The 140,411-nt window shown below is 50.3% G+C and overlaps 5 protein-coding genes and 2 long non-coding RNA genes across 7 annotated transcripts in view; 4 read left to right on the top strand and 3 right to left on the bottom strand.

Moving 5' to 3' along the window:
* Nucleotides 1-1,652: 1,652 nt before the first annotated feature.
* Nucleotides 1,653-22,985, bottom strand: SUN5 (Sad1 and UNC84 domain containing 5). Its single transcript, XM_063079652.1, has 13 exons — nt 22,909-22,985; nt 21,143-21,204; nt 20,866-20,940; nt 19,940-20,006; nt 19,182-19,243; nt 15,272-15,321; nt 14,056-14,090; nt 13,349-13,457; nt 6,321-6,399; nt 5,213-5,328; nt 3,428-3,595; nt 2,880-2,966; nt 1,653-1,784 (listed from the first exon to the last, which is right to left on the bottom strand). Exons 1-13 carry the CDS (start codon nt 22,983-22,985, stop codon nt 1,653-1,655), a joined length of 1,119 nt encoding a protein of 372 aa, XP_062935722.1.
* Nucleotides 22,986-29,386: 6,401 nt separating this feature from the next.
* On the top strand, nt 29,387-52,401 carry BPIFB2 (BPI fold containing family B member 2). The gene is made up of 19 exons (XM_063090118.1): nt 29,387-29,495; nt 31,722-31,815; nt 32,991-33,095; nt 33,919-34,065; nt 35,511-35,571; nt 37,113-37,173; nt 44,479-44,570; nt 44,838-45,023; nt 45,271-45,324; nt 45,787-45,957; nt 46,538-46,605; nt 46,770-46,815; nt 47,527-47,590; nt 47,954-48,030; nt 48,266-48,337; nt 50,557-50,628; nt 50,839-50,938; nt 51,092-51,223; nt 52,349-52,401. Exons 1-19 carry the CDS (start codon nt 29,387-29,389, stop codon nt 52,399-52,401), a joined length of 1,764 nt encoding a protein of 587 aa, XP_062946188.1.
* Nucleotides 52,402-55,640: 3,239 nt separating this feature from the next.
* On the top strand, nt 55,641-67,949 carry BPIFB6 (BPI fold containing family B member 6). The gene is made up of 15 exons (XM_063079893.1): nt 55,641-55,740; nt 57,044-57,143; nt 58,239-58,343; nt 58,878-59,027; nt 59,192-59,255; nt 59,720-59,780; nt 60,529-60,620; nt 61,428-61,604; nt 62,776-62,829; nt 63,213-63,386; nt 64,136-64,203; nt 65,791-65,836; nt 66,668-66,731; nt 67,143-67,219; nt 67,917-67,949. The coding sequence occupies exons 1-15, from the start codon at nt 55,641-55,643 to the stop codon at nt 67,947-67,949; spliced, it is 1,365 nt and encodes a 454-aa protein (XP_062935963.1).
* A 7,488-nt stretch (nt 67,950-75,437) lies between these two features.
* Nucleotides 75,438-92,308, top strand: BPIFB3 (BPI fold containing family B member 3). The gene is made up of 15 exons (XM_063077745.1): nt 75,438-75,555; nt 76,515-76,671; nt 78,781-78,885; nt 79,320-79,460; nt 80,930-80,993; nt 82,788-82,848; nt 83,607-83,698; nt 83,839-84,018; nt 85,703-85,756; nt 87,684-87,854; nt 88,769-88,836; nt 89,970-90,012; nt 90,837-90,900; nt 91,420-91,496; nt 92,279-92,308. Exons 1-15 carry the CDS (start codon nt 75,444-75,446, stop codon nt 92,306-92,308), a joined length of 1,419 nt encoding a protein of 472 aa, XP_062933815.1. The 5' UTR covers nt 75,438-75,443.
* A 6,799-nt stretch (nt 92,309-99,107) lies between these two features.
* On the top strand, nt 99,108-124,569 carry BPIFB4 (BPI fold containing family B member 4). The gene is made up of 16 exons (XM_063096042.1): nt 99,108-99,213; nt 100,155-100,217; nt 100,617-101,136; nt 102,113-102,217; nt 102,955-103,098; nt 105,707-105,770; nt 106,223-106,283; nt 107,405-107,496; nt 109,114-109,317; nt 110,711-110,764; nt 112,819-112,989; nt 115,300-115,367; nt 117,043-117,085; nt 118,869-118,932; nt 120,752-120,828; nt 124,546-124,569. The coding sequence occupies exons 1-16, from the start codon at nt 99,108-99,110 to the stop codon at nt 124,567-124,569; spliced, it is 1,860 nt and encodes a 619-aa protein (XP_062952112.1).
* LOC134377459 (uncharacterized) lies at nt 103,432-110,818 on the bottom strand. The gene is made up of 3 exons (XR_010023506.1): nt 110,734-110,818; nt 109,648-109,711; nt 103,432-103,513 (listed from the first exon to the last, which is right to left on the bottom strand). It is a non-coding gene; the product is annotated as an uncharacterized LOC134377459 (long non-coding RNA).
* Nucleotides 112,176-140,411, bottom strand: part of LOC134377470 (uncharacterized) — a 33,704-nt gene continuing 5,468 nt past the window's right edge. The window contains exons 2-3 of the long non-coding RNA XR_010023516.1: nt 117,505-117,633; nt 112,176-112,416 (exon numbers count right to left, since the gene is read on the bottom strand). This is a non-coding gene — a long non-coding RNA (uncharacterized LOC134377470). The remainder of the gene's footprint in view (nt 112,417-117,504; nt 117,634-140,411) is intronic.

Here is a 140,411-nt window from a genome sequence, read left to right on the forward strand (position 1 = left end):
GGATGTTGGAGGACAACCTGAAGAAATGGAGAGAAGATTTCATGTTCCGGGGAGAGAAGAGCTGACGTGGCCAAGAGATTTATCCTCCACCATGAGCCCGTAAAACCCGTGCAAGTCCAGCGCGTTTCAAAAATGCAACTTGACAAGCCAATTCTACAGTTTGCCTAGAAAAGAAAGAAGCCAAAGAGGTGTAATAAAATTAATAGAAGAAAATATAGCAGTATACTTCTATAAACTCAGGCTGGAGGTGTCCTTTCTGACAATGCACACAAGTTAGAAGCTATAAAGGAACAGATTGATTTGATAATGTCCTGTTTTCAAAAAACTCTGTTGAATGAAGACTTGAAACAAAGTTAAACTGACTGGGAGAAAACACCAGCTGGAGGAGTTAGGCTGGGGGGACACTGGGGCAGGAAATGGGTGTCTACGGGTTCGCTTTTTACCAAACCTCAGTATGATTTGGCTTTTTAATAACAAGAATTGTTCACATAAAAACTACGAAAAGGATGCCAGGCTGGACATGTGTGGCTTCCAGGTCCACCGATTGCTGTAAGAGGGCGGGAAGTGGCAGGAGTGCGAGGTGACCCCTTGAAGCCTGTTCCCTTGTGGAGCCCGTGGCAAGGCAGGCCCTGGGGCCAGCAGCTGGAGGTCCCCAGGAGCTGGCATGGAGCCCTGGCCGATGGCCAGAGGGGTGGATTCTGCAGCAGGCAAGGGCCTGTCAGGGGTGCCCTCCCTGCAGATGGGCGTATTTCCAATCTATCTGCCTTCAATGCCCAGCTGGACCTTTACCAGTGTTTACCCCACCCTGCCCCTGCCCGCTAAGAATTCCCTCTTTCAGCCTCCAGTCCCTGTTCCCATTCCAGCGTGGCCAGATTGCCCCATTCTGGGCCCCTGCTTAGAGCCAGAATCACCCTCTCCCAGAGGACTGGGCCTCCTATGAGCTGCCTGGGGCCAGAGGTTGACAGTAGCCTTGGTGATTATTTACCCAGCACCTGTCATGCTCTGTGCTGAGAGCTTCGTGGGCAGAGTTATGGTTGGTACTGGCAGTAGACACAGATTTTTGCACTTCTATAAGCTCTCAAGTACACACTAGAACAGGTGGGACTCAACTATGGCAAAGATTACACAGACAAAATATGAGTGACTGATGTTTGGGGCACAGAAACTTTTACACCTGGAACAACTAAGGTCTGGAGAGGCTGTATGTCCTGCCCAATGTCACACAGTAAGTCATCCACATGATGTTGAAACACTCCACAGTGGACAGGGCAGGGACCTCTCATCTGATACAGCAGCCATAATCCTGTCCCTATTGTACAGATGGAGAGACTGAGGCTCTGAGAGGGTGGGGTCTTGTCCAAGGTCACTTATAGGCTAGGGGTAAGCTGGGTTTGAATCCTGGTGCTGCCGTTTGCTGGCTAGGCCTCCGGCAAGTCACTCTGTTACTTGGAGCCTTCACTGTCCCATCTGTGAAATGGGGCCTCCTGGGGCTATTGTGAAGGTGCCTGGGCACCCAGCATGTGAGTAATGATTGCTAACTGTGGCCTCCGATGTCGAATGCTATCTCACTCTCCCTCTTTGGGGCCAAAAGACACTCAGACTTGGGCTGGGGGTGTCAAGAATAAACTTTAATTTCTCTCAGGGTAGGGGGTCTAGTTAGGCTGCTCTCTGGGTGGGGTCACAGAGCCGTGCACTCGCACGCGGTACAGGCAGGTGAAGTGCGGGTTCCCCCAGTTGCTTGAGATCTTCACCTTGACCAAACTAAAAGCCCGGGCTGGCTGGTTCTGGAAGAGAAAATCAGATATAGGGGCAGCTCACCCACAGCCCCCAATTCTGCCTGTCCAGAGGGGCATTTGGGAGTGGAAGGGAACTCTCCCATTTCACAGGTGGGGAAACAAAGGCCCAGAGAGGGGAATGAACTGTCCCAAGGCCACACAGCAACTTGATATACTCAGGGGGTGGGATGAAAGGTGCTGAGGCCAGAAAGACAGACATACTGTGGTTGGAAAAATGTCCCAGCTTTGGGACCCTGGCAATATATGTTCTGTGGGACACTGGACAAACCACCACCCCTCTCTGGGCCTCAGTTTCCCCCTCTGTAAGATGGGAGTGGTGATGTTTGCTTCCCAGAATTGCTGTCGGCATGAAATGAGATGTTGTGGCTGGACAGCACCTGGCACAGACCAGACATTCTGCAGCACCTGTCCCTTTTTGCCCCTCAGGAGAGAGTGGAGTCTGTGTTTATTACACTCCCTGCCCAGTGTGAAAGGGTGGGGAGGAGTCTTAGCCTTCAAGGTCTCACTGGATAGTTTCAACTTCCAGGAAACTACAGAAGGGGAAACTGAGGCTCCAGAGAGCAAGCAAATGTCCCAAGATCACACAGAATTTGTGGTTGGTCGGAGATTTGGACCAGTATTAGCCTGATTCCCGAGCCTGGACACTTGCCCTGTCAAACCCCATGGCCATTCCAGTAGCACCCCCAATCCCCACTCCTGCTTCTGTCCCCAACTCTCTTCCCTCCAAGCCTCAGTTTCGCCACCTGTGGTTGGATCAGGATGGAGAATGGGCAACCCCTGCCTGATGGGCATCTCTTGCTCAACCTCTGCTGTCCCTGGGACCCGGTGCAGCAAGAGGGCTCCTGAGCAGATCGGGGGAAAAGGAGGACTGCCAGAGGCTGGATGTGTCTCCCCAGAGTCTCGTTCTTGGCTCTGGGCAGTGGCTTCATCTCTCTGAGCCTCAGTATCCTCATCTGTCAAGTGGGTTAGTAATGACTGTGCACCTCTCAGGACTACTGGGGGATGAAGTAGGGTCCCCTGGGTAAAGCCTGCACACAGTGTACATTCAGCAGGTGCTCAATGCAGGCAGCTTTTCTCGAGTACCTGGAGGGGGAACATCTGAATGATGTTTTCTGGCTGAAACTGAAACGACCCCAGGAACACCTCCTCCTTGGGGGAGTTTTCCATGCCCTGTGGAACCAGAACCAAGGAGAAGGTGTCAGATACAAGCAGGGCCCTACCCCTAACCCTATCCCTGCCCTCTCTGGGCGCTGCTCATTGCAGCACGGCATAACGGATGGGGTCTTCTTCTAACTCTGCCATTGACTTGTAGAATTGGAGTGTTTCCCTGACCCCTCTCTGGACCTCATTTTACTGAGAAGGTCCAGATCATTCTCAAAATGGTGGTGAATGGTCTCTGAAGACCATCTAGGCTCTGGAGAGCTTGGGTTGAACTGGAGTAGCTGTTCCATCTGCTTCCCTGAAGGCTGAGATCTGACCCCGGCCCTGGCCCCTGCCAGCCTTCCCCAGACCTCTTCCAGCCCCTCTAGCCTGCATGAGTTGTGCAGACACTGCTGATCCGAGGCCTGGGGTGCCACCATTATGAGGTTGTTCCTTTAGTTAAGCATTGCTCCCTGCCGGGGCATGCTCACGTAGACGACGAAGTCCTTGGGGGCAGTGTCCAGGCTGCCCGACAGTGAGATGGTCTTGGGGATGTGCTGCAGTGTGAGGTTGGACAGGTAGACCTTTTGGGCCAATTGGATGGTCACCTGGCCACGGTCACCCGCGAAGGCCCAGCAGTTGCCAGGTGTCATGTTGGGCTGGAAGAGGCAGGTACAAGGGGGGCTATGCTGGGTGGGTAGGGGGGTTCTTCATCCCATCCCGGCTCCCCTACACTTCCTCAGCCATCCAGGATTGGCCAGTCCTTCCTGTCTACAAAGGTTGGCTAGAGTGTCACCCCCCCCGGAAGCTTCCCTGACTGCCAGCAGCAAGGATGAACTTTCCACTCAGTCCAGAACAGAAAGGGCAGGGCCTCCTTGGGGCCTCCCAGCCCCTAGCCTCTCCCCCTTGGCACCCATTCATTCATTCACTAATTCATCCCTCCCGTCATTCTTGACGTAGTCCCACAATCACCCTACGACTTAGGCCCCATTACTATCCCCATTTTACAGATGAGGAAACTGAGGAACAGAGCAGGGAAATGACTGGTCCATAGCCATGCAGAGCTGGGCAATTTGACCTTGGGGCTTGCCATTAACCACCACAATCTCCTGCTCCATGAAGACAAACAGAGGCCCAGAGAGGGAAAGAAGTTTGGCTGAAACCACACAGCAAAGGTGTTCATTCAGCAGCATCTGAGCTTCTTGGAGACACAGTGTGGATGGTCCTTATTTGGAACAGTAGATGCTAGGACAGGGGGTGCAGGAGGCTGTGAGGGTCAGGGAAGGCCTCCTGGAGGTGCTGGGACCACAGAGAGTAGGAGTTAGCTGGGAAAGTGAGCTGAGGAGACAGGCCCAGTGGAGTCTGACCTGATGACATGGAACTGAAGGGAGCTCGGTCAGGGTAGAGGGGGACGAAGGCCTAGGGCAGAGCTTTGCTGGGCTCGTTTGCACCGCTGCTCCCACCTGCCTGCAGCCAGTGCTGGGCAACCAGGCCTGCACCCTCCCTGGCCTGGGGCTGCCAACCACCCTGCACTCCCTGGCTGTGTGCTTGGCCTGTGCCCCTGTGATCTCCTCTGCCTGGCAGGCCCTCAGCCCTGCTCACTGACTGGTGATGTCCCACTCATCCCTGGCCACCTCCACCAGGAGGCCTCCCCATCCTTGATGAGCAGCCCCAAGTGCTCGATCCTGGAACTCCTTGAGGGTGGGGTCCATGAACGGGTTGCCCATGGCCTTGGCATTGGCCAGTGCTGGCCAGTAGGATGAGAGGCTCAGCTGATGGCTGCTGAATGAAGGCAGTTTCTCTGTGACCTTGCCAAGTCTCTTCCCCTCCTTGGGCCTCAGTTTCTTCCTCTGTGAGGGAGGATTCAGGAAGAGTGAAGAGCTCAGGTTTGAAATCTGGACTTGTCTCATACCAGTGACCAGCTGTGGCTGCAGTCAAGTGAGCTGGCTCTTTGAGCCTGTCTCCTCCTCTGCAAAACGGATATATCAAGGTACATCCCCAGGGTGACCCTGAGGGTTCCCTGACCCTTCAGTCTCGAGGGCTGAGTGGTGGGGCCCCTTCCAGTGCCAAAGCAGGCTGTCCCTGTGCCCTGCACCTACCCTAGTCCCCAGTGGCCCCTGCTATCTGTTTTCGCCTGCAACCTTGCCCCTGTCTGTCTCCTGCTCCTACTTCTAACCCTGCCCCAGGTCCCAGCCCCTCCACTCCCACCCCCAACCTCTGCTTCCAGCTCCTGTCCCTGGACCCTGCCCTGACCACAGCCCTGCCATTCCCCCTGCCTCGAGGATCACGTCAGGGGGCTGTGCATAGTTCCACAGCCGGATCCAGTTCCAGTAGGAGCGCGCCTTTTCGTGGTTGTAGGTCGCTGATGTTTGCTCAAAGTCGATGCTGGCGCCTGTGCAGGAGGTAAGGGGGGTCTCAGCTGAGCAGCCCAGCTTCTGCCTGGCAGAGGGGACCCCACTGCTGGGCACTCACTGTGCGCCAGGCAGGCACTTTAGAGGAGTCACTGGCCGTCTCTGGAACTCAATGTTCTCTGGGGAATGGAAGTCGTACCAGTAACATTGACAGCAGCCACTTTATGGGGCTGCTGTGACACTGAAATGAGCGAGCACACCAGAGTGCTCTTCCAGAAGAGCTTGGCACAGAGTGAGCGCTCGCTGTGACCACCCTTGGGATATGATTATGGCTCTTCTCATACCCATTCTGCAGAGGAGGCAACTCCAGCCTGAGAGGTTGTGAGGCCCAAGGTCACTCGGGGGTTGAGGCTGATGCCCTCGGAGCCCACATTTCATTGAGCCTGAGCTGTCGGTAAGCTGGTCGGTCTGCCTGCGCCTCTGCGGCCACCTCACCTCCTTCCCAGTTGCCTCTCATGTGCTCTTGCTGACTTCCTACAGGGACACTTTCACGTTCGTCCCCTTGGTCTAGAATGCTTTTCCTTCCTCACCAGGTCTCAAGGCAAAAGTCCCCAGCACCCTGAGGCCTCACTCTGCCCAGGTCCCCTCTCCCTCGGTCACCTGCCTTAGTGTTCCCAAAGCACTGGCTCCTGACTGCCAGTCGGCCTGTGTTGGCTGGCTGACGTGGCCAGCCTCCCCCTCCCCCAGGCAGGCTCAGTTCTGTCTTGCTGACCTCTGTGTGTCCAGCACCAGGTCTGGAGAATGGGGATGGGTGAGGGGCAGTGTTGAGAGCCTATGGTCCCTGCACCCCACCCACCTCGCCCCAGCCGCCATCAGAGAAAACAAAATTGTAGCAAGAAAAGCATCAGGGAGCTGAGGTGAGCTCTGAGGATGGACTTCCCAGCAGCAGAGCAGGTACCACACCAGAACTGACCCTCTGAAGAGTTTTGAGGCCACTTGAAGTGGGAAGATGGGGGAGGGGAAGGTCACTTACCAATAGACTTCAGGGCAAAGTCTGGCTTTTCGATATAATCTCCTTGTATCATCTTCATTATTTTCTGGACCATTTTCTGCTGAGAAGGCAGAAAACACAAGCTGTGCACTGGTGTGTTCTTACACACCATGATTCCCATGTGTGTGTCCACACCAGGTGACAGGTGGCTGCAGGACACCTCTTCTCCTTAACAGCTTACACCTGCCTATGGAAGCCCGTGGTTGGCCCCTGCACAGGACTGTCCAGTCACTATACTGTGATGAAGCCTAGGTGACCAAGAGCCACCCCCACCCACTGGGTTTACTGGCTGCTTTCAGGTCCACTGTGACTGGATGTCACATAGGGGACTCAGAGTCTCAATGAGATTAAGGGCAGGGGCTCTGGAGTCAGGCAGACCTTTACTGCTGTGGGGACTCAGGCAAGTTATGCCCCTTTGAGTCTTCCTTTTCTTGTCTCTAAGATGGGGATGATATCATGTTTCCTCCCAGTGTTGTGGAGGGCTGTTGTGAGGACTAGAGAGAAGATCTATAAAGCCCTTACTATGTGCCAGGACTGTTCTCAGCTTCACATATGTCCACTCTTATCCCCTCACAGCACCCTAGGAAGTATGTAGTATTATCACCCCATTTTAAAGATGAGAATACTGAGGCACAAAGGCATAACTTGTTCAAGGTCCCACAGCTACTAAGAGTTTGGTTCCAGAGTTCAGGCTCTTAACCACTACACTCTATTGCCAGGTAAAGACTGCAAAGCGCTGAGCACAGTAGGTGCTCAATAAACACCAGCTATTATTTTTATCAGATTCTTCATACTTGTGGCATGTTCTGTTTTCCAAAAATGGCTGCAACGAGGTCCCCCATTCCATACTTTTCTTTCAATGTGACTTTGACTCTCTTCCCATTGAGAGGAAGGGTCTAAGTTTCCTTCCCACTAATCTGGGCTTGTGATACAGCAGAAGTGATGCTGTGTGACTTCTAGGGCTTAGTTCTACAAGATGATACCACATTACCTGCTTCTCTGGGGATGCTCAGTCTTGGAAGCCAGCCACCAAGTTGTGAGGTAGCCCAGGCTACGTGGAGAGGCCATAGATGGGTGCTTTGGTCAACAGCCCTAACTGAGTTCCTATCTGACAGCCAGACACTTAAGTGAAGACGCCTCCAGATGATTCCAGCCCCAGATATTGAGTCACCCCTAGCCTTCAAGTCTTCCCAGCTGAGTCCCCAGACACCATGGAGCAGAGGCAAATCATCCCTGCTAGGTCCTATCTGAACTGCTGACCCACGGAATCTCTGAACATAGTAAAATGGCTGTTTATACCACTAAGTTCTGGGATGGTTTGTTATGCAGCAGTGGTAATTAGAACAATAGCCAGGCTGTTACAGGGCAATGATTATGATTCTATTTTGTTGAGTTGGAAACTGAGGCTCAGAGAGGTTAATGACCTGCCTGAGGTTACACAGCTCCAAAGGGTAAAATATCCCCAACTCTTGCCTTGTTTGCTGGGCAAATCTCACTCATTCCTCCTCAAAACTGGGTCACCAACTCCAAAAAATTTCCCTGTTGGTTCCCACCCTCTCTCTGCCCCAAGTCTGGATCCATCTCTGGGGTTCATAGATCCTGGGACTGCCTTGAGGGTAGGGATAGGATCTAGTTTATCCCTGATCCTGGATTCTCAGCATAGGGTCAGCACACAGCAGGTGCTTAATGATTGCATACTGACTAGTGTAGCTTTTGGATTCTGCCTTTGTTCAAAGGCAACAAACATTTAGGAAGCACTTACCATATGATAGATATTCTTCTAAGGTTTACATGAATTACCACATTTAATCTTTACAGTAACCTATTTTCTAAATGAGGAAACTGAGACTTCTGGTCAAGATGGTGGAACAGATGCTCCCTAGCGTCACTCTCTCCCACAAATCAACCGATTTAAACTATAAAAACATAACATCAGGTGCATATGGAACAGGGAGATGTCCAGCGGGGGAGGCAGAAGCTCCGTGGAGACCACAAGCCCTGTGGGGCCGCCGTCACACGATCCGGCAGATAGACTTCACCTCCGCCACCCGGCTCCATTCCCAGCCCAGCCCAGTGCGCACAGAGTGGGGAGACGTCCAGCAAGAGTAGAGTGTCTACTCTTGGAGGCTCCGCAGAAACCACACACCCTGTGGGGCCACCACTGCGCGATCCAGCAGGTAGGCTTCACCGCAGGCATCCGGCTCCATTCCCAGCCCAGCCTAGTGCACTCGGAGAAGGGAGACGTCCAGCAGGGGAGGTGGAAACTCCACGGGGACCACACTGCTGCTGCGCAATCCAGCAGCCCGGCCCAATGCGTACGGAGCACAGAGACGTCCAGCAAGGGAGAGAAGCTCCGTAGAGTTCACACACCCTGTGGGGGGGCCGCCGTCTCGCGATCCAGCAGCAGGTAGGCTTCACCGCCGCCACCCAGCTCCATCCCAAGCCTGGCCTAGCGCACAGAGCAGGGAGACATCCTGCAGGGGAAGGGGAAGCTCTGCAGAGACCACACGCTCTGAGGTGCCTCAGTGCATCCCAGCAGCCTGGGCCAGAGTGCACGGAACAGGGAGCAGTCCAGCATGGGAGGTGGAAGCTCAGCAGAGACCACACACCCTGTAGTACCACCCCGTGATCGAGCAGCCTGGCAGAGTCCAAGATGACCAGAGAGGTGGCTCCCCAGAGAGGCCCAAGACCCGAGGCAACCACACACGCAAGGCACTAGTGGCCAACTGAGCAGTCACTGAGGGAGCCATACCAAATTGGCAACCACAGCAGCATCTTAGTCAGTCAATAGTGTCAAACCTGTGGACTGTGAAACCCCCTGCCACAATGAATAAACATCAAAGAAAAGATACCAGAAATACGAAAAATCAAGAAAGTACACCACCAAAGGATAGTAACTCTCAAGCTCTAGATCCTATAGAACAAGAAGCCCTTAAAATGTCTGACAAGGAATTTCGAGTGGTAATTCTAAGGAAACTGAATGAGATACAAGAAAACTCAGCTAGACATCATGATGAAATGAGGAAAAGTATACAGGACCTGAAAGAGGAAAAGTACAAAGAAATCAACGCCCTGAAAAAAAATGTAGCAGAACGTGCCAAACTGAAGAAGTTATTCAGCGAAATAAAAAACACAACGGAGAGTTTAACCAGCAGGCTTGTCGAAGTTGAAGAGAGAATCTCTGAACTTGAAGATGGGCTGTTTGAAATAACACAGGCAGACAAAAAAAAAGAAAAAGAAAAAGAAAAAAGAATAAAAGGCATTGAAGAATATCTGAGAGAGATATCAGACAACCTTAAGGGCTCAAATATCCGAGTCATGGGTATTCCAGAAGGGGAGGAAAAAGGAGAATTCATTGAAAACATATTCAACAAAATAGCGGCAGAAAACTTCCCAGGTATAGGAAAAATCACAGATCTTCAGATCCAGGAAGCTCAACGATCCCCAAACGTATTCAACCCAAAAAGGTCTTTTCCAAGACATGTTATAGTCAAATTGGCAAAACTCAAAGACAAAGAGAGAATCTTAAAACTGCAAGAGAGAAGCATCAAATCGCCTATAAGGGAGCCCCAATCAGGCTAACATCAGACTTTTCATCACAAACCCTAAAAGCCAAAAAGGAATGGGATGATATATTCAAAATACTAAAAGACAGAGATTGTCAGCCAAGAATACTCTACCCTGCAAGGCTATCCTTCCAAAATGAAGGGCAAATAGTATATTTCTCAGACAAACAAAAACTGCGGGAGTTCACACGACCACCCTTACAAGAAATTCTCAAGGGAGTACTGGGTTTGGTTCCTGAAAAATAACTACCACTGCCATAAAAACCCAAGAAAAATCTAAACCCACTAGTATAATAAAAATGGCATTCATGAAGAGAAAACAAGCTAACAAAAACACTATCTACAACCTAAGGAACCAACAAACACAGAAACCAAACAGTAAATCAGAAAGCAAGGAACAAAAGACACCTAAGACAACCAAACAACCAATAAAATGCTAGGAATAAATCAACACCTTTCAGTAACAACTCTTAATGTAAAAGGCTTAAATTCCCCAATCAAAAGACACAGACTGGCTGCCTGGATTAAAAAGGAGGACCCAACTATATGCTGCCTTCAAGAGACCCACCTCACCCATAAAGACTCACATAGACTAAGAGTGAAAGGATGGAAAAAGATTTACCATGCAAACAGAAAAGAAAAACGAGCTGGAGTAGCTATTCTTATATCTGACAAAGTAGACTTTAAACTAAAAACCTTAAAAAGAGGCAATGAGGGACACTACTTAATGATAAAAGGACTGATCCATCAAGAAGACATAACAATCATAAATATGTACGCACCCAATGTTGGAGCAGCCAGATTTATAAAACAAACTCTATTAGACCTAAAGAAGGAAATAGACACTAATACCATAATAGCAGGGGACCTGAACACCCCACTGTCAATATTGGACAGATCATCTAGGCAAAGAATCAGCAGAGAAACACAAGATCTAAACAACACTCTAGACCAACTGGACTTGGCAGATATCTACAGAACATTCCATCCAACAACCTCAGAATATTCATTCTTCTCATCAGCACATGGATCATTCTCCAGGATAGATCACATATTAGGTCACAAATCAAGTCTCAACAAATTCAAAAAGATTGGAATTATCCCATGTATTTTCTCAGACTACAATGGATTAAAACTAGAAATCAATAACAAACAAAATTCTGGAAACTATACAAATGCATGGAAATTAAACAGCATTCTACTTAATGACATATGGGTCCAAGAAGAAATCAAACAGGAAATCAAAAAATTTATTGAAACTAATGAAAATAATGATACATCATACCAAAACCTGTGGGATACTGCAAAAGCAGTATTAAGAGGGAAATTTATTGCATTAAATGCTCACCTCAGAAGAATGGAAAGATGGCAAGTGAACAACCTAACACTTCACCTTAAAGATCTAAATGAGGAAACTGAGACCCAGAGAAGTTAAGTAAATTGACCAGAGTCCTACAGCTAATAAGTGGTGAAGATGGGATTCAAACCCTGACAGAAACCTAGAAGGGAGAGGAAGGGGTACTGGAAACTGGGACTTTGGGACAATGAAAAGTGCAGACAAGTTGTAGAAAGTTTTGCTGAATCTTTCACAGTGAAATCCCTCTTTGTGAACTCTTTTAAAAACTCTCTTTATAAAGGCAGAATAAAGCTTCACATCCTCACAATGCTTAGGAAGAAAGTCCTTCTGAGGAAGGGAGCCCAAAAACAAAACAAGCAAGAGATTAAAGCCTTAGAACAGTGGCTCTCTTTAGTATGTGTCAGGATCACCTGGAGGGCTTGTTGAAACACAAATGGTTTCTTCTCATCCTCAGAGTATCTGACTCAGTAGGTCTGAGTGGGGCCTGTTAATCCGAATTTCTAATGCTTTTCTAGGAGATGCTTATGTTGCAGGCATATGGGCCATACTTTGAATAAATCTATTGCCCTCAAAGGAGTGGTGAATCTACTGAGTATCTAGAACTGCACTTCACCCGGGGGCACTAAACCAATTCTGGGCACAATTAGAAACTGAGAATCCAAGTTTGCCCCTGGCAGAGAAGGCTTCCACTAAGGCCAGAGATTTTGCATTTATGCAGGGCTGAGTGACAAAATTGGAGACTTGAGAGGCCTCAAACATATGGTCAGTCTTTCCCATTAACACGTTTGCCAAATTTTTGAAGCTGCATGGCTAGGAGTCTAAAGAGTTAAGCTGAAAACCTCTGAATAAGTTTTATAAAAATTGCAATCCAGGTCTGTCTAAAGCAGCTCAGTGCATGTCTAGACAGAAGCAGTCAGTCTACGTCATCTTTTTTACAGAGAAAAGGGAACTCTGTCTGGTGGAAGTTATAATTATTTGGAGCATCTGCAGTTCTGTTGCCTACAATGTCTAGAAAACACTAAAAAAATTACTAGCTATGAAGAGGCAAAACCATATGACTGATACCCAAGAGAAAAAACAGAAAATAGGAGACCATAGATGATCTGGATATCAGAGGTAGTAGATAAGGATTTAAAAATAACTGTGATTAATATGTCAAATAAAATAAAGGAAAAGATAGACAACATAGATGAAATATTGGAGAATTTCACCATAGATTAAATTCTATGAAAAAGATCAAATATGTATTCTAGAACTAAATGAAATATCTGAAATTAAGAACCAATTGGGTAGATTAACAGCGGACCGGACAAACAAAACACAGGATGATTAGTGAACCTGAAGAAAGGTCAATAGAAAATATCAAAACTTAAGTACATAGAGAAAAAGTATGAAAAAACAAACAAATGAGGTAATAGCATAATAATCACATGAAACACATTGTAAGGTATAGGATGGAGGTAATTGGAACCCAAGGAGAGGAGAGAGATATGATGGGGAAGAAGCAATATTTTAATAGTTAAAATCTAAGATTTTTCCAAAACTATTGAAAACCATCAACTCACAGATTCAGGAAGCTCAGCAAAATCCCAAGCAGATTATACATAGAACATTAGAGACAAAAAGAGTATTCTACAAGCTCCCAGGGATAAAAAAGCAAACCAAAACGAACAAAACACACACGAAAAAACCAACCCCCCCCCCCCAGAAAAACCCACAAGAAAACAGATCACACTCAAAGTATCAGTAATAAGAGTGCCATTCTTCTTCTCAGTAGCAACAGTGTGAACTAGTACAGTGATGGACTTCCTTCAAAATTCTCAGGAGAAACTATTTCCTCTCTAGAAGTCTATACCAGCCAAACTGTGAATCAAGTGGAAGGGTAGAATAAAAATGTTTTTAAACATACAAGTTTGAAAATATATATATATATATACCTCTTCTTTCACTCTTTTGCAAGAAGTCATTGGGGGATATACTCTCTCAAAACGAGGAATAAAACCAAGAAAGAAGGACTTGGGATAGAGGAAACAGGGAATCGAAGGGAGAAGTTAGGTGTTTGGGGGGCAGAACGGCCAGCATGTCACCTCATCTGACAGGGCTTCCATCTCCTGGAGCTTAGCGATGAGCTGGTTCATGCTACGTCGGAGGTCCTGGATTTCCCCAGTGTGATGTCGCACCTTCTCCTGGTACAACCTTATCAGGAAGGAGTGAGAGAACAAGAACGAACTGATTTATGATGCTGCTATTGTTACCCTCAGATTCTCCCTTCTCTAGTCAGCCCTCAAAGAACTAGATTCAGATTCTTCTATTCTCCTGGGCCCATGCTGGACCCACCCGGCACGTTTTTATCTTTAAAACGTTACTCATTCTTTCCCTTCTGCTTGGACTCTCCTAAAGCCCAGCTCATCCCTTCCAGATATTCCTAAGTATTTTGTCTGCAATTAAGGATGCTGCCACCAGGTGGAGTCTTGTTGGTTAAAATGTCTTCTCAGCTATTATTTACTGAGCGCTGACTATAGGCCAGGAACTATTCAAGACGTTACATTTTCTTTAATGCCCATAAATATCCAAAGCAAAGTGGATGTTATTACTCATCTCATAAATGAGGAGTCAAAGGCTCAAAGAGATAAAGTTACTTGCATAAAGTCAGCAGGTAGGATGTATGGGAGCTAGGATTTAAACCCAGTTTGGTCTGACTACAGAGCCTATATTTTTAGGCAATAAACCACAAATTCTGACTACCGCTCTGGTTTTTAGGTGATAATAGGACTACTCATAAGATTTCTCTTACCTCAAGCTCTGCAGCGGACTATTTATGCTGTTATCCTGTGTTGAGAAAAACAAGGAATCTCTTTCAGAGGGCCGGCCTAACCTGGGCCCAATAGAGCTTTATCCATTCGTTCTCCCACAACCATAAATCCATCCATTTATTCACCTTCCTGTTTACTCTTCCATCCATCCACCCACCTACCATCTATCCAAACTCCAATTTGCTTTCCTTTTTATCCATCCATCCACCCTCCCATCCATCTACTCTCCTTTCTACCACCCTCCCCCATCCATCTATTCTTCCATCTCCCCAATTTCCCCGCCCACATGCCCTCCCATTCATTCACTCTATCTCCTGCACCCACCCTCACATCCATCCATCCATCCATCCATCCATCCATGCATCCATGCATCCATGCATCCATTCGCCCACCCACTCATCTCTCCCAACCTCCCTCCCACCCATGCATTGTTTCATCCATCCATTCTCCCACTTATCCATCATGATCCCATCTGGCTATCCAGTTATTCAACATTGATAGTGGCAACCGTGTGCCTGGCACTGAGCTGGACACTGCTGGGATAAATTAGACCTGGCTCCTTCCTGCAAGGAGCTGTTGGTACATGATTACAGAAAATTGTGGGAGGAAAGAGAGGAATGTAACCGCTTCTGCCTGGGTGTTTCTGAAGCAAGTGACATTTTAGCTGTACCTTGAAGGATAGGAAGGAGTTCATAATGGGGAGAAAAGGGGAGGAAGAGACCAGCCCCTCAAATCCTTTCTCCCTACAGGTCTTCCAAGACTTTTTGCTGTCCTCAAACAGAGAGCTCTGGCCACTGATTTTCTCCTCCTTCCTCCACAGAAACCACAAGGGAAATGGCTGTCATAACATGTAAGCAGAGGAACAAACTGGCTTGAGTAGAGAGGAAAATGTGTTCCCTGTTCTCACCACCTCACTTTAGGTGGGGGCCTTGAGAAAGAACAGAGGGGTCACCTCGGGGGGTGACAGGAGAGCCATCCTGGAGGAGGAACTATTGTTTCTGGTCTTTGAAAGTCACATTTGGCAGGAGAGATGGGATCCAGGTGGGTGGTAGGACAAAGGCAGAGATTTGGATCTAGGATGAATCAGAAACTGATTAGCACCCAGATTTGGTGAGAGTGAGGGGAGTTATGGAGGTGACATTAACTGGATGGGGTGAGAGCAGTCAGCCGTGGGGCCTGCAGAGGGCACACACTCACCTGCCAGACTTCCATTTTCGATGGTATATGCATAGATAACACCCAGAATCCTGTTGGGCCATGAGAATAAGAATGAGCCATTTAACATGGAAGATTAAGAGCCTACACTCTGGAGTTAAGGCATTTGGGTTCAAATCCCAGTTTTGCCACTTACTAGCATGGTGCAAGTTTGGGAGAAGTTACTTAGTCTCTCAATACCTCATTTTCCTCCTCTGTAAAATGGGAATAACAGTAATGTCTACTTCATAATAGCATAAAATCATATATGTAATGTGTGTCAGATAAACCAAATAATCTGTGTCTCCTACTCCTTTCCCAACCCATCCCTACTGGGGATAATTGGTAAAGGGAAGAAACAGGATGGACTCTTTTGCATCTTATAATATCCATGCTGACTGAAATTCTAACACTCAAGCTGTTATTTAAAAGCCTTTAAAACCTCTTTTTTGTTCTTGATAAAACACTTAAACTAGGAATAGAAGGGAACTTTCTCAACCTGATAAAGAGCGTCAATGAAAAATCCACAGCTAACATCATACTTAATGATGAAAGACTACTTTTCCCCTAAGATCAAGAACAAGACAAGAATATCTGCTCATGCCATTTCTACTTAACATTGTACTGGAGGTCCTAGCTGGGTCAATTAGTCAAGAAAAAGAAGTAAAAGGCATCTAGATTATCACACAGAAAACAGTTAAACTGCGTCTATTTGCAAATGACATGATCTTGCATATAGAATTCTAAGGTGTCTAAGATTAGATATCTCTCCCAGTATCATAACTAATAATTGAGTTTAGCAAGGCTTCAGGGTACAAGATCAATATACAAAAATTAATTGTATTTTTGCATACTAGCAATAAACAATCTGAAAATAAAATTAGGAAACAATTCAATTTCCAAAGAATAAAATACGTAGAAATAAATATAACAAAAGGAATGTAAAACTTGTACTCTGAAAATAACAAAACATCTTTATGAGAAATTAAAGAAGATATAGAGATATCCATCAGTAATGGAAAGACAGCAATGTCCATGGATTGGAAGACTTAATCTTGCGAAGGTGACACTACTCCCCAAATTCATCTACAAATCAATGCAATTCCTATCAAAATCCCATTGGTAGTTTTTGCAGAAATGGAAAAATTGATCTTAAAATTTATATGGAAGTGTAAGGGATCCCTAATAATGAAGACAATCTTGAAAAAGAACAAATTCAGAGGATTCACACTTCCAGATTTCAAAACTTACTGCAAAACTACAACAATCAATGCAGGGTAATATCGGCATACAGATAGACATACAGATTAATCAAAAGAATTGAGAGTCCAGAAATAAATCCTCACATTTATGGTGAATTGATTTTCAGTAAGGGTGCTAAGACAATTTAATTGGGCAAAGAATTGTCTTTTCAATAAATAGTCCTGGAATAACTGGATATCCACATTTGAAAGAATAAAGTTTGACCCCCTGTCTCACACCATATACAACATTAACTCAGAAAAGGATCATGGACCTAAATGTAAGAGCTAAAACTATAAAACTCTTAGAAGAAAACATGGGAGTAAGTCTTCGTGACCTTGAGTTAGGTAGTAGTTTCTTAAATATGACACCAAAAGCACAAGCAATGAAAGAAAACATAGATAATGCGGACTGTATCAAAATCTAAAAATTTTGTGTTGCCAAGGACACCACCATGAAAGCAAAAAGACAACCCACAGGATGGGAGAAAATATTTGTATATCATCTATCTGATGAGGGACGTTTATCCAGACTACATAAAAAACTCTTACAGCTCAATAATAAAGAGATAAATAATCCAATCAAAAATGAGCAAAGGATCTGAATATACATTTCTCCAAAGAATATATATGAATGGATAATTAGCCCAGGAGAAGGTGCTCAATGTCATTAATCATTAAGGAAATGCAAATCAAAAGCACAATGCGGTACCACTTCATACCTCCTAGGATGGCTATAGTAAAAAGGACAGATAATAACAAGTATCGGGAAGGATGTGGAGAAAGTGGAAACTTCATACGTTGCTGGTAGAATGGAAATGGTGAAGTCACTTTGGAAAACAGTTTGGCAATTCCTCAAATAGTTAAACATAGAGTCACCACATGACCCAGCAATTCTACTCCTAGGTATATATCCAAGAGAAGTGAAAACATGCATCCACATCCACACGAAAATTGTACAGAATTGTTCATAGCAGCATTATTAGTAATAGCCCCAAAGCAGAAACAATCCTAATACCCATCAACCGATGAGTGAACAGCATCCGGGAAATGCAAATCAAAACCACACTAGATACCATCTCACCCCAGTTAGGATGGCTAAAATCCAAAAGACCCTGAACGATAAATGCTGGCGAGGTTGCGGAGAAAAAGGAACTGTCATACATTGTTGGTGGGACTGCAAAATGGTGCAACCTCTATGGAAAATGGTATGGAGGTTCCTCAAACAACTGCAGATAGATCTGCCATACGACCCAGCTATCCCACTGCTGGGAATATACCCAGAGGAATGGAAATCATCAAGTCGAAGGTATACCTGTTCTCTAGTGTTCATTGCAGCACTCTTTACAATAGCCAAGAGTTGGAGCCAGCCCAAAATGTCCATCATCAGATGAGTGGATATGGAAAATGTGGTACATCTACACAATGGAATACTACTCTGCCATAAAAAAGAATGAAATACTGCCATTTGCAACAACATGGATGGACCTTGAGAGAATTATATTAAGTGAAACAAGTCAGGCACAGAAAGAGAAATATCACATGTTCTCACTTATTGGTGGGAGCTAAACATTAATATATAAATTCACACACACACACACACACACACACACACACAAAAAATAAAACCGGGGGTGGGGAGAAGATATAACAACCACAATTCCTTGAAGTTGATACGACAAGCAAACAGAAAGGACATTGTTGGGGGGGAGGGGGGAGAGGGAGGAGGAAGGGAGGTTTTGGTGATGGGGAGCAATAATCAGCCACAATGGATATCGACATAATAAAATTTAAAAAAAAACAAAACTGATGAGTGAAGAAACAAAATGTGGTATATCCATTCAATGGAATATTTTCAGCTATAGAAAGGGATGAAGTGCTGACACACGCCACAACACGGATGAACTCTGAAAACAATATGCTAAGCGAAAGAAGCCACAAAGACCACGTATTGTTTTATTCATTTATGTGATATGTTCAGACTAGGCACATCCATAGAGACAGAAAATAGATTAGTGGTTGCCTAGGTCTTAGGGGAAGAGAAATGAGAGGTCTGGGGGGGTTTCTTTTTCGGTTGGTGAAAATATTCTGGAATTTGGTAGTGATGATAGATGCACAACCTTGTGAATATACTAAAAACCACTGAATTTTACACTTAAAAGAATAAACTTTATGGTATGTGAAATATATCTCCATAAAGCTTTTATTTTAAACAATCCTATTTGTTGGGTTAAAGCAGGAAAGTTCTCTCGGACTCACTGTTCATTTTCCTGTGAGGAACTAATTCTCCCTCCTTCCCCCATCCCCACCGCCGACTCCAAGGCCAGTATACTTGAGCGCAGAAGGAAGATTCCTTTGCTTGGGAAAGCAAAGCTGTGACATGGGAGGTGGGAACCAGAAAGAGGCAGTAACAATGATTATAACATGGTTTGGGGAGAGCTGTACAGTTTAAAAGCACTTCTTGGTTTTCAAAAAAATTTCTTGATCACCATTTCATTTAATCCTCACAGTAATACCCATTAGAAAGATGGGGAAACTGAGTTGCATAGAGAGGTAGTGTCTTGCCAAGTGTCACATTATCAGTGCCAGAGCTCTTGCTCTTTTTCTCCCCAGGAGGGTTCAGAACCCAGGGATACCTTGACCCGGGACTGGGCAGGGCCCTGGAGACGCACCGAAAGCACAGAGCACCAGGACACCCATCTTCTCCATGAGCTTCTGGCACAGCAGGCTGCATCTGGAAGACAGCAAATCGCGGCAAGGCTGGCAAGCCCCGGCAAGTGCTCAGCCTCCTGCTCCTCACCCCTTTCACTATGTGCACGCTTTGTCCCCTTCCCGCCTCTTTCTGGTGGGCGCATCTCTCAGTGGTCAGCACGGATGTCCTCTCCTCCTGAGACCTCCAGAGTGAACAGTCCACACTCCTAGCTTGGCACTATTGTTGGTGTATGCTTTTCCCACCTGACTGGGAACTCATGAGTGGTGGGGCCAAGTCTGGGCCCAGAGCAGGCATTAAGAAAACGTTTGGCATGCAAACTTTAAATGGATGAATGAGGTGGACGGCTTTGCGGGAATTCAGAGGCGTTTACATGGACATGAAGGGTCAACAGAAAGGAAGGGACAGGCATTCCAGAAAGAAAGGCAGGAAGAGGGGCATGTGCAAAGGGGGGATGTGGCACTAGGAGTGGTGAGTCCAGGGAGTGAGAGCCCTCGCCTGGCTGGCCCAGTGGTTTCATGGCAGGAGGCAGAATGAGGGCAGCTGGAGTAATGGGGAGCCGTGGTGGGTTCTGGGGTGGGGGAGCTGATGAAAGTCAGGTTTGGAAGAGCTTATCTGGTCTGGCTACTAAGGGGAGGTTCAAACCAATGCAGGGGCTGCCACGGTCACCAGCTACCTGTTGCCAGCTCTCATCCCCTCCCCCCACCTGCCCCTGCTCACCTGCAGGTGTTGAACAGAATCTGCTGGGCCTGAGTTCTCAGGAAGGAGGACAGGCGGGTGAACCAGGCTGCAGAGGAGACAGGAGAGCAGTGAGTAGCTGCACTACTTGGTCCCACTACAAGGACTCGCTGACTGTCCTGCGGCCTGGGGAAGACGCTGGAGCTGGGAGACCCTCTTGACTTCCTGGTCAAGTCCAGGACAGTCCTGGGCTCTGCTTATGGCTAAGTGCCAGCTTAAGGTGAGTATAGGTCCTGCGGGTGAGCACTGCTTGCAACTGGCAGTTAAAAGATGCTTCATAGTGACGTAGGAGCACAGAAAGGCTGGAATGTGTGAATGCCCATTCCCAGACACTGGGAGCTTGGCAAGGGCAGGGTCCTTGTCCGGTTCATCTCTGGATGCCCAGTATGGAGCTAGGCAAAAAGCAGGAACTCAGGATGGATGGGAAGGTGAGAGCATACGTGGGTGGATGGAGAACGGAGAAGAGAATGGCCATCTAGCTTGGAAGATGGATGAGTAGGAAGGTGGATAAAAGGATGGGAGAGCTAGAGGATGGATGGATGGACAGAGAGATGGATGGACTGATGACTGGATGGCTGTACCTGTTAACAAATAAAGGTATGGGTGGATTGATGTGTGACTCATGGATGGACGGATGGATGGAAATAGTGGCCAGACTGGTGGCAGAGTAGAGGAAGGCTGGCAGTTGACTCCTTCTCCAAACAGCAAGTCTCCCTCCTACTTCCCATCTCCAACCACCAAAGAGATCCTGGCTGAAATGACACCTCTGACAGGTAGACCTCCAGAGTTCAACCCTTGCAGTCCAGCGCAGGCCTTACCCGTCCCCAGGTCAGCATGGCCTGAGGCTGGACCCTCTCCCCAGGCCCATGTTCACGGCTAAGGGGGTTGGTTCCTCGGTATATACGTACACATACATCCCAGCATGCACTGAGTCAGGCCTAGGGCTGAGGCATTGAAGCGGCTGGGCAACAGGAGGGCATCACCTGCAGAGGACACAGGACTGTCATGTCACTGTCAAGCCAGCCTCTGGAACATGGTGCTTGCAGACACCTGGGGAGTACCCAGAGCTTGGTCCTGCCCCTCACCCCTGTCCCTTGCTGGGTGACTCTGGGTTGCCCACTTGACATCTCGAGCCTCAGCCCCTCAGCTGCCCATGAAGACCCTGGGGTTCCCCTTCCTGCTCACTCAAATTTGGGGATGAATCTTCTGTCAACCTGCAGGTGGTGTTCTGGACACGTTGGTTGATTCTGAGGATGACAAGATCCACAATCGCATTTTATAATTTGCGAGGAACATGATGTTGCCACATTCCTGACTGAGAAACTGAGTTGCTGAGAAGTTTGCCTGAGACCACCAGCTGTGAAGCAAAGATAGACCCAAGTCTGGCTGACCCAAGTCCAGGTCACTATTGAGGAAAGGACTCAGGTGGATGTCACAGGTAGTTGTCACCATGTGCTGGAGGCTGGTAGAAGCCTGAGTGTGTGTGTGTGTATTCCTACCTCCTGTGATTTTAGGCGATCCTCACTGGCTAAAGCCTGCTGTAGTATTCCTGTTCCCCTTGCTGTGGTTGGTTCGAGGACGGGAAGTCTGCAGGGGCGAGGTGGGTGGGGTAGGGGGTGGCTACGAGGTTATGGGACTTGGGGAAAGGTTTTCTCACGGCTAAAATGAGACCCACAGGAAGCAATGCCCACTCTCCTTCCAGCCGAGACAGCCAAATTTCTGCATGGCACTGGGGACTGTGGCAGCCATAATGTGACTGCGAGAGGAGGCTCAAAGGAAAAGCGAGTTGATGGCAGGAATCTGGGTCCTGGTGGCATTGCAGAACCACAGGATTAATGTGTTCTGTAGCCGCGCTCAACTTAGGACCTCTTGGTACATGAGATAAAAAAAATTTCTTTGTTTCTTAAGCAAAGTTCTCCAAACATTTTAAATTATAGCCCCAGTGTTTTTATGTTTCTTTATTAAGAAATTATATATACACAATGGAATACTATTCAGCCATAAAAAAGATTGAAATTCTGCCATTCGCAACAGCATGGATGAATTTGGGCAAAATTATGTTAAGTGAAATAAGCCAGCCACAGAGAGAGAAATATAGCATGTCCTATAGGAAGGAAGGAACGAAGGCCGGCCATAATAACACATTGAACTCTCAGGAGAGGACAAAGCTATGGTTACTAGAGGTGGGAAAGGGAGAGAGAGAGGGGGCTTAGGGAGAGATTGGGTCAGGGGCACAAAGAATGATTATGATTTGTAATAATGAATATGCTAATAACAATGATCTGATTATCACATAGTGTGCACAAATAATGATAGTCAATACTGTACCCTCAAAATATGTATAATCAATTATGCTTCAATAAAAAAAGAAATTATATATATGCCCAATTGTGCTAATATATTATTTACCCTTCTCAAATGTACGGATCTATTTATACATTCCTGAGCAATTTAAATTAAAAGAGAATGAAGTTCTGATCATTTCTTCCCTCACTCTAATGGATTGTTTTGTATGCCCTCTTGGGATATACACCTAGTTTTGGGGGCCCAGAGGCATCATTTTGAGTTGGAATTTCTGTCATCTGAAAGCAGGGGCCTCAGATAAAGATGGCAGAAACACTTGTTTCCTTGCTTGGGATCTGTCTCCTTCCCTAGACTGTGAGCTCCATCAGGGCAGGGAGCATGTCAGGCTGGTGCAACGCTGGCTCCCAGTCCTCCCCCTCCCAGAGCCGGCCATGGGAGGTGCTCAATAGACACATGCTGAAAGGATGGCTGATTTGCCACTTCCTGGCCAGGGACTTTGGGAAAGCTGCTGCCAAACCTCTCCAGCCTCAGTTGCTGCATCTGTAAAGTGCACTTGAAAATGTCTGCTCACCTCCAAGGAGAGGGTAGAGGGGCAGCATTTTATAAACTGGAAACGGCTAGATGAAGGGAGGGGCTGTCATCCTCACCTCCTGACCCTGATGCTGTGGGCCACATCTTCAGATGGGGCACAAGGATCCCTGAGGCTCCTTGAGGTCCGTGGCATTGATTTCCTTCTCTAGGATGAGGGCTGGTGGTGCAGATTTCTGGGAGTAGGTAAAGAGAAAGTGGCTGCTGCTGCTGCCTCTGAGTGTTCCCTGGAAGGTGCCATGTGGAATCTGCCAACGACAAGTGGAGCTGTTGGCACTGTGACCTCACAGAGCAGGTGGGCAGGGGGGCTGCCCAGTCTCCAGCTTGGCCCCAGAACCTCTCCTCAGAGGAAGTCATGTGAGCAACTTTCAATATTTAGGTTGGGGAAATTAGGATGAGGAAACTCCTCAAGACAGGAAGGGCCAAGCCAGGATCTCAGGGGCTGGTCAGGGGCAAGAGCTGGACCCAATAGCCAGACCATGTTCTTCCTTGTTCCCTAGATCCTTTCTGCTCCAAACTTCTGAAATACACCACCTTCTTAGGTTGCATGTCAGTGCGTTTTGTAATGCTGAGATTTTTACTGGTGGATGTTTTGCATAACACAAAATAACGTCCCATGTTGTAGTGGAATGAAATATGTCCGCCCAAAACTCCTTGAAACTTGAGTTGTGTCCTCCAAGTTTTATGTATTAGAAACTGTGACTGTTAAGAGGGTGGGAAATCCTATTATGGTAATTGAAAAGTGGAGCCTTGAAGAGGTGATTGGATTGTAGGACCGTGCAGTAGTGAATGGATTAGAAATGGTGGTCAGGGGCGTGGTTCTGAGTGCTTTAAAAGAAGAGGAGAGTCTGTCTTTCTCTCTCTCTGCTCTCTCTGCTTCCACCACCTCACAATTTGAGACCGTTGGGTCACTGTCGCCACCACCAGATGGACTTTGGACTTCCCAGCCTCAGAAACAGTAAGCAATACATTTCATTTTCTTTAAAAATCACCCAGTTCAATGTACTTTGTTCTAAGCAACAAAAACGGAATAATTGGTACCAGGAGTGGGGTGTTACTTATAACAAATAATTGAAAATGTGGAAGCAGCTTTGGAACTGGGTGTTAGGCAAAGGTTGGAGGAGTCTGGAGGACTCAAAAGAAGACAAAAAGAAGACAAAAGACAAAAAAGGAAAGTTTGGAATGTCTTAGAGACTGGTTACCTGATAGCAAGCAGAAATGCTGATAGAAATATGGACTGTAAAGACCATTCTATGGAAATCTCAGATAGAAATCAGAAGGAGTTTATTGGAAACTGGGGCAAAGATCATCCTTGCTGCCAACTGGCAGGGAACTTGGCTGAGTTGTGTCCATGCCCTAGGACTTTGTGGAAGTTGGAACTTGGGAGTTGTGAACCAGAACATTTGGCAGAAAAAATTTCTAAGCAGCAAAGCATTAAGGAAGCTGCATGGCTACTTGCAATAGCCTATGCTGAGTTATAGTGGCAAAGGAATGATATAAAGCCAAAATTTAAAAGGGACACAGAGTGTAAAAATTTTGAAAATTTGCAGCCTGGCCATGTGGTAGAGAAGCAGAGAGCATGCAATGGTGCAGCCCAGCAAGGTGATCAAGAGAAGGGGAAAAGAGCCCTGAAGGCATTGTAGAAGCCTCTGGGGCCAGTCCTTCCATTTCAGGCCTGAAGACCTAGGGAGACAAAATGGTCTTGGGGAACAGGCCTGAGGCACCCTCCATGGGCTCACAGCTCAGGACCACCTTGGGAAGTTGCTTCCAGCACCAGCACCCCAGCTGCTTTGGCTGCTCCAGCCATGGCTAAATGGGTCCCAGGTGTGGCTGGACCTGCAACTTTGGAAGGTAGAAGCCGGAAGCCTTGGCGACACCCATGTGGTGTTAATTCTTTAGGCTCACAGAATGCCAGATTCAAAGGATGTGTGGAAAAGTCTGGGGGCCCAGGAAGAGATATGTCTCAGGGGCGGAGTCACCACAGACAACCTTCCCTAGAACAAGCCAAGCAGAAATGTGAGGCTGGAGTTGCAGCAGAGAAACCCAACAGTGCCATGTCTAGTGGAGCCATGAGAGCAGGAATGCCATGGAGACACCAGACCTATGGGGTGCAATGCCAGCCTGCGAGAGCCAAAGCATCACCTGAGATCAGGAAAGCCATAGAGGTGGAGCTGCCTGAGGACTTGGGGACCCAACCTCCACACCAGTGGGCAGAGGACGCTGAACGTGGAGTCAAGTCACAAGACTCACCAGCTTTAAGATTCAGTGCATGACCTGCTGGGTTTCAGACTTGTTTGGGACCTGTTACCCCTTTCTTTTGGCCTATTTTTCCCTTTTGGAATGGGAATATGTACCCTATGTTTGTCCCACCATTGTATCTTGGAAGTAGATAACTTGTTTTTAATTTACAGATGGAACTTTGAACTTTGGACCTTCAAGTTGAGACAAGTTAAGACTCGGGGGATGAAATGAATGCATTTGCATGTGAAAAGGACATGAGTTTTGGGGGGCCAGGGGTGGAATGTAGAGGATTGAATTATATCCCCCCAAAACTCCCTGAATTGTGTCCCCCAAGTTTTATGTGTCAGAAACTTTTACGTATTAGACTGTTAAGAGGGTGAGAAATCCTACTATGGTAATTGAAAGGTGGAGCCTTGAAGAGGTGATTGGATTGTAGGACCCTGCAGTAGTGAATGGATTAAAAATGGTGGTCAGGGGCCGAGCCCGTGGTGCACTTGGGAGAGTGCGGCGCTGGGAGCACAGCGACGCTCCCGCCGCAGGTTCGGATCCTATATAGGAATGGCCGGTGCACTCACTGGCTGAGTGCTGGTCACGAAAAAGACAAAAAAAAAAAAAAAAAAAAATGGTGGTCAGGGTCAGGGGCTTTAAAAGAAGAGGAGAGTCTGCCTTTTGCTCTCTCTGCTCTCTCTGCTTCCACCACCTTGCAATGTGAGACCGCTGGGTCACTGTCGCCACCGCCAGACGGACTTTGGACTTCCCAGCCTCAGAAACAGTAAGCAATAGATGTCATTTTCTTTATAAATCTCCCAGTTTCAGTTATTTTGTTATAAGCAACATAAACAGATTAATACACATGTGCTGTTTTTTTGATAAAGTTCTACTTTTACTGGGGGAAAATGCAAGCATAACAGAGTGGAAAAGTATAGCTAAGTTTTTTCTGTTCGCCCTGTCTATAGAGGGCCTGACCATTTGGATAGAGAAGCTAAAATGACTTCACTCTTGTCCCCTGTTTGTATTTGCTCAAAATTGCAGACTAAGTATCTGTGGGAAGGGGAATAATGTTCCCCAGAAGAGACCTTCGTACTAAAACCTGCACATGTGAGTATGTTGATACATGGCAAAAGAGAATTAAAGCTAGCAAATGGAAATTAGGTTTCTAATTAGCTGATTTTGACATAAGGAAAGTAACCTAGATTATCCAGGTGGCCCAGTATAATCACCAGGGTCCTTATATATGGAAGTGGGGGACAGAGAGACGGTAGAATGAGAAACACCCAGCCCAACTTGATGGCTTTGAAGATGGAGGAAGGGGCCAGGAGCCAAGGATTGAGGGCAGCCTCCAGAAGCCAGAAAAGACAAGAAAACAGTTCCTTTCCTAAAGCCTCCGGAAAGGAATATAGCCCTGCCAGTAGCTCCTTGATTTTAGCCCGTGAGACCCATCTTGGACCAGAATGATAAGATGATAAATTCATGTTTTAAGACACTAAGTTTGTGGTTATTTCTTGTAGCAGCAATAGGAAACTCATACAATACTCCTGAGAATATTCAGTGAAAGGGAAACTCTGAAATGCTGCCACGATAATTGTTACAAGGGCCTTTCCATTGTATATTCATTCATTTACTCATTCAACAAATACTTGTTAAGCATCTGGTATGTTCCAGGCTCTGGATACAGGACTGAGCAGAACCAGCTCTCATCCCTGGGGTAGGTAAAGTGGCTGCAGAACATCTTGCAGGGAGCAGGCGCTCACCAAGCAGGGCTTACCGTGCTGTAGGGAGGCTGCTGGGCTATGGAGATAGCTGGTGAGGATCTCCCTCCTCTGTGTCTTCTGGCTGCCACCCAAACGTCTCCTGTGCTGGAAATATTGAGGAAGAGGAAGCATTCATGCCGAGAGCAAACACCGAGTGTGGCTTTGGTCAATATTTGTGCCTCTATCCACTAAGTCTGCTGTTCACTTTGGCTTTGGTGTGGGGATAGGAGGGCCTGGTCTTGTGCATTAGTGGGCAAACTGAGGCCAGGAACAGGATGTTAGGGAGCTCACAGCAGGTTCATCTCAGTCCTCATTGCCTCTAGATTAGGCACGGGGGAAAACTGGCTGAGAAGCAGGGCTGGTCCTGATGAGCTCTGGCCACGCAGGGGAGGGCTTGATGGCATCAGCAGTCCCTGTCAGCTCTGTGGGAACCACTGGAGACCTAACACAGGGTGCACCTGGGTTCTGGGACTGGTACTTGGGCTTGTGTGGAGTCTCTGGGAGCCACAGAGGGCTCTGGAATGGGAGAAGACCTTGAGGCCCTTGTGCCCGTGCCCAGGTGAGTCATGCACAGGAACAGAGGGGCTTTCCCTGCAGCTACGCCATGCACATGTGTGTGTGCACACACACACAGACACATACACACACATCCTGACACCAGGAAACAGTCCGCTATACACACATACACGCATGAACCTAACCCCGTACACTCCCAGATCCACACTCAGTAGACCAAACCCACATGTACATATGTGTACACAAAACTCCCCACATCTGCATTTGTGTAGGTTTGTGTAAACAGGCATGTAACACCATACACCAAGATATCGACATGCCCATTTCATGTACACACCCATACATAAACACGCATTTTCCTTTGATGCCAGTAAATATGACCTAATGCATATGTGACCATGCACATGCAACTACACACACATAAACACACACAATCCTCTCTCACAAAAATACAAATATATACAAATTCCTTTATGTGCACACAGTTCTTTGAGTCCCATATAGCCAAGGTGGAGCCTGGAGTTTGTAATGTGGAAAGAGACGATGGGCTAAATCCATTGTGAGTGGGCTGTGCATTTGGAGAGAGGCTGGGATAGCAGTGGGGACTAGGTCATCCACATTTTCTCATCTGTTTCCTTTTGAGTTAGGGCTCAATTTGTGACCAGAATCAGTGCTCAGTCAGTGGCAAGGGTAAGGGCTTAGCTAGTGACTGGGATCAGGGCTCAGTGTGTGACAAGGGTCAGAGATCAGTGTGTGACCAGGATCAGGGCTTAGTCAGTGACTGGGGTTGGGGCTTAGGTAGCCTCCTGCCCCTTCTAAAAGGGTCGTGTTTCTGGGAGACGTTGGAGGAACCCAGCTTGAGAGGCCATGGCAGCCATCACCCTGCCTTTGGGTACCCCCTGACTCCAGGGCCTTGGCTGGGTCTGGCTGGGATGATGAGGGTGCCCTTCTGGGAGTGGTCCTCCTTCCGAAGATCTCCTGGCCCTTGAGGCCAAAGCTGCCCAACCCTAGGGTCTTGCCGTGGTTGGCAGCCAGGCCTGGCTACGTGGCAGCCCCACCACACATGTGGATGAGACACTTTGGCAAGGGCTGTGTTTGCAGGGAAAACACTTGCAACCACAAGCAAACCTGCCACTTGCCCAGGTCCCTTCCCAGCGGGCCCTGCATTCGGCAGAGACTCATAAATCAGCCTGCATACCTGCCCGCCATGGGCAGAGGAGGGCTGGCCTGGGCTGCCTCAGGAACCGTCTGAGGTAGGACTGGGAATGGGGCTGGCACACCTTCCAGGAGGGGTCTCAGCTTCTCTATCTGTTCAATGGGGACGCTACATCCAGACACCTGCTGCGGTGGGTCCCACCCCTGATCTTGCTGTGGGACTTTGGGCAAATGCTGCCTTGTGGGCCTTGGCAGCCCTCTGAACAGTGGCCCCTTGTTCCCACCTGGCTCCCTCTCCCTGAGTCGGACACAGATGTGGCCACTCGGCTGTACTGGGGTTGGCAGGGGCTGGGGACAATATGAGAGACCTACTTTTAGGCCATTTCTCACCTGGCCAGGATGAGATAAGGACAGGAGCCACCCTGGGCCCTCCCCTCACTGAGTTTGGACAGCTGGACACTGGGCTGGGCTGGCATGCTGGGCTGGACTCCTGGCATCAGGTGACACAGCCCTGGGCCTCGGGATGGTGGGCCTGGGCTCTCTTCTTGGGACAGGAAGCTGCCCTCAGTCTCCCTATCTGGGAGTCTCACCAGCCTCCTCTGACATGGCTTGGGTCCTGTACCTGACACCCACTCAGCTGTGTGACCTTAGGCAAGGCTGGTTCTTCTCTGGGCTTTGGGGGCCATTTCTACCAGATTCCCCCACGGTTCCTGATAAAGCAGGCAGGGGAAGGTGATTGTTCTCAATGCAGAGATGCAAAAACTGATGTCTGGGGGGCTGGGCAGTGCAACTCGGGGTGGGCTATTCTGGCCAAGCTCCCTGATGTTTGTCCCACCCCAGCCCACAGATCCTGGGGGCAATGGCCAGAGTGGCCATGGCTTGGGCATGTGGGCTGGGCCTACTGCTGCCCCTGCTGCTGTCCATGGTCAGTGCTTCCACACCGGGCGCCGTGGTCAGACTCAACGATGAGGTGCTGAGCTACGGTAAGAGATGTGCCCCTGAGACCATGTCTGTACGTGTGTGTACAGTCCTGAGTGTGCACATGTATCTGTAAACTCAAAAGCCCCCTGAGGACCTGGATTTTTATCTGCTGCTGTGTCCCTGGCACCCAGACAGTACATGACACAGTGCTGCTCAACAAATATGTATTAAATAAATGCATGAGTGGGAGAATATGTCATATGGCCAACATGCAAGTGTGTACACACAACTGTGCTCATGTGCTTTCATGGGTGGGCAAAGGTTGGTTCGAGTGGCTATTTTTATGTGTGTGTGTCTACTTATGAGTTTGAATCTCATGGAGACGTGCCTATGTGCGTTCTTGAGTGTTGGGAAGGCGTGTGCCTGTGGCATGTGGCTGGCTGTCGGTGCACCTGTGTGCATGTGTGGTGTCTGCATGCATGTGTGTGCTTGGAAAAGGCATGTCTAGTGCAGCACTGCCTGGAGCATCCCAAAGTTAGATCCCTGCTGGGCTCAGACGGAGGGAACCAGCCCCTCTCTAGGCCCCTTTTGGGCGAGGCCTCTGTCCTATGGCTTTGCTGCTAGATGCTTCCGAATCCTGCCCTATCCCCTGGGGAAGGCACATGGAAGAACCGAGGCCCAGGGAAGAACAAAAGCTGCCAAGGTCCAGGACCTCAGCCCAGAAATCTTTATTCACCCCAGCTGCTTCTTTGGGAGCTTTGGGGTCCTGCCAAAGCTGGGTCAGGGATGAGAAATCAGAAGCTGTATCCCCCAAGGCCAGACCAAACTCAGGACACAGTGTGAGGGGCTCAGGTCAGACAGTACAAGGGACTTTCAATGGCCCAGGCCATGAAGCAGTGAGGCAATGGCTCAGGAAAGCCGCAAGTTCCTCCCCCCCCACCCCCGCCAAGGCACACACAGCCTTCTGGAACCTTGTATCTGGGCAGATGAGCAGGCAATGAAAGGGGTCAGTGATCCGTGCAGAGTGTGACCGGAGTCATGCATGGATGCCACGGGCAGGGACATGAGGCTTGCCGCCCTCTGCCTGTCTTGTTTGAGCCTCCTTTGTCCCCAGGGAGCCCTCCCCATCTCATCTGCCTGTGTTTGTTCTTTACGGGAGTCCGGTGAGCTGCCCACACCACACACACTACTTCCAAGGCTGGGCTGGGTGGCTTCTTACTGCGTCCGTCCCTCCCCGAAGTTCAGACTGTGTCAGGAGAGCGCTGTATATGGAGTTCCAGGCCTGGGTGTGAGTCTCAGCTCAGCCACAGATAGTCAGGCCAGACAGGATCATCAGGAGCCTGGAGACAACCACCTTTATGTTCTGTGTCTGGGGAAACTGAGGCCCAAAGAGGCTGAGGGACTTCCTAAGTTCCCACAGTGAGTCTGAGCAGAGCTCGGGGCTCTTGACTCCTAATCTGAAGCTCTCTCTCATTTTAGCTCGACTCATTAGCACCTCTCTGGCCCAGCAGCACAGGTGAGAGAGGAAGCCCGGAGGCTCTGGAGCCTTGGTCTAGAGCCAGCTCTCTCTGGCCGGGTATTCTCACCTCTCTGTAAATTGGGCATGACAATAGGAAAAGTAAAGCACTCACAAGAGTGCCTGGCACACTGGGAGCACTATATAAGTGACAGCCACTACGACTACAAAAATAACAATAATAGGGAGCATTTACTGTGCACTGTTTTTATAGTGACGCTACGTGACAGGTACTGTTATAATCATAGTGAATTTACAGATGGGAAAACTGAGGCACAGAGCAGCCACATGGACAGTGAGCAGCAGAGCAGGGATTTGCACCCAGAATCTGAGGGACACTAGAGTCCCCAGCCTCCAGGGAAGACTGCCCTTCCCCTTCCAGGGGACGCCTCCACAGGGGACCAGGCATGACTGGGAAATGCTCCTTCTGGTTGGGGACTTGGGGAAGGCTCCTGGAGAAGGTGGGATCTGGTTGGAGCCTTGCAAAAGGGCAAAGGATTTTGTTTTTGAAGAACAGGGTGAACAAGCAGGATTTTGAGAGGCAGGAGTGAGGGAGGAAGGGTATGCCCTGCGGAGAGCCTGATGTGAGTGGTGCACCCCAGGTGGGCCCGTGGCGGGCCAGCTGCCCTCCCTGTGTGCTCGTGTGCAAGCCTGCCCCTTCCAGTCTCTGGATCTCCTCTGCCCAAGGTGCAGAGCAGATGGAAGGCAGTGTGTTCTTGCCGCTTGGCGGCTCCTGAGGGCAGCCTGACCTCATCCTGCCCTGGCCCCACAGTGTCTGAAATTGGGAAAGCCCACCTCCAGCGAGCCCTGCAGGTCACTGTCCCGCATTTCCTGGACCAGAGTGGAGATGTTCTCCAGCCCACCAGGTGAGAGCTCCTACCCTGTGCAGAAGGTGCTCCTGCCACTAGATTGAGTGTTCCTGCCTGCCAGGTAAGTGCTCCAATCCCCTGGGCAAAATGCTCCAGGCCACCAGATGATCACTCTTGTCTATGGATGAGTGCTCCCAAACCAGCTAGATGAGTGCTTCTGCCACCAGGTGAGTGGTCACAAGATTTGGGAGAAGGGACCAAGGTGGAGACATAGGGGCTAGTGCCTCTGAATTAGTGGATTTCCGCCCTCAAGGACCCCAGGGCTGGCAGGACCCTTGGCTGCTTCCTCCAAAAGCTGGATATTGAACTTAGACACAAGTTTGAGCCTATTTTACCCTCCTCTTCTCTCCCCCTTAATGCATAGAGACTCAAAGGCATAGGTAGGTGGGGACATTTAAAACTCAGACACCTCCAGGGGCTGGGCCAATTGTCACCGTACATGTGGAAACACAGACTCACTATTGCCAGATCTTTGAGTTTCCAAAGAGAAGATATTGGCGGGGGGAGGGGAGGATATATATATAACGTTCTATCAAATTTTGAATAATGGCGACTAATTAAAAACTTTAAGGCACTGGAACAATGGGTGGGTAAAAACCTGGGTTGGGGGCCACAAGTTTGAGACCCCTTTGGTAGGGCTGAATTGTTGTCCGTGGTGTGGTGAATTATGGTGGGTAACTGGGAAGGACGTAAATACACAACAGCCAAGGATTCCTAAAGCTTTATAGTCTGGCCACACAGCAGCCATCTGAGCAGTCAACTTTGGATGGGGAGAGTTTCCCGTGGCAGGAGGGCTACAACCAAAGATGCTGACTGGGCTGCTATGCAGGGGATTTCTGCCTTCTATTCATCCCAAAGTCTTTCCCCACCTTCCCAGCTTTCTAGACCTCGGTCAGAAACTGTCAGAAGCCTGAGCAATCATCTCACCCAAGCCCTGCCCCAGGCTGGGGCCCCCTCTGCATGTTTTCCCTACCAGCTGGTTGTCCAGCCTTGGCTTGCATGTCCCCCCGGGATGGGGAACTCACCACCTCACCCTTACCTCTTGGTTCCAGTGGTCAGAAAGTCCTTCTTTGTATCATCAACAGAGTGGGTATGGCTCAGAGCACCCCCTCCCTGAGTTGATCACATGGTTTAATGGGGGCCACCCTGTCACCATGATTCTTACTCTGCAGGATTCAGATTCTGAATGTGCACGTGACCCGTCTCCACCTGAAATTCATTGCTGGTTTTGGGATACGCTTGTTGGCAGCAGCCAATTTTACTTTCAAAGTCTTTCGGTGAGTGAATCTCCTTGTTGGGGGAGAGGGGGACAGAGGAGTTTCAGGACCCTCCGAGGAGCAGAGTGAGGGAAGAGGGGTTAGCAACTCCCCAGGCCTCCTGACTTCCTGTCCAGTGCCCTCTCTCCACAGCTGTGCAAGTGAGTGGAGTCACTTCACTTCTCCAACCCTCAGCTTCCTCATCTGTAAAATGGGGTGGAACTTCGCAGGGTGGCTGTGAGGGTTGCAGTGAATGGATTCATTGCTGTAGTTATAATTACTGTCCTCCCTTTTGCAGTGCAAGGTACACAGTAGATGCTCAATAAACAGAGCTATCAGAATTATTTCTGTGCATCAGGCACATTATAGGTTGCTGCATTTAATTTTCAGGCTATGAGCTGGGCATTCAGAGGGATCTCCTTTAACTCTTTTGCCCTGGCGCCATTTTATGAGTGCTTACTGTGGGCCAGGCTCTGAGCTGGGTGTTTTTTACATGACTATTTCATAGAAAACTCAGCACTGCCCTGTGAAATAGGTACCTCCAATCTTACATCCATTTTACAGAAGAGGAAACTGAGGCTCATCATAGCAAATGACTGGCCCAGCATCTCTGGGAGGGTTCAGGGAGCCAGAGTTTACACCCATCTGTTGCAATGTCTATGACCCCCAGTGGAGTCTGGGGGGCTCTGGGCCTGCCCCAGGGGGGCCGTCTCATGCTGAGTGGGAGACCTGCCTATGTCAAGTGGAGGATAGGCATGGGCTGGGGGATTTGTGGGGTCTCCCGTCAGCTGTGGTGGGCTCTGCTGGGTGGTGCCTCTGGGACTCAGGACTGTCCTCCCTGCAGCATCCCAGAGCCCCTGGAGCTGATGTTGCCTGAGGTACTGCTGGCTGATGCCCGTGTGGCCCTGGGCTCCATTGAGACCCCCGTGGTGAGCACCTCTGCCTGCTTCTCACTTGTTGGCCGCGCCAGCGTGACCGATGGCAGTAATAGGTGGGTGCCTGGTGAGGGCTGGGCTGCAGGAATCCCAGGTGCTATGGCTGTGCTGATCTCCCACTCATGACTTCATCTAACAGCCACAATGGGCCTAAGAGATGCCCATTATCATGCCTGTTTTATGGCTGTACATACTGAGGATCAGAGAGGGGGAGGGACTTGCCCAAGGTCACACAGCAAGAGAGCCTGTGTCCTCTCCACTAATATGCACCAGCAACTAATATACTCTTAGGGGAGGGACTCTGGGCAGATCCTTCTGCTGTTAGGGACCTCAGAGAGCAGCCCTCTCAGCAGAGATGGGGAGTCTGAAGTCCAGGGAGGGACAGGGGCCAGCCAAGCTCTCACAGTGAGTCAGGCGACTGCTTATGTCTATATCTAAGGCTAAGAGCAGCTCCCACCACCAGAGCGCCTACTGTGTGCTGGGCACTGTTCTAAACCTCCAGTACTCCTGCCGGGTAGGTATAAGCATTTCCCCCATTTTATAGGAGAACAAATGGAGGCACAGAGCAGTTAAGTGACTTGTCTAAGGTCACACAGCAAATGGTGTAGCTGGATTCAAACCCAGGCTGCCTGACTAATCCCACTGCTTGTGAATCCCCTTACATTATGTCTTCACCTTCTCAAATGTGGGCAGAGGCTCACTCTGAGATGGTTGAGCATTTTGGAGGCTCAAAAGAATACAATGTTTGCACAAAGACTGAGACACATCCCAGAGAGGGGTGTGTGCACATCAATGTAGTCACACTTGTGCCTGTGATCATCATGTGTAACTCATGACCCTCCATGTTCCTCATGGCAGGGGCTGCTCACAGTTTATTGAAGGGGAAACAGCAGCCCAGAGGTTGATGGCTTTAACAAAACAGATGCCATCCTCCCACCTCCCCTGAGAGGTAACTCAGTGAGGGTGGGCTGTAACTTGGATCCACATTTTGGCAAACCAAGGAGCCATAAGTTCCTATGGACTACTATTGAGAAACATCAACTTAAACCCATCTCTCCTGGTTCAGAGGGGAAACTGAGGCCCAGAGCCAGGAAGGGACTTTAGTAGGTGTGTCATAGAGAATTGCAGCCAAAGCAGGAAGCAGACCCAAGATCCCAGATCCACCCAGGGCCCTCAGTGGGCTCAGAGTGGCCACAGAGCCAGCGGGCCATGGCTGGCTTTTGCAACATCTTCTCTGTCTCCCCCAAGCCTGGCCTCACTTCTCATGTTCTTGGCCACTTCCAAACCTGGAGAGAAATGACCCTCTTCTTTGAGACTCAGTTTCCTCACCTGTGGGGAAAAGCCAGCACTGCATCTGGCACATGGCAGGGTACCGAATGGGACTTGCTGGCTCCCTGGCTGAGGGTAGAGACTTGTCTCCCAGGCTTGTGGCTTTGCAGAGAGACAGGACTTAATGGGTTTGACCCGTGAACTCAGGACTCTTTCTACGTCTCTTCCTTAGCACGTCCCCGGCGCTGCTGGTCCTGGTGGAGAAGCACATTAAAGCTGTCTTGAGTAACAAGGTAAAGGACCTCTCACAGACTTCTCAGGAAGGGGCACTGTTCACTCAGAAGGCCTGGGGAACGAGCGGTGGGTTGCAGGCACGGGGGCAGCTCGGGATTTGTTTAAAAAACAGAGCCCATCTTGGGGCACCTCCACGCCCCCTGTGAGGGCGGGGAAGAGGCTGCTGCAAAGGTGCAGGGGAGTGATGGGGAGACCTGAACAAGGTCAGAGTCAGTGGGGATGCGGGGGAGGGAGTCCCTAGTTCCATGCTAGAGGACAGGGTGGGGACAGTGTTTTCAGGGACCCTGTGGTTTATTTATGCAAAGGAGACAAAATGAGAGTGGACAAGGGCAGGGGCACCAGAGCCAGAAGTGACCTGGGCTCAAATCCTGATGCCCTCCTTCCCAGATGTTAACTGAGACAAGTCATTCAACCTGTCTCTGCCCGGTTCCACATGTGTCATGAAAGAGAGTAAACATCCCTCCTCCATGGGGTGGTTGTGGGACAAAATGCATTAACATTTGAGAAGAGTCTAGAACAGTGTTTGGCAGAGTGAGTGCTACTATTATTGCTGCTTTTTTAGCTCATCATTTTCTGCATGCGGCTGACCTGGTGAGAGGTGGCACACGTGGGGCCAGGGTACCCCTGCCCAGGAGGAGCCAGTTCTTCCTCCCTGCCCATCTGACACCCACCTCCCTTAAGGGGCAGCAGTAGAGACCAAGTCACCCCACTGCGTGCCATCCCACATCCCCAGAGGTGGACTGCAGCGTTCCCATCTTGCAGATGAGAAAACTGAGGCTCAAGGGCAAAGGTGGTGCAACTTGTCCTGAGAGTCCTACAGGCTGCCCTGGTGGTCCCTTGGCCTTGCCTGTGGGTCTGGCAGCTTCCTCTTGCTGTGGTCCTCCCCTGCACCTCTCACAGCCAGCGTCTTCTGGGCACGGGATGCAGGCAGCACTGCAAGAGGGCAGGCCAGGCCCTCTGCTCTTTCTCCTGGCCTCTCCTGGCCCAGCCTCACCAGCTGCTGCCTGGCCCAGGCTGTGGGTGCCCCTCGGCCCTGTGGTCTCTCCTGTACCCCACCTTCTATCTCACTGGCCCCAGCTTAATACGCTTCTCTGGCTGTCCACTGTGCCCAGAGAACCTCCAGACTCCCTGGCCTGGCATCTGGAACCCAGCCTGATAGGGCTTGCTGTCCCCTGCCTGCCCCGCCACAGGTACCAGCCTCCCACCAGCTGGCCCTTGGGGCCCTGATGCAGCAGGCTCCCTGCTTCAGTCGCTCAGGCCCGGCCTGTGGCCATCTCTGCTGTGCCCCAAGCCCCTGTTCTTTCCCCCACAGACCCATGCTACTCCCATCAGCCTTTGGACTGCCTCTCTTCTGTTTCCTCAGTGCCCAGATAAGGTGCAGGAAGATGCCCACTGGGTGATGGAGGAAGGAAGGGATTCCGGGCTTCTGTGTGCAGGTCCAGGTGGCTTCTAGACAGAGATGCTAGGCCCCTTCCAGCCTCTCGCCCTCCCACCCTGAGGGCTGCCTGACCCCAACATCCTTCTCTCTGTCTTGCCACAGCTGTGCCTGAGCATCTCCAACCTGGTGCAGGGCCTCAATGTCCACCTGGGCACCTTAATTGGTAAGAGCTGGGAGCCTGGGGGAGGTGGGCTGGGGCCTCTGGGGCCCCTAAGATCCTTCAAAGATCAGAGGCCCCTGATTCCTCTCTAGATCAGGGTTGACATCTGGGAGGTCAATCTTAGGATGACGGAATTGTGGGCTCTCAAAGCTATTCTTGAAATCTGGGAATTTCCAAATTTTAGAACCAAGTTTTGATTCTAGAATCTGCATCTCTTAGATCAAATAATCTGAAAAACAAAACAAAATCTTCAAATTATGAGTCTTAACATTAGAGAGTCTTAGCAACAATGAATCTTAGATCTAGAATCACTCACATTGTCAGAATCATGGGATTCTAGAAACCAGATTCTTACAGTTGGAAGGGCCTTGTCTTAACGGAACCCTTGGCAATCTTTCTGTGCCATCCCAGAGAGGTGGGGGCAGTGATGGGCACGGATGTCATCAGAGGTGGCTCGCACCTGGGCTGTTATGTGACATGGTTATGCATTTATGTTTAGGCACACCACCCACACTCAACTGGGAATTTTATGAATATTACTGCTGATTTCTGATTCTTGATAGCGACAGAAAGTTTCCTTTTGCAATTAATTTAAGAAAAACGGAGCTGATATAAGGAAAAGTGTTAAATAAGCTCAGAAGGATATGCCACATCAAGTCTAGAGAGGTGCTTGCTCTAGAGCCCCACTGGCTGGGCTCTGGGCTGTGTGACCCAGGTTGTGCCCCTCAACCCTTCTGGACTTCGGTTTCCTCCTCTGTAAGATGAGGATAATTATATACCCTCCCTTGCAGGGTGGCTGAGAGCATTAAACATGACAATCCATATAAAGTGCTGAGCACAGCACTGGGCCTAGGAAATAGGCTGGGTTTATTTCACACAGTGCTGGACTTCAGGTCTCGGGTGGGGAGGAAAAAAGATTACAAATGGGATTCTCGAAGCAGCTCCAGCGTATGGACGAGTAACCCGAGAGGACCCCCTCTTGTCCTTTCTTGCATCGTCAGAGCCTTGGATGTCAGGCCTGGTGCTGGGCTCAGTCTGTAGGACTGAAGGCAGTGAGCAAGAAGGGTGGGGCGAGGAGAACTGGGGTACCAACTGCAGACTGGGCATCAATGTCATGCGCTGCCTCCAGAGCTCTTCCTGCAGGGTGTGATTTGGGGGAAGAACCCATTCCTGAGGGCTGGGCAGTCCTGGGCTCCTGCCCTGACTGCTTAGTGCTTAGTGAGTTTGTGCGTGTGTGCGTGTGTGTGTGTGTGTGCGTGTGCGTGTATGTGCATGCGTGTGTGTGTGTGTGTGTGCGTGCGTGTGCGTGAGTGTGTGCATGTGTGTGTGTGCGTGTGTGTGTGCATGCGTGTGCGTGCGTGCGTGCGTGTGTGCGTGCGTGTGTGTGTGTGTGTGTGTGTGTGTGTGTGTACAGGGAGGTACATCTCAGTTTGCAGTTGCTGCCTCCCCTGCTTAGAGATTTCAGGGGCTCCATGCTCCCCTGGATTTTCTCCACATCTCTGGCCTCTGCCTTAGTCTTCTTTGTTGAACTCTCTTCCTCCCCGCTAACCCACTTTCAAGGCTGGGGGTCTTCTCCCTAACATTCAGGCCCTTACATTCCATTTCTTTTATTTATTTATTTATTTGTTTGTTTGTTTTATTTTAAAAATTTTTATTGAATCATAATTGAGTATACATATTTTGGGGGTTCAATGTTGACATATGTGGATCAAATCAATATTACTAGCATATATATTGTTTCAAATCATACTTATTCTTTATGCCCCTTGTCCAATCTCTTCCCATCCCCCTCTCCCTCCCCCCTCCCCCCTCTGATACCTGTAGATTTCTTCCTCCCTCTGAAAGAGTAATGGTTACTCTGTTGATTTGTTGCCTCGATGATCTGTCCAATGATGAGAGGTGTGTTCAGGGCCCCCAATATTATCATAAAGCAAATGCTTCTTCTGTCACTCTGGAATGGGCTTTGAGGAGAGAGACATTCTATCCTTTTCTTTGGTCTCTGCTGGTGACTCTCCTTGTGTCGATGCACTCCAGTGGCTGGTGGATCATCTGTGTGGTTGTTGTGACATCTAGTAACTTTCATGGCAGCCATGGTTACTGTGGTGGGCTTCCCACATGGAGGTGATGTTTTTGTCATGCTCCTTAGCACTGGCAGTGTGCCTGGTGGTAGGGAGTTCTGGTCCCTGGCTCCATGCCTCAGGACCCTGGTTGGGTCCTGAGGCACTGGCAGTGTGCCTGGTTGAGGGAGGGGGGGGTCTGGTCTCAGCTCCATTCCTCAGGCACCTGGGTGGGCCCTGAGGTGCTGCCAGTGTGCCTGGCTATGGAAGGGGGGTCTGGTCTTGGCTCCATGCCTCAGACCCCCCAGCAGGCTCTGAGGCACTGGCAGTGTGCTAGGTTCTGAGAGGGAGATCTGGTCCCTGGTTCTGTTCCTCAGGTGCCTGGGTGGGCCCTGAGGCACTGGCAGTGTGCCCAGCTGTGGAAGAGGGGCATGGTCTTGGCTCCAAGCCTCAGGCCCCCCAGTCAGCCCCAAGGTGCTGGCAGTGTGCCCAGCTGTGTGAGGAGGGTCCAGTCCCCAGCTACATGCCTCAGTTCCCAGGTGGACCCTAAGGTGCTGGCAGTGTGCCAGTTTGTGGGATGGGGATTCAGTCCCTGGCTCCATTCCTCAGACCCCCATGTGGGCCCTGAGGCTCTGGCGGTGTGCCTGGATGTGGGCGGGGGGGGTCCAGTCCATGGCCCCATGCCTCAGGTCCCCTGGTGGACCCCAAGGCACTGGCAGTGTGCTTGGTTGTGGGTGGGGTTCCAGTTCCTGGCTCAATACCTCAGGTCCCCTGGTGGTCCCTGAGGAGCTGGCAGTGTGCCTCAGCCGGAACTAATTTTTTGTTCTTTGCTTACTTCTAAAATGGGGAAACTTCTTGTTGGGACCAGCACTTGAACTCTGTGGTTGAGCTAAATTGCTGCTTTGCTGCTGTTTCCCTAGGGAAGGCTCTTTGTGCAGCTCAGGGTTTAATGGTTGACCTTATAGGTACTTCCAGCTCTCCAGAGACCCAGTGCACCTGGGTTGTGTAGACACTCTGATCTAGGCCTGAGTCTTTTCACCAAACTGCACCCCATGCAATTCCATATTCCTGACCAATCTCCTATGAGTGGTCCTGTGCTGATTGGGAGGTGGATTGACTGTCCTTGCTGTGTCCCATTGTTCTACCAGTGGGTCCATCTCCTCCACTGCCCATGCTCCAAACACTTCCCATGGGATGGGCCATGTGCCAGTACCTTGCAATGACTTGCCAGCCTCTGAGTGGCTCCTTTTTTTCAGTTGTTGTGGCTCCTTGCTCCTGTGTGTGTCCATAGGAAACCTATTAGTGGTCTTGCTGTCCTGGGGGCCACCAAGGTCTTCTTCTTCCCTGCTGTCTCCAAGCAACTCCATCCAAAGGGCACAGCTGTGGCTTTTGCTGGCTCCTGCTGCATGTGCTCAGCAGCTCCAGCCTTAAAGTGGCTGTGGCCTGAAATGTTCTGAGCAGTTTTTTTTTCTTGCATCGTGGCTTCTCCCACCTTCATGCACTCCGTAGGTCTCTCCTCCTCTTCCCCTGAGCTCTAGTGGCCCCAGCTTGCCTGTTGTTGCTTTTTTTATAGTTGTAAATTGGTTGATTTGTGGGAGAGAGTGATGCTGGGGGCCATCTATTCTGCCATCTTAACCAGAAGTCTTACATTCCATTTCTTCCTGGACACCTCCTCCTGGAAGCCTCACAGGCTCCTTTGACTCAACAAGTCCTTTGCAGAACCCAAGCTCTTCTGCTCCAAGGTGTCCCTCTTCTTGTTTCCCTTCTTGGGGGCCACCCACCATCCAGGAGGGCCCAGAGTCAAGCCTTCCTCTCCTCTCCTGCTTTGTCAAGCTTGTCCCGCCTCTGATTTTCCCAGGGGTCTTCATTATCCAAGGGAGACTAATTGTAGGAGTAGGCTGCTGCCTTAGGTGGATCCCCCAGTAGCAGAGCCTGAGATGAAGATTTTAGTGGTCCAAGTGGGAGGTGCTGCCAGGGGGCACTGGCTGGGGTGGGCAGCAGTGAGACAGGGAGGACAGGTGTCAATGAGCTTGTCATTGCTGTGGGCAGCTGGGCTTAGTACCATTGGGGAGATCCTAGGGACAGAACAGAATAGGCCTCAGCCACGTCCTACCTGACGGACAAGGAGCTGGGGTGTTTGCCCACCAACTCCCATTGTCCTGGGCTGTCTCTCAGGGCTCTTCACTGCCCCCACACCTGCCTCCACTGCTGCAGTCCCAGGTGCTTGCAGCCACAATGGTTAGTCCACTTAAAACTGTGGCCCCAGGGGCCTCCTAAACAAGGCTCTGTCAGAACTTTATCTTACAATTCAAAACTAAAAGCTATGAAAATAGGTTGATGTCATCTTCTTTTTAGCAATATTTATCAATATTTAAGAACTACAGTGGCAACTACCCACCTATCCTTAGACCGATCAAAGAAAGCATCCCCTGTTGATTTTAGTGGGCAGTATTTTCCTGGTGAGCTCAGCACTGCCTCCCTCCCTTTACATTTAGTTCTCACGGCCTGAGCAGAATCAAGGGCCTCGTTATGTTTTTTACAAGCAGGTTTTGAAGCTGCTCCTGTGTGAAGCGCACCTGCTCCTATCTGATGGCCTTGCCTGGGATTCTAGTGTCTCTTCCATGGCGCTGTCATTGACGTGAAATCTGGAGCAATCAGTTGGCTTTGCCTTTGAGTCGGGTCTGCAGCTAACTCTCACACAGGCAGGGACAGGTGTGCGGGGGAGGGGTGGGGGCACCTGCATGCTGGGGTTAAGCCAGGAGGGATGTCGGGCAGGGTGCATGTTTATCTGTGGTGGTTCTCTACTGCATATTTCTATATCAAAATATCAAGAATATCAATATTTTTATATCAAGAAGTTTTGGCTTTCTTGTGCAGGCTTTTAACAACAGTCCTTCAAGGTGGCATTGTTATTCCTCCATTTATAGATGGGAAATCAGAGGCTCCAAGTCTAATATTCTCAGGAGAGTGCTCAGATCCCCTGCAGGAACTGACTCACTCTGGTCCTCTTCTCTTCACATGTCCTTCCATGGCTCTAGCCATGCTCCATAGCCCAGCTCAGAGTTGCCTTGTCTGGGGAACTTTCCTTGATCCCTGCACAAATCTCTATATTACTTTAATAGGAGGCACCAAGAAACCAAGGAAATTGGACATGGAATCGAAGGACATTAGTTTGAATTCTGGCCCTGTTGCTCACTTGCTGTGTGACCTTCGGAAATTCGCTCTCTCTCTCTGAGCCTAACCATCCCATCCAAAAAATAGAGATCAAGATTCCTGCTTCTCCAATGTGTTGCTATAAGACAGCGCAGGCCAAATGCCTGGCGTGCAATAGGCTTAGTAAACTTTGCTCCTCCCTTCTTCCTCAGCAGGGTTAACTCCATCAAGATACCCTGTCATTGGGTTCATACCAAAAACTGTCTCCTGCCCTTGTCTTTAAGCAATTTAAAAAATCCAGTAAAGGAAATCTAGGTGTCCAGTCCTAGGGGACTGGTAACATAAGGGGATAGAGTGATAGAAGCCATTAAAAAGCATTATTTGAAGGGCATTTAATTACCTAGCAACATGCCTGGCAAAATACGCACGTATAATGAAAGCTAATATTTACTGTCACGTTATTAGCCCCATTTTACAGAGGAAGAAACTGAGGTTGCCTGCCTTGAGAGTCTGTGCTGTTAACTAAGCTACAATGCCATGCTGTTAAGAAAAAAGAGAGGGACACAAAACTGCAGTTTCACTCCAGTTTTACTTAAAGAGAAAAAAGGGAAAAAAAAAGTTTATCTTTGCATAATAAAATATTTTAAAAAATAAATCTGAGATTCTGGGCAATATTTTCCCCATTTTTTTTTTTTTATTTATTTTTTTTACATTTTCCCAGTTAATATATATTATTATTTTAAGCATTTTAGTGTTTTTATTCATTTTTTAAACATAGAGTAATTCACCCTTTTTAGTGTACAGTACTCTGAGTTTTGACAAATTCATAGAGTCATGTAAGCAGCACCATGCTGAAGATACAGAACATTCCACCAGCCTCCAAAACCCCCTACTGCTGCCCCTTTCCCCCAACCCCCATCTTTGACAATCACTGATCTGCAGAAACAAAATCATACTATATTGCTTTTACAATCATAAACAATTTCAAAAATATTCGAGAAAATAAAATTAAATCCAGAAGAGACAACAGAAAAACAAAACTCTGAATGGAGGTACATGAGTATATATTTAATATTTTATATAATAAATATATTCATATCTCCATATAAATATATATTTATGTATTTTGCATATAAATAAAACTAAACTGCACAAAGCTATACAAACTATTCAAAATATATACGTAGTAAATATTTAGTAATACATATGCAAATAGACACACGTAGATATACAAAATATATATCTATATAGACAGGACATTCACATGCGCATAACCAGCAAAACCTTGGTCTCCAGAGTCTGAGGGGGAGGAGCTGCTGCTCAGAGCCGGGCTTTCCGGACTGGAGGGGTTGAGCCTGCACCAGCCGTGTCTTCCAGCGGTGTCCAGGGTTGTGGTTCCCACAAGTGGCTCACCCTCTGCAGCCTTCCCAAGCAGAATATCCTGAGCCTTGGGTAAGCGCACCTCAGAGGAATTGGGCTCTCGGTTGTGCCTCCCTGAGAACTGCGCTGTGGGCCTGTAGGGAAGTGGGATTTCTGTGCCCCTGCAGACTGGCCCCAGGGGTGTGCGCCTCTGGAGTTCCTGCAGGAGGCAGTGTAATGAGATGAGTGGCTTTGGAGTCTGACTGCTTGTACACTCCTGAGCAAGACCGAATCTCACCAAATCGTGCGTGTGTGTGTGCATGCGTGTGCTTGTGTAAAGTAACTCTATAGGATTGTGATGAAGATTGAATGAGATGTGTAATTCAAATGTCTGGACCTTTCTTCTTTTTCTTGCTTTGTCAGGGGGTATCTGCACCTGGACTGACCCTTTTCCTTCCTTCTAATTTGGGAGCACTAATCTTCTACCAATGGAGAAAGCAGAAACACCCGTTAAAATTGTGTCTAAACTAAGAGTCAACAGGTTGTGAGAGGCTGAAACAGGCGCATGCACTTTGCTGCTTAAATTTGCTTGCTCAGAGGCCTTGTCCCACCTCTTTTGTTTCTTGGCCTGGCTCTGGCTAATCAGGGTAATCAGATCATTCCCTTTTCTGGATAGATGAGGTGCTGGTAGATAGTGCTAACTACACCATCTTTTCTTCTTCATCCTGGTTTCATTTAGGCCTCAACCCTGTGGGTCCTGAGTCCCAGATTCGCTACTCCATGATTGACATGCCCACCATCACGAGTGACTACATCTCTTTGGATGTCAATGTAAGTGCTTCCTTGTCAGCCCAGAGCAGGGAGCTCATTGCCTCTGGAGCCCTTGGTGTCCCAGAAGCTTCCTAAAGGAGCAGGGGAGTTGTGGGGAGTAGAGCTGGCACGGCATCCACGTGGGAGCATGGCACACGGGCACAAGCGTGAGGCTAGACATGTGGCATCTTGGGGTGGGGAGTTTGGCATCCAGGAGGCCAGCTCTTTCATGGAGCTGCTCCTTGCTGAGCCCTGCCGCTTGTCTCTCTGTCACCCCCACCCCCACAGGCTGTTCTCTTCCTGCTGGGCGAGCCTATCGTCATGCCCAAGGACACCTCCCCCTTCGTGTTGCCGCCGCATGTGGGCACCCAGGACGCCATGGCCACCGTGGGCCTCTCCCAGCACCTGTTTGACTCAGCCTTCCTGCTGCTGCAGAAGGCCGGCAGCCTCAACCTGGACATCACAGGGCAGCTGGTGAGGGCTGCACCTAATGCCCAGGGCACATGGGTCAGGACTGCCCTGTGGCCCAGCCTGGGGAGACCCCACAGAGGCCAAGTTGTGGGTGGGTGGGGCAGCTTGAGTTTCGGGACGCTCAACTGGTGGCTGCTAGAAGGTTAAATGGCATCTAGAGGGAGGGATTCCTCTCCATGAGGGGCAAGTGGTAGTCTCGCTTGGGCAGCAGCTGCTATAAAACCTGTTGTGGGATGGGGGCTGATTTCAGAACTCGGATGACAACCTGCTGAACACCTCCGTGCTGGGCCAGCTCATCCCTGAGGTTGGTGACATTTCTGGTCATTCCAGGGACTGAGACATGGGGTTGGAGAGGGGGTTCTCTGGGCTGTGGGATCTCTGCTGGCCCGTATCTGTCCCAAGTAGGGGGCAGCGTCTGCCCTTAAATCTGCTCCTGCTCCCTCTCAGGGATGGCCCCTCCTTTTGCCCAGACATCACGCTCTTTTCTCCTCTCTCTACCTTTGTCCAAGCAGTGCCCTCTGCCTGGAGTATCTTTTCTCCTTCCCTTCTCCTATCCATCTTCAAGACCAAGCTCAGGTACCACCTCCTAAGGGAGGACTAAACCCTTTGTCTGGTCCAGGGGCCTGGGGTGGACCCATCTCTGTGGCCCAGTCATGTACAGTACGATGGTGGCTTGATCAGCATTTGAGGAAGGACCCAATGGACAGCCCACCCAGCCTTTGTCCCAGCAGAACCCTCCTCTTTCTGTCCCCCTGTGCTTCCCCAGGTGGCCCGCCAGTTCCCCGAGCCCATGCCCCTGGTGCTCAAGGTGCGGCTGGGTGCCACGCCTGTGGCCACGCTCCATACCAACAACGCAACACTGCAGCTGCAGCCCTTCGTGGAGGTCCTGGTTGCAGCCTCCAACTCGGCTTTCGACTCCCTCTTCTCCCTGGATGTGGTGAGTGAGTTGAGCCAGGTGGGGCTGGCCGGGAGGGTGGGTGGCTCTCAAGACCTCACTCCCTCCTGTGCTCTCCTTGCTTGCTTTGTTCTTTCCACTCTGGTCTCCTCGCTTCTCCTTGAACATGTCAGGACATTCCTGCCTCAGGACCTTTGCATGTGCTAAACCCTCTGCCTCTCTTCCCATGGCTCTTAGCACAGCTGATCTTTCAGGTCTCAGCTTAAATGTTGCAGCCTTCTTCAGGGTAGTCTTCCTGGACCACCTTGAGTAGGAAGGTCCCCATCATCCCTCTCCATGCCACCACTCTGCCTTGGTGGCATCTGCCATTCTGAAAGGATCCTTCTGGTTACTTTGGTTATTGTTTGCCTCCCCCACTGGCCAGTGGTGGGTTCCCAGGATAGGGACCCAGTCTGCCTTGTTCACACTGTGTTATTCCCAGTGCTCAGGGCAGGGCCTGGCACAAGCACCTGGTGCCTGAATGAGTGGGGGGTGGGGGTGGGTGGAAGACTGGGTTGGCTCACCTGCTGAGGGCTCCCTTGTGTCTCTGTGCCCCCTGCCCCTGCTCTGCCCTTGCTCCCAGGTAGTGAACCTGAGCCTCCAGCTCTCCGTGTCCAAGGCAAAGCTCCAGGGGACCACAGCTGTGCTGGGGTAAGCGAGCCCTCCTGGACTCAGCAGCCTCAGTGTGTCCTTCTGTGCAATGGGCCCACAACCACATGGTCACAGTGTCAGTCAGGGGAGCCTGGGATGCAGCCAGGCGTACGGGAGTGGGAAGGCACTAGGCCCCATCCCGAGCCCTCCTGCTTCTCTTCCAGGGATGTCCAACTCACCGTGGCCTCCTCCAATGTGGGCTCTGTTGATGTGAGTGTGGGTCTGGGGTCTGCAGAGACCCCTACTGGGTGGGACAGGCCTTGAGGGGTGTGTGTATCTGCATGTGTGTGGGTGCATGTGTGCCATATGTGCTGGCATAATCAGGCTTCCCTGGGGTTCTTGGGGACAGAGGCTAGTCACCTGGCAACCTGTCACAGGCTGTCCCTTTGTTAGTCAGCTGATCATTCAGCCTGACTGCTATCACTCTGCCTAGTAGTCGATGACTTGCCAGACTCCATGGTTCAGTTGGACAGGTCAGACAGTGTCAGCTGTTCCTTCAGTTGCATGACGTAGTTGGGCCACCAGCCACCATGCATCCATTTGTCAGTCGGCCTGTCAGTCAATATTCCCCATCCCTCTACCTAGCTGTCAGTCCGTCTGTCCATCAGTCATTGGGCGGGCTGCTAGCCAGCCCACCATTGGTCGCACAGTGCCTGCATGTCCACTGGTCAGTCTTATCCTCAGCCTCCCCCCAGGCGAGCACAGCTCCAGTGCCTGATGCTGAGAAGGCTGGTCCAGCCCCGGGGTTTTGCTGGGCTCTGCTTGAACCCAGGACATGGATGACCTGCCCTCCTCCCTCTGCCTGTGCCTCTGCCATCCATTTGTCTGTGTGTTCATGTGTGTCCCTAATTGTCCATCTCTCCTGGCCCCTCGGCTGGAGCGGCCCTGTGGTCCCCCATCTCGCTGGCTCCGTGACTGCAGACAGATCAAGTGTACGCGCTCATGGGCGCTGTGTTTGAGAAGCCCCTGCTGGACCACCTCAATGGTGAGCCCTGCCCTCCACCCCAGCATGGCCCCGCTGGCCCCACAACTGCCCTGCACTCAAACCCAGCCACCCCCCACCAGCATGCTCAGAGGCTAAGACGGAGGCCTCTGGAGTCCGGCTGCCCAGTGTGCATCTTGGCATGCATCTGTTTAGCAGCTGTGTGATCTTCACAAAGCTCCTTTCCCTCTCTAAGCCTCAGTTTTCCCTTCTGTAAAATGGGTATAATAATAATGGCATCCACCTCCTGAGTGTCTGCAAGACTTGGTGCCACGATACACTTGAGGACTTCAGCACAGAGCTGGCTCCAGGTGGTGATGCGTTACCTCTTCTGGCTGAACTTGACTTCTTCTTTCCCACTTGCAGCTCTCTTGGGCATGGGAATTGCCCTCCCCAGTGTGGTCAACCTCCTTTATGTCAACCCTGAGGTCTTTGTCTATGAGGTGAGAGCCTTTGGGTGTGTGACCAGAGGGGCCTTGTCCACCCTTGGAGGGAGGCCGGGCTCGGCGAGGTGGGGGTCGCCTCTCTCCTTCCCTCCCCACTAGTGCAAACAGTGGGGTCTCAGGGTCAGCCAGGCAAGAGTGGCAGAGCATGAACTCAAAGCCATGCTGATGGGGCAGCTGGGGGGTCCTACCTGGGTGACCTCTGACCTGGCCCATGGTTTTCTTTGCTCTTCAGGGCTACGTTGTGATATCCAGTGGACTCTTCTACCCTACCAGCACTGAGACAGCACCACTGGAAAAGCTGAGGGTGGAACAGCTGGCTGCTCAGGGGACTCTCTTACCTCAAACCTCTAGGGAAACTGAGGCAAAGCCACACTAATTTGTCACTAGCGAGCCAGACTGCCCAGCTGGGCTGTTTAATCTTCACTGAGTTCCTGGGTCCCCCTCCCTCTCTTTCTCCCCATCCCTTCCACCTCCTCTTCCCCCACCTCCCCTCACCTCCCCTTCCTCTCTCTGCCCCTTCCTGGTGGGGACAGACTGCTCCTCCAGGCTGTACAGACCTGTCCCCTCTTGCATTAAACAACTTCTCTTGAGCTGCATCTTCCAGCCAGGCCGGACAAATTGTGTGTACCTGAGGCCAGTTCCTTATGTGTAGCCCCTGTGTCCTGTCTGTCCCTGGAGCCACCAAAGCTGCCTGGGCAAGGAAAATGTGACCACATCTCTGTTGACCACATTTGTTGACTCTATCACCTCCTTGCCTAGGGGAGCTCCTACTTTGAAAGAGGACCCTGGCAAGTAACCCAGATGAGCTGGAAGTTATGAGCACCATGATGGCACTGTAGGCACTGTGCCCTCTGCCTGGTGGCATGCCCTGTGCCTTTTCCCCTCTCCAGTGGCATGCCCCATCTTGTTACTAGAGCCTCATAAGACCCCTGTGAGTCAGGCAGGCAGGGTGTGGTGCCCCATTTTAAAGATGTGAAGACTAAGGCCCAGTGAGGAGAGGAATGCACCCAGAGCCTCAGAGCTGGATGGTGGCAGGTCCCTAGGACAGTGACCTTTCTAGAATCCAGACATAAGATACTCAGTTCCCTCTTCCATTCTCTAGCACCCTCACTTGGACTTGGTCTTTGATTCACGAACTTCAGGTGATGCGGAGTTCACTGCCTTTCCAGGCAGCTTCTCCATCTTTGGTTTACTATGGTCACGAGCACGTTTTTTGTTCTAAGGAGGCAGGATCTGCTTTGAAATCTTGCCAAACCCAGTGGGTCATACATGACAAGATGGCCTGGGGAAGACCAAGGCATGCAGACACTGGCAAGCCATGGCCATGTGATTTTTCTCCCCCGATAAGCTAATCTCTTAGTCAGAGTTAAGACTCCTTCCTATGTAGATATGCAAGATTCATGTTCTGTTTATATTTCCTTTGGGCAGTAAAAGGTGCCTGAATTTCCACCATCAGAAAGCAAAGCTTCTGGTACAGTGTGCCACAGCAGCTCTCCCTATAAGGGTAACAAGTTCATCCCTGAAGTCTCAAGTGTGATAGGCTGAGGGGACTGGATGGAGCCCAGGGTCTTGGTGGTGGGGAGGAGGTGGGGGGAGTGCTGAGAGAGTGGAAAGAGGCAGACTGTGAAATCCAGCCTCAAGATTTTGCTCAGACTCCTCTTTCCTTTGGTTATTTAGTTAATTAATTCATTAATTCTTCTTTTGTTGGGACTTAACATAGGCTCAGTCCTAGGCTAGGTGGTCTGGAGTATGGGAGAGACAAAAAGTTTAAGACACATCCTCAACCCATAAATGAATTTAATAACCTGGAAAAATATTATGAGCTCAATATGTAGGATCCATCCATCCATCAGTCAGCCCAGTGATCTGTCCATCCACCATCCATCCATCCTTCCATTCATCCGTCCTGTAATCCATTCATTCAATCACTTTTTCCAACCAGCCAGGCTCTTTGTCCCCATGATGTGCCTAGTTCTATATTATATGTTCTTATAAGATAGAGGAAACTCTATGTGGTACTCTAGGGCTGAGGGAGAGTAGCACAGGAAGGACACACTTGGAGGGGCTTCAGACATCATTTAAGAGGGTGTTGCCTTCTGGACAGCAGAGAAATTCGCTGGTTTGTCCAGGTCAGAGCTGGCCTGGAGTTGCTGGGCAAATAGTAGGCAGCTGAGAACTTCGGAGCCCCCAGCAAGCAACATGGGGGCAGTAGCTGGCTTGCAGGTGGAACAACTGCTCGGTGTGTGGCTCTCTGGGCCACAGGTGGCTTCATGAAGGCCATGCAGGGGGACTTACAGTGGAACCCAGGCACTGGCATGGACAAGAGGCCTTCGGAGTGGATGGACCAGACAGGTGGGGCATAGGGGTGTCTCTGGCTTCTGTTTGGAGAGAGCCACAGAAGGGCTGTCCCCCGGCCAAGGCTGCAAGGCTGCAGAGGGATGGAGTTCTGGGCCCATGGCTGCAAGGCTTCTCTCGATGTTCTCATACCCCTGCCGCTGACCTGACCGGCTCTGGAAACCACAGGGAGCCTCTGCCTCTTGCACTGCCCTCCGCTGCCTGCTCATGAGAAAGGTTAACGTCATGCTCACTTTGAAGGTGAATTCTACTGCTTGTCATAGAATGTGGACTGAAGCCGAAGGGTGCTTTCAGAGCTGAGAGGCGGTAATAAATCATGAACCGACGCAATGGGGTGGAGAAGGACAGGCCTGCGTCCTCCTGGATCTGGCTCCTTTACAAATGTCCCACTTGTTCACCTGTGCCGCTCGCTCTTAACCTTGAATGTGTACCCTGCACATTCCCCTCTAGGCCTTTGCCTTGCTCTTTGCTCCTCCTGGGATACCTTCACCTGAACCTGTTTCTCTCTATGCACCAGCTCAGATGCGGTCTCCCCTGGCCACAGCAGTGGGTAATGCTGCGTTCCTCCTTTCGGTCTCCAAACCCCTGACCCTGGTCACTCTGAGGCCACTCGATTGCATAGCGTGGTTATTGGTGTCTGTGGCTTCTTTCCCCACTGCACCTCTCTGACTGACTTCTGATTCTCCTCTCTGACCCTTCCCAGAGCCCAGCACACAGCAAGAGCATAATAAATGTGTGGTGCATGAGCTGCCTGCACATGCATATGCTGGCACTCTGGCCCAGGCCTGCCTCAGCCCTGGGCAGGCTGTGTGGAGAGCCCGACCCCCACAGGCAGGTGGGGGCTGCAGGACTTGGAGTCATCCTTGTTGGGTCCCCAGAGGGGGAAGGGAAAAGATGACACTGAGCTTCAGGACTGGTCTGGTCTTTGGTGTCTGCGAGGTTGGGGGAGGGATGGGGGTCAGAGAAGGCTCCCTGGAGGAAGGCACCTCAGCTGGTCCTGGAAGTGTGGCCGAATTTGGAGCAGGAGCAGGGGGGGTGTTGTAAGGGTCCAGGCAGGGTGACTCTGGGGCATGAGGGAGGGGAGGACAGAGAGGCAGGCAGGGCCCATTGGGTATTCCTTGGCAGGTCTTGGCCTGGGCTCAGGAGCCCTTTGGATCCACATTTAACCCCCAGCTGTGCTACTCACTCCCAATGTGAACTTGGGCAAATGGCTTGACCTCTCTGAGCCTCATTTTCTCTATCTGTAAAGTGGAGAAAACTGCCAAAGTGCCTACCTCACAGGGTAATTCTGAGGATTGAATGGGCTGGTACCAATCTGACGCTTAACATGTGGCACATAGTATGGGTCCTATCATTGCTATTGCTGTCAGCATCACAGACTTCTGTCCCCACATCTAAAGGAGATAAAATGGTGGCCCAGGGAGGTTGAGGGAGAGCCCAAGGCCACACAGCTTGTGAGGAGAGTGGCTGGGACTGGGGCTCAGATCCCTGAATGCACTCAAGGGGGTTTCTCCTGTTTCCCCCCACCTCCTGCCCCAATTACTCCCCTGCCACTGCCATTACCCAGGATAGTCCTGGGGGAAGGCAGGGAGGGCCAGGTGGCTGGAGTTGGAGGCACACTGGGGTGGATTTGCAGGCAGGAGGAGGATGTGAGGCCCGCCTGTCCCTCTGTCTGTTGGGGGCGGATCAGCAGGGATAAAATGATGCTATCTGAGGTCTGGCTCCTCCAGCTCAGGGCCCAGATCAGGGTAGACGCTGCCCCAGGTCTTGCTCTTGCCCTGCCCCAACCTGGTTTCAGCCACGCCGTGTGAGCTCAGGCAGGTCTTTGCTCCCTTCTGGCCTCTGTGGCCCCACATGTGCACATGGGCACAGTGGCTTCCTCCTTCTTCCAGAAAGACTGAGGGCTATGGGCTCCCTGTGGGTGGCTGAGGAAAACCACAGTCCCCCTGCTGCCCCCCAGGACTGTTCATCAGCACAAAGGCCCTCGAGGAGCCCCTAAGCCAAGCCCCCTGAGGAGCTCATGGGGAGCAGAGCAGAGGCTGGGAACCCCAAGGCCTGGTTCTAGCCCAGCCCTGTGGCTGGCTCACCCTGAGACCCTGAGGTTGCCATGCTTTTACTGTCCCCAGGCTTGGACCTTGAGAGAAAGTCCCCCACTATCTGGCTCATCCCCGCATCTCCTCCAAAAGGGTCTCTCTGAGGACACCCCACTTGGCCATTAGACCTTCATGCCTTCTGTGAATGAGTCTCAGGGGCACAAGTCCTGATGGGCCCAGCCAGCGTCTTCCAGGCCTTTCCCTTTGTCTTTCCTGGTCTTTCAAAGCTGGCTCTGCTCACCCCAGTGCCATTGGTCCCACCACCACTGCTCAAGTAATCTCCCAGCTCTGATGATAACCCTGTTCTTTCACCTCTGTCCCATCTCCCCGGTTTAGTGGCTTCCACCACCTTGTCTCTCCGAGGAATGACTTGGTTTTGTGGTTGGTGACTTGCATAGTGCTCATCTCCCCCTCTGTGCCCCAGGAGCCCTCGCAGGGCAGGAACCCCACCTGCCTTGTTCACTGTGGTAACCCCAGTGCCCTGCATAGGCCTGGCACACAGTAGGTGCTCCATAAATGCTTGTTGAATGGGTGCCCACTGGGTGCCTATCGTGTGCCCAGCCTTGTGCGAAGAGCTGGATCTAGGACAGGGGGCAGTGGGAGCACTGGTGCCCGCTTGGGCACCCACATCCCGTCCCCAGCAACCGTCCTCATGTAACCGCCCTCGTCCTCATGCTATTTATGTTGGAACAGACCGAGGAGTCACGTGAGCATCAGGGCTCCTGTTCATCGGCCTCTAGATAATTATCTGGGCCTTATTAAACCCTTAATTATCCAAGCAGCTAATCACTCTCCCAAATATAAGGGCTTCCTCATCTCAGAGACGGGAGGCAGGGGTCAGTCATCTGCAGGACTTCCCCGCACTTGGCAAGGTAAGGACAGTCTCCCACCCGTGAAACTCTCCCCAGAGAGTGTCCTATCCAGCACTGTCATTTTACAGATGAGAAATCTGAGGCCCAGAGAGGGGAAGGGACTTGCCCTTGGTCACACAGCAAATGGGTGGCAGGGCCAGTGCTTGGATCTATGTCCTGGCCCCTGCCCAGTGCCCCCCACCTCACAGGTAGCCTCTGCTGTAGGACATAGGGAAGATCAAGGAGACAGCAGGTCTGACAGGGCTTGGGCTCCTCTGAGGTTGAGGGGAGATCAGGGAGGGAGAAACCCAGGCTCTGCCTTGTGGGAGCCCACAGCTAAGCTGGGCAACCAGGGTGGGGGCATCTAGGAGCACGTGCCAGGCAGCGGGAGGGAGGAAGAGACTCCTGGTGGAGCAACAAGTATGAGCAAAGGGTGGGGCAGGGGCAGCAGGAAACGCTCCTCTCGGGTGGGATGGATTATGTACATGATCAGGTTCAAACTTTGATCTTTGAGGCTGGGGGCAGTTGTGGGTTGAGGGGAGGCTTTCTGGTGCAGGAGGCAAGTGTGGAAATTAGGACTTGAGGGATGAGCAGGTGACGGATGGATGAGGGAACACATTCTAAGAGGAAGGGACAGCTTAGGCAAAAGCACATCAGAAACAAAACGCTGGCATTCACCATTTGTCCCAGAAACACCTGCACGACTGTGTTACCCAAAGCCACTTATTATTCCATGAGGACAAAAATCCCTGCTCTGAGTGACCCTGACACCTGGCATCAGTTCTGGCCTGGGAACGGGGAGACTGGGGTGGTGGTCAGTCTCTCTACCTGTGAGATAGGGCTGAGGCTGGACGAGACCCTCACCAAGCCCCTTCCAGCTCTGTCGCCCTGGCGCAGAACTCCATAGAACTCCGGGGAGGATTTTCAAAGAGATTTGGGACTGGGCGTGTATGGACCTGAGCACATGCCCATGGCGCACATGTGTGTGCTCAAAGAGGTTGAGGAAACCCTAAGATTGATCATTTTCAAGCCCAGATTAGATATTTAAAAATTGAATGGGACAAGAGACAAATAGGTTTCATGTTCATTTAGTGAACATTAATTGTTGGCTCGAATGTTCTCCCTGGCTCTTTATATGCCGGCTCCTCTTCATCCTTTAGGTCTCAGGCTAAATATCTTCTCCTTAGGAGTCCTTCCCTGTCCACTTTATCCCATATCTCATTTTACTGCTCCCCATCTGACTCCCCCCCAACCCCTAGAAGCTTTAAGATTCAGGAGGAACAGGACTATCTCTGCCGTGAGCACCTTGTACTGTGGGCACCTTGTAGCCTGGCCTGCCTGGTACATAGTAGGCACTCAATAAGTGTGAGCTGAATGAATGAATGCAGGCATAGGCTCGGGCTGGGAAGGCAGGTCCAGGGTAGGGGCCCATCTTGATTTGTGGATGAGGGGAGCCCTTGGTGCCTGGGCCTGCTGTCAGCGATAGTTCAGCTGGACCTTTCCCTCTCTGGGACAGCACAGGCTGGGCTACCGTGGGCTCCTCCTTGAGTGTTTTCAGCCAAAGCTCAAACCTGAAATACACACTTGGCCCCTGACTGGGAGAATTTCAGGTCTTGGTAAGTAGAAGGGAGGGATTGCTGGGGGGCCAGAGATGGGGTAGGGCTTTCCTGGGAACCTTGAAGGGTCTGGGGTGGGAGGTCTTCACTTAGTTTGCTATTCACTGGTTATGAGACCTCACGTGTGCCTCGGTTTCCCTTTTGGTAAGGTGATATCTCAAGGGACCTTAAGGGGCTCTGAGTTGAGATATTTGGGCTCCACATGGAAGTACGGCTGAGCTGGAGGAGGTGGCAGGGCTTTGGCTGTAGTGTCAGGTGGGAGGACACAGGACTCGCCACTCCCCAACTGCAATGGCAGCTCCCTAAGTCAGGGCAGGGTTGGAATTCCCTCTGCGGCTCCAGCCTTGTCCGGCACTGTGCCGCACTTGAACTTGTAAAAAGTTGCAGCTAACCTCCCACCCACACCGTATTGTAGGCTGGTCAGAGCACTTCATGCCCATGGGGAAACTGAGGCTTAGAGAGGGAAGTGACCTACCTGGGGTGACTCCAGAGGCCCTGTATTTAATCCGGATGTTCCTCAATCCCTTGGGAGGAGACAATAATGATGTTGCTGAGCTGGCTGGAGTCCAAAGGCTCCTGGACCCCTGACAACATCCAGGGGGCTCCATATGCTCTGGGACATGGGAGAGCCCCAGGGGAACCAGGACCTGGTGGGCTCCATCCAATTCAGGCCCTTCAACACAGGTGGCGCCATGATGTGGATCCTGTGTCTGGCACTCTGCGGCCTGCTGACAGGCACACGAGCTGACCCTGGCGCAGTGCTGCGGTTGGGCATGGACATCATGAACCATGGTTAGCTCCTGGCCTGGGTGTGGGGCTGGGAGGTGGGGCATGGGGCAGGTGGTAGGTACTGACCATTCATGGTTGCCCAGCCTTGAGCATCCTGTGATCCTCAAAATAAACTTATAAGCAATGTGTTATTATTATTCTCCCATTTTACAGAGGGGGGAAACTGAGGCCCCGAGAAAATGGAATGACTTGCCCAAGCTCCCCCTACAAGTTAGAGGCAGAGCTGGAAATACTGCTCCCTTGGAGTCTTTCGTTGTCCCTGTTGGCAGGGGTTGGTGGCCACAAGTAGAGGTGGAGGTGGACAGATATGTGTCAAGTCTCAGCTCTGCCAACAACTTGCTCTGTGGCCTCAGGCAAATCACTTGCCCTCTCTGGGTTGCTGTTTGGTCATTTGTAAATATAAAATGTACAGATATGTAAAATAGGGTGACAAGTGCTTTCCTGGCAGGATCAAATGAAACGTGAGGTTAAAATTTTCTCATGGGGGTTGGGGAGGGGCTTAGTAAAACTTATTTTCCACCTCCACCCCCAGCTCCACGACAAGGGAAATGGAGTCACATCCAGGTACAAAAGGTTAACGACAGTCTATCAGCTCAGTATTTGTCCCTTCTCTAGGAATTAGCCTGTGATCATAATAGAGGTGTTTCTGGCAGGGTATCGTTTGGACTTGGGGCCTCCAGGCTGGGGAATCAGAATCTCTCTGCTTCAGGCCGGGAACTTGCTTTTTCACAAGCTCCCAGATAAATCCCATCATCACCCATGCTTGGGAGTGGCTGGTTCACTGGAAAAGTCGATACTCCAGCTTAGTGTTCAAGGCCTCCATGCTCTGTCCCCTGCAAACTGCTCCAGGCTCTCTGTTGTGTCTCTCCCCACCCTCGGGCCATGCTGAATTTACCACTCTCCCTCACCATGTCACCTTCTTCCCCCTCCCACCTTTGCACTTGCTGTGCCCTCTGCCCAGAGTGGCGCCCTTTATCTCTTAGCTTCCTGGTGAAAACTCCTATTCCTTCTTCAAGGGCCAACTGATATGTCACCTCCTGCTGGAAACCTTCCTAAGATCCTCCCTTCCTGGTCTAAACCCCTCATGTGGTTCCTACAGATGCCTGCATTTATCCTATTATGGCTCTTGTCACTTGTTACTGTCATTGCTGGTGACCCTGTCTCCCCCCATTAGGTAGAGGTTGGACATGACTCATCCCTAGGTCCCTGGCATTGTCCAGCTCAGCATGGGACACAGTGACTGTAAGTGGCCAGGGAAGCAGCAGGGAGCCTGGTTAAGTGTCTCTCTGGACACTCCTACCTCCAGAGGTCCAGAGCGCCATGGAAGAGAGTCATATCCTGGAGAAGATGGCAGCTGAGGCAGGCAAGAAGCAGCCTGGGATGAAACCCATCAAGGGCATCACCAAGTAAGTGGGGAAAGGGGGTCAAAGGGTGACACTTAGGCCAGAGGGTGGTGGGGAATGCTGTGCCCAAGGCCCAAGGAGGCCAGGTAAGAGTGTTGGTGCGGGGCCTGGGGCCTCTTCCCTGCCTTGTGCTGTGCTGCTGCGTGACCTTGGGCACATCACTGTTCCTGCCTGGGCCTGGGCCTCTTCCACCATCCACCGGGGACAATTCCTGCCTTGTTGTGAGCAGGGTCATTTTAAGGAGGAAGTGAGGTTGAAAATTCCAACTCCAACTCCTTGCATGCAACACAAGCTTAGTGAATGTACATTAAATTAAAGAGAAAAAAATGCTCAAATGATAGAGCTGGAAAGGTGTCAACGATCATTTAGTGACAAGAGGAAATGGGTTCCTTTGCAAGTGCCTTATGGGGTTGACTGGTGGGACCTGCCTGGAGGGATGCACCGGGGAGTGTTCTCAGGCACTGTCTAGACATAGCAGAAATGGGACTGTGACCAATTAGCAATGTCTGCCAAGAGCTCGGGATGAGCAGGTGGAGGTATACGTGCCTCATCTCTGTTACCCTGGATCTTGACTGCTGGTTCTCATCCAGAGGTGATTTTGCCTCCAAGGGGACGTCTGGCAATATCTGGAGACATTTTTGGTGGTGATAACTTACAGGGTAAAGGGGGAGTGCTACTGGCTCTAGTGGGTGGCGTAGAGCAGAGACACTACTAAACATCTGCAATGCATAGGAAGCCTCCCACAGCAAAGCATTAACCTGCCCAAATCCTCAAGAGTGCCCCTGCTGAGAGTCCCAATCTAAGCCAATCTCCCTGTTTTGTTGATGGGGAAATTGGGCCCATAGAAGGGAAGGGAACAGCCCAGGGTCACACAGAGTCAGCCATGTGTCCCATCTCACATATGATGGGTGCTTTCTGAATACAAATCGGTTCATGTGCAGTCTTTTGTTTACATTTCATGCCCATGAGGCAGGCTTATCCCTGTGGCGTGGTATGGGGCTTTACCCAGGCCTTCCAGCAAGGTGGTGGAGGAGCAGGTTGAGGGCCTGGGTCTTGCCTACCCAGTTCTCATCTCTGTGGGTGCCTGTCCTCTCCCAGTCTGAAAGTGAAGGACGTCCAGCTGCCCGCCATCACACTGAACTTTGTACCTGGAGTGGGCATCTTCCAGTGTGTGTCCACAGGCATGACCATCACTGGCAAGAGGTGAGCATGGTGGGGGAGGGGCAGGGGAAGGAGAGTGGGCTCCCTGTCTCACCCATACATGCACATTTATTGAGTACCTACTGTGTACTACCTGGGTGCTATGATCTGAGATGGTGCAGACTTGGTTCCTACCTTCGTTTTTCATTTGTTTGTTTTTATTGAAATGTAATTGATTGTATACATCTGTGGGAGGTTCCTACCCTTGATGGGAACCAGGTCTAACCACAATCACAGACTCTTTCTAGGACAGAGGAAGTGTTGGGCAGGGCTGAGGGGGAGACTCAGAAAAAGCTTTGGGGAGGTGATGACAGCTGAGCAGAGTTTTCAGGGATGCACAGGTGTTTGCCAAAGCAAGAGGGGAAGGGAATGTCTGGTTGTGTGACCTTGAGCAGGTCCCATCTCCTTTTCTGTCCCATGGGGGTGGTCCCTCACCCTCTCCTCCTCTCAGAGCTGCTGAAACTGTGAACAAAGAGGAGGCAGGGATAGTGGCCACAGGGGCAGATGCCCATGATGCCTGCCTGCCCCATCCTCCAGCTTCATGGGCGGGAACATGGAAATCATCGTGATCCTGAATATCACAGCCACCAACCGGCTTCTGCAGGATGAGGAGACTGGCCTTCCCATGTTCAAGAGTGAGGGCTGTGAGGTCATCCTGGTCAATGTGAAGACCAACCTGCCTAGCAAGTGAGGGGCTCTGTGGTTGGGGAGGAAGTCTGGGCCACGTTGCTACACCCCAGCCTCCCACTTTCTGAGCCACTGAATTTCCTTAACCATGTCCCTCCGTGTCCTGTGCCTGAATTCCTGCTGTTGGTACACCTGCTCACCCATCCTCTGGTGCTTGTGTCTAGCATGCTGCCCAAGGTGGTCAAGAAGTTCCTGGACAGCACCCTGCACAAAGTCCTCCCTGGCCTGGTGAGTGGCCCAGAGCAAGCCTTCCGCCCTCGTTGCTGGGATTGCTTAGACCAGGACTGACACATTTATTTCATCTTGGGTGCTAACCCTGACTGGTTGACAGTGGCTGAGAAGGGTTCTGGGGCTGTGGCTGGCTCAGTGGGACAAGATGCCGTGACCATCTAGTGACATCTGCCATGAGCATGGGAGGAGGAAATGACAGCCTGCGTTTCACAGCTTGCCAGCCCTGCTTAGGTGACCAGTCCCTGGACAATGAGTCCTCAGTGATTTTGCAGACTGGGGGCAGGAGATCTGGATTCTAGTACAGCCTCTGCTACTGACTTTTCACTTGACTTGGGGCCTCAGTTTCTCTACCAGTTCCTATCCCACCAGGGCTCTTAGGATTCCCTGTGGTGTACTATTCAGCTGGAGAGTGAGGTCTCCACGCAGGGATCCTCTCAGCCCAGCACCTTCTCTGCTTCCAGATGTGTCCAGCCATCGATGCGGTCCTGGTGTATGTGAACAGGAAGTGGACCAACCTGAATAGTGAGTGTAGCCACATGTCATCCCTACACCAGGACACCAGGACAGATGAACTTTGATGCCCCACTCCCCACTCCATGCCTGCTTCCAGCTCAGCCTTGGGTCTAGAGGAGGTCTGACATCATGGTGTCCATACCCCAATGTCTAGATGGGAAGCCTGAGGTCCTGAGGGACTCTGGGGGCCTCTCTCTCATCCCACCACCCAGTATTCCACCCGGCATCCCTGAGACTCTGAGGACCACAGACATTCTGGGCTCATCCACAAGCCTTGTGCCCTGAATAAATAGTAATCCCAATAGTGGTAATAGCAGGCTCTCCTTTCCTGAGCAGATCTGCTGCTTCCATCATTCTGGGACCTACAGGGCTTCCTAGTGTGGAGGACAGGAAATCCCAGTGGCTGGGTGTGAAGAAAACTGGCTTGTGTCCCCAGTATGGGGACACTCACACTGGCCGGGGAAAGTGTGGCTGGGAAAGTCACTTCACTCCCCTGAGCCTCAGGTTGTTCCTCATCTGTAAAACAGCTGCTAATCCCGATCCCGCTGGTCTGTTGTGAGATCCAAGCTGTGCCAGGAGAGTGATGTGATTTTCCAGGCCAGGCACCATTGCCCCCATTCTACAGATAAAGTCACTGAGGCCCAGAGATGCTAAACAGTTTGCCTTAGGTCACACAGAGCTGGCTGGTGCCAGCTTCTTCAGGCTGGACCACTTCTGGAGTTGGCACCTCTTTGAATGGAACCTTCTCTTTGCATAGACGCCATGCCTGTGGGCCAGATGGGCACTGTCAAGTATGTCCTGATGTCCACACCAACCACCACAGCCAGCTATATCCAAGTGGACTTCAGTGTAAGTGCCGGGGCCCACCAGGAGGCTGGGGATTCAGGCTCACTGGCCTGGGTGGTAAGGGCTGCTCCCACCAGGGCAGGTGCCTGGACTGGGGCTATGGAGAATGGGAGGGCCCTTGAGGTCTTGGTGGACCAGGCCCACCATGTGAGTATTCCATGACACGGGGGCCCTCTCCCACCTTCTGCACTAAACATGAAACTTGAGTCCCCCCAGCTGATTTCTGGGGCTGCCAATCTCACACTCACACTTCTTCCAAGGCTGTTTGCTTCTCCCAGCAAATGGCTTACCCAGTTGTACCTGGCCATTGTACAGATGGAAACACTGAGGCCTGCAGGGAGTCAGGGCTTGGCTAGGGTCCCACAGTGAGTGGGTGGCAGAGTTGGGCCCTCATCCAGGTTTACAAAACCCCAGGTGATGAGGTAAGATACATCTTCCAGGATGGGGAAGAAAAATCCTAAGAAGTCACCTCCCTGTGAAGTCTTCCTCCAGTGGGGTGCTTACAGGCCCACGTTGTTTCCCACTTACCTCCTTCTCTTGCAAATAGAGCAGAAATCATGTTCTGTATAAATGAGGGCTCCAACCAGAGTCAGATCAACTGGGGTTACCAAAGCAATCCCAGGAGGAAGTGCCAGTTGGTCAATGACTGAGTCCCTTGTCCTCTCAGGCCTCAGTCTACCTACCTGTATCCTGGGAGGGTCTAACGTTTACTGACCTGCTGATGTGGGGCTTAGTTTGAACCCTGTTAGTTGGAGGCCTGAGACTTACCAGCCAGGTCCCCTGAGTGTCTCCCTCCCGGCTGTCCTGCAGCCTGTGGTGCAGCAGCAAAAGGGCAAAGCCATCCCGCTGGCGGGTGACGGGGAGGCCCTCGAGTTCCCCAAGGGCTACGCCGAGGGCTCGTCACAGCTGCTGCTCTCAGCCACCCTCCTCACAGCGGAGCTCACCCTTCTGCAGAAGTCCTTGGATGTGAAGGTCCAGGACATGACGGTGAGCTGCCAGTTCCCTGTTCCCAACTGCCTCTGCCCCTATAATGACAGTCCCTGCCTAGTTTGTCCATTCTGAGAAATATCCTGGGGTTTTGAGCAACGCTAGGACTGGGAGATGCCAGGACTGATTTGGGTTTCTCATCAGTTCATGCCACCATCCACCATCCCTCTGTCCTTGTAACTACCACCCACTCATCCATATGTTCAACTGTCCCACCACCAACTACTCACTCACCACCCTATATCTCCCATGACTTGGCCATCCGTCCATCCAGCTGTCTTCCTGCTAGCCACTCATCATCCACCCACTTGTCTATCTAGCTATCTTGTATTCATGCCCGAGGTAAATGTCCATCCAGCTAACATCCACACGTCCCTTCAAATCATCCACACGACACCTGAGGCAGGGCCTGATATTGTTGAATGAGTGAGTATATGCATCTGCCATCTACCACCCAAACACCCATCTACCCACCCAGCTTTCCATTCTCCCACTCGTCCACTTATGCATCCACTCATCCAACCACCCGTATATCCATCCACCCGCTACTGATCTACCATCCTCCCATTCATCTGCCCATCATCCATCCTGTACCTTCCCATCCATCCTCCCACCCGTCAGTTATTCATCTATTTTCCCATCTATTTATCATCTCATTCCATTATCTTCCCATCCACCCATCTTTCTATCATTCCTTTCATTCATTCACCCACCCATCCATCCACCCACCCATCCGTCCATCCATTATCCATCCATGCACCCCTCCCCACATTTCCTCCTACCCATTCATCCATTCATCCATCCATCCTACCACCCATTCACCCACTCGTCTGCTTATCCATTTTCCCCATCTATCTATCTATCCATCCACAAATCCATCCACTCATTCCCCTCTAACCCATCACATCTATCCATTCTCCCATCTGTCTTCCTGCTTTTCCATCTAACGACATTTTCTCAGCATTTGATCTTGTGCTAAGAGATATGGACATTGGAAGGGGTAAGACATAGTCTGTGCTACCCAGAAGCTCATTCTCTACTTAAGCACAGAGTAATAAGTGTTGTGATAAAGGGAGCCTCAAAGGGTACACCTTATTGAGTCAGAGGAGATGTTTGTTAGGAGGGGTCAGGGAAGGCTTCAGTAATCCTAACTTTAATTTTTATTTTGTAGGTTGGTGAGCTGCCCCCACAAACCACTAAGACACTGGCTGCCTTCATCCCTGAAGTGAGTGCCCCTGTTGCCCGTGATCACCACACCCTGTCCTGCCCTGTTCCCCTCCAGTCAAAGGGGAGAGATTTCGGAGGCAGCTCTTCAATGCCATATGTCTCTAGTCCAATGTAGAAACATCCTGACTTCTCCATAGAGTACTCTTTGGGTCCAGCATAGAACAGCTCAGCTTTTGTGCATTGTAGTTTCTTTGTCCAATGTAGAACAAAACAAATTGTGTGTTTTGTTCCTTTTGTTTCCCGATAGATACATCCCAGCCTTTGCATGTCGTACTTCCTGTGTCCAAGGTAGAAATCATGTATTTCATGAGGGACTCCTGGTTTCAACTGAAGCCACCAGTCTAAGGACTGGTTCTGAGCGAAGTGTTCTGGTTTCTGTAGGTGGCTAAGGCCTATCCCAAGCCAAAGCACTTGGTGACACATATCAGGATAAACAAGCCCCCCAAGGTGACCATGAAGACAGGCAAGAGCCTGCTGCAACTCTACAGCACCCTGGAGATGTTTGCAGTTCGGCGGCGGGGCAAGCCTCCTGTGTCCCTCTTTCTCCTGGAAGTTGTGAGTGGGATCTGTTCCCCATTTATTCTCAACCTCATGGATAGTCAAGGCTGGATAGAGGGATTTTAACTGACAGCCAAGTAGTGAAGTGTTCTTAATCTCAATTGCGTGGTCCTAACCTCCCAGGAACTGTCACCTGGTGTCTGGTCCTTGGCTCTGCCACTGAACCTTTGAGTGTCTGGAAAGATCAGCAAACTGAAGGTTAATGGCCTAGTCTTTCCTTTCTTTTCCATCCTCCTCTCTCCCTCCAGCATTCATTAGCATCCACAAAGACAGTGAAGGGTTCACCAAGGGAACTATGGAGCCTAGAGAGACCCCAAGTCCAGTTTGGGGAAATCACAGAGGACATCCCAGAGGAGGTGATAGCTGAGCTATGTTTTGAAGGTCAAGCAAGAGCTGGCTAGGGAAGGGGTTGGTGTTGGTGAGGGTGGGGTTGAAGGACACTCCAGGCAGAGGTTACGGCATGTGCAAAGGCCTGGAGAAGTAACACAGTGTGTGCAGGGACCTACGATGCTGCCAGGTATTTTGGGGGTGATGTCCGAGTCCGGGACAAGGAGAGATGAGGAGCCTGGGATGGAGATGTGGGGAGACTGCTGGGGTCAGTTCCTGGGAATGTGATGGGTGGAGAGAAGGACCCCTGCTTTGTCTTGGCAGTGGTGGTGGTACTGGGAAGGTGGTAAAGTCTCTGGCTTTGCCAGTCCTGATGGAGGGACCCATTGCCTTCTGTCTGCTTCCTCCCCTGATGCTAGCATTTCAATCTGAAAATGCAGTACTCAGTGCATGAGAACCGGCTGCAGATGGTCACCTCTCTGGACAGGTAGGAGCCTGCAGCCCCATGTTGGCATCCCTGGACCCCTGCACGGGCATTACCAACACCACTTGGCTTCCTGCTCCAGGCTCTCCCCTGATCCATCAGCACAGCCCACGCTCCCAGGCTGCTCTGGTCACCCTCCCTGCTCTAGAACCCTCAATGGCTCCCCACTATCTGCATGATCTTTTTTCAAATCTTAGCCTGGCATTCAAGGCCTTTCTTAAGTTCTTCTCTACCCTTACTCTTCCACTAGGTTCTTTCACAGTGAGTCTGGTCATGGGCCCATGTCTCCTTTTCTATTAATAGGCCTTTTCCTATGCCATCGAAATGCCACCTGAGAGTCAGGGCCCAGCTCAAAGCTACCTCTTCCGGGAAGCCTTTTCTTATACTAATAACAGCTAAGATTTATTGAGCTCACTCTGTATGTGACATGCTGGCTACATACATTATATTTATTATCCTCCTTCATTCTTATTATACTCTGAGAGGAGCACCATTTAACATCTTAGCCTTACATTCAGGCCCTGAAATGGAGGCAGGGTAAATAGAGCTAGGCCGTTGTGAGGCTGGGGCTCTTGACTTACTGAGTGAGCTTGGGAATGTCTCTTACATTCTGTCACTCCTAATTCTTGTATTGCCTTAATAATCAATCTGACTTGTATTATGTCAGGATTCTTTCAGTCACAAGAGACAGAATTCCACCTTTAACTGACTTAACCCCAAAAGGGATCTTTCAGCTCACATAATTGAAAACTCTAGGGGTAGGTCTGCCTTCAGGCATGGCTGGATCCAGGCATGCAAACACAGTTTGCCTCCCTCTTCCCCTTGCCTTTGCTATCCACTTTGTTGGTTAAATTTTCAGGCAGCCTCTCCCCACACAGTGGGAGAGTGACCCCAAAAGCAAGAAAGGCCTCTTGTCCAATGGTCTAACAAAATTACCGAGACTGCTTTTCATTGGTCTAGCTTGGGTCACATGAACAACTCAAGCCAATCCCTGTCACCAAGAGATGGGATGCTCTGATTGGCCAGGCTTGGGTCATATGCTCATTCTTGGGGCATTGGGTTCAGCCCCACCTGAATAACTTGAAATGAGAATGGAAAACGGAGGGTCTGTTACTGGCATAGAGAATAGACAGGTAGAGCCACCAGATGACCACTGCGTGGCCTGTCTGGTGCCAGCATGTGTTAGTGTCTGCTGGAGGCAGTGCAGGGGAAGGGCAGGGTGAGGGGCTCCTACTCCGTGTCCTGCAAGGATCTGAGACTGACCAGTCGAGCCGTAAACCTCTGCATAGCTGGCCTTGGGTAAGAGAAATAGACATGACTGGGCGGCCCAGCAGGAACAGTCAACTGAGAGGAGGAACAGGAAAGCTTGGTAGTTGGAGCTTGGGAAATAGAATGGGCTGTAATGAAAGGTGGTGAGAGCCGCACCATAGGTAACATGTGAGCAGAGACTTATGAGCACCTGGTCTGAAGGCCGCAGTGGGAATTCCGCATCAGGGAGGCTTTGGGGTGCTTAGGATTCCTCTTAGGATCTCCAGGGCCAGGGCCAGTAGCTCTGACCACCCCCAACCCCGTGCTTCTGCCTTCCCACAGATTACTGAGCCTGTCACGGAAGTCTTCATCTATTGGTAACTTCAATGTAAGTGTCCCAAATTCTCTGCCTGGTCTGGCTTGAGGGCAGGACTGGGTCCATTCTCCCTTGGGACTGCAGGAAAAGGCCCTGAAATGGAGGCAGGGTAAATAGAGCTCGGCCGTTGTGAGGCTTGGGGCTCTTGACTTACTGAGTGAGCTTGGGAATGTCTCTTAGCCTCTCCGAGTCCCTGTTTCCTTTTCTAGATAGACTCTGGACATCTCTCTGGATTGATTTTAAAAACATTGCCATGGATAGTGGCAGTCTGGGCTGCCTTGGTTAGCCACACTGTTGTTTTTATTAGACTCTGTAGCCTCAGAGCCCAATACAGAACCTAACCCCAGCAGGTGCTAATAATAATAAAAACAACAACAACAGCACTTACTCTGTGCTATGTGCTTTACCCAACCTCATTTAATCCTCTGTGAGTAGGTGCTATTATAATTCCCTTTCATAGAGGGGGAAACTAAGGTAGAGAGAGGTGGTGAATGAATGATTGATTAAAGCTACTGAGTTTTCTGTAAGAGTAAGAGTGGGGTCCACAGAGCCACCTCCTGTTTCCTGCACTTCTCATGCCAGCACCATGACCCAAGGCCCCACGTGTCACCTGAATGGGGACTAAGCAGAGGTAAAGGGCATAGGCCTACAGTCAAACAGAGCCAGGGCAGGGCCCAGTTTTGTCGCTAGCTGGACAAGCTATTTGATGACTCTAATATTCATTCCTGTGGTCCCCAGACCGAGCCAGAGTGAAGGCAGAAAAGATCTGTTGATTTAGGTTGGATTGGGTTGAACCGAATTGAATGATGGGATGTGGATGTTTTCTTTCTTTCTCTCCCTCAGGAAAAGGAATTAACTGGCTTCATCACTGATTATCTCCGAGAAGCCTACATCCCAGTCATCAATGGTGAGGGCTCCAACAAGCTTTGATTTTACTGATGCCAAGAGACACCTTAAGCAAGAAAGGATGCCCCCTGGGTGATCTCAAAGCCCCATCACTGACTCCTGATAGGGGAGGCTAAAAGAGGATGGGTGGTCATTGCTGAATCTTTGATTCTAATGTAGTCTGAATGTTACCTGCCTGGGGACAAAGGCTTCTTCCATAATTGAGACTCTGACCCTAGATCCCATATCTTGAATGAGAGCTTGACCTGGGATATTAATACTTGGTAGAGCTGGTTTAAGTGCTCTCTGCCTACACTGCTGGCAGACATCGTGAATCAATCACAGCACTATTCCCACTACTCTGCTCCAGGCAGCCCCTCCTTAATCAACTGCAGAGCAGTCAGGCTGAGATGACTCTTACTGTATTTCTCAGATGTGCTCCAAGTTGGACTCCCGCTCCCAGACTTTCTGGCCATGAATTACAACCTGGCTGAGCTGCACATCGTGGAGGTGAGGGGAGGGTCTGTCAATCTGAGTCTGGCCCTCTGAGGGAGGCCATGTCGATCAACACTTTCAGCCAGTAGGTGATGAGCAAGAACCTGTTTCTCTCAAACTGGAGGGAGTGGGGCTGGAGAAGCCACAGGGCCATCAGTATAATCCTGCCAATCTCAAGAGCAAGACCCTGCCCCTGTCAGAACCTGTGATCCTCCTTTGCCAGGGTGTGCCAGGGATACTTGAACCTGCTGCTCTCTCGCTCTGCCACCTTGAGCAAATCACTTACCTCTCTCTGCCTCTGTTTTCCTGTGCTTAAAATGGAGATGATGATATGGGTATAGAGCTCATAGGACTGTTACTATGATTCATTGAGATAATTCACCAAAAGACTTACAGTAAGTGCTCAGTAAATATTAGTTTTTTATTGCATGTCAGGCTTTGAGTTTGGAGTGCTAAATGTACATTTTTCTCATTTGATTGCTCCACTCTGGGAGGGAGGGGTGCTTGTCTCCTCTTGATAGTTGAGAACACTGAGGCTCAGAGAGTTGAAGGGACCTCCCTGGGGTCACAAGTTGAGTCTATTTCAACCTTTGCTTAAACACCACACTGGTTTCCACTCCCTGGCAATGGGCCCAGTTCCACCCTCTCCCTGTGCCTGGTGGCCTGTATCACTGCTCCCCCACCCCCACCCCTGCCCTTTGCCTCCTAACAGAATGGCCTGGTGCTGGACTTGAAGCTAGAATGACCGTGGCAGGACTCCCTTATCAGCTGCCCACCCACCACCAGCCGACTGCGCCCCGTGGAGGAGCCCTCCTGATTGGAACCAGGTGGTCCTGGCCCTTTACCACTGGTGGCTGCTTCCTTTGATCAGGAGTGGGCAGGACAGGCCTAGGCTGGGGCCTTGGCAATAAACAGGGGAAAGGCCCTTACAAACATCTGATGATTTGGTCTTTTTATTTGTAGCAAATTGACATGTGGCTTTTCTTCTCCTCTCGTTGGATTTGGAGTCTAAGACCAGCTTGGGGTCTGCAGAGTAGCTGGTCACATATTGAGGAACTGCTAAATGCCATGCTCAGGGCTTTTCTTGTACCATCTCATTTAATCTTTAATTTAATTGATGGGGAGCAAGTGTTGTCACCCCACTTTATAGGTGAGGAAATTGAGTCACAAAGAGATCAACTCCCCTGTCCAAGGTCACACAGTTTAGCCAGTGGCAAAGCTCTTTCCACCTTAGCTCTGTGTCCCCAATTCTTGGTAACTTGACGATGGCTCTATTCACAGGGAGCCTGTACCCCAAGGATCTCTCCTGTGTCACCTGCTTTAATCCTCAGAGTAGTCAAGGGAAGTGAGGACTGTCCCCATTTCACAGATGAGGAGACTGAGGCCTAGAGACGTGGAACAATGGCTGGAGGCCACTTAGCAAGTCATGGGGTGGAGACGGGATTGGAATTCAGGCTCTGGAGCCAGCCTGCCTGGGTTCAAATCCTGCCTCTGCCTCCTCGCTGCTGTGTGTCCTGCAAGTCACTTCATCAGTCTGAGCCTTGGTTTCGTCACCTGTAAAATGTCAATGATAGCGGCACCAACTCAGCAGGGCTGTAGTGAGGATTAAATGAATCAAACCATGAACAGTACTTAGTGCAGCGCCTGGCACACAGTAGATCTCAATAAATGTCAGCCACGGTGGGTCTTTGAGGCGGAGAGAGATGTGAACAGAGATTTCTGAGTTGGGGTGTGGCTGTGTGCCAGGGTGTATCTGTGGGCACGTGTCAGTGTATAAATGCCCTCTGGATTAGGAGGCCCGGGGGGAGGGTCTTGCAGACACAAGGGGCCAGTTGTGGAGGTTTGTGTGTGAGAGGCCTGGCGTCTGTTGTGTCTGCGTGTCTGCGTGTTCCCAAGGTCACTCACACGTAGCCTGTGTCTCACATTCACAAGAGGATCAGTTCCTGACATTTGCCACATCTGTCTCTATCACCTTTCCTGGGAGTCACATGGATGCTATTCTTCAAATTGACTCCTTTTTAAAGAGAATGGATGTTTACACATAATTAAGTTAAAAATACATCTTAAAATACATGTATCCTAAGTAGACCCCCCAAATCAGTGTCACTTGCTAGTATGTTAAAACAAAAATCCAAAGCTTTGGGAAAAAAATGTACATCAGGGGCCTCCTATGATCAGTTGGGGCCCCAGCCCCAGAAATGACTGGGTGCTGGTTACATGACCGTGTGTCTGAATGTTGGTGTGTGCATCTGTCAGAGTGTCTCCATGGGACAAGTCTTTGGATGTGGAGGGTCTGGGGCATCTGTGAGTGTGGGCGGGCCTGTGTCTGGGCACATGTGTGTGTCTGTGGGTGGTGTGGTGTGGCCAGAGGCCTGGTCAGGAGGACGGCACTCCTGGAGCCTGCGGGGCCTTGGCAGGTGGGCCTTGTCCCAGCCTGGCGCAGGCCCATGCCACAGAGGAGGAAGGGCCCTCCCTTGCCTTGGCCCAGATGACAGGGCTGTCCCCTTGTCCCTCACCATCAGCCCTAATCCTGTCACTTATCACCTCCCCGGCTCTGGGACAATGGCAGCCTTAAGGCAGGCCTGGCAGGTACAGAAGCCTGGGTAATCCTGGGCGGTGGACACCTGACCCAGGCATGCCAGCTCCACCCCTCTGCTCCCCCAGCACCCCTTTGGATGGTCACACAGTACACTCATGGCTATCCAAGCCACACTGCCACCCTTTCCAGGCCCAGTGTGCAGACGGGGAAAGCAAGCCACAATGCTGTTAGAATTGGAAGTCCTGAGCTCTTGCCAGGCCTTAGATGCTGTGTGGCCTCAGACAAGCCACAGATCCTTTCTGGACCTCAGCTTCTCCATCTGTTCAATGACAATGGAGTTGGATGTGCTGACCTAGTCTAACCTGATTTCAACAGTCGTTGAGTGGTCAGTTACTCCAGATCCACCCTGGGCAGAAAAGGGGGCTGAGCTGGAAAGGGAAGCCCTGCACTGTGACCCCACACCTTATGGAGGTGAGGGTGGAAGTTTGGGCCCCCTGGGCACTGCTCACCTTACAAGACTCCCCCAGCCCTAGATGAGGAAGTGGGGCTCAGAGGGATGAAGCGACCTGCCCAAGGGCATGCAGTGTGCATGGGGCTGGACTCGATCCCTGTCTGCCTGAGTCCAAGTCTCTCCCTTGCTCTTGCACACCCTCTCAGTAGTGGGGTGCAGCATCCTCCTCTGAAGAAACTGAGGCTCAAGGTCACATAGTGGGAAGTGAGTGGAGCCAGGCTTCCATCCTGGGCCCATGGCTCCTGATCTCCTGGGAAGATGAAGACCATACAATGTTCCCATACCTGCAACCACACCTTCACTACCTGCCTTGCCTTCTCCCTTCACAGCCCACTCTCAGCTCAAGAACCTCCAAGAAGGCCTCCCAGGGATCTTACCATCATCCGAATTTCTCTGGTGTGCTTGACTCCCCTCCCTTGATGCCCTAAAGTCCATTTCCAGGATACCTGTCCTCATAGCCTGACCAGTCAGGTGAGGGTGGGCACCCTTAATATCAGCCCATTTTGCAGATGGGGAAACTGAGGCTCTGCAATGTGTGTCACTCAGTAGTGAGTGAGAGAACTGGTATTTGAACATAGGAATTCTGGCTCCAGGGCCTTCCGTCTAGGAGATAATCCCCAGGGGTATTTCTCCTTGTCCAGACCCTCCTTGCTCTAATCCCCTCTTAGCTTCCCATCACCCTCACCAGGGTTCTCAAAAGAGCTGCCTGACAATTGCCCTTGGAGGCTTGCTAAACATGCCAGTTCCAGGCCCTCCACCCCAGCCTGTCGAGTCAGAATTGCCAAAGGTAGGGCCCAGAGACATGTGTTTAAACAAATCCCTCTCCATGGGCAGGCCCAATCCCTGACCGGCTTCAGTGCAGGAGGGGATATGGGGATGCCTCGGGATCTGGTGGGCATCAGAGTCCCCATGGGGTATAGTCTGGAAGGAAGAGGGAAGACAAGGCCGGTCAGAAACTAGATAACATTTTCCTCTCTTCTGGGAGGCTGGGCTGGGCAGTGGTTAAGATGGTGAGTATTAGCATCAGACGGCCTGGCAGGATCCTGTGTGACCTCGGGCAAGCAGCTCCCTTGCTGAGCCTTGGCTCCTGGAGTGTAAGACGGGCAAATAATAAAAGGACTGACCTCACTAGGTTATGGTGGTGACCTGGTGTTGTTCATACTTCAAGTGCCTGTACACAGTAAGTGCTCAGTAATTGCGAAGTGTTAGCTTCCCTTCATCCTCCTTTAAACAAATGTCATAAAGACACTGGCGCTACCCAGTGCTGGTGAGTCTGTGAAGTCGCAGTGGTGACTTCCACAGACCCGGGTGGCAGTGTGTGATGGCAGCCACCCAGGGAAACAGAGTAGTAGCTAGTGAAGCTAAACACACACACACATTGCTGTGATCCAGCAATTCCGCTCTGAGCTAGTGACCCAAGAGAAATGAAAACTAAAATCATATGTCCACAAAGAGCCTTCACAAGAATGTTTATAGCAGCTTCATTCATAATAGCCAAGAACTGGGAAAGCCCAGGTGCCTCCAGGCAGGAGAATGGAGGGAGGGAGTCAGATGGACATCTGGGGAACAGCCTGCCTGGCAGAGGGAAGCCCAATGCAAGGGCCCTATGGTGGCATGCTCGAGGAGCAGCAGGGAGCCCAGTGTGGTTGGAGGGGACGGGGGATGTGGGGCCAGGGGGGTGGTGAGGCCCTGCAGGGTACTATAAGGATTTACGGACTTTGGCTGTTATTTGCAGTTCTCCTGCAGGTATCAGTTCAGGCACCCCCTCCTCCAGGAAGCCTTCCTGACCCCCAAGCCTGAGGTGGCACCACCTCTGTGCTCCCCTGGGATTTCCTCTCTCCCAGCCTGTGACATGCCACACTGTGCCTCTGTGCATCTGTGGGTCTGTCTCCTGCAGGGCCTATGAGCCCCTGGTGAGATGGGGAGGAGGGATGGTGTTTGCCTTGTTTACTCAGTAACCTCTGAACCCCTCACTCCATAATGTTCCTCCTGATGGCTTCAGGCCCTGAGCCAGGTTACTCAACCACAACACATTTTTTACAAAATAAACCTTTTATTGAAATATAAAACACACCCTGCAAATATATACAATCAATTAAGTTTCAATACAAACAAAATTTTTTAAAAGAAATATAAAACACATATAGAAAAGGGCACAAATCACAGTGCACAGCTCAATGAATTTTTACAAACTGAGCATTCCAGAAGTCCCCCATTGTGTCCCTTCCAAGTCACTGCCCCTCAGGGTGAACACCGTCCTGACCACTAATACAATGAATGAGTCCAATATGTTCTTGAGAGTCACATAAGTGCATCACACTTGCGTGTGGCTTCCTTCACACTTTATATCTGTGAAATTCATTCACTTTGTCATGCGAGGCTATATTGCATTCTTCTCTGCTGTGTACTACTCCATTGCTGCCATGGATGTATTTGTTCCTGCCAGAGCTGCGCTGTCCAACTCAATGGCCGGTAGCCACATAAGGCGATTGCTTGAAATGTGGCAAGTCCAACTCTTGGTGTGCTGTAAGCAGAGTTTGAAAACTTAGTACGAGAAGAAGGAAGTAAAGTAGCTCATTAATAGTTTATGTTGATTTTATGTTAAGCGATAATATTTTGGATATATTGGGTTAAATAAACGATACTATTAAAATTAATTTCACCTGCTTCTTTTTACCTTTTTTAAAAATGTGGCTACTAGAAAAATTTTAATTGCATTGTATTTCTACTGCTCAGCTCCTTCAGAGCAAGGGGTTTGCCTCTTGTTTATGGCTCTATCCCCAGCATTTAGCAAAGAGTAGGTGCTCCACACATGCCTGCTGTGGAATGGATGAATGAATGAATGGATGGATGAATAAATGAATTTCTCTGCACCCTCTGGACCAGGTTGCTTTGTCTCCAGAAAGGAGACAAAGCATCCTGCTCCGGAATTCTGGGTCTTGGGAGGTGGGGGTGGAGTTGGTGTCCTTCCCCCAAGTCTCCCCACAGTTCCTCCTGCCAGGCTCAAGACCATTTCCATGCCAAGCCTGAGGAGGGGGTGGTGGAGGGTCAGAAGACCCAGCAGCCTTAAGCCCCCTCTTTCCCTCCCTGGCCTGTGTTGTGGGGAGGGTGGGCAGAGGCAGGGTGGATTTTATGCCATTGGGGCGGCTCTTGGGGAACCCTGGAGGGAGCTCCATAGGTGGCTGAATGGGTGGGTGCAGAGCCCCACTCCCCGCCCCCAGCTCAGGGGGAGGTGGCTGCCTCTGCAGCCCCCACGACTTCACTCCCACTCCTGGGCCCCAACTCCAGCCCCCTCACTCTCCCCCAAGAAGGAAGGCTTAGCCCAGGGCTAAGGAAAACCACAATTTGCTTCTGACATGACATATTGACGGGTTTCTGGCGGCTGTGCCCCCTTTGTGTCTCTAGAGCCTCTGTGGGCATATAAGGGCCACCCCTGAGCTCGGGTGGGTGGAGGAACCGACAGGAGGCCGGGAACCCCCACCCACCCCTTGTGGAGCTGCAGGAGCAAGCGGGTAAGGCAGCAGAGGCAACCCTGGCCTTGTTCTGATCCTGGGCCATTGACCCTGTGACCTTCTGCTGTCCCATCTAAATAGTGGGCACAGAAAGAATTCACCCTAAAGGTGTCAGAAGAAACAAACAAACAAACAAACAAACAGTTTATAAGTTCTGGGCCCAGAGAGGGGCAAAGGCTTGTAGTACAAGTTCATGGTAGGGACGAGTGACTGGGGACAGAATCCTATGGACTAGGTTTGAGGGGTGCCTGTTTTTCTCTAAGCCACTGGCTTAGCCCAACTGCCTTCCCATCATGGCGGTATATCCGTCTGTGAGAGACTTTGGAGGGTACAGAGAGCCACTGTGGTACGAGTCTTGGGGAAAAAAGACAGACACAGCCAAGACTGGTGCTGGTTTATATGGCGCCATATGGTACCTTTGTGCAAATGAGGGAAAGGTGCCTTTTCTAGGCAGACATGGCCTGCACCAGGGCAAGTAGGTGGCAAGTGAAGGGCTTGGGATTTCCACCCCTGCCCCCTGGACAGGTGCATCCTCCAGCACACAGCCATGTGTGGAAGCCCTAGACACAGTCCCCACTTGTTGCGGTGCCTACAGAGATGGCAAACCAGGACACAAACACATCCTGCCTTATTGCAAATTGTGATAAGCACCTTAAAATAAATATTCTGGGTGATGTTTAGTGACAGATGGGCTTCTTCGGACAAGGGAAGGGAGGGAGACCTCTCCAAGTAGGCAATGTTTACTCGGAACCTGAAAGATAAGGAGTCAGTCATACAGAGAACCAGGGGAAGAGCCTTCCTAACAGAAGGAACTGCATGTGCAAAGGCCCTGAGGTGGGAAGGGGATCGGTATGTTTAAGACTGAGGAGGTCAAAGAGGCAGGCAGGGACTTTGTGGGTAACGGCAAGGAGCCTGGGTTTTATCCTAAGGGCAAGGGGAGCCACGGAAGGATTTAAGCAGGGGTGACATGAGGGGATAGATGGATATGTGATCAGGTGGGCAGATATGGAACTCCATAAAGACAAGTCCCACTCTATGAAATGAGTACATTAGCCATGCCCCCACCTCCAGTCCCATTCCCTTTTCAACAACATTTGAGATGAAGATGGGGGAGAAAGAGAGAGACAGGATATGTTAAGCTAAGTGTTGGATGTCCCCAATCAGCCATACCTTCTGAAATGTCCTCATGAGCCAGTGGGAAGGCAGGTCCAGGAAAGAGAGCACCCATCCTGCTGTCCTGGAAGGGGAGGCCCCTCTGTAGCTCTCACTCCTGAGACTGGGCCAGGCAGGCTGGGGGTGCAGAGACTAAGACTTTTAAGTCACATGGACTCAGGCTTGAATTCTGGTTCCATCCCTGATTTGCTCTGTGGCCTTGGTTAAGTTTCCTCTCTCAGCCTCAGTTTTTCCATCTGTGAAATGGGATCAGATGAGGGAAAGGTTTGAAAAGTGCCTGGGAGACTAGCTTGCATTGGAAGCTGTACCAAGCGCTTGGGTGGAGAAGTGAAGCTAGACTTCACTTCTGGGAGTGGAGCTGGACTTAGGAGTGAAGCTGGACTTGGGCTGTGCTGGGTGGGTGGGAGGGCCCAGGTTGGTGATGGGAACAAGGAGGGGAAAGACTAGGGCACCAGGAGTGTCTCAGAGCTCCTGCTTCTGCCACCTCTAGGTGTGCAGCTGACGATGCTGGGCCTTTGGTCCTTGCTTCTGCTCTGGGGCCTGGTGACCCCGTGCCAGGGGCTGCTTGAGACGGTGGGCACGTTGGCTCGGATTGACAAGGATGAACTTGGCAAAGGTGAGTCTGAGGTGCGCAGTCTGTGAGGGGTCCAGCCACAATGTCATTGACCATTGCTGCGCCCAGAAGTTCTGCTTTAAGGAACAGGTGGGAATGGGTTGCAATTCTCAACTGCTTAGAGAGTGTATTATTCTCCTGGGACACTGGGAGTAGCGGTGGATGTTCTGAAGGTTTGCTTGCAGGGTGATTAATTCACTCTTCTGAGAGGTGGACTGGGTGATATGGGCTGTGTGGGGGCTGTGTGCTCAGGGATGGGGACAGGGTGGGGTTGAGGAGGTCGAGGGGAGGGTGCTGGGTGAGCCAGTGTCTTGGCCTCTCACGCCTGGGGTGGGGGATCTCTACCTGGCACTTGGTGCTCTAGGGACCAGTGGCCCATGATGACAGTCTCAGAGATGGAGTGGAGCAGCTGTAAATAGGAAATGCTCCAAGGAGGCCACCCTGGCCTGCCCCAACCTCCATGGGGCAGTCCTGTCCATCTTGCCTTCTCACAATCCACACGGTCAGGCCTGGGGTGCCCCAGGAGGAGCAGGGGTCACCTCCTCCATCTCGATCAAGCCCCTGGTGGCTACGAGCTCCCTCTCCTTCAGTTTTGCCCTCTCTTTTGGTGCTGCGGGGCAGCCCAGGATCAGGAGCCCAACTTATACTATTGGTCCCAAACCCGCTTTTGCTGTGTGATTTTGGGCAAGTTTCTGTGCCTCTCTGGGCCTTAGTTTCCCCATCTGTAAAATGAAGGGATTATCATGGGATTCACTCACCATTCCACAGACACTTACTGAATACCTCCCATGTGTCAGGCAAGGAGGGTGGCCACTGGCCCCACGGTCCACCATTTGAGTGTAACCTCTGGGTTAATTGCATTAAAAAAGAGATCTACTCAAGCTCAGAGGAGCAGGTAGATGCCATGGTCCTGGGGGTGAGGAAGGGGTTCTAGCATCTTCCTACTTCCACCCTTTCTGCAGCCATCCAGAACTCACTGGTTGGGGGACCCATTCTGCAGAACGTGTTGGGGACAGTCACATCTGTGAACCAGGGCCTCCTGGGCTCTGGAGGGCTGCTCGGAGGAGGTGGCTTGCTGAGCTACGGAGGGGTTTTTGGCGTTGTCGAGGAGCTCTCTGGGTGAGTCCCCACAGGGGGCCCTCTTGATGGCCCACCTACTGCATGCCCTACAAGAAGGCCTGTCTTGTCTTTGTTTCAGGGAATGGAGGAGAGATTGACTCTTTAATTTGTTGGCAGGCAGTGAGGGTGATGTGGGGACAGTGGTGGTCCAGGTCTCAAAATAATGATTCTGCTGTGTACCTGGCAGGACAAGAGTGGCAGCACGCCACCGTGGTTGATGGCTCCTGCTCTGAGGTCAATTCTAGTTATTCACTGTGTGACCTGGGGCAAGCTGCTTAGTCCCTCTGGGCTAATCCAGGTATTAGCATGGCTCGTCCCTTCACCTCTGCTCAAAAGAGACCTGCCCTGACAGGCCCCTTCTTATCCCCTCCCCTGCCTTCAAGTTCTCCAGGGGACATATCACCCCTCTGCACACCATACATTCCACTGGATTTTTTTTTGTCTCCCCTGCTAGACTATAAACCCCAGGAGGGGTAGGATTTTTATCTGGTTGGTTCACTGCCATGTCCACAGCATCATAAATAGGGCTTGACCCATAAGAGATACTCAAAAAATATTTTTGAATGAATGGATGAATGAAATCACATAATAGCTAATATTTGCAACTCGATGACCACTTATCCAGGGTTTTCTGTGTGTCTGGCACTATGCTAACTTTGTAGATGAATTATACTAAATCCGGATGTAGGACTGTTATCAACCTCTTTTAACAGGTTAGGACATTGAGGTCCTGGGTGGTGAAGTGACCTGCCCAAGATCATCCAGCTGGGGCAGGAGGGGGAATGGGTCTACCTGTTTGATCACAGGCCATACTGCCTGGCCAAGGCCATTGGCAGGTGGTGAATCAGAAGGTCAAATGACAGGCCTCAGAGAAGGCTGAATTCCAGGAGCCAGGGTATGGGGAAGGGTCATTGGACAGGAGGGAATGGAGTGCTGGCAGCAGAAGAAGGGGATTGGTGTCCACCTCCCAAAACAGCACACAATGTCTGGAAAGGGGGCTGGTAAAGCTGACATTACCTGAGGTGCACTATGTGTGGTACGTATTGTCAATATCCCTATTTTACAGATGGGGAAACTGAGGCACAGAGCAGCAATGTGACTTGCCTAAGGGCATGTAGTCAGTTAGTGGTAGAGCTTGGATTTGAGTCATCTGTCTTTCACGGGCTGCACTATCAGCAGCTACTCGTGAGGTTGTTGCCAGGACACTGAGTTAATCTCTGTCAAGCAGCTAAAATAATCTGACACACAAAAAGTGCTCGAAAAATACTACTACTATTACTACTGCTACTACTATTATAGTCCATCTCCCTCCCACTGTAGAATACCCCTGCTGGGTGAGGTTGGGGTCTCAGGAATGCACCTGACATTGTCCTTGCCTCAAAGAGCCCCCAGTATGTGGCAGAGCCCAGTAGTAACAATCCCATGAGCTCAGGGCAGTGACAGAGACAGCCCAGGCAGGGTGGGGGACCGGCTCAGAGGGTGTCTGCCTGAAGCAGAAAACCAGGAAGGAGGGCTCCCGGGAGGAACTCCCTTGCTGAAATCAGGAGAGCCAGAGGAGTGAGTTAGTTGAAGGGGGATGCGGAGTAGAAGGAGCGTCAAGGGAAGGCTGTTCTAGACAGAGGGAACAGCTTGGGCAAAGACCCTGAGGATAGAGAAAGTAGTGAACTGTGAGGAGCTATGCTTGAGAACTCACTTAGGTTGCTAGTGCGTGAGCCCACGGCTTGTGGATGGGGGAAACATCCAAGCCAGAACTAAACCAGGACTGCAGTGTGGGGATGGGATGGGAGAAAACTAATTCATTGAGCCTCCAATGGTGATAATGGCATTACACTTACTGAGCACACACTGTACTAGATTCTACAACTACAGTATCTCACTTGTCTTTGCAACACCTCTGCGAGGTGGACACTCGTATCGCTCCTTTACAGAGGATGAAACTGAGGCCCAGGGAGGTGAGGTAACTAGCCCAAGTTCTCACAGTTTGTTCTGTGGGATTGAGGTGGGATGGGAGACATGTCCAGGAGAGACTCTGGGCCCTGCCTGGTCTGGGTGGCTCAGGCACTAGGGGCTGTCTGGGAGTGAGCAGCTGTCTCCTTGACTCCCATCCAGGCTGAAGATTGAGGAACTCACGCTGCCGAAGGTGTCGCTGAAGCTGCTGCCGGGGTTCGGGGTGCAGCTGAGCCTGCACACCAAGGTGGGCCTGCACGGCTCTGGGTGAGTTTGCCTCTGAGGACCTCTACCCTATTGTCCCCCCACCGCCACCCCACTGCTCCCCTATTTCCTCCCACCCTACTTCCTCCCCGAGGGACGGCCCACCCTACTGTGTCCCCCTGGATTCCACCCACCCCATTATCTCTCCCCAGGGACTTTTACTCCACTGGCCCCCAGAGACTTCCATCTCGCTCTCGGGACCCCCTATCCCACTGCCCGGGGCTCGCCGCAGGCGGTGGGGGAAGAGGGCGCAGGGATATGCAAAGTGGGGCAGGGAGGCAGGGGGTAAGAGGTGCGCACAGGGACCGAGCCCTTCGCAGAGCACCCCCACCCGCCCCTCGTCAGGGCCCAGCTGGACCTGCACGGGCGGGGCGGGGCCGGCACCTGGTGGGCGGGGCTTGGCAGCCTGGCCGCGCCCCCAGCGTCGGGTCTCGCAGCCCCCTGGGGGGCCTCCTGCAGCTGGCGGCCGAAGTGAACGTGTCGTCGCGGGTGGCGCTGGGCGTGAGCTCGCGGGGTACGCCCATCCTCGTCCTCAAGCGCTGCAGCACGCTCCTGGGTCACATCAGTCTGCTCTCGGGGTGAGTCGCAGCCTCGAGCCCGCGCCCCCGACGCGCTCTGGGTCGTGTCTCGCCGCATCTGGGAGTCTCCTGGGTCTCCCCCGAGAGGCCGGCTGGCAGGGCCTGAACTCATCCCGGTCCCCGCGGTCCCCGCGGTCCCCGTGCTTCCCGCCTGGTTCAACCAGACAAGTAGTTCCACCAAGGACAGGGACTCCAGCCCAGCCCACAATTTAGGCCGCCCTCTCATGGGCGTCCCGTTGTCTGGCCCCCAGTATCTTGCTCTCTGCTTTTCCGGGGAGAGCCGACCTGGGATCCGCCTGGGGTCCCTCCATCTGCTAGAATCTCAGTCCCTGCTCTCAGCACATCAAAGAGCTGGATTGGCCCTGACTTGCTGTGTGACCCCAGGGGAATCCCCCTCCCCTGCCTGGTCCTCAGTGTCTCCATCTGTACAGTGAGGGCCTGGATTTGATGATCCACAAAGCACTTTCACATCCATCTCTTTCTGTGGGGCCATTCAGGACACAGTGGCCTTCCCTACAGTTGTGCTGAATCTTGAGTCCCATGGGACAATGGAGGCCCAGAGAGGACAAGGGACTTGCCCAAGGTCACACACACAGATAGAGGCAGGGACAGAGAGGGGATGTTCTCTGACTAGGTCCAAGGCCTTTCCCAGCACTCTGTACCCACCTCCAGTCACACCTGCCCTCTTGAGCCCCTCCCCCACCTCACAGCTCATGCCTCCCCCATCAGTTTCTACATTCCAGGCCCAATCCCAGACCCCTCCCCATCTTCACTGGGTGGCTCTCAGCATGATGGGTAATCAGACAGCTCTGTGTTCATTCCCAGGAACAGGGTGAACCTGGTTGCTCCTCTTCCCAGAAGGGCCTTAATAAGGGGATTCCAGGCAAGGTCTCTGGGCTCCTTAAATTCCAGTGGCTCCGTCTGTTCCTCTGGGCTAGGGGGGCCTTGTAGAGAGTGGAGCCCAGGATGGTGTTGGTGTCCTGTGGTTGTGGTTCTGTGGTTGCCACCCCTCCCCCTGCACCTCCATGGTCTCCAAACAGACCTGAGCCCAACTACTTGCCTTCTCATCCTCAGGCCACCACCTCATTCATTCATTCAGCAAATATTTACTGAGCCCCCCTTTCTGAGCTAGGTGCTATCCTAGGCCCAAATGTCACTTGTCTACAAATGTTGGGGGATACAAAGAGGACAGACACTTATTGAGCACAGATTGTATACCAGACACGTATATGCTCCCATTTAATCTGGCAGCAGCAACTCTAAAAGGTGGGCATTGTACAGATGGGAGAACTGAAGCCATCCCCTGAGTCAGTGGAGCCAGGAGTTAAACCCAGGCCTCAAGCCCCAGCCAACCCCACCAAGAGAGAGGAAAGGAGAAATGCAGAGGCCCCAGTGCCCACCTGCCCCGTCATCCAGGTGGAGCTGTCCCCATGTGGCGGCCACACCCTCATGTGCCTCATTCTGCCCAGGCTGCTGCCCGCACCACTCTTTGGGGTCGTGGAACAGACACTCTTCAAGGTGCTTCCAGGACTGGTGAGTGTGGAGGCTGTGGGCCCATCGTGCCCCTCCTCTGGGGTACGCCCCTCCTCCACTGAGTAAAGCCGGCGCCAGGCAGGATTAGGCTGTACTTCCCTTCCACGCCCACTGCGTAATCCCAGCCCAGGTGCCTCCTGCTAGTCTGTGGGTGGGCTGGCACAAACCTCCCCAGGCCTCCCAGCCTGAGTTTACAGCTACAGATGCCCTGAGTCTCCTGCTCCCCAGTCTGAGTCTCTTGCTTACCTACACTATATTTTTGCCACTTGTATTATTAATAACTTTATGTTTTTCTTTAAATTAGCTTTAAATTAAAATGAGGTCACTTAATGATTTTAAATTGCGTCCTGTGCTAGGCAATCACATACATATATATTCATACATCCAAATTGAACACATTGTGATTGAACTGCTCACGGATGTGTGTTCATGGCCCATCCCAGGCCATCCTGGCATCCACCAGGGAAAACGAATCATATTTGAGAAAGCTGGTCTGATCCAAGCCCCTTTTCCCAAGGGACAGGGCAGGGACTTGCTGGGTTCACACAGATAGCAAAAGGCAGTCAGGCCTCCTGCCCCCAGGCCTGGCTGGCTTTCCTGTGAGTCCTGGTGAGGAACCCCTGTGGGGTGGCAGAGGAGCGGGGGCCTGGGGTTGGCAAGACTGTCTCAGGCTTGAAGAAACTGATTTGGAAAAGAAGCTCAGCAGGAGAAGGGGACACTCCCAGCTGCTGGGGCCCTGACCCAGGCCCATCTCAGGTGGATTTCAACAAGGGGGTGCAGGTGCATTTAAATCACCACCCTAACTGGGGTCTCTAGGGCAATCAGCCAGAAACTGGGTTTTGTGTGATACAAAGAGATTTTTAAAATTAGAGTTCATTGCCAACATTTAGGGACTGAAGATTTCTCTTAATCTGGATTTCTGGCTTCTGTTGTGCAATCAGCCACCCCGGCCTGGTACTTCCCTCCAGCAGGGCACACACAGCTGGTGCCAAAAGGGGCTGCCCCCCTGCCCCAGTCCCTCTGTCTTCTCTCATTTCTGTGACTTGCCTGAGCCCAGAGGCCCAGGAGTTGGTGGCTCTAAGTTTAAATGCGCAGCCCTTTGTTGTCTCTCTGCAAACAGCTGTGACTTTGGGCAGGTTGGTTGCCTTTCTTCTCTGGCCCCAGTTGTAGAATGAAGGAGCTGGACTGGGTCATCTCTGAGGTTCCTGCTCCAGTGGGCAATGGGACTCAGATTCTGATTCCCAGACTTGAGATTTTGGGAAGCCAAACCACTCGCTTCCTGTTCTCTCAGCACAGGGGTTTCAGTACACATGTGGTGGCATGTATAGGGGACTCCCTAGATCGAGGACTGACTCTCTGGGTGGAAAGGAGGTGCCCCTCTGCAGGGTCCTGACTCCAGGCCTCCCAGTGGCCATCTGGGATGGCAGGAGCGGACTGTGGCCTTGAAGGGAATTGCAGCCGCCTTTGCCTCCTCAGGGGAAGGCCTTGTCCCCACGCCCCAACTGGCCTCTGAACTATGTCTGCCCTATTCCCCCAGCAATCTGTGAGGCTTTCTAACGGGGCTCGTGTAACCAAGAGAAGTGGGCTTGGGGTCCACTCAGACCTCTGACCCTTCAAGCTGCAGCCCCTCCCCTGCCTCCCACCTTATGTGTCCCCCCATCTGTCTCCACATTCTGCCATGCTTTGGTCCCCAGTGCCACATAGCAAGCCATTTAAAGAAAATGCAGCCATCTCCTGTACCAAGCTTGGGTTCACTTTTATTTTTCTTGTAACGTCTGTCTCCTCTGGTCACAGCTATGCCCGGTGGTCGACAGTGTGCTGGGCGTGGTGAATGAGCTGCTGGGGGCCGTGCTGTGTAAGTTAGGGCCCCACCCCCTCCTTCTTGCCAGTTCTCTTATCTCTCCCCTCCATTACCCCAGTGCGGTGGGGGAAGGAGGAAGGGGCAGAATTCTGGGACCTTTCACTTCTTGGCCACTTGGAGGAGGCCTAATGGAGAAGCCCTGGGCCAAGGCCGGTTCAGCGGGGGTGGGGATTCAGAGCCATCCAGTTCTCTGAACGTTGGGCGTTACAGGCCAGCATTTACTGAGCACCTATGGTGTGTCTGGCACTGTCAGAAACAGGAGGAAGGTGTTATTAGTATTATTTGGTCAGACAAGATGATCGAGGCTCAGAGAGCTTAGGTAAGGAAACCAAGAACCCACAGCCACAGTGGACCCAGTCTCTCTGCACCTTATGGAGGCATGGATGGATCCCTTTTGTATTCACAGAAAGGGCTTTGGAAAGTATGAAAAGACGTAACCAGGAAAAGGTTAGAAAACTTGGGTCAGATATGTTTCTTTATGTGGTGTTATGTAGAAGAGGCAGGGCAGCCACGTGTTAGTGGCACCAGCTCTGGAAAATTCTGGCTTTCCCACTCTGTGGCTGTGTCTTTCGGCTGGTGACTTCCTCTGTCTGAGCCTCAGTTTCCTCCTCTGTAAAATGGGGAAAACAGTAGCACCCAAGTGAATACTTAGTAGAGTGCTTGGCATTCAGCAGGTACTTAATAAATAGAAGTCGGGGCTATTATTGTGGCCTGTCTCATGAGGTCTTTCTCCCCCTCCCTTTTCCATTCAGGCCTGGTGCCCTTTGGGGCTCTTGGGTCCGTGGAATTCACTCTGGCCACACTGCCTCTCATCTCCAACCAGTACATAGAGCTGGACATCAATGTGAGTGCCCACAAAGGGCCTATCTGCAGCTGGGGGTGGCACGAGTAGTGGAGAAGGCCAGGTAGGGGATGCTGGGTCAAGGCCAGGTAGGAGAGCAGCCTGAGACCCTCCTATGCCTTGTCTGTCCCCTGCCCCCGCAGCCCATTGTGAAGAGTGTAGCTGGTGACATCATTGACTTCCCCAAGCCTCCCGTCCCAGTAAAGGTGCCCCCCAAGGAGGACCACACGTCCCAGGTGACAGTGCCACTGTACCTCTTCAATACTGTGTTTGGGCTCCTGCAGACCAACGGTGCCCTCGACATAGACATCACCCCTGAGCTGGTGAGTGTGGCACAGGGGAGCTGGGACGGGGGCTCCCTGCCCTGCCATGCCTTGGTAATGCTAGTGCTGATCTAGTCACATCATCACCGATCAGCCTTGCTGAGCTTTCTTCTCTATAATAGGAGAGAGCTGGGCAAGTTTATCATGTACACACTGCTGCTGCCCACTCCTGTACTTGAGGTAGACATTGCTAATTCATAATGGTGTGCTACTTGGTTAAACCTGAATGGGACCTCTGAATCCTTCTCAACTTGGCACTCAGGAAGTCACTGTCAATTGGTCATAACTGGCATATGAAATGAAGCCAACTTTCTGTCCCTGTACTAGATGAGCAATTCTTGAGTCTAAGCCCAATTTTATACTAAAGCGTAAATGGCTACCATTTTCACTACTTTCTCAAGCTCAGAATTGAGTTGGAGAGAACAAAACTAGAGCTGGACTGTACCAGAGATCACTTGCACATTTGTTCTGAAGCTTCTAGGATCTCCCTGCTTCCATTTTGGCTCCTCTCACACCTTGGTGGGTCTGGAAGGCTCAGATCCCAGAAGCGCTGCCCAGAGGCATTTTCCTGGTCTCAGCCCTCTCTAGAGGCAGTGAGTTCTGAGCTACCTGGGTTCCCCACCTGCAGCTCATGCCCAAGGGAGCAGGAGGTGGTCACTCACCTCCTGCAGGTGTGATTTAGAGAGTGCCCTGCAGGCTTCTGGGAGGTTGAACATGTCCTGAGTTGGGAGGCAGGTGTCTTCTAGCTGGGGAAATGGGGGCAGTCATAGCCAGGCAGAGACTCTGAGTGTAAGAACATGTGTGTCTGAACAGCCTGTGGACGTGGATGTGTGTATATGAGGATTGTGGTAAGAGAGAGTGACCTCAGAGGCCACATCCTGGTGCTCTCCACCCACACGGGTGTGTGTTGGAGAGTGTCTGGGAATGCTCCTGCCCAGGAGACAGTGTGTCTGTGTGTGTTCATCCTGTGTGAACAGGCTTGTTCTGAGAAGTGGGCATGTGTAGTTCAGGGTCTCAGACATCAGGGCCCTGGGAGGCCAGGCCATCATTGATTAGCAGCCTCGTGGAACTGTAATGAACTGGGGAGCCTGTGCCCCATTTTTCAGGCAACTGCCACTCAGCTTTCCCAAGGGGAGGGGATATGGGCTCAGTGTGACCAGTTTTCCAACTTTTTAGCAAGAACCTGGAAAATTTATATGAAACTTCCTGATTTGTAAATACTGGAAACAAATTCAGTTTTTAAAAATACTGTTTGGGTAAAAGGCAAAAATGTCTGAGGTCAGATCCCTGGGTCTTCCGATAGTGAGCTTTGGGAGAGTGGTTAAAGTGTTCAAAAATTAGCCTGCCTAGGTTCAAATCCTGTGCCACCATTTACCGATTGTATGACCCTGGGCCAGAGCTTCACTATCCCCATCTGTAAAATGGGGGCACTCATAGCACTCACCTCTTTGTGCTGTTGTGAAGGGGAATGAGCGAAGGCACGCAAAGCCCTTGGCATGTGCCCCTCAGCACATAGCAAGTGCTCGGTGATCACTGGCTAAGAGATTAAATTCCAGTGTTGGTAGTGATGTGTGTGTGTAATTGGCAGGTTGGGGGGCAGGGGACAAAACTACTCTGTGTGTGCTGAGGGATTCCTGTCTGTCTGTGTTCACCAACCTTCACTCTCATTTGATCTTGAGTCCAGGTTCCCAGCAATGTCCCACTGACAACTACAGACCTGGCAGCTTTGGTCCCTGAGGTGAGTGTCCCTCTCTTGGGCTGTAATCACCATATCTCTTTTCCAATGACCCTGAATGAACTTTGGAATCTTTCTCAGTATAGCTCTCCAGGCAACTGTGATTGAATGTCATGCCTGAATTCATACTAAAGTGTGAATGACTAACACTTTATCTTTTCTTCATAGCAGATTTTGTTTAGAGAGGAAGAGATCAGGGGTTGACTGTTCTTGAGGTTCTATGATCATTGCTTTCCTAGCAGGCAGAAGACAGGAGGATCTTTCCAGGTTACGAGCCCCCCCACCCCAATTGCCTTACTTCATCTTGATCTTAGTCTTCTCTCTCCCTGCAGAGAAGACTCAGAGAGGAACAAAAAGGGAGAAGAGTTAGGGAAGTTTGACTAGTGGGCAGCAGTACATGACTTCAGAACCTGGCTTCCGCTTTCCCATACATTTGACTGGGGCTGGACCAGCCAGTTTCCAGCTGTGAGAAGCTGAATTCATACTGAAGTTGAAATGATTACTGCAAGGTCCTTATGTCACAGCAGGTTCTGATAGAGGTTAGAAAGAGGCTTAGAGTCCTGGGTTTTCACCAGATAGGATGGAGGGGGCAGCAGAGTTTGGGGGCACAGAGGACAAACTCTGTGAGTCCTTGAAGGTGGTGATTTAAAGCAGCCTTCGTGGGCAAGGTTGGGGCCTCTGCTTCTCAGAGACCTTTGGCTAAAGAGCATAGGGGTCTCAGGGAAGAAATGAGAAAGAACCTCCTGGGGACGGGAGTTGCAAGATGGTGGACAGGGCTTGGGGTAGGCACAGGTGGTGGGGCAAGGATCTATAGATCCAGCAAGCCGGGCCATGTCCCTCCTGCGCGGGGAGGCTGGGCTTGTCTCTACAGGCTGAAGCCTTTCTCCACTTGCTAGACCTGCAGCTCCAGAGCCCCATGGCCCCAGCTCTGAGTCTGGTCTCTGACTCCAGATTCTGTGGACACATGAGGGTAGAATCCAGTGATACCCTGTCTTGATGATCTTGCAACTCGGGGAGTCTGAGCATGAGGAACTGGTCCTCTGATTCCAGCATGCAAATGTCCCAAGGGCCATGATTCTGCTTTCTAAGTTTCTGTGATTCCATGATTTCCACCACTTTTATAATTCCATGTTGTCATGACTATGAGACTAAGAATTTCCTGCTAGTGTGATTCATTCAGCCAGACAACTAATATCCATTGAGCACCTACTAAGAACCAGGCCCTGTGCACCAGGGATATACTGTCCCTGAGGATGCATGAGGGGCGAACGGTGGAAAGTAGACCAAAGCCACTGTGCTCAAGGGGCTGCCATTCCGGCAGGGGTGAGAGACATTGCACAAATAAGTAGAACACAAACAGTGTCAGAAGGTGGAAGAGTATGTGGCAGCGCAGGAGGATTAGGAGCACCGGGGTCATGCTTTTAAGCGGGGTGCTCTTCAGGGCCTCACTGAGCAGGTGAGGGAGGAGACCACGCGGCCATGTGGGGAAGGCATTTCCAGGCAGAGGAAACAGCAGGTGCAAAGGCCCCGAGGTGGGAGCGTGCCTGGCAGGTTGGAGGAACAGCATGGTGGCCAGGGAGTCTGGAGTGGGCAGGAGGAGGGGCCGGCAGTGGGAGGTGAGGAAGTGAGATGGAGAGAAGTTGGGTGGGGATGAAACACATGAGGCCTGCAGGCCTCAGGGAGGGTTTTGACTCTGCATGAGACAGTCTGATTTAGTGGTCCCATGGGTTGGTGTCTCTCCACCTGGATATGTCAGCCTCATGGGGCCGAGACCAGACCTGTCTGGTTCAGGCTGTAACCTCAGTGCTTGGGATGGTGCCTGGTGCCCAGTAGGTGCTCCATGAGTGTTTGTTGACTGACTGACTGATTCTAGTTCTGGGGCATCTAAGCTGCCCCCACTCCCCCTTGTTCTGCCCCTGCCTCTCTCCAGGCCCTGGGGAAGTTGCCCCCCGGCCAGCACCTCCTGCTCTCACTGCGGGTGAAGAAAGCACCCACGGTAATGCTCCAGAACAAGAAGGCCACGGTCTCCATCCCAGCTAACATCCATGTTCTGTCCTATGTCCCTCAAGGGACCCCTGAGGCCCTCTTTGAGCTGAACGGGGTGAGTGGCCGAGGGGTGTGTGGGGGCCCGACACTGGGGTTCTGAGTGGGGCCTCTAGGGTACGTTCCCCCTGATTTCAAGCTGGGAAGCCCCATGTAGCACAGCACAGGACCTCTCCCCCCAACACATTGTCATTATCTGGGCTGAGCCCCCAGTGCCTGCCTAGACTCCTGCCTGTGCCCTTATCACATCTGACCAGGCCCGAGGCCTGTCCACTCTGCTTCCTGGGGACCTCAGGAAGTGCTCTCACCTCCCCAGCCTCCCTCTGCTCAGCTATCTCTTGGATGGTCCCCCAGCTTCCTCTGGCCCCCCACCTCCAGTCTTGCCTACCTCCCTCCTCCCTGCCTAGCTGTCCCAAGCACACATCCAGGCCGAGGCAGGCCCCTCCCCTGCTCACTCTCTGCCCTGGCTCCCCCTGGCCAAGCCCCTGTGCGTGATGTTCAACTCCCTCCTGCCTCATCCTCTGCCTTGCCCGTCCTTGCACCCTGAGCCTTAGTCACATGGGCCTACCAGGCCCCACCTCCCTGCCTCCTTTTGCAAGTCCCCCACCTGCATTGCAGTTTCCCCTTCCCTCGGCAACCTCCTGGTCTTTCAAGATTCATCTCACGTGTCCCCTCATTGAGAAGCCTTCCCCCACCCCACTGCAGGCTGGATGTCAGGTCTCTCGAAGCTCCTGCAGTCCCAGAGCTTCCTCTCATCCAATACCAGTCACCCTCGATTTTAATACTCTGGTTTTTGAATACCAGAACCTTCGAGTTACCTCCCAGAGGCAACATGGACCCTGACACACAGCAGGGCCTCAGTAAGGGTTAGTGGAGAAAACAGATGGTGGAGATTCGCCTGCTGGGCCAGGCAGACCTGTTCTCAAGATCCTGCCAAATTCGGGGTAATCTCTGCTTGCTTCTTCCCTGCAGGTTATGACTCTAAATGCCCAGCTGGCTCCCTCGGCCACCAAGCTGCACGTCTCCCTGTCCCTGGAACGGTAATGTGGGATCCTGGGGACAGGATCCTCTTCTTGTCTTTAGGAACAAGAGTTAGAGACCGACAGGAACCACCTTCCATTTATTGAGCATCAACTATGTTCCAGGTGTTTTACCAGCATCTTCCTTGCCTTCAGGGCCTGCCAGGGAGTGGACAGCGTCAGCCCACTTTACAGACAGGGCAGCCAGGGTTCAGAGAGGCGGGCTCCAGGGTGGGCTTCTTCCACTGCTCGTTTTCTGACCAAAACCTGTCTCTGAGGGACAAACCTGCCACCAGGATCTGGAGTTCATACTCCTGAGCCATCAGCCCCCATGGCTAACCGTGGAGATGACTATCCTTGAATGTTGTAAAGTAAAGTGTCTTGTTGTTTGAGTGGACTTGTGATTTCTCTGCTCTCCCCCACCCCATGGTAACTAAGCGTCACGATCATTGTAAGAACCCTGGTGATGTTGCGGATGACAGTCCTTCCTTCCACACGCACAGCACTTTACAGTTTGCAAAGCACACTGTTGCCCAGGCTCACATGGGGGGTGGTCCCTGGAGGCAGGTCTGGGCCTCCATCCTCCAGGCACAGTACTCTCACCATGGCAGGGCCTGTGGCCTGCCCGTCCCTCGCCTGGTCGCAGGGGCTTTCTCATGGGTCTCTGGGGCCCACCTGTCCTGAGCCGTAGGCAGCCAGTGCTCACTTGACTCCATTTCAGTGTCCCCTTGGGCCCCCCAGGCTACTTCTGCCCCCTGCATGGTTCTGCTGTTGCCTTTAGTGAGCACCTGCTGTATGCAGGGCACTCTGTGTCCAGTGCTCAGTCTGGGGAAGGGCTGCTCCTCAGAGAGGTTCAGCCACTCACCCAGGGTTAGACAGCTGGGAGTCAGACCAAGGCTCCAAGGCTGTGGGTTCAGAGGTGAAGCCACAAAGAGAGGTTAGATTCCTCCCGGTTCATTCTACATGTAGGGAAACTTCGTCTCTGGGTCCAGGCTGGACAGAGGTAGAGTTGGGCCTGTAACCCCATTTCCTGATCCTGGAGAGCTATGGCTGGGGCAGGCTGGGGCTGGGATAGGGGTGGGGTGGGTGGAACAGCTCTCAGCAGGTGGTGTGGTAGGAGCTGAGGCCCCTCAACATCTCTCTTCTCTCTCCAGGCTCAGTGTTAAGCTGGCCTCCTCCTTTGCCCACGCCTTTGATGTAAGTTCCTGGGAGGGTAAGAAGTTTGGCAGTGGTGAGGGTCTTCAGGGATCGGGTGGAAACGGGGTGGGCATGAGTCATGGGCCGTATGGCTGAGCTGGCCTCAGTCTGAGCTCTGCTCCAACAAGCCAGAGAGGCAAATATCAGGGCAGGGGTGTGTGTGCGTGTGTGTGTGTGTGTGTGTGTGTGTGTGTGTGTGTGAGAGAGAGAGAGAGAGAGAGAGAGAGATAGAGAGAGAGAGAGAGAAAGTGAGAGAGAAACAGTGATCATCTAGGAATGTGAATTTCATGATCTTCCAAGGTCTTGGAACCTCACAGAGTTGTAAACATCTAGAACCACGCAAGGATCCAAAATTCTGGAACTTCACTCAAGTAACAGGTTCTCAAACTCAGAAAGTTCTACTTCAGAGCACCACAGAGCCCTGAGGTTCCTGCTGCTCACAGAGTTCTGAAGTTCTGGAATCTCATGATGGTCTCAGGTTCTAGAACATACTAAAGGTCCCTAGACTGACAGGAACCCAAGATCAGCCCTCACAGAGTACTGCTGGAGCTGGGCACATTTTCTTCCCTCTTTCTCAGGCACTAACCCTCTCCAGGCCCCACAGACTCTTCTAGGAAGGCACCTCTTCCAAGCTCATGGACCAAGGGTGAAGCCGGCCTAAATTCCAGAGTCCCTTTAGGATCACTGGTGGAAAGCCAACCCCCACGGGCCCTGTGCCCGCCAGGAGCTATGTCCTCAAGCTTGGGGGATGCGGGGGCAGCTGGGCCTCTGGGTTTCCCTCCCTGGACAACCACACCCCCAGCCTCTCGTGTGCTCTGTTGCAGGCATCGCGTCTAGAAGAGTGGCTCAGCGACGTGGTCCGCGCCGCATATGTGCCCAAGCTCAATGGTATGGTGACCTGTCATCTCCTTGGACACATGGAGTGTCTGAATTTGGGGTTGTATAACCTGTGGCCTCTCTCTATTGTTCTGATGGAGACACTGAGGCCAGAGAGGGGTTGATCCGCATTTGTAAGATGCAGAAATGGAGGCACCAATGTTTTCATTCAAACAACATTGATTAGCACCTACATCATTCCAGGCTCTGGGCCCTAAGAGCTGATCTGACCTGGGTCTTGCCTTAAGCACACACAATCCAATGTGAAATGTCATATAAGCAAACGATTAGAATACAGATGACCCAGAGTATGCGAGGGATCAACGGAAGCTCTAGGAGGCTTGGCTGAGGGGAAGCACTAACACAGTACAGAAGAGGGTGTAGGAGGATGTGCGGGAGTTTGCCAATAGGTCCCTAAGAAGAGAAATGGTTGACTCAAGGAAGTGGTGGAATAGAGTCAGCAGGGTCTGAGGGTCCCTAGGGTCCAAGATCCCCCCAACGTCTTTGCTTCTAATCACTCGCTCTTCACAGTGGACCTGGATGTTGGAATTCCCCTGCCTAAGGTTCTCAATGTCAATTTTGCCAATTCTGTTCTGGAGATCATTGAGGTGAGTTTCCTATGCAGACGTGGCTCAGACGGGCCTTACGCTTGTCTCTGGACAGCATTGTTTGAACACGTGTGAGGGGATTGTGTTGCCTCGTTCTCTGGTCTGTCCCCACACCATTTCCTAAATTGCTCAGAGAACTACAACTTACGTGACTAGGGAGTGGCAAATATATGATATGGGGGCTGCCACTCCTTCATTACTTGACCGTGGCAGACATTGTCCTTTCCTGTGCAATTCAGACACACGTCTGGCCTATAGAACGGAACCTCAGATTCACTCACAGAATCACAGTCCCCGGGTGCAGGGGTAGCAAACACATGTGCTGTCTTCCCCTTACCTCGTGCCTGTGGCAGACATGACACTTCTTCTTGCTGAATATTGACGTGGCCTCACAGTCCTTTTCAAACGGGCACAATTTTGAGTTTTGGAACAGCCCAGGGAAGTAGCGGAGCAGGGAGTTCTGTGTCCATTTTCTCAGATGAGGCCCAAGTCAAATTTCTGTCTTAAGATCACACAGTAAATCAGTGGCAGAAATGGCACTTGAACTTGAGTCTCTTAAGTCCTAAAGTCAGCACCCTGTCCCATGCTGGATGTCATTTATTCATCATTCATCTATTTGTTCGTTCATTCATTTAATGAGTGCCTGCTGTGGTCCAGGGACAGTGCTAACCCCAGGGCAGGGCAGGAGGCTGGGGGATACAGAGGCTGCAGGGATGGGGGCATGGCAGGGGTGCTGGGCACAAGGACTCAGAGGCCTAACTGAGAGCTATTGTGACTTGCAGAATGCCGTTGTGCTGACTGTGGCATCCTGAGGCTGAGACGGCCATCATCCTCCCTGTCGACTACCAGGGTCCTGTCCACTTACCCACTCTGCTTTCTACCCCCCAGTCTCTAGCCTGTGTTGGTGACAGTATAAGTGCCCCCTACCCACCCAGGTCCACCTGCGCCCTCTGGCCCTGCAGCTCTGTCCCAGTCTGGGGTGAAGCCATCGGACTGCTTCGGAGGTAGCTCTGGGGCATCCATGGCAAGTTCTGAGCTTTCAATAAACTACTTCTCTGTCTCAGTTCCTCCGGCTGATTTGCTCCACAGTCATAGAGGGGTTGCCTTGGCCTCTGCCTCCAGTGCCCTCCCCAGCTCCAGGCAGGAGCTCCAGCAGGGACTTGGGGCCTAGTCCTTGTAGCTTTGAGTCCCAAACTTACCTGGTTGGCCTGGGCAGCCTCCGTGTCCTGTGCCTCCTTCCTCCCCTCCCCTGCCTCGAGCTCTCCATGTCTCTCTCCTCTTCCTCCCTCTCTCTCTGTTTCTCTAAATACCTCTGTCTTTCACTCTGTCTCACTCTGTGTCTCTAACTTTGGGACACTTCTCAGAAGGGACATCTGAGCTGAATTTTGCAGGGTGAGTAGGAGTTTTCCAGGGAGAAAAACAGCCAGCTCTCCAGGAAGCAAGGGTGAGAGGGACTCAGCCCTGCTCTGGAGGGATCCCTCGTGGCTGCACGTCAGACATGGCGCACCTCAGCACAAAGCTGTGCCAAGTGCTCTTGGTGCACGTGGGGCCTGCAGCTGGGGCGGGCCTGCAGCAGGAAGAAGGTTTTGAGGGCTAAAGCAGCACTCAGGATGGTGGCTCGTCCATTTGGAGCACCCAGTTCCTGATAGCACTTGTTCCTGATGCGTTATCCTGCCTCCGTGCCATGCCTTCATCCATTCCCTCCTCTCCACCCACAGCCCCAGAGCACCCTCCTCACCGCTCAGGAGGAACACCCCAACACACACCATGCCCCTTCCCTGGCTTCCCACCCTGCTCACTTCCATACTGTCCAGTGTCCTTTGGCCTGTCCTTGATTTCATCTGACCGTCTCTCACTGTCACGCTGACAGCCCCTCCAACAGGAAATCATGCAAGCTCCCGGGGGTGCTCTCAAGGCTACCTGTGACCCAACCTCAGCTGATTCCTCCTGGAGCACGGAGAGCAAGCCTCTGTGCCCCACACCCCTCATCCGTGAAGCGGGAACACTTTAGTACTCGCTCATAGGTCATTTGAGGACTAAACCAGACAATCCTTGCAGAGTACTGAAGAGTGCTTGGCACATGGTAAATGAACAATACTAGGCAGCCAGGCCTTTGCACGCTGTTCCCTCTTCCCACAGCATCCCCCTCCCCAGGTGTGCTGGGTGAACACCCACCTCCCCGCACAGGCAGGGCACCGCAGCATCCCTCGTCCCTGTGCTCAGGCTGGTTCTCTATTTGCCAGGCGGGATGGCCACTGCCTCGGTCTCATTCTCACACTCGACCAAGAGCCCCTCAAGGTCAGGGACACCATCCACTCATCATGGTGAGTCCTTCAGCTGCACAGAGTAGTGGCAAAAGTAGCTAGCCTCTACTGAGCACTTACTGTATACTGGGCACTGTGTCAGATGCTTAGCGCCCCTTAGTGCACTTTTATTTCATAGTGTCCATAATGAATGGGTATTATCATCCTATTTTACGTATGAGAAAACTGGCTCAGAGAAGTGGACTCATCAGACAGCTCCTAAGTGGCAGAAGCAGAGTTCAAACCTCATTCTTCTGACCCTAATTCCAAAGCCTGGGCATTTCACTGCTGTGCTAAGAAGTAACCCTTGCTGCACTGATTGCATGCCTACTAGTGCCAGACACTGTTCTAAGTGCTTTTGATATGTGATGTCATCGGCTCCTTGAATCAGCCTGCCTTCTCGGGACTGTTTTTACCTTCACTCTACCATTGGGGAAACTGAGGCACAGAGAGGTCACAGCTAGATAATGATAAGGTCAGGATTTGAACCCACCACCCCCAACTCCAGAGCCCAGGTTCTGAATCTCTGCCCTTAGGGAGGAGGATAAAACAAGAAGTGAAGAGAACTCCTCCGAGGGCAGCCCCTTGTGGCCCTGGTGAGCTGACAGTTCATAAGGGGCACAAGGACTGAGTGGAGGGGTTGGTGGTAGGTCTGGATCTGTTTTCTGATCTCAGCAGCCCCTGCATAACACCTTCCTCCACCACAATGGCTCCCTGTGTGGCTGAGTCACCTTCAGGGTGAGTAACGCCCCAGGGAACCTGGATGCCTTTCACCACCAGGTTCCTCCAGCTCCAGACAAAGATACCTTTTGGACGCTAAGCCCAGATGATCTCTTTGGCGCCAGGGTTGCACTAATCTACGAGTGGCCAGGGTGTGTCTAGGGGACAGGCTGGCCTCATGGCCACCAGGCCCTGGCTGGCCTCAGGACTGAGGACAGGCGTATAGCCTTGGGTGACTGACAATTCCACCTTCATGTGTGCACTGCCCTCTACAGTTTATAGTGTGCATTGACTCCCATTCTCTCAGTGGGTGGGGAAAGGCAGATTGCCCTCTTCACGTTTTATTTCCATCTGAAAAGGTAATACACTTGTTTAACAAGCATTTGTGTCATGCTTACTAAGTGTCAGGCAATGCGGAGCCACGCCACAAAGCTTTTAAATGAGGGAGGCCTGAGAGTTGATTTACTCAGAGAAGCACCATCATTTTGAAATATCATTTCTGGTCTCCCCATTTTACAGAGGTGGGGACTGAGGCACAGAGAAGGGAAGTCACTGGCACAAGTTTATGCCCGTAGCAGGTTGGGCAGAACCTACCTATGCAGTGGCTGCTTTCACTAAGGGAGCCAAAAGGGGGGCTGCTGTTTACTGAGATCTCATGAGCTGCAGGCACATTCCAGACATTCCCTGTGTAATCCTCAAAACTCTCTGGGAAAGTGTGATTATGCTCGTTTTGCAGCTGAGCAGACTGAGGCTGGGGAGAAGTAATTGTCCAGGATGAAAAGGCAAGTGAGATGTGGGAATGCAGGTGTGTGTGACTCTTGGGGCCCCTGTACCCGGAGCCCTTCCAGCCCCTACAGGAGATGACAAGGTGGCCCCAGTCTGGGGCTGAAGCTGCTTCCTCATGGCCATCCCAGACCTGTTGACACATGGAGCCAGCAGAGACCTTGGATGATGAGGATAAAAATACCACCTACTGAGCCCTACTGGGTGCCAGGCCCTGTTCTCGGAGCTTTGCAGTCCAGGATGATTCCAACCGCCACCTTATGATCAAGGACACAGCAAGAACTGGCAGCAGGATTCAAACCCAGAACCCAGCTCCAGAGCCGGTGCTCTTAACTGTACTGTTAATGCACTGCAAGATGGGGAAACTGAGTCCCAAAGAGGGGTTGGCCCAGGGGCACAGAGGAAGCCAGTGGTGACATCAGTGAAGCTCGGCAGGACTTCATTCAACCATGTCTGTCTTCAGAGCCCCTACTCCCTCCAGGGAGGGGAAAAAGCATCTCCTCATGGAGTTTGGAGCAACACATTTATTCCTGGTACAATTTGAGAGCAGGCCTTTGTGGAGAGAGAAATGCTCTTGCCTGTCAGAATTAGCAGGGTGGGAGCAGGAAGGAGGTGACATTGATTAAACATGGAGTAGGACTTGGGCTGGGGATCAGGGGTCGGAAGCAAGGAGGTCTCAGGGAGCTCCCGGTCCAGTGGAGAGTAGAAGATTCATTTATTCATTCATTTGCTCCACTGGCATCTGTGCCTGTGCTGGCTTAGGAGTGGGGCACAAACCAGTTTGCCAGGTTTGAAAACAGTATGTGCTCCAGGGATCTTTGAGTGGTCCGGAGGAAGGACGGGGCTATGGGAAACTCTTTGTAGCAGGTGACATTTTGACCAATGGAGTCTGGAGAGGGCCCTCTACATGGCAGGGATTGCACGTACAAGGCTGGAGGCAGGGAGGCAGGGTTGATAAGAAGGGGTGGAAGGAAGGAGAAGCTCCGTGTGAGGAGAGGAGCAGGAAATGAACATGCAAATCCTTGAATGCCAAGAGAGAAGTCTGGGCTGTGTGCCGGCGGGTCTTGGAGGGGGCGGTGGCTGCCTCTGAAGAGTGGGAGCAGGGCTTAGCTGGGAAAGGGCAGGAGGAAGCTTTGCAAGTGATGGAAATGCTCTGTATGGTGACAGGGGTGTGGGCTACCTGGCTGTATAAAATTGTCAGATTGTCAGCAAATGAACACTTAAGATTTGTGCATTTCACATTTCGCATATAAATTTCACGTCTAAAGAAAATCATGATGGCACGTGTGTTGTTTAGTGGGTAGTATACCAATGTCTGCAACTTTGAAATGCATAGCGAGATTAATCCAAAGATGGATTAATGGATGAATGAATAAATATGGGATCAAGACATACAACAGAGGGTAAATGGTAGATGTAGCTGGTAGGTACAGGGTGACAAGCATATGTGTGTTCATGATACAATTCTTTCAATTTTGTTGTATGTGTGAAAATTTCATCATGAAATATTTAGAGAAAATCTTCTGAAGGTAAAAAAAAACAAAACAAAAAACCCATCTGTGCACTGGCCCCAAGTTTGAGGAGTTGGGTCTATATCCCTCTCCCTTAATCCTCAAATCAGCCCCGTGAGGCAGGTATTATACCCATTTAACAGATGGAAATAATTTGAGTCTCAGAGAAGAGGAGTGGCTGGCCCAAGGTCACACAGTGAGTCGGGGGTTCAGTAGGGTTTGAACCTGGGTCACCCTAATGCTGAGTCCAATTCTGGGCACCTCCTGTCTGCCCAGACCATCTGAAATGGGCAGTGCCTGCCTCGGAGCTGGAAACCAGATGCATCTGGGGATGCTTCCAGTTCCCTCATCTGGGGGCCTCGCTGGGGTCTCCAGGAATGTGCCCAGATCAGGGGCTGATAAACCCCAGCTCATGTGACACCATCCGGGGCTGAGCAGAGTTCTTGGAATTAGCCACAAACCGCAAACCCTTGTGGTTGTGGGGCTCATTGCCCAATTCACAGGACAAATCTGAATTCCGGTCTCTCGTAATTACATGGTGTTTCCCTCTGTGGGTCCAGGCGCAGACTGTGGCTGCTATATAAGGCCGGCCTATGATGAGACTCAGACAAAAGCAGAGGGCCCGGTGAAAGGGACCTCTCAGGACTGAGCTGCGGGGAACTCCTGGGGGTAAGGAGGAGCCCCTTCTTTGTGCAGTGTCTGGGCCAGCAGGGAGGTGGAGAACTGGGAGCTAATGAGGAGAGAGCCTCAGGCTGGAGACCTGCCAGGGTGATCCCTTGCTGAGTGCAGGTGTCTTGCCTGTAACATGGGCCTAGTCAGGAGAACCTCTTGGGGATCAACAAAAAGGCGTGAGTGACACCAGTTATATATACGAGTAAAGCTGCACTCATCTTTCCTAGGGATGCTGGGTACCAGGGACCTTTGCTACCTCCCTGAGACTTCTCAGCTGTTTGCTGATGCCAGAGATCCCTCCACAGGTGCCCATCTTTTCAACTGAAGGGGATGATTTCTCTTTGAACACAGAGCTGTCTGAGCAGTGGGGTTGGGGTGAGATGAGGAAGCCAGAAAAAGCATATTAGTTCTTCATATTCTAGTATAAACGAGTGCCTCAAATACTCTCCTGGGAGTAGAGGGGAGTGGGGAAAGAACTCGGGGACTTTGTAAACTTCAAGAGAAGTGGGACAAGGAAAAGAGAAGAGGGTGTATCAGCAGAGGAGGCCAAAGCCAGCAACTTCAGTTTGGCTCAGGTGGGAGGCCATGTCCTGCGCTGATTCTCTGAGGCTGGTGAATGGGTAGCCTGGGCTGATAGAGTGAGAGAAGTGGTCAAGGGCATAGAGGCAGCAAAAAGAAGTTTCCTGGAGGTTGGTCAGCTCATCCCAAAATGCATGCTTCACCCCTTCAATCTTACAACATTCCCCACCCACTTCTTGGAGGTCTGAAATAATAGTCCCAGAACAGTAACAATAGCTGTTGTTTATTGAGTGCCTACTCTGCACTAGTTATGTTGTGTTTGTGATTAGGAAGCAGAGGTTCAAAATGGTAAAGTCTCTTGCCTAAGGATTAGAACCCAAACAGCTCTGATCCAGAGCCTTTAATCTTAACAATATGGTATAGAACTGACTCCTCCCCAAAAGAGGGAAGGGTGTTCACTGGCTGGTTGGATGTATGGAAGCGTGGCTAGATGGATGTGTTGATGAGTGGATGGACTGATGGAAAGATGGATGGAGGGATGGATGGATGGATGGATGGATGGATGGATGGATGGATGGATATATGACTAGCTTGCTGGCTGTTTGGATGATGGACAGATAGGAAGATGAATGGACGGTTTGATGGATGGATGAATGAATGAGTAGGAGGGGGGGAATGAGTAGATGAGTAGGTGGATGGTGGGTGGGCAAATAGATGGGTAGTTGCTGGAGAGCTTTTCCCACAGCCTCTCTGCTACCAGTCTGCTATTTTTGTTGGAATCCCCATTATGCCTCTCTTTGAGCCTCAATTTGTAAATCCCCCCTTGGGAGATAATCAGACATCCATGCTCTGGGACGGTTTGGTTAATGGGCCTGCTTTGTGTCATTAGATTCATTTCAGTTTGAAAGAATTCAAAAGGTGGTATCAGGAATTCTGGACCCTGCTCCACCATGTGACCTTGGTCAGTTTCCTCTATCTCTGGATCTCAGGGTCCTGATATGGTTCTTGGCTGAGGATGCCTAGCTCCACCTGCTAGCCGGTGTGGTGACACCTGGCCACCACCGTGTAACTCAAGGTCTCCTCAGCAGGGAAGCAGTTCCAGCATGTGGACGGCATGGTGTGTGGCTGCTCTGTCTGTGGTGGCTGTGTGTGGCACCCGCCAAGAGACAAACACAGTCCTCAGGGTTACCAAAGACGTGCTGAGCAATGGTGAGTCCAGCCCCGAAGGCAACTGGGGGGTAGCAGGGGATGGGTAGGGCAAGCTGTCCAGCTCTGACGTACACAAGAACACACCTCCTACTGGCAGATTCCACATCAGGTGGCTGGTGACATCTCCTCTCTGGGCCTTAGTTCCCCCTTTTTCTTTTGGTTACCATTTCCTGGGCACCTACTAAGTTCCGGGCACCATGCTGGGGACTTTATGCTCACTCTCTTGAGGCAGTAGAGAGCAGTGATTAAGAACTTGGGCCCTAGAGTCAGTCTTTCTGGGGTTCAAATCCTGACTGTATGACCTTAAGTCCATGACTTGAGTTCTCTGAGCCTCAATTTCCTCCTAATTATGATCCGCATCTCAGAGGACTGATAAGAGAATTAAACAAAATGGCCTTTTGAAAACTTAGCACAGTTCCTGGCCCTCAGAGCAGGAGCTATAATTATTCCTGCCTTCAATTTTTAGGACCTCCCTTTTGTCATCTAGCAAATGAGGACATTTGCCCCCAATTCCCATCCGAGGCTGTGATGAGAATAAAGACAGATTATTCCCTTTCTGAGTGGTCTCTGAGTACCTTATAGGCCTCAATTTCTTTATCACCAGAGGAGGATGATTGTCCTAGGAATCAGGTGAGATAGTGCATGAGGAAGCAGATTTTTTTAAAACTGTAATGGATGGAGCACTTGGAGGAAGGGTGATGAAGAAAATCCATCAGGGTTTGGCTGAATGATGTTGACATCTAGTTGAGGTGAGACCAGGTAAAAATCCCAGCAGACCATGAGCTCACCAGGACATCAGGGCTGGGTGGGCCTGGAGGGGTCTTCCCGTTCCACCTGGGATATGAAAGGCCCGGGAGAGCCAAGCCGCGCTCCGAGGTGGTGCCTGAGGGCTGGAGGTGGAAGAGAGAGGAAGCCCTGACTGGTTCCTTGTCTCTCCACAGCCATCTCAGGCACCCTGAAGCAGAGTGATGCTCTCCACTCGGCCCTGAGGGAGGTGCCCATGGGTAAAGCTGGTGGTGATGGTGGTGGGCCTCTCCTGGGTGGTCTGCTTGGTGGAAGTGGAAGTGGAGGTGGTGGAGGAGGTGGTCTTCTGGGAGGCCTGCTTGGTGGTGGGGGTGGAGGGGGTGGTGGTGATCTGTTGGGTGGTGGCTTACTGGGTGGCAGTGGCAGCAGTGGTGGGGGGCTGCTGGGTGGTAGTGGCGGGGGGCTGCTGGGTGGCAGTGGTAGCAGTGGTGGGGGGCTGCTGGGTGGCAGTGGCAGCAGTGGTGGGGGGCTGCTGGGTGGTAGTGGCGGGGGGCTGCTGGGTGGCAGTGGTGGTGGGCTGCTGGGCGGCGGCGGTGGTGGTCTTTTGGGAGGTGGCCGACACCGTTACGATGACTACAGACAAATTAAATTATCCCGAGGTGTTGGTGGCGTTCCCTACAATGACTTCCATGTCCGAGACCCTCCCCCTAAATATACCAATGGCAAACAGCTTGGTGGTAATTACATGTATGGTCACATCAAGACCAACGAAAACACTGCTCAGCTGGGGGGCAAATACCGATATGGTGAAATCCTCGAATCCGACGGAAGCATCAGGTACCTCCGAAATGGCAACTATCGCAGTGCCGAGAATGCATATGGAGGCCACAGGGATGACAGGCGATACAGGTCAGCTGAAGTTGTGGCAGCCACAGGCAGGCTTCACCGGCGAGAGCTGCGGCCCGGAGAAATCCCACCTGGTGTAGCCACCGGGGCGCTGGGCCCAGGCGGTTTGCTGGGCACGGGTGGCATGCTGGCAGCTGATGGCATCCTGTCAGGCCAAGGTGGCCTGCTCGGTGGAGGTGGTCTCCTTGGTGACGGAGGACTTCTCGGAGGAGGGGGTGTCCTGGGCGTGCTCGGCGAGGGCGGCATCCTCAGTACCGTGCAAGGCATCACAGGGTAAGGAGGGGCCAGGCTCTCTCCTCTGATGAACCTACAAAAGGGGTGATCACCCCCAGAGGCTGGGGTTGGGGGTGGGATGGTCTTCAGAGACCCATACACTTCAGGTTTGGCCTTAGGATTGGACATTCTGAGGGTCCCACGTTACAAGGTTTGGGATCTTGGCACGAAACAGGCCTGAGTTTGATACCCAGCTCAACCTTTTATATTTGTGTGTGACTTTGGGCCATTCTTTTCAACTCTCTGATTCTTAGTTTCCTCATCTGTAGAATGGTCATAGTAATATTGTTTAAGTGGGAAAAGCCCAAGAATTTAAAATTAGACACACATATTATAATGTTAACTATGCCCAGCCTCCTCTTCATAGTTGTTATTTAATTCAACACATATTGAGAGCTCCTACTATGTGTGTGACATTGTGTTGGCACTGGGGACATGACCCAGTGGTTGGCCAAGAAAAGACACATCCCTTGTCCTCTCGGGCTTACAGGCAGATGGACTACATGGGCATTGATAAAGGAGCCAGAAAATAATCACACAGTTACAACAGTGGCAAGAAGTTCATAGAGAGATGAGAACATGTATAATGGGGGAGCTTGCCTGCCTGGGGAGGTCAGGGGAGGCTACCTGGAGGAAGAGGACCTTGAGCTGAAATCTGAGGGAACCAGATTACAGAAGAGAAGCTGACAAAGAGGGGCAGGGTCAAGCAGGAGAAATGGTATCTTGACGTGGAAAAGACTGGAAGGAAGTACACGGACATGCACACCAGGGGTCTCTGGGTGGTGGGACTGTGGGTCATGGCATTTTTTGCCTTTAACTCCTTTGTGTTTTCCAAGTGCTGTCCACTAAACTCAGATTTCTTTAGAGTCAGGAGGAACAGATGGGGGCAGGGAAGGGGTTGTGAGGGAGGGCACTCCCGGGTAGGTGGGTGGCAATGCAGGTGGCCAGCCATCTCACTGCTCACCATTCTGTGCAGGCTGCGCATCGTGGAGCTGACCCTCCCTCGGGTGTCCGTGCGGCTCCTGCCTGGCGTGGGCGTCTACCTGAGCTTATACACCCGAGTGGCCATCAATGGGAAGAGGTGTGTTCCCTCAGTCCTGGAGGGGTCTCCACTCCCCTATGTCCTTACTGCCCCTCTCCACCCAAGCTCTGTATCCATAATGCAGGGACTAGGAAGACCTCACATGCTGTGAGGTCATCTTGTGATTCCGGTCAGCCGTGAAGGCATTCCTAGCCATGAAGGTGGCTAGGAGCTGGGAGGCTGGAGTCAGGTGACAGCCTGGGTTCGAATCCTGACTGTCTTATAAGCTGCGTCACCTTGGGTCAGTCACCTAATGTCACTGAACCTTAGTGTCTTTGCTGGCAATGGGACAATAAGACCCCCTCCTTTTCCAGGGGCCGTGGCCATAAGTGAGGGAAGGCAAGCAAAAGTCCTCCCTGGATAGTGCCTGCTGTGTAGCAGTGCTCATTAGAGGACCTCAGAGGGGGACTTTTGCGTTGATTGTCTCCATGGGATGAGGTCACGTCTACAAGGCTAGGTGACTGGATGGCCATCTTGGAAACCAGAATTCTACTGAGCCCTGTTCCCAGCCTTTGAAGCTCTCATTGGCTGAGGGGGGAGAGAGATTTGCTCACGGATGACTTGAGGGATCAGGGAAGCCTTCTGGTTTGGGACCCCAGAGATGAGCAAGGGGCCTAATAGATGGCAGGAGTAGCAGGGAAAAAAGCCTGGGGCAGGAGGTGCTGGGCAGGGGAAGGGCGAGCTCCTGGTGGCTGGGGCATGACCCACTGTCTCCCTGGCTCCCTGGCCTCCTCTAGTCTTGTCGGCCTCCTGGACATTGCCGTGGAAGTGAACATCACAGCCAAGGTCCGGCTGACCATGGACCGCACGGGTTATCCTCGGCTGGTGATCGAGCGATGTGACACCCTCCTGGGGGGCATCAAAGTCAAGCTGCTGCGAGGGTAAGTACCAGCAGGCAGCGAAGTACTTTGGGGGCTGCTGAAGTGGTTTGTGTTTTGCAAACAAAATGGCACCACTCACCTACCTATGGACACGGGTGGGCAGAGCGGGGATGCTGCTCCAGCAGTGAGGACTCACATGGAGCCACTGTGCTCTAATCTCTGGCCCTGGTCCGGCACATGCTTGATGGGAATTCAGAGACTGTGCCTTTGAAGCCAGGATGTGGGCTTCAGCCAACCTGGAGAATAGTCATGCCACAGAGCGGGAGCTTTGAAACGGCCTTGATCCACAGGGTCAGGAGCATACCTGAGGTTTAAATCTCAGCTCCACTCTTCCTTGCTGTGTGATGTTAGGTAACTCTGTTGCCCTCTCTGAGCTCCAGTTTCTTCATCTGTGAAATGGGGATAATTCTTTTTCCTTTGGAAATTGAGATAATAAGCGTAAAACACTTAGTGCAGAATCTGGCACATTCTAAGGGTTGATGAATATGTCTAACAGGGGTTATGTGTCCCCTGGGGCCCAAATCACAGGGAAATTTCCCAGCTGATTTTGTCCAATTCAACCCTGGCTGGGGGTGAGGTTTTTTCTATTTCACCCTCCCCACAAAATGGCCAAGGCCTCACACTCTGTCTTAAAAGCTTTTAAGTGTCCATGTATTGGCCTGCACGCTGTCCCCAGGTGGTGGTCTTGGATGAGGGCACACTCGGGACAGCTCGGAGCAGAGTCCCCTTCCCTTCACTCCCTGACCCTCCCATGGCAGATCCTTCCTTGGCCTCTCTCTTCAAGGCCTCTGTTCCCCTCTCCTTATGTTCCTGTCTTAACAATCCTTTGGCCCAATCCCCCAGCCCTTATCTTATCTAGAATTTAGAAGCAGAAAGACTCATTTTGCAACTTGAACCCAAAACTCTCTGATTTTTCTGGACTTCTCTGAGTCTTGGTTTCTGCTTCAGGGTGGACGGAGGCAGAGAAAATTGGCCCCTGGGTGAGGAGAGTAGGGAGAGGAAAACAAATAGAAACCTCACAGATTTTTAAATTCACATTTTCAATAGGGGTAGTATTCGGCAATATATGGCTTGAAAACATAAAATGACAAAAAGGCACAGAACGAAGAGCCTCCCTCTTGCCCTGTCTCCTCTCTGCCTCCTTCCCTCCATGCTCGCCGTGGTAGTCATTTCTCGAGTCTCCTTCCAACTCCTTTGTACAAATGAAGCAAACATCAACGTAGATTCTCGTTTTCACCTACCTTTAATACAAATGGGCACATGCTATAAACACTGTTTTGCACTCTGCTGTTCACATACTCTATTGGGAGAATTTTATGTACCCAAACATTTGGAGCTTCCTCGTTTAACTTTGTACAGCTGCGTAATATTGCATTGTCTGCATAAACCAGCATTTGTTTGCGCTGCCCCCTATTGCTGAACATTGCAATTTGTCTAGTCTGCTCTGACAAATAAGGCTACAATGAATAATCTTTTACACACGTCATTCACACGTGAGTCATTGTATCTGTTGGATAATTTCCCAGAAAGGGAAGAGTGTCTGTGCCCTGAACATACATAAAGCCAAACTGTCCCCCTGACACACATGTGCACATAAGCATGCACACATACCCATGCACGTGCATTCTTAAGGGTCTTATCGTCTGAGGAGAGGCAGAACCAGGGTAAGCCCCCGGAAGGTGAATCCACTTAAAAAGGGAGTCAAAGTGCATCGGTTGCTTTGGGAGAAACATTCTAATTCGAGCTTTATCTCAAGAAGTTCTTTGCTTTGTCAAACTGGCACAGCCCTGGACCGTCAGCAAGGACCTCAGGAGGGGGACTGAGCAGTGTCCAGAGGTGGTGGAGGGCAGTAGTTCTTTATAAAGGTCAAGCAGTCAAGGGACACTTCTGTGTTAGGATGGTCCTGCTTTCCTCAGGTCCTCGTCACCACAGGGTGCTGGAAACAAATCCCTGGAGTGCAAGTCTATCTATCTGTCCGTCCATTTTCCTCCTTACCATTAGGAGGGTTAGTTGAGGGCTGGGTGATGCACTTAGAACTCACTCCAGTCACTTCTCTGAACCTCAGTTTCCTTGTCTGCAAAATGGATCGCATTTTCCAATCATTTGAGCACCCACAATCTGTCCTCTGTTGTGGACCACATGAGCACATTTTATTGGCTAGTATTTCTCCTTCCCTCCTTTCCATGAACACTTATTGAGCAACTACAATGTGCCAGATACTGAGTTAGGCACATAGATGAAGAAATGTGTTCATTTTCCCTTTGGGAAGGTAACGCAAAGCTGCAGCAAACAGCCCATTAGAGGGTCCGATGAGCAGGAGGGAATGACTTTTACAGTTACAAATCAGGAACATTCCAGTCCAGGCCTGGCCCATTGTAAAGCTCAAGAAGTTTCTGATTGTTGAATGAATGAATGAAAGAAAAGCTAATTTGCTTGGTAGCCTGTCCAGTCAGTCCTGGGTGAATGTATTCTGTCCTTCCAGCTTTCAGAATGATTTTGCAGCACTCAAATGCTCTCACTGTTAAGAGCCTGGGCGGGGGACCCCCAGTGTGCACCCCCGGCCCCCATGGCTGTGAGTCTTGGCTTCCTCCTGCCCCTCTCTCCTTAGGCTTCTCCCCAACCTCGTAGACAACTTAGTGAACCGAGTCCTGGCCAACGTCCTCCCTGACGTGGTAAGAAGCTGTCCTGGGATGGGGGAGAAAGGAGCGCAGGCTTTCCCGTCTGGCCTCCATCCCTGGGGGCGTGCAAGTGACCCAGATGGATGAAGGGAGCCAGGGGCCTGGGACCTGTTCTGCGGTCTGGGAAGGACCCTGAGGAGCATGGAGGGACAGATGAATGAAGGGATAAGGAGGGGGTGGAGCTTGAGACTCACACTGTTTGGGGTTTGCATCCCAGCACGGGCACTTCCTAGCTGTGTGACAAGTTGCACCATGTCTGAGTCTCAGTTTTCCCATCTGTAAAATGGGAATTAAGAGAGAGCCTTCCCCACAGGGCTGTGGTGAGGACAGAGCCTAGCACAGAACAAGCAATCAGTAAGCATTAGGTACCAGGATTATTATCAGTCCACACCCTGCCCCGCCTCCCCACAGCGTCACCAGAATGTCATGCCATTTCTCCCCTACAGCTCTGCCCCATCGTGGACGTGGTACTGGGTCTTGTCAATGACCAGCTGGGTCTCGTGGACTGTAAGTCCTTCCTGTTTTGCTTCATTTGGCTGACATCTGCTAGTGCTTGCTCTGGGCCTAGCCCTGGGGAGGGCACTGTGGACAGTAATGTCCAGGGGAGGGCCCCATGTGATGGGGGTGACAAACCCACCCACAAGCCTTTGAAGTGTGGTATGGTTGATGCCATGAAAGGGGGCCACCTGGCCTTTCTTCTTGACCCCAAACATCCCCCATCCCAGAGGGAGGAGCTTTGCACCTGGATCTAGGAGGCTGTGGCCCTGGACTGGGAGCCAGGAAGCTGGGTTTGAGCCCTGGCTCTGCCCTGGTAGCTGTGTGGACTTGGAAAGACTCCCAGTTTCCTCATCTCTAAAATGAAGGGGTTGGCTTCAACTCACAGAGGGACTGGAGAGTGAATAGCAGGAGACACCACAGAGACTGAACAGGTCCTCAGATCCAGGATCCAACACCACCTTCGATCCTGGATTTCTGAGTGAACATTCCTGAAAGTGAGCCTGCCCCACATGGTTGTTCAGTTCATGCACTGCACAATTCCAGAGACCTCCTTCCACATAGACTACAGTGTAATGGCAGCACCTCAAGTTGTGCAGTGCGTAGCCTCTACAGCATGCAGGGCAGCCTCTCTGATAGTGCTCCCATTCCTCTGGGACTCCAGGCAATTTGAGAATGGCCTTCCCAGAGAGGTAAAACTCTCTCTCTTTTATGGCCAGAGACAAGGAAGAAAGAGCCCAGAAGGTGGGGCTGTTCATTGCATGCAGTTAAGGAAATACCAGATTCAACTACCACATTTTAGAACCACAGCACTTCACAGTTAACAAAGCTCATCAACATCCAGATATCATTGCAGCCCTCCCCTGTCCCCACCACCAAATGTAGTTCAAAAGGGTAAATTACATCCATTTTACAGAGGAGGAAACAGGTTCAGATAGATGAATTGACTTGCCAGAGATCACACAGCAAGGAAGAGGCAGAGCTGAGATTCCAATCTAGAACTTGTGCACTTTCTGTGGTATCTGGAACTGAAGTCTGGGCTTTACTCTCCACTCCCAGCCATAGGCCACAAGGCGGGAGGGCATCTGGATGGGTGAGGGAGACCTCCCTGTGACCTCCACCTTTGCCTGCAGCTCTGATTCCTCTGGGAATATTGGGAAGTGTCCAATACACCTTCTCCAGCCTTCCACTTGTAACCGGGGAATTTCTGGAGCTGGACCTCAATGTAAGTGTCTGGGCTTCAGGACAAGGGGAAGTGTCCTTCTCCCCAAAGGCAGGGGTGTTAGTGAGGGTTCCCCGGGGCTTCTGCTGAATGCCTGGGAATCAGCATTTGAACAGGACCCTTTTCTGATTAGATGAAGAGCTTCTAAGAACCAGGTTAGGAAACATAATCATAGCCAACACTTATCAAAAGCTTACTGTGTGCCAGGCACATTCTAAATGCCTTATGCAGATTGACAGCCTATCCTCATAGCAACCATACGAGGGAGGCACTCTTATTGAGGAAACTGAGGCACAGAGCATTTAAACCACTTGTCCAACATCATAGAGCTAATAAATGTGGACCTGGGATCTGGACCTAGACCATCTATGTTCTAGAGCTGCTGCTATGGCCTTGGGTTTGCTGGAGGAAGAAATCTGGCCAGTGGTGTGCTAGTAAGCATTTAACAGCTACTGTCCATGATTTTTTTTAAAAGTTGTGATTTGTAGCATTTGTTGATTTCCATGGTATAAATACTCTCATCATGGCTAGTTTCAAGTTACCAACGTGACATCACTGAATACGGAGTTGTGAAGAGATGCGTGGAATCAGATCTTGTGAGCTGGTATGAGCTGGCTTCTCCAGCATGCCACTGACTCTGACCGCTAACTGTGCATGAGACACACACACATATGTACATTCCCTAGGCTGCTTGGACATGGATGCCTCTCACTTGCTCCATCAGATGCAGAGATACAGGTGCACATTTGTGCTCCCATGTAAAGAGACACACCTGTGCACACATATATAGGTACACCTAATGTGTTTGCAAACACACATCCATCCAAGAGATGTTTGTTGGTTACCCACCGTGTGCCCAGCTCTGGGCTGCATGCTTGAGGTACAGTGGTGAACAAGACAAAGTCCCTGCCCCGATGGAGATTATAATCTACTGGAGGGGGCAGGCCGTAAAGAATCACTGAAACAAATATGAGCACTGTGATAGAGGATCCAACCCTGTCAGAGCCCAAAGTAGGGAGTATGATATATTCAGGGAAGTTGAGGAGGGCTTCCTGGAGGAGGTGACACGAGCTGAGACCTGCCAGTTGAGTGGGTCATAGAGATGAGTGTGGGGGAGGGAACAGCCTGTGGGAAGGCCCCATAGTGGGAGTGGTGAGAAGGTGGGGGACTGACAAGGCCCTGGTGGCTGTTCTGCACAGGGAGGAAGAGGGGAAGAGTTGCTCCAGATGAGGTTGGAGAGGTCCCCTGGGCCAGAGCACATGGCACTTTGTAGGCCATGGAGGAGCCTGGTCTTTAGAGAGTAGATATGCCAATGCGTATTGTGCAGATGCACAGACATCTTAATTCCTTACAGCAGGGCTAGGTCGGAGAGAATCTACGTGATATACAATGGTTATATATAATTATGAATGATCATAAAGCAGGGACTTCAAGAGGTGCCATTCCATCACATGCTGAAGAAGAGTTGGGGCCATAAATACAAGAGTCACTCAGACTCAGTGGGTGTAATCAGGAAGGCTGCCTGGAGGCAGAGTCAGGGCCTCACTCCAGCCTTCAGCCTCTCTCTTCCCATCTTCTCTCAGTACCCCTCCCACGACCCCTTTGCTCTCTTCTCTCCAGACCCTGGTTGGGGAGGCTGGAGGAGATCTCATTGACTATCCTCTGGGGCGGCCAGAGATGGCTTCCAAGCAAAAGATGCCAGTATTGCCTCCCATGGGTGACAACACCAACTCCCAGCTGGCCATTTCTGCCAATTTCCTGGGCTCAGTGCTGACTCTCCTGCAGAAGCAAGGGGCACTGGACATTGACATCACCAATGGCATGGTGAGTCATGGCCCGCACAGGGGTTGGGGAGGGCTGGGCGGCAAACAGCTGCTTGATGATCCTTTTCAGTCCTCGTGGACTCAGGAAATTTGCTCTAAAGGGAGAACTAGAGACAGTCCACCCCTTGACCCATCCCCAGTTTATCATGTGCATCAATTATGTCAGTGCTTACCAAAGCTCAGCACTCGGGGAGGTTTCACGTGGTCGGTAGATGCGGCATTCATTAAGCAACATCAAATCACATGACAAGAAAGTTGTTCCCTGTTCAATTCTATTAAATTTTATTTCAATCCTTTTTTAAAAGCATAACATATATTCACATATACGTACCTCATTATAAGTGTTCAGAATCCTTTCATTTGGTGAACATTGATGCATAAGGAACAAAAGATACCTAAGAACAAAATACCACCCTTAGATATGCTACAGAGTCATTTTCTCTCCAAACCTTTTCTTCTGAAAAATTTCAAGCCTTCAGAAAAATTGCAAAATAGTACAATTAATCCCCACATATCCTTCACCAAGATTCACCAGTTAACATTTTGCCACATTTGCTTCATATCTCACTATCCATCCACCCATCCATCCATCCATTATCTGTCTATCTGTCTGTCTATCTATTCACCTAATTTGAGTTGTTTGGAGACATCACGACATTTCACCCCATAAATTTCACTGTGTATCTCCTAAAAACAAAGTGCTCTCTGAAAAACTACCATACAAGTTTTGTTAATCTTTGATTCCATTGAGAGGAGAGTCTCCATTTAGTGCCAGTGTATAGTTAGCCCTCTCTTGCACTTTCAAGTGTCCTTTTTTTGACTAAGAGAGCATGGAACTCATGCCCAAAGCCCTCCACAGGCAATGGTAGCCACGCAGAAGGTGATGGCATCATTTCATGTTTGTTGCCCTGGTTTTACAATAGTCATCTTTTTCTGTCAAGTGGTACTGGATTTCCATTTTTTAGTATTTGACGTCTTAAAAACTAAGTCAATTTAAAGATCCCACTAAGTAAATAATGTAGTACCAGGGGTTCAGCCATATGGCAGAAGTCATGAATTTAGTGGGCACTGGGTTATACAAATGGATCGATTCTCACCTTGTTTTAATAAAGCAGTACATTTTTAAACAAGAAAGATTCGGGTCTTGCCTCCTGTTCTTTAAATCATGCCTGTGGTGAGTGTAAGTGGCTGGCCCAGTCCATTTAACCATGAAACAGCCACCACGGTCTACATGGCGGCGCTGTTGGGCAGGTGGGACCTCACAGGGGCCTTCAAGGCAGAGAAGATGCCCCCCTGGTTGTGTTAGAATGTGTAGGAGTTTAACCACTGTGTTAGCAGCTCTTGTCTGCCCTAGAGCCTCGGGGACTCACATGAGCCTTCTTCTCGTCCTACAGTTTGAAGAGCTCCCTCCACTTACCACGTCCACGCTGGGAGCCCTGATTCCCAAGGTGCGTACAGTGGGTGGGTCCTATTGTCTTCAGCCTCACTCTCCGGCTAGCTGTCCTAGGAACTGGATTGGAAGGGAAGATGCTCAGCACTAGGGTGCGGTGCTTGGGAGTGCAGTGACAAGGGCTTGGAGGCCACACTCCTATGACAGGGGCATGGAGGATTAGGGTGGGAAGATCCTGAGTTCCAGCGGTGGACCAACCTGTGCAGATCTAATCTTGGCCTGGCCACTCTCCCGCTGTGTGACTGTGGGAAAGAGTCTTAACGTCTCTGAGCCTCAGTTTCCTCATCTGTCAAAAAAGGATGCTAACACCTATTCCACAGGTTCAGGTTAGTCCAGGAGGGTAAAGGAGATAATTCATGTAAAGATGCCAACCCAGGGCCGGGCACACTTGGGTGCATGTGGCTTACAGGGGGAGAGTCAGATCTTTGTGTGCAGACACACAAGTCCCAGCTGTATTACCTTAGACAAGATTCCCCTCTTTGAGCCTCAATTTTCTCATGCGGAAAATGGGTTAACGATGCTCACCTCACAGGACAGCTGCAGACCTGGAATCTGAATCCAGGTGATGGGCAGGCATTTGATAAATTTTAGCTAGTATTATTGGCTTTTTTATTTTATTTTCTTTTTGCGGCTGGCCAGTATGGGGATCTGAACCCTTGACCTTGGTGTTATACCACCACGCTCTAACCAACTGAGCCAATCGGCTGGGCCTTAATGTTGTTAATAATTACAAATTCTTTTAAAAAAAATTTAAAAAGAGCAAATGTGCTCTTATCTGAATAGTGGCCATGTACGGTTGGAACAATGGCCTTTCTGATCCTGGTTCCGGTGCCATTTCGGGTTCCAGGCTCATTACCTTGCACCTGGCAGGCAAGAGCTTCGTATGTAGTAAGTGTTACACAGGTGTGAGGGACGGCTGTAATCTGCAGCCAGCTGAGATATTTTCCCTCCCTCTTCCACCTGCCCTGTCTAGTCCTGGGTGGAAACCAAAGGAGGCAGGAGAGGAGGGGGTCACCGGGGCTGGGGGAGGCCAAACGTAGTGAAAGGTCACTATCACCTTCATGTGGTTGAAAGCTGAATGGCAGAAGCGCCATTATCTAATGTCATAAATGGTGGCAGCTCCACCAGGCAGGTGGGCCCCTTAATCAACTGGACCTTTTATTTGTCGGACCACCTCCTATGTGCACTGCCCTTTTCAGCTCAGCTTCAATTTAAATGGACTTCTTTTATTATTCCTTTTAAAAGTAGCTTTGTGGTTTTGCCCATATGTCTATGCTCATTTAACATACTTAAGAATAGCATTCCTTAAAGTATATTTTATGTAAATCAGTTATTTAGTAAATATAGCAAACTAGTCATTTTGTGAATTATGCCATTAATAAATTACCTTTGGGGAATGTGTCTGCAGCAAATAGGCTGGATTCCCTCCAGCAAATCGCCAGCAAGTCCGCCGGGCAGATGGGGTAGCCTGTGCCTTGCTTTGGGACTTCACTGCGAGACACCTCTAGGCACGGACTTTCTCATTCCAGGATGGGTGTCCAGAGGCAGTGGGAGGGGAACAAAGTCACACAGCCCTGGGCTGGAATCTCAACTCTCCTGCTGGCCTTGGACAATTTGCTTGACATTTTGTCTGAGCCTCAGTTCTCTGGTCTGTAACATGGAAAAAAATACCCCCTAGGATTGTCATGATGACTGAATGAAACTAAGAATGTCCATTCAGCACTTGGCCCAGTGTCCCCCGGAGACCCCACTTCACTCAGTACCAGGTTTTGAGCATTTCCACATGTTAGGCATTGAGCTCGAATTTTGCCCACATTATCACATTTAATTCTCACAATAACCCCGTGCAAGAGCTTGGAGGGGACAGCCCCTTGCCCAAATCTCACAGTGGGTTGGTGGCTTTGCCTGTAGTTTGTAGGACTCAAGCAGTGTTGCTGGATCTGAAGGTACCCAGCATGAGACCCCCAGATCTGTGTTTAAAGGTTGGCTGACAACTCCCTTGAGCACCCCCTACCAAGGGCCCTGCCCACCTGGCTTGGTGCCTGCCCACAGGTGTTCCAGCAGTACCCCGAGTCCCACCCACTCACCATCAGGATCCAGGTGCCAAACCCACCATCAGTGATGCTGCAGAAGGACAAGGCGCTGGTGAAGGTGTTAGCAACTGCTGAGGTCATGGTCTCCCAGCCCAACGATGTGGAGACCACTATCTGCCTCATTGACGTGGTGAGTGTCTGGGGGTGCAAGTGACCCCCATCTGGGCCTCAAGACAGAGCCATGGGGTCTCTTGGAGCTTGCCGATGTCTTCAAATCCCCACAGTCCCCAGCACAGTGACTACGAGCCCAGATTTGGGGCCAGAGGATCTTGTTCAAATCCAGCCTTTATCGTTTCTAGCTGCAGGACCTTCAAGTCACTGCCCATCTCTGGGCCTGGTTTTCTCCTCTGCCACAATGGAGATGGCAGCAGCGCATCAATAAGATGCTCGGGGCAGTACCTGACATACCATAAAGGCTTCAAAATTGTTGGCTGTCATTATTCTCACAGGTTGTATGCCACAGTGCATGGCAAAGTAGGCCTTGGTCATTCATCCAGCACCTACTATGTGTTATGCTTTCTATTAGATGCTAGGGAAAGGGGAAACAGGACAGATGGTTCCTGCTCTATTGTCCCTCATACCTAACAGGGGGCAGATACAAATACAGTAGTTTCCACAATTATTTTATAGAGAGGAATTCTCTTAAAATACAAATCACGTTACTCTCCTGCTTTCTTTCAATACTAAAATAAAAGCCAATCTCCTAACAATGACCCACAAAGTCCTTCAAGATTATCGCCTGGTCACCTCTCAGCTCCTCGATGCTCCTCCAATATCTGTCAGGCATGGTCTGATCTCAGGGCCTCTGCACATGCCATTCCCTCTGCCTAAAATGCTTTCTCCCCAGATATCTGCATGGCTCAACCCCTTACTTCCTTTAGGTTTCTCACCTCCTCAGAGAGACCTTCCCAGATCACCTGTCCAAATGTCTTTACCCTCCTGATTCTCTCTCTCTTTCTCTCTGTCTTCCTTGCTATACTTGCACATAGCCTTAACCTGACCTTATAAAATGTATTTGTTTGTTAATTTATTGCTGGGCAGAGACTCTGTCTTATTCACTGCTGGAGCCCTAGAGTTTAGCATAGGGCCCAGCACAACGTAGGTGCTCGGTAAACATTTGTCAAAGGAATGTGTTGTGTTAAGTGCCATTTCCTCCTCTGTGGTTAAGGGTCCAGACTCAGACCTTTGGGGCTCTGGTCCCCTCTGCTGTCTTCATAGTTCCTCTCGCTCTCGGGGCTGGAGACCAAACGAGCCACCTCTAGTTGGGAGGTGTGTGTTCTTGGCTGGAGCGTGCCAAGCCGCGGTGTGGTGGGGCTTCCTTTTCGGGCATCACCAGATGAGAGACTAAAAGGGCCAGTTCTCACCCAGGAGTGGGAATGGCTCCCCCTATTCTGTCCCTCATTGATCAATCAACTGTGTGGAGATTTTCCATCAACAGCTCAAAATCCTTCTGTGACTCCCCATTGTCCCAGGGATGCGACTGTGACCCTCCTGAGCCCACAGTTCTGCCTTGTCTATCCCCATTCCACTGCAGCCTCGTGAGTCCCCTCACCACCTTGCTCTCTGGCCTCCTCTCTAGTCCCAATGCCAACCTCTTTCCTGCCTCAGGGCCTTTGCACGTGCCCTTCCCCTGCCTGGATTACTCTTTTTTATCTAGCTAAAGCCTACATATCCTTCAGTCCTCAGGATAAACCCCGTTTCTTCAGGGTGATTTCCCAGCTTAGGTCCTGCCAGTGCACCCAGAGCCCCCAGATCTTCTCCATCATGCCAATCATTGTTGTTATTATTATGACTAACAACGTTACCAGAGTTTGGGGGGAGCTTTTTGTTTGTTTGTTTTAATAAGACCAATGTTTTATTTTATTTTATTTTATTTGTTTATTGTGGGTGGGGGGCAGAGGAGCAAAGAGGAATTTTCCTACAACGAGGCTTCTGCTTGAAGAGGGGGACGAGTCCAGACCATTTATGCCTCTCCTGGGGCAGCGATGATCGGCAGTGATGATGCCCAAGCCCACCTGGCGTGGCTCATCTAAAGCAAGTTCCGTAGGCTGGAAGCCAATCCTACCGCCTTCTGAGGCATCTCAGAGAAACTGGTAACCCCCGCCCCCATGCCAATCGTGGGGATCCTGTGATATTTGTCTTTCTGAGAAATGTTCACTTAGCCCTTACTGTGACTTGCAAGCCATAGTTAATGTTGGCAACTTATTATTCCTGACTCCTCCCCTCCAGAGGAGGGGGGCTCCCTTCCATGGTGAGTCTCGGGAGACTCCATCACAGGTGAGACTCCATGGTTGGGAGTCTCGTGCTTACGAAAGGAGGATGGACCAAAGCCTCGGGGACCGCCTATTACCACGCTCGGGGTCCTGAAGAGCCACTCTCGGCAGGCGACAGCTAACACGGGATGGCCGCGATGTTTTCTTCTCCTGCCTTTTCCCTCCAGGACACAGAACTCCTGGCCTCATTTTCCGTGGAAGCAGATAAACTCATGATCGATGCCAAGCTGGACAAGTAAGGGGGGTGCTGCCGTGGGGTCCTGCTTCCCAGGAGGGCGTCATTGGTACTGCTGTGGCTGGTGCTGGCTCACAGAGGGGCCACTAGGGAGGGATTAGAGGTCTCCTGTGTGGCTGCCAGCGCTGAGTAAATCCAAGAGGCCGCACAGGTGAAAATGACCCATACTTGCCAAGACCACTGTCACGAGCCAGGCAGGGCGAGTGAAGCCATGAACTTAACAGAAAGAACCTACTGCCAGCAACAGCATCAGTCATAGTAGCAATGCTGGTGGTGACGATGTCCCAGGCTCTGCTCCAGGTACTTTGTACACATGCGTTATCTTGTTTATCTTCCCAGGGGTTCTACGAAGTCAGGGCTGTTAATCTCCCTTTTTAAAGAGGAGGAGGCTAGGGCTTAGAGCAGTGGATTTACTTACTCAGGGTCACGCAGCAAGGACATAGAGAGGCTGCGAGCCCACCCAGGTTTGTGTGACCTGCTGTGTTGAATGGAGCCAAGCAATATGGGTCCAATACTGATGTGACCCCTAACTGGCTGTGTGACGTTGGCCAAGTAACTTCGCCTCTGAGCCTCCGTTTTCTCATCTGAAAATGGGGATAATAGTCCCTACCTCATAGGATTCATAAAAATAATAACTATTATTCATTGGATGCTTTCTATATGTTAGTCTTTGTGCTAAGTCCTAGATATGTCTTCATTTCATTCTTGACATCAGCCTATGGAAATAAGTACTATTATTATTCCTATTTCGAGACTAAATAAGATCATATGTAAAAGTTTCAGCACATACCTGGGTGATTGTAAGTTTTTCTTTTGACAACAAATATTTATTAATCCGAATAATGGGAGTTACTCGTAGTGTGACATTAACAGAGCCACCCACAAGTTCCTAAGGAGGTCCACATGTCCAAAATGGAGAGTCTTCTCTCCTGGAAAGACTCCTTTGTTTCCCTCCCACTGGGCGCTGAGCCAATCCTTCTGAATGGCACCAGATGATCTTCCCCCGCCACGGGCAAGTCTGGTCTGGCCTCTCTCGGGTAGAACTGCGAGTTGTAGGTGAGATCCAGGTGCAGCCAGACTGAGGCCTTCATAGTGCAGAGTGAGACCTTGAACCCAGGCCTTGGGCCTCCCTTCTTGGAACAGCCCAGCAGCTGTTCCAAGAGCACAAGCTCAGGGCGTGGAGCACAGGTGATCGCTCCCTATCTCTGTGGCCATGGGAAGTTACCCTAGAGCCTCAGGTTCCTCCTCCATTGGATTGTTGTAAGGATTAAACAAGATAGTGATAATTGATAATGTGTGCTTGGCACTGGCTGTTACCAGGAATGGTCCTGAGAGCTTTACATGGACACCTCATTTATCCTAGCAGCCACCCACTTTGCAGATGAGGAAACTGAGGCATAGAGAGGTAAAGTATTTTGGCTAAGGTCACACAGCTGGTAGGTGGCAACGCTATGATCTGAGCCTTATCTCTGTGGTATGTAAAGCCCTTGGCATCGCATCTGGTACATAGTTAGTGCTCAGTACGGGGGGGCCAGCATTGTTCTTATTAACTCCTCCAGATCAAAAGTCTTTGTGAAGATGTTGTGGGGGGGCCTCTGTGAGTTCGCTGAAACGTAAGCACCTTATGATTCTTAGACAATCACTGCTTCTGATGAACTGTTTCCTTTCTCTGCAGGACCGAGCTCAACCTCAGAACCTCAAATGTGGGCAACTTTGATGTACGTACTGAGCTCAGACCCCAGGGTGAGATCCTCTGGGAAGGGCATCCCCAGGAGGCTGGCTGGCCCCAGGGAGTTTGTGAATTCTAGAGGGCCGGAATTCTGTCAGGCCTCTTTTTACAGATGGCCAGTGAAGGGCACAGTGCAGATCACGGCTCCTGCTCCGCCTGTGGTGCTGCCATGTTTTAACTGGCTGCCCCCTGGGGGGCCACTAGGCCCAAATCTCCCCACTTCAGGGTGAGGATGTGGGGCAGGGGTGGTTGAAAGGGGCAGCCACGTCCTATGGGCCCCCTTTCCTGCTGGATTTAAGAGGCCTCTGACTCCTGTGTGACCTTGAGCAACACCAACCCCCTCTGAGCCTCAGTTTCCTTACCCATAAAACAAACAGGTTTGGATTCATTTCTAACTTCCCTTCTTACCTTGGGTTCTGAAATTCTGCTTTTCCAGGGTCCAGGAACTGGAGACACTCACATCCTAGGATTTAGTCCTATTTCATCTCTTTGTTCATTTTTGGGTCTTCCACCCCACCGAAGGCTTTGGAAATACTCCTTCAAAAAAAAAAAAATATATATATATATATACACACACCCACACCCCCCCCACACACACACACTCACACACACATACATATATAAATTGATAACTAAACAGATGCTTGCCTTCTGGGACAAGCAGGGTGAGACTTCCTCATGTGCAGAAAAAGTCAAACCTATTCATTGTGTTGCTTGTTTCTGAGCTTTTCTAACCCCCCAAACTGCAGCCTGTGAAGTTGACATCACCAGCTTCATTTTACAGGGGAGAAACTGCCCCAGGCTTCACAGCTGGTTGGGGAAGAGTTGGGATTAAAACTGAAATCTCTGGACTCCAAGTGGAGGAAGGGGCTAACAGTGTGAAATTAATAAATATTTATGGAGCCATAGAGATGTGCGCTAGGCACTCAATTAAGCTTTTTTTTTTTTCCGTTTAATAAGCTTTTCTTACTTAATCTCACAACATTCTTATGATTTGGGTATTATTATTATTAACCCCATTTTCCAAATAAGGAGGCTAAACTCAGAGAAGTTAAGTGACTTGCCCAAGGTGACAGAGCTGGGATGAGGCAGCGCCGGGAAGTGAGTCCCCAGCTCTCCCCACTGTGCGATCTGTACAGCAGGTATTTTACATACAAGAGCTTATGCTTGATTTTCACAGCCACCCTATTCCCTAATGGTTATTCACTCCCTTTGCATATGTGGAGACCAAGGCTTAGAGAAGTTAAGGGAGAGAATATATGAGAAGGCTCAAGGCCAGGCATTTTTGCATGATCTGCCCATAATCATCATTGCACCCTGGAAGCCTGGCCTTACTGACCCACTTTACAGATGAGGAAGGTGAGGATTGGAAGGGGAAGGAACTTGCCCAGAAGCCCATGGAGGCTGAACTGGGATGGAAACCACAGGCCTTCTGTGACACCATTGTGCCTTTAGGGCAGGCCACCCTGGACCCTGTGCTCTGTCCCTCCCGAGGGAGGAACTAGACATCCCTCAATCCCTGCCTCACAGGGGCCTTAGACCAGTGCTCACCCCCCTCTGGGTCTGTACAATGAACTGGTGAACTAGGTGTACCTTGGGGCTGTCAGCTGAGTGGTTCTGGGGTCCCAGGGGCTCTGATTGCCAGAGCTCCTAGACTCTCCCAGAGCAGCTCCGTGTCTTTGTCTTAGGCTACAGGGCCGGGTGGTCCCGAGGGGCCCTTCAGAGCTGAGTGAGCTTCTTGCCTGGGCTCAGTCCTCCCTCTTCCCCTGCAGGTCGGCCTCATGGAGGTGCTGGTGGGGAAGATTTTTGACCTGGCGTTTATGCCTGCAATGAATGGTGAGAGTGGTTGCCCGTGCCTCTCAGGGGCATGAGACATGGGGACCAGGTTGCTATGGTTTGTTGGGAGTGTTGTACGTGCAGTAGCACTACCTCAATAGTATTTCCAAGAACTTCATTTGAAGTTTATCGATTTAAGCCTCTGAATGCAAATGGTGCCCCAAAGGGTCCATCAATTTCCTTATTTGCTTCTTTCTTGTTTGGCTGATTGTTTTGTTTTCTGATTATCTACAAAAGTTCTGATTATATATGAAAATTGTGTGTGCAAATTTTAGAAAGTACAGAACAATTTTTTAAAATCTCACCTCCTAGAGGCAATTCATCTCAACATCTGGGTATATTTCCATCTAAACTCTTTTTTCTCCATTTTTTTTTCATATGATCAAGATATTCCTGACTTCTTTTTAGACATGTATTTATTTTTAATTATCCAGGGACGACACGAATGCATTCTTGCTGTATAAATTTCAATCAGTGCAGATAACGCTAAAGTTGCCCTTACTGCCATCGCCCACCTCCTAATCCAGAGACTGCCCCTAGGCAGCCACGTTAGCAGTGAGAGGCTTTCTTGCCCGCTTCATAGAGTAGACTGAACAGCTTTACCCTTTGTGTGGCATCTCAGGAATGTTGTCAGGAAGGCTACTTGTTGAAGGAGGGTTACCTGGAGGCTGGGGCAGCTGCTCAGACAGCTGGGTAACCCTTTTACGACTGGGAATTGGCCCCAGCCTCTTTCTCTCCCCACTCCTCCTTCGTGGAAGAGAGGACAGAGGGCTGGCTCATCCCACCTGGGTCCTTTTGGAGAGATCTTGATGTCAAACAGATTCATTCTGGGACCCATTGCCAGAGGAGGCTGCATCTCAACAACAGGGAAAGCGCTGGTCACCAAGCCTGTGCACGTTCCCCTGAGGGAGAGGTGGTGACAGGAGCTGGGCTACTGACCTGGGGGCAAGAGGTGGAGACTCGGCCTGGCTTGGTCACTCAGAGGTGGTGCAGACTTGGGGGCAAGTCCTCAATCTCGTCAAAATGCAATTTATCATTTTCAAAAGTGAGAGACTAGACTAGATCCATGATTCCCATAAAACATTAGTCCTACAAAATACCCTGAGAAAAGGGTTCTGTGGCCAAGCAAGATTGAGAAATGCTGAATATATTCCTCTAGGGCAGCTTCACAATGTCCTTAGCTCTCTGAAAAGTCCTGCCAGAGTCAGGCAGTCCGTTCAATTTCACTTAAGCCACTTCCCCTCTGCACACTTTCCTCCCTCCCTTCCTCCTTTCCTCTCTTCCTTCCTTCTCTCCTTCCAGAACATCAATTAGCAGGTCTACTTAGGCTATGACAATCTCAAAACAAACAGCACAGCCCATGGCAGTCATTGCTGGGGCCCCACGTGTACATTTCCATTCCTTCACTCAGCAAACACTTTTCTCCTCTGTGACCAGCCCAAGGGCTCGCTGATGCTGGGGACATAGTTCTTGCCTGCAAGAAACTCACAACAGGGTAGGAGCGACAGATGCAGAAATAGAGACTTATTGTGTTGTGATTTCTGTAATGGAGGAGCTGGGGGAGGGGTGGGATTGGCAGGAGCCCAGAGTTGCTTGGCCTGGGATCCAGGAAGCCTCGCAGAGGAGGTGACATCTGAACAGAGTCTCAGGGAAGGCTCAGAACTCACCAGGGAGACCAGGGTGAGGGCTCTAGGCAGGAGGAGCTGCAAGGACAAAGAAAAATAAAAGAAAGTGCCAGTCCTCGTACAAAGACTGGTGGCTTCTGGTGAGATCATCACCTCCGGCCACACTGACCATGCCTGACTGCTTTTCTTCACAGCTGTGCTGGGTTCTGGCGTTCCTCTTCCCAAAATCCTCAACATCGACTTCAGTAATGCCGACATTGACGTCTTGGAGGTAAGGGAGACAGCTGGGTTCTGCTTCCCTCCCCTCCCTCTTCTCATCAGCCTTGGCCACCACAAACGGCCAGGCCAGGAGCTGGGGGAGGAAGAAACGTGGGGGGAAAGGAGAGGGAACTGAGGCCTCTTCCTTCACAGTGTGGGTCCGGGGGAGCAAGGACCAAAGATATCAGGTGTCCTTAAAGGAAGCTGTCACATCCATGGTCTCATTTAGTCCTCACCACAGACTGTTCTCATCTTACAGATGGGAAAACCAAGGCTCAGAGGGGTCAGGGGCTTGCCCAAGGTGGAGTGTGATGCAGTTCACTGGAAAAACCTTTATTGAGCAACTACTACGTGCCAGACATGGGGGCTGGGGATACAGCAGTGACTAAGTACAGTCCTTGTCCTTGCAAAGCTCTCCCAGCCCAGTGGGTAAATATTCCTGAAGTAATTGATTAATTATAATCAAGTTCAAATGCAGAGGCTCTTGCTTTCACTATAAAAACCATATGTGTTCAGTATCAGAAATTTGGAAAATACAGAAAGGATTAAGCATGTGTTTATCCTCCTAGATATATATGCAGCCTAGAAATTACTCACTAGAACTTTTGCAGTTTTTCAGTTAAAGAATGAGGGCTTGGAGCCTGGGTTCAAATACCGACTCTGCCAGTTTCTAGTTGGGTGACCCTGAGCAATCTACTTAACTTCTCTGAGCCTCAGTTTTTTCCTCTATAAAATGGGTCTAATCATAGTACCTATCCATAGGGCTGCTTTTAGGATAAAATGAGATTCTGTGTGTAAAGTGCTATGCACAGCCCCTGGCACATAGTAAGCATTCTGGAAGTGTCCAACATTATCAGTATCATCATTATAGTAAAGTATGCTGCAGTGAACTTCTTGGTGTACAAAAAGATTTCTGGATTGAGGATTTAGTTTCTTGAAACATACTCCCAGAAATGGAATGAATGGGCCTTTGCCCCAGATTGACAATTTCCTTTCTTTGGAAAGGAAAATTGCTGCACCCATTTGTTGCTTTGTGTTGCTTTGCCCCCCATGGATTTGTCTCTCCACTTCCCCTGGGTGATGGAGATGCAAAGGATTACTCAAAGCCCATCTCTTCTGAGCAGTGAGAAGCCCCAAAGTGGTTAACTTCCCTGGGACCCTCCAGCAAGAGGCAACCCTTCCTTGGGAAATTAACCCCGAATTAGGGTTCTCTTCCTGCATTTATTTTCCAGACCAGGAAGTTACAGGAAGAGAACAGAGGTGGGGTTATAGTTTAACAATATAGGCTGGTAACTTTCAGTGAAACAAGCCAGATGACATTCCAGTAAGGCAATTAACAAAAGCTTGATCTTAACAAACATTCCTTCTTACAGCAATTTCTCAGTATCTTTACATAACAATCAGTAACTAGTCTGTCTCTGAGCCGGCAACCACTGTGCCACAATTCTTATCTTGCAACAAAGACCCACTAGCCTGGGGAAAATTTCCAGTCCTCCGCAAGGTCATTAATTGAAACTGCAAGACTTTGGAAAACCAGGCCCTGTGAAGTACATATGCTTTTTAGTACATTCCACACCCATTTACACTGCCTTCAGCAGTGTGTGGGTCATGCAGGTCCTCACTCTCATGCCAGGCTTGGACTTCAGCCCTGGGAGTGGTTACCCCACCACATTAGTGGAGCAGTCAAGGGAGGTAGGCAATGACCTTGAATGTACAGTGTGGGCAGGGTCAGATGCAGGCTCTGGGACAGTCCCCAGGGGTGCCTATCATGGTCTCATCTCTTGAGCTTGTGAAGGACTTCAGCACTGCCCTGAGCCTCAGTTTCTTCATCTGAAAATGCAGAACTACCATACCCACCTCGTACAGTTTGTGGTGAGAAATTAAATGAGATACAGCATTGTGTTGTTAATTGTTATTATTTACTCAAACAAAGCTTAAGGTTCAGGTTAGGAAACATGAACTGGGTTGGCACAAATTTATCATCATCATCATCATATTTACTGAGCATGCCCAGAGCCCGTGCACTGTTTTCCTTGGATTTGGACCTTCCCGCAGCCCTGGTTGTTATTTGCCCTCAGATGGCAGGTGAAGGACCTGAGTGTCAGAAAGTGTAGCCCACGTGCACAAGGTCACCCAGCTGTGAGAGGTAGAGTTTGCATTGAAATAATGTGAGCAGCTCAAGCCAGTGGCTCTCAAGGTGGCTGTACTGCACCCCACCTCCTTCAGGGCTTTTTTGAAATCGATGGGGATGAATTTTTCTTTCCCAAATAGCTGTGCTTGAGTATTTTCATATCAAAGTACATATTATTTTATTATAAATGATTTACCTTTTATTTCTCCTTTATATTTCAATAAGGAAATTATACTGGTTTTAAAAATATATGTATAAGTAGGTTATACAGTCTATAAATTTTATTTCAGAATAGTAAAGGAGATAACACAAATACCTATAATAAAATGTAGGATGGTGTTGGGTCTGAAAGGTTTAAAAAAAACTTCAGTCCGGTGCCTGGCCTTGTAGGCCTCTGTTCTTCTTCTTATTATATTGATCTAGCCACTTATTTTAACTTTTTATTTTGAAATAATTTTAGATTTACAGAAAAATTGCAAAAATAACACAGAAAGTTCCAGAATACACTTTTCCCAGCTGCTGCTAATGTTAGCATCTTACATGAGCAGAGTACAGTGATCAAAACCAGGAAATTAACCTTGATGCAAAATTATTAATCCACAGACTTTACTCACCAGTTTTCCCACCTTTGCCCTTTGTCTGGTTCAAGGTCCAGTCTAGACCCCACCTTGAATTTTGTTGTCCCATCTGCTGGGAATCCTCCACTCTGGGATAGTTCCCCACCCTTTCCCTATGGATCATGACCTTGACATTTCCAATGAACCTGGCCTGTTTTGTGAGACGTGCCTCAGTTTGGATTTGACTGGTGTTTTCTCATGATTGGATTGAGGTTGTGTGTGTTGGGTAAGACCATCACAGAGTGATGCTGCGCCCTTCTTGATGCTCCCTACGACGGATGCGTGATGTCTGCAGTCACTGTATCACTCTGGTCACTTTCTTAAGGTGCTTCCTGCCAGTTCTCTATCGTAAAGTTACTATTTTTCCCCTTGTAGCTGGTAAATATCTTGTGGGATGAGGCTTTGAGACTGTGCATGGTACTTTGTCCGCCTGCTTCTGGCGTGCATTAATGGTGCTTGCTGCAACAGTTATTACTGTGGTGCTGGACTGCTGGTGATTTTCTATTTCTGCATTTCCTTTCACATTTATTAGTTGGAGCTCTACTGTGTGGAAGAGCTGTCCCTTCTGTCTTTATTCATTCAATTATTTATTTATATCAATATGGACTCATGGATATTTATCATGTTCTATGGGTTATAACCTATTACTTCCTTATTAATTTTGTTGTAATTTTTTTTTTAATTATGAGAACTAGGTTTTGGAAGAGGGTGGAGAGGAGCTCAGGTCTACTTCTCTTATTTTGGGGAAGAGGAGACAGAGCAGGGAGGGCGATGTCTTGCCCAAAGTTCTCTGTAGAGGGCAAGATAACGCCATCACCAGGCGATCCTCGGGCCCATGCCACCCATTCGTCACCTCACCACTGTTCAGAGTTACTGCTTCCCACAAACATAGCATACCCAATCCAAAGGCAGGCGAGTATCTGGCCGAGGCTGCAGCCAGAGCCACCCACCCACTCGCCGGGTTCTCTGTTCTGCCTCCAAGGACCTTCTGGTGCTGAGTGCATGAGTGACAGAGGCAGAGACGCTGCCGCAGCTGGAAGAAACCAGAACCAGCCCTGGAGAGGCTTCGCCTGGACACAGTCCCTACCCTGAGTCCCTTCAGCCTCCACGACAGGTCCCTCTCCCGCCCTCCAGCCCTCTTCCCCACCTGTCCCTGCCCCAAGAAAGGATCCAGCCCCTGTTGGCAAACACTCCCTTCCACATCTGGCAGGGGGAGGGGAGTCACCTTGAGGATTGAGGCACCGAGGACCCCCCGCCAACAACATGCTGCGCACTTTACCCTTTCAATAAAAGATTCCACTTTGCCTGCACTTGGGGCAAGTTTCATGGAAGACCCTCCCCCAGGGTCTGGATGTCTTCTGTCTTTGGCTGTGCGCGGGGTGCCTGGGGGTTGTAGCCACAACTGGTTGGAGGATGGTTCAGTCCATGACCGAAAAATGTCGACACATCTGGGGACCAGACAGTTGAGCAGAAGGGACTCTAATTCAGCTCTCACTGCCTTTGTTCTGCACTCTCCTTGCCTCAGTTTCCCCCACTACTCCTCAGCACATGGGGAGGGCCAGGACTCATGAGCAACAAGTTCAAGATCATCAGACTTCACACTGCCAGAGAGACTGTCTTACAGCCTAACCTCCGTGTGCCATCATGACGAGGGTCTCCGCCCCTTCTCAGTTTTTGGCTTCCCTCTCTCTTTCCTTCCTCTTCTGTTTTCCCAGCTTGTGACTTGCCCAGGCCCAGAAGAGTGGATGGGTGCATCCCGGGTCCCAGAGGAGAGATGAAGGGGGCAAAAAGAAGACCCCCTTCTGCCCCAGCCTCTGATAGCTTATGTTTGTTGAGTGCTCACTACCTGCCGAGCCCTGAGCTGAGACTTTAGGACTTTATCTCATTTAACCTCATGAGAGCACCATGGGGTAGGTACCAGGATGGCCTCTTTCCCAGATGGGGAAACCAAGGTGCTGAGAAGTGCAGTGCCTTTTCCAAGGTCACACAGCTTCAAACTGACAGCGCTGAGGTTTGAACCTGATGGTTTGGTTCCAGGACCCATGCTGTAACCACTCACCAGTCTACCTTTGCTCAGAAGTTGCAGAGTGCAGCACTAGGCTGAATTTGACCCTGAGGTTGTACAGTCCCCTGAGGAAAGAGAACCTAGAGAATCACACATCAGCACTTAAATGCTTCTGCTGGGAGCAGAGACACATCACCTTTGCTCATATTTCATTGGCTAAAGCAAGTCACAGGACCCTGCCTGACCTCCCAGGAAGGGGAGGAAAACCAGATACAGTGGTGACCACAGTAATGTCTTCCACACTCCCCCGTGTTCTCCTGGGTAGGTGGAGGTTGAAAAGCAGCTGAGGGGGAGTGTGGCTCCTGTTGCCATGTACATTCTGCAAAAATACAGGCTCCTCATGCTTTTGGGTCTACGCTAGTGAGGCACAGATGTAGCAGCAGCCCAGAAATGAGCTCCCTATGAGCATGACCTTGGTTTCTAGAAAGGACTATAGGTTCAAGGAAAATTAGACCCTGGCCATGGTATTGTCCCCTCAGAGCAACACCCATCCAAGGCTTCTGGAAACAGCCAGTCTCTTCCCATTGAAAACAATCACACAACATTCTACAGAGAGGCTCCCTGCTGACAGAACAGGTTTGTATGTCACTAGTCTCAACTCTGGCATCAGGAGGTCATTAAAGAGCAAGAATTTTAGAATCAGGAGGATGGGGTTCAAATCCCATCTCTGTCACCTGGTTGTGTGACTTGGTGGGGCCCTCAACCTTTCTGAACCTCAATTTTCCCATCTGTAAAATGAATGGAAAATAATCATTACAGATAACAAAACTCAGACGGTGAGGGTATTAAATAGATTATTTTTTCTAGGTGCTTAGCACTGAGGGAGGCATGCAGTAAGGGCTGAATATATGCTCTCTGTGGTTAGTAGCAGAGTTGGGGGCACTTGGCATGTCTCTTGGCCAAGACAGTGCCCAGGGGACCCCTCCCAAAGCAAATGTAGTGGCTGTTCCCTGAGACAGCTCCGTGTCTATGTGAAGAGCCATAGGGCACATTTAGGCCAGTTTTAGGAGAGTTATCTGATCCCAGCATCTAGCCTTGAAAGGGTGCAAAACTATCAAAGTCCCTTTTACACTACTAAGATTTTTTTTTTCCTCCTAGTGATTTTTATTTTATTTTTTATATTTAAATTTATTTATTTATTATTAGCATATTCATTCTTACAAATCATATTTCTTTTTGCCCTTTACCTGACCTATTAAAAAGACCAGTTTTTTTTTTTCATGTCTTGCTTGTTTTCTCTCACTCAAATATCAGGAAGCTAAACTATTGGTGTGTCTGTTTGATAATAGATTCCTGTCTGTATCATTCATTCATTCATTCATTCATTCAATACCTACCAGTGTTTGAGGCACTGGGAATCCTACGCTTGACAAGAGAGACTGGGCTTCCCTTGTGAAGCTTGGCTGCTAGTCTGCAAGACAGACCTTAATGAGGTCCGTGAAAACAATAGTAAGTAAATAAGTAAACTCACAGACTATTTTGAGGTTTTCCTTGAGGGCTCTAAAGGGGATAAACAGGGACACATGTCAGGGAGGAAAACAGGGAAGGAGGAAGGCACCACTGGGTGGTCAGGGAAGGCTTCTCTGAAGAGGAAACGCATCATCAGAGACCCCTCTAGGGGCCTTCACAGTCCATCATCCCTCTCTCCCCGGGATCCAGGGTCTTGTCTCCCCTGGTCTCCTTGGTAATGGCCCAAACCCTGGAAGGGAGAGGAGATGGAAGAGCTAGAGAGAAGTAGGGTGGGACTTCCTGTCCAGCCTGCCGCAGGAAAGGCTAGAGGGGAGGAAGTCCCACCTTAGAAGGTGGTGCTTGGGGAGAGTGCCATTGGGTCCCTGTCATGGCTGTGCTCCCTCTCTTTCCACTGTGTTAGAACCAGCTCCTATAAATCCCTGTCCATTCTCCAATCAGCGGCCAGAGGCCTGGATTTTTAAAACTGTAAATCCTGTCACCTCTCTCCCCAGCTTCCCCTTCCATGGGCTTTTCATGGCACCCAGAGCAAAATCCAGACCCCTCACCACTGCCCACAGGGCCCTGCAAGGTCAGCCCCAACCTCCATCTCCAGCCCCATCTCTCCCCTGGTCCTCGGCTGGAGGAGGAGCAGTGAGGCCCTCGTGCCCTTTCCTCTGGAGGCCCCACGCTAACTTATGTCAAACATATTAAAATGCACCCACACCCTTCAACACGTTTAGTTTATTCTGCTCTTCAATTTTTGAGAGATTTTTTGAAAAACTTTTAAAAGGGGGGTATAAAAAAACTCATTTCATTGTCCATTGGCTATGATTTCTCAAAAGTTAAAGGACGTGCTCAGGCATTCTTGCAAAGTGAAAAACAGAAGGATTTGGGAGAGCGGGGAAGGAGGAAGAGGCTGGGTTGGGTCAGATGAGAATTTGGGCACAGTAGCATGGGGCTGAGGTCCAGATGATGACAGATGATTGGGAAGGCTTTGACTCCTGGGGAAGAGGAAGGAGGCATGATGGGATTAGCACTGCTGACTCAAGAGAGGGCCTGGCCTGGGGGCTCAGGCCTTGGACCACACTGGTCCCTCTTGCTGTTCACGATGAAATTGACCAAACCATCACTGCATCCTGAACTCACAGTGACAGAACCAAGTGAACAGCTGTTTCAATGTAAACATGAGAGAGCCTCTACTAAGAATCTCCCCCCAGTTTGAGATGATACTGATGTTTTGCTGATGAGCAGGGAGGCTCCTCAAAGTTGCAGGGATCCCAGCTGTCTGCACGTGAGTGCCATGGGCTCCTTGAAGCACCAAGTGGCAGCAAATTTCATGGTAGAATGTGCAATGAGACTTCTCATGCACCCCCACTAATGTCCTAATTCAGTTGTAGTTGACAAAATCTAGCAGCCTCCAAAAGAGCTCACTTAGTAAATGTTTCTGCTACTAATCCTGAGTAAGAAACCACCTCGAAACCTGGTGGCATAACACACAATTTTAGCTTTCTCACAGATTCTGTGGATCAGTAGTTTATCTCTGCTCCAGGATATCTGGCACCTCAGCTGGGAAGACTCAAACAACTGGAGATGACTTGACAGCTGGGGGTAACTTGACAGCTAGGGGCTGGAATCATTTGGGGCTTCTTCACTCACCTGCCTGGAGGCTGATGCTGGCTGTCAGCCACAGCTCCAACACATGGCCTCCCCATGTGCTGGATTGAAGAGTAGGCATGCCAGGGGAACACAAGGAGGGCTGCACAGCAATTTCATGACCCAGGCTTGGGAGTCACATAGTGTCACTTCTGTTTGTACTCAGCCAAGGCATTCACAAAGGCCTCCCAGGCTCATCAAAGTGGCTACTTCCTCAGTATTGTCACAATGCCATGGAGCCCTGAGGGTGAAGCTGCCGCCTCTGAGTTTGTTCATTTTATTTCTTCCTAGCATGACCATCCTGACCTTCAATCCCACATCTGCAATCTTAGTTGAAGGTTAAACACTAAGAAGATTACTATTCTAGTCCAATCCTCCCATTTTTCAGATGAGGCAAGTGAGGTTCAGAAAGGGGAAGGGCGACTTTGCCCTTGGCAGGAGAGGCTGCCTCGTTTACAGGCAACAGCTTTGAAGTATGGAGCAGGAAAAGAACTGTTTCTTAGCTGCAAAAGCGAGTCTCTAAACAGGGAACACGGTGCCGGGGCTGCTTTTGAGGCAGCCAAGATCCCAGAGGCCGGGGCCGCGCTGAAGGCGGCCAGATGCCCTATTCAGGATTTGAGGTTTCAGGCTGGCATAAAAGAAGATTCCTGGGAGCGCCCAAGCTGCACCGCGGGACTGACTGAGCAGCCCGAGGCTGCGGCGGCCGAGAACGGGGATGGTGACAAAGCAGAGGCAGAGAAGGAGCCGCCCGACCCGGCACAACCCTTTGAGTGACCCCCGGCCTGGCCCTGCTCGGGGGGCAGATGCCCGCCCGGCTTCCGCCTACCCACCGGGCCACTCACTGCCCCCGGGGCTGCCTCCATTTTCTCTGGTGGTGGCAGCTCTGGCCCGGCTCGGCCAAGCCTGTCCTCCTTGCCAGGCTCAGCTCATCACTGAGCCTTCCCACTTGCTTGCCCTGGTGCGGGGCTTCCCAGGGCCTGCGGGCCGGCCTCCCTTCCCACTCCCTCTGCGGTTCTCTGGCGGGGCTGGTGGTGTGGGGCGTCCCCGGCCAGCGTCGGGAGGGCAAGGAAGTACGGGCTGGGCCGACTGTCACTCCACCGCACCCTGGGCTCCGGCCCCCGGTAAACGTCCTGTTACTGGGAGGCAGATACCATCTCTGTGGCCACTAGTTCGGAAAAATGCCTAACCGATTTCTGGTTAGGAATAGTGTGGTGGGAGAATTCCCAAGTTCACTTGAACCTGCTAGAGAGCTGACTGTGGGCAGGCACGGGACTCGGTCCGAGCCGGGGGGATTCAAAGGTGAACTGTGTGCTGTGGGCTCCTCCCCCGAGGAGCTCACACTCTGGTGTGGGAGATAAGACAAGTACACAAATAACCGCAATACCAGGAGGAAGGTGAACAAGTCCCAAGAAAGATCTACACAGTGCTACAAAGGCACCCAGAGCGACCAGTCGTCTGTGCCTAGCAGAAACCTGGTAGACTTCCTGGGCGAGGTGGTGCTGAGCAGGATCTTGAAGGCCCAGCTGATAGACGAGGGCTGCAGAATACACGTCCCAGCCCAGCCCAGTGTGCACAGAGCGGGAAGACGTCCGGCTAGGGAGGTGGAGACTCGACAGAAACCACACACCCTGTGGGGTCACCACTGCACGTTCCAACAGCCCGGGCCAGAGCGCACGGAACAGGGAGAAGTCCTGCACGGGAAGTGGAAGCTCGGCAGAGACCACACACCCTGCGGTACTGCCCCGTGATCCAGCAGCCCAGCAGAGTCCAAGCTGACCAGAGAGGTGGCTCCCCAGAGAGGCCCAAGACCCGAGGCAACCACACACACAAGGCACTAGAGGCCAACTGAGCAGTCACGGAGGTAGCCATACGAAATTGGCAACCACAGCAACATCTTAGTTAGTCAATAGTCTCAAACCAGTGGACTGTGAAACCACCTCCCACAATGAATAAACATCAAAAAAAAAGATACCAGAAATACAAAAAATCAAGAAAGTACACCACCAAAAGTTAATAAATCTCAAACTCTAGATCCTATAGAACAAGAAGCCCTTGAAATGACTGACAAGGAATTTCGAGTGATAATTCTAAGGAAATGGGATACAAGAAAACTCAGCTAGACATCATGATGAAACGAGGAAAAGTATACAGGAACTGAAAGAGGAAATGTACAAGGAAATCAATGTCCTGAAAAAAAATGTAGCAGAACTTGCTGAACTGAAGAAGTTATTCAGCGAAATAAAAAACACAACGGAGAGTTTAACCAGCAGGCTTGTGGAAGTTGAAGAGAGAACCTCTGAACTTGAAGATGGGCTGTTTGAAATAACACAAGCAGACAAAAAGAAAGAAAAAAGAATCAAGGACATTGAAGAAAATCTGAGAGAGATATCAGACAACCTTAAGCGCTCAAATATCTAAGTCATGGGTATTCCAGAAGGGGAGGAAAATGGAGATTGCATTGAAAACATATTCAACAAAATAGTGGCAGAAAACTTCCCAGGTATAGGAAAAATCACAGATCTTCAGATCCAGGAAGCTCAACCATCTCCAAATGTATTCAACCCAAAAAGGCCTTCTCCAAGACATGTTATAGTCAAATTGGCAAAACTCAGAGACAAAGAGAGAATCTTAAAAGCTGCAAGAGAGAAGCATCAAATCACCTATAAGGGATCCCCAATCAGGCTAACATCAGACTTTTCATCACAAACCCTAAAAGCTAGAAAGGAATGGGATGATATATTCAAAATACTAAAAGACAGAGATTGCCAGCCAAGAATACTCTACGCTGCAAGGCTATCCTTCCGAAATGAAGGGCAAATAGTATATTTCTCAGACAAACAAAAACTGCGGGAGTTCACTACCACACGACCACCCTTACAAGAAATCCTCAAGGGAGTACTGGGTTTGGTTCCTGAAAAATAGCTACCACTGCCATAAAAACCCAAGAAAAATCTAAACCCACTAGTATAATAAAAATGGCATTCATGAAGAGAAAACAAACAAGCAAAAAGGCTATCTACAACGTAAGGAACCAACAAACACAGAAAACAAACCATAAATCAAAAAGCAAGGAACAAAAGACACCTAAGACAACCAAACAACCAATAAAATGCTAGGAATAAATCAACACTATTCAATAACAACTCTTAATGTAAAAGGCTTAAATTCCCCAATTAAAAGACACAGACTGGCTGACTGGATCAAAAAGCAGGACCCAACTATATGCTGCCTACAAGAGACCCACCTCACCCATAAAGATTCACACAGACTAAGAGTGAAAGGATGGAAAAAGATTTACCATGCAAACAGAAAAGAAAAACGAGCTGGAGTAGCTATTCTTATATCTGACAAAATAGACTTTAAACTAAAAACCATAAAAAGAGACAATGAGGGACACTACTTAATGATAAAAGGACTGATCCATCAAGAAGACATAACAATCATAAATATGTACGCACCCAATGTTGGAGCAGCCAGATTTATAAAACAAACTCTATTAGACCTAAAGAAGGAAATAGACACTAATACCATAATAGCAGGGGACCTGAACACCCCACTGTCAATATTAGACAGATCATCTAAGCAAAGAATCAGTAGAGAAACACAAGATCTAAACAAGACTCTAGACCAATTGGAATTGGCAGATATCTACAGAACATTCCATCCAACAACCTCAGAATATTCATTCTTCTCATCAGCACATGGATCATTCCCCAGGATAGATCACATATTAGGTCACAAATCAAGCCTCAACAAATTCAAAAAATTTGGAATTATCCCATGTATTTTCTCAGACCATAATGGATTAAAACTAGAAATTAATAACAAACGAAACTCTGGAAACTATACAAACACATGGAAATTAAACAGCATTCTACTTAATGACATATGGGTCCAAGAAGAAATCAAGCAGGAAATCAAAAAATTTATTGAAACTAATGAAAATAATGATACATCATACCAAAACCTGTGGGATACTGCAAAAGCAGTATTAAGGGGGAAATTTATTGCATTAAATGCTCACCTCAGAAGAATGGAAAGATGGCAAGTGAACAACCTAACATTTCACCTGAAAGATCTAGAAAAACAAGAACAGTCCAAACCTAAAGTTAGCAGACGGAAAGAAATCATTAAGATCAGAGCAGAACTGAATGAAATTGAAACCCAAAAACAATACAAAAGATCAATGAATCAAAAAGTTGGTTTTCTGAAAAGATAAATAAAATTGACAAACCACTAACATGGCTAACAACAAAAAGAGAAGATTCAAATAACAAAACTTAGAAATGAAAAAGGCGATATTACAACTGATGCATCTGAAATACAAGGAATCATTCGAGACTACTATAAACAACTATATGCCAACAAATTTGCAAATCTGGAGGAAATGGATAAATTTCTGGACACACACAAGCTCCCAAAACTGAGCCATGAAGACTTAGAAAATCTGAACAGACCAATAACAATAAAGGAGATTGAAGCTGTTATCAGAAAGCTCCCAACAAAGAAAAGCCCAGGACCAGATGGATTCACAGCAGAATTTTACCAAACATTCAAAGAGGAATTGACACCGATTCTTTACAAACTATTCCAAAAGATTGAAACGGACGCCAATCTCCCAAACTCATTCTATGAAGCAAACATCATCCTGATACCAAAACCAGGTAAAGATATAACCAAAAAAGAAAACTACAGGCCGATATCCTTGATGAATATAGATGCAAAAATCCTCACTAAAATACTAGCAAACAGAATACAGCAACACATATGTAAAATTATTCACCACGATCAAGTGGGATTCATCCCAGGGATGCAAGGTTGGTTCAACATACGCAAATCAATAAATGTGATACACCGTATTAATAAAATCAAACACAAGGACCATATGATCATCTCTATAGATGCTGAAAAAGCATTTGATAAAATTCAACACTCATTCATGACAAAGACCCTCTATAAGTCAGGTATAGAGGGAAAGTATCTCAACATAATTAAAGCCATATATGATAAACCCACTGCCAATATCATCCTGAATGGGGAAAAGCTGAAAGCTTTTCCTTTAAGAACAGGAACTAGACAAGGATGCCCACTCTCACCACTCCTATTCAACATAGTGTTGGAAGTACTAGCCAGAGCAATCAGAGAAGAGAAGGAAATAAAGGGCATCCAGATTGGAAAAGATGAAGTCAAACTGTCCCTGTTTGCAGATTACATGATCCTATATATCGAACAGCCTAAAGCCTCTACAAAAAAACTCTTGGAGTTGATAAATGAATTCAGCACAGTAGCAGGATACAAAATCAACACACAAAAATCAGTAGCATTTCTATTCTCCAATAGTGAACGTGCAGAACAAGAAATCGAGAAAGCCTGCCCATTTACAATAGCCACCAAAAAAAAAAAATACTTAAGAATTGAGTTAACCAAGGATGTGAAAAATCTCTATAATGAGAACTATAAACCACTGCTGAAAGAAATTAGAGAGGATACAAGAAGATGGAAAGATATCCCATGCTCTTGGATAGGAAGAATCAACATAGTGAAAATGTCCATACTACCCAAAGTGATATACAAATTCAATGCAATCCCCATCAAAATTCCAATGACATTTTTCTCAGAAATGGAAAGAACTATCCAGACATTTATATGGAATAACAAAAGACCACGCATAGCCAAAGCAACGCTGAGCAAAACAAATAAAGCTGGTGGCATAACACTACCTGACTTTAAACTATACTACAAAGCTATAATAACCAAAACAGTATGGTACTGGCATTAAAAACAGACATACTGATCAATGGAATAGAATAGAGAATCCAGAAATCAACCCACACACCTACAGCCATCTGATCTTTGACAAAGGCACCAAGCCTATACACTGGGGAAGAGACTGCCTCTTTAGCAAATGGTGTTGGGAGAACTGGATATCAATATGCAGGAGAATGAAACTAGACCCATACCTTTCACCATACACTAAAGTCAACTCAAAATGGATTAAAGAATTAAACATAAACCCTGAAATAATAAAACTTCTTAAAGAAAACTTAGGAGAGACACTTCAGGAAATAGGACTGGACACAGACTTCATGAATATGACCCCAAAAGCACGGGCAACCAAAGGAAGAATAAACAAATGGGATTATATCAAACTAAAGAGCTTCTGCACAGCAAAAGAAACAATTAACAGAGTTAAAAGACAACCAACAGAGTGGGAGAAAATATTTGCAAAATATACATCTGACAAAGGATTAATATCCAGAATATATAAGGAACTCAAACAACTTTACAAGAAAAAAACAAGCAACCCAATTAAAAAATGAGCAAAAGAGCTAAGTAGGCATTTCTCTAAGGAAGATAAACAGATGGCCAACAGACACATGAAAAAAATGCTCAACATCACTCAGCATCTGGGAAATGCAAATCAAAACTACACTGAGATACCATCTCACCCCAGTTAGGATGGCTAAAATCCAAAAGACTCTGAACGATAAATGCTGGCGAGGTTGCGGAGAAAAAGGAACTCTCATACATTGTTGGTGGGACTGCAAATGGTGCAGCCTCTATGGAAAATGGTATGGAGGTTCCTCAAACAATTACAGATAGATCTGCCATATGACCCAGCTATCCCACTGCTGGGAATATACCCAGTGGAATGGAAATCATCAAGTCGAAGGTATACCTGTTCCCCAATGTTCATCGCAGCACTCTTTACAATAGCCAAGAGCTGGAACCAGCCCAAATGTCCATCATCAGATGAGTGGATACGGAAAATGTGGTATATCTACACAATGGAATACTACTCAGCTATAAAAACGAATGAAATACTGCCATTTGCAACAACATGGATGGACCTTGAGAGAATTATATTAAGTGTAACAAGTCAGGCACAGAAAGAGAAATACCACATGTTCTCACTTATTGGTGGGAGCTAAAAATAAATAAATAAATTCACACACACACACACACACACACACACACACACACACACACACACACACACACAAACCGGGCAGGGGGGGGAAGAAGACATAACAACTACAATTACTTGAAGTTGATACGACAAGCAAACAGAAAGGACATTGTTGGGTGGGAGGGGGGAGAGGGAGGAGGGAGGGAGGTTTCGGTGATGGGGAGCAATAATCAACCACATTGTATATTGACAAAATAAAATTAAGGAAAAAAAATAAATAAATAAAAATTTTTTTAAAAAAGAAATTTCTTTCTTACAGTCTCGAAGCCTGGGAAGTCCAGAGCCCAGGGAGGACAGCTAACAAGGGCTTTCTTTTTAGTGGTGACTCTTCACAGCAACATGGGGTGTCCCACGGGCTGGGCAAGAGAGAACTAACCTTCTCAATTGCCCTCCTTATAAATCCATCAGAATCATGCCCATTGCTCCATGAATGGATCAATTCACTCTCAAGGTCATCGTCCTCACAATCCAATCATTTCTTAGAGGTCCCACTTTTCAAATACCATAATTGGATTTCCCACCCTCTTAACACTGTTGCAATGGAGATCGAGTTTCCAATACATGAACTTTAGGGGGACACATTTGACCCATAGTGTTTCTTGTTATGGAAGAATTTCTGGAATAGCCCATCCCATAGTGACCAGTGTTAGAGTGGAGCTCTTGGGATAGCCCCCTCCATAGTTACCATGTTACAGTAGGGCTCCTGAACTAACCTACTCCGTGGTGAGTAGTTTTATCATGAGCTTTCTGTAACCACTCACTCCATAATGACTAGTCTTTTAGTGAAATTGCTGAAGTTTTCCCTCCGTATGTGCAGTGCTGTGGGATTCCTGGGGCAGCCTGCCCCATAGGGAAGACTGCTATAGTGGAATTCCCAGAATATTTCACTATTGGGGTCAGTTATTGGAATGTCACTCCAGAGTGAAGGCACTGCCATTGGGTTTCTGGGCTAGCTGGTTCCCTTGGTGTTAAAGTGAAGTATTATGGTTATTATGGTTTTAGTATTATGGTTAAGTTTCCAGCTAGCTCCCTTCGTAGTGCAGAGCATTATGGTGATGTTCCTGCGATATTCCACTACTCTCTTGTGAGAAGCTTTCTGGTAGGGCCAACTGTTTTCTGAGTCTAGAGGAATTTTTTTTTATCACTTTGCTTCCCTTCCATTTCCCAACCTCCCCTGTGCCCACTGTTGGGGTGGGGGAGGCGGGGTGGCATACAAGGGAGGAGAGCTGTCCTGGGACAAACTTCTGTCCTGTCATCATAGCATGCCTTGTGCCACCTCTGGCCTCTCTGGGTTTCCCACTGAGGCTGGGTCCCAGGCAGGAGGCAGGGGGAAGAGATGGGACCCCCTCCCTCAAGCAGGAGGGGCAGCCTATTGTCCCCCTGGGGAGCCAGGGAGGGCCTGACTCACCTGTGAGCCCTCTTGCTGCTTCCCTGGGACTTCTCCACAATTGTGGTGAAAGCCAGATGAGGTGAGCAGAAGGAGCCTGGGCCAGGCATCCTGAGACCTGGGTTCAAATCCCAGCTCAGCTACCAATTCTCTGGGTGACCTTATATCATCTCATCCCCTCTCTGGGCCTCTCTTCTCCCATCTGTAAAGTGTGCCCAGTCTCTAAAGGTCTCTCCTTCTGATAAGTATTGGGGAGATGGGAAGGGGAACAAACTCAGAGGCCAGAGGGGCCTCCAGCAAAACCACTGCTACTATAGGTCATTTTCATGGTGGCATCTTCTCATGTCCCTCCTTGCTGTCAGTTGCAGTGACCCGGCGGTACCCCCATCTGTAGAATCAGCATGGGACCCCGCCAGGACTATGGCCAGGATGTTCAAACACTTCAGTGTCACTGTGGGATTTTCTGACTCCACCTTGGGTGACTGTGACCTTGATCTACCCATAAAGAGTCTCCCACAGACAAACCACAGAGAGTCCCTTCATTAGAACTTGGGTTTTGATATGCCCGAAGCTGATAAGATGGAAAACCTCCCAAGGGAAGGCATTTCAGCATAGGGGTGATTGAGGCAGAAGAACCTCTAAGAACCAAACCAAAGGAATGGTGCCCTAACAGGGGAAGGACAGACAGTGTCCACCCCTACCTTGAGACAGGTGGCCTGATTTATAGCCCAGGATTTGAATATTCTTGGGGACCATCTGAAGCCAATGAGATATTCCATCCAGTAAGGCAATGGCATTCCTGCAACATGCATAAAACCAGACTGCAGGCCTGAAGCCTTTTAGAACTAAAAGAAATGGATGCTGATAGAAAAGTTAGCTGGGACCCTCGGACCTTGCCTTCCTCTCCTGTATAAGAAGTCTGGTCCAAAGCCACTTTCTCAGTGGATAAGGTTCACTTCAGGATCTGCCTGGGGAAATAAAAATGGAGAAGTGTCAAGATAATACACATTTAAAATTCCAGAAAGCCGGATCCCAGCCTCAGAGGCCCTGGGAACCCCAAGACCTTTGCGGTGGGTGGGAATGGGCAGGAATGCTGGGCCTGCTGTTTTCCCAGGACTGAAGCCCTGAGCCCCTTCTTTGCATGAAACCCTCATGATGCAGTTGTGTGTTTTGGGCCTCTGTCATGGCTCTTTGATGTGACAGTGAAGGGCACAGGCTTTGGAGTCAGCTAGACCTGAGTTAAATCCCACTCTTCCATTGACTCCCTGACCCTCAGTTTTCTCTTCTGTAAAATGGTAGTGAGAATAGCACCTCTCTCATAGGGTGATGGTGAGAAAATGCGTGAAGAAAACCTAAGCATGGATTGTGGAACAATATAGCAGTCTGCTTCTACTGGTGGATTTTCTACAAACTGCCAGGCAGAGGGAACAGCTTGAGCAAAGCTGTGGAGTAGGGAACCCAAGGGACGGTGAGGACCCACGATCAAACCTCCACCTCACCCCGGCTCCCCGTGGACAAGCCCTGCGTGAGATGCAGAGGCCGGAAAGCACGTGCACTGCAGCTGCCCTGCACTGCTCCTGGCCATGCAGAGGGCACAGCAAGAACGGCCCAGGCCAGGCGGGGCTCCCAGGGTGTGGCAACAGCAGGCGCAGTTCTCAGATTGGACCACAAGGTGGAGCTATGACCCTGCTAATCCTTGTTTCTCATACAGCTATTTCTATAAAGAAGCTTTTTTATGCCAGGCACTATGCTGGGCACTTGGCTTTTATGACCTAGTTTAATTTTCACAGCCACCCCTCAAGGTCAGAAGTATCACTGGCTCTATTTTAGAGATAAGGAGACTGAGGCTCAGAGTGGTGATAAATTCGTGGACTGGGAGCAACAATTACTGGGTTCAAATCTCAGTTCATCTGCATACTAGGATACCTAATCTCTCTGTGTTTCAGTTTCCCCACGAAAAAATGGGGCTAATAATAGCAATATGTTATGATAGTTAATAGACTGTAGCTATTTGTTTATTTTTACTCTATGCCCAGCTGAGGATCATTTCATTCGGTCCTTACAACCACCCAGGAGGCAGCTGTTAGTGTCCCTGTTTTGCAGACGAGGACACTGAGGCTCAGAAAGGCTAACTGCCTGGCCCACTTCCACACAGCTAGAAGGAGGCAAGGCCCAGCTTCAAACCCAGGTCTTCTGGCAGAGAGCAGGAGCTGGAGGAGGCAGGCGCGTCTGGGGCCTCAGGGGTGCCCTACCATGTCCTTGCTGAGTCTCTCATGCTGCTCTGGCTTCAGTTTCCCCACTGGCACCACAAGAGACTGGGGTGGAAGTGGAGCCTTTTTGCCACCTGCTGGTTCCCTGACTCTGCTGTGGGGAAAAATGGAGTGTGACAGCCGAGAGCCCACATCCTGGAGGGTCCCAGGGTGGAGCTTAAACCCTGCAGCGAGAGGAAGGCCCCAAGCCCTCGGGTTCCCCACCCCCACACAAAGAAACCCCAGAACTCAGTCCTCTCTGGGCCTCCCTCTTGTCCCCTGGGCCCATGGCCTGATGACACCCATGACATTTGTTTTCTCAACCTCCTTTTGTCAGGACTGTCTTTGTGAATGACCCGAGGGCCCCTGCAGGCCTCAGGGAGAACCATGTGGAGCCAGAAGGTGGCACAAGAAGGGAGAGAAGAGGCGAGTGGAGCCAGCCTGTGGTATTCTGGAAGTCTCCACAAGCCCAGGGCACTTGTGTCCTTGGTCCACCAATAAAGGCTCAGATGGTTGGTGCCTCTGGTCCCCAATGGACCCACCATGGGAGGCTCTTGGGAAACATTCCCCATGTTCATTCTTTCAGGCAACAAATACAGCCAGGTCACAGTTGATATGAAGCTGACTTATGCAAATCTGAAATACTGTCCTACAAAATATGAATGAAATTTCATGTAGTGAACAGAAAGTTAAGTAAAACCTGTCCCCTCCCCCCGTTTTCCCATTGTTAAGAACGCATGCCTAAACATGCTCAAGTCTCTCCCTTCTTAGGAAGAATAAAGGTCCCTCCCTGGACTCTACACCCCTCCAGCTGCCACCTCCCCTGTCTCTTCCCCTTCACAGCCAAAGCTCCCTAGAGCCATGTTTCAGCCTTGAACATGGACATGAACACCTGAGCTCTTGTTAAGATGCAGGCTCTGGGCAGGAGGTCTGGGCTGGGGAGAGGCTCATGCTACCGGCCCATGAGCCACACTGTGAGCAGCACGCTCATTGTAGATGCGTCCATCCCTCCACCCGTCTGCTTTCCACTGGTCACCCCACCGTGTCAGCCCTCACCAGGTCCTCAGTGATCAGC

Source organism: Cynocephalus volans, chromosome 1, assembly GCF_027409185.1.
Source record: "Cynocephalus volans isolate mCynVol1 chromosome 1, mCynVol1.pri, whole genome shotgun sequence".
NCBI lineage: Eukaryota > Metazoa > Chordata > Mammalia > Dermoptera > Cynocephalidae > Cynocephalus > Cynocephalus volans.

Coding starts and splice junctions, on each gene's coding strand:
- SUN5 (XM_063079652.1), bottom strand. CDS start 22,985: ATGCCACGGACCTCAAGGAGCCTCAGGGATCCTTGTGCCCCATCTGAA. Junction 14,091..15,271: donor CGAAAATGGAAGTCTGGCAG/GTGAGTGTGTGC, acceptor TTCTCAACACAG/GATAACAGCATAAATAGTCC. Junction 2,967..3,427: donor CCAAGGACTTCGTCGTCTAC/GTGAGCATGCCC, acceptor CTGGTTCCACAG/GGCATGGAAAACTCCCCCAA.
- BPIFB2 (XM_063090118.1), top strand. CDS start 29,387: ATGGCTTGGGCATGTGGGCTGGGCCTACTGCTGCCCCTGCTGCTGTCC. Junction 44,571..44,837: donor ACATCTCTTTGGATGTCAAT/GTAAGTGCTTCC, acceptor CCACCCCCACAG/GCTGTTCTCTTCCTGCTGGG. Junction 45,958..46,537: donor CCCTCTTCTCCCTGGATGTG/GTGAGTGAGTTG, acceptor CCTTGCTCCCAG/GTAGTGAACCTGAGCCTCCA.
- BPIFB6 (XM_063079893.1), top strand. CDS start 55,641: ATGATGTGGATCCTGTGTCTGGCACTCTGCGGCCTGCTGACAGGCACA. Junction 62,830..63,212: donor TGGCTGCCTTCATCCCTGAA/GTGAGTGCCCCT, acceptor TGGTTTCTGTAG/GTGGCTAAGGCCTATCCCAA. Junction 65,837..66,667: donor CATCTATTGGTAACTTCAAT/GTAAGTGTCCCA, acceptor TCTCTCCCTCAG/GAAAAGGAATTAACTGGCTT.
- BPIFB3 (XM_063077745.1), top strand. CDS start 75,444: ATGCTGGGCCTTTGGTCCTTGCTTCTGCTCTGGGGCCTGGTGACCCCG. Junction 83,699..83,838: donor ACATAGAGCTGGACATCAAT/GTGAGTGCCCAC, acceptor CTGCCCCCGCAG/CCCATTGTGAAGAGTGTAGC. Junction 90,013..90,836: donor CCTTTGCCCACGCCTTTGAT/GTAAGTTCCTGG, acceptor GCTCTGTTGCAG/GCATCGCGTCTAGAAGAGTG.
- BPIFB4 (XM_063096042.1), top strand. CDS start 99,108: ATGTGGACGGCATGGTGTGTGGCTGCTCTGTCTGTGGTGGCTGTGTGT. Junction 109,318..110,710: donor TTGACATCACCAATGGCATG/GTGAGTCATGGC, acceptor CTCGTCCTACAG/TTTGAAGAGCTCCCTCCACT. Junction 115,368..117,042: donor ATCGATGCCAAGCTGGACAA/GTAAGGGGGGTG, acceptor CTTTCTCTGCAG/GACCGAGCTCAACCTCAGAA.